Source organism: Dama dama, chromosome 15 (assembly GCF_033118175.1).
Source record: "Dama dama isolate Ldn47 chromosome 15, ASM3311817v1, whole genome shotgun sequence".
Lineage (NCBI taxonomy): Eukaryota > Metazoa > Chordata > Mammalia > Artiodactyla > Cervidae > Dama > Dama dama.
In genome coordinates, this window is record NC_083695.1 from 66,966,974 (window position 1) to 67,111,152 (window position 144,179).

General features: G+C 43.0%; 2 protein-coding genes across 2 annotated transcripts; one reads left to right on the top strand and one right to left on the bottom strand.

Annotated features, from left to right (window-relative positions):
* The first annotated feature begins 27,126 nt into the window (after nt 1–27,126).
* On the top strand, nt 27,127–90,970 carry CNNM1 (cyclin and CBS domain divalent metal cation transport mediator 1). The gene is made up of 11 exons (XM_061163125.1): nt 27,127–28,690; nt 55,531–55,674; nt 59,375–59,515; nt 61,967–62,136; nt 63,808–63,907; nt 64,260–64,307; nt 75,700–75,863; nt 84,511–84,667; nt 84,854–85,003; nt 87,067–87,168; nt 88,377–90,970. Exons 1-11 carry the CDS (start codon nt 27,127–27,129, stop codon nt 88,454–88,456), a joined length of 2,820 nt encoding a protein of 939 aa, XP_061019108.1. The 3' UTR covers nt 88,457–90,970.
* Nucleotides 90,971–97,152: 6,182 nt separating this feature from the next.
* Nucleotides 97,153–120,228, bottom strand: GOT1 (glutamic-oxaloacetic transaminase 1). Its single transcript, XM_061162359.1, has 9 exons — nt 119,993–120,228; nt 111,849–112,030; nt 104,007–104,130; nt 103,442–103,554; nt 103,109–103,213; nt 101,794–101,944; nt 101,543–101,708; nt 100,677–100,819; nt 97,153–97,807 (listed from the first exon to the last, which is right to left on the bottom strand). Exons 1-9 carry the CDS (start codon nt 120,108–120,110, stop codon nt 97,668–97,670), a joined length of 1,242 nt encoding a protein of 413 aa, XP_061018342.1. The 5' UTR covers nt 120,111–120,228; the 3' UTR covers nt 97,153–97,667.
* Nucleotides 120,229–144,179: the final 23,951 nt, after the last annotated feature.

Here is a 144,179-nt window from a genome sequence, read left to right on the forward strand (position 1 = left end):
ACAGACATATCACATTGGAAATTTCTGAAAACCCGCTAGGAACTAGCTAATAACAGAGAATGTGAACATTTGGGAAGTTTCCATCAGAAAGCATCATTTGATTCATTCATATAATAACAAATATTTTCTGAATCCCTACTATGTGTATAACATTCTACTAAGCCTATATGGGGGCTTCCCTGGTAACTCAGATGGTAAAGCGTCTGCCTACAATGTGGGAGACCCAGGTTCAATCCCTGGGTCGGGAAGATCCCCTGGAGAAGGAAATGGTAACCCACTCCAGTATTCTTGCCTGGAAAATCCCATGGACTGAGGATCCTGGTAGGCTACAGTCCATGGGGTCGCAAAGAGTCGGACACGACTGAGCGACTTCACTTATTGAACTTAAACGGAGAAGGCAACGGCAACCCACTCCAGTACTCTTGCCTGGAAAATCCCATGTACGGAGGAGCCTGGTAGGCTGCAGTCCCTGGGGTCGCGAAGAGTAGAACATGTGACTTCACTTTCTTTTCAAGCCTATATGGGGGCTTCCCAGGGGGCGCTAGTGGTAAAGAACCTGCCCACCAATTCAGGAGACATAACAGACATGGGTTCAACCCCTGGCTCAGGAAGAACCCCTGGAGGAGGGCATGGCAACCCACTTCAGTATTCTTGCCTGGAGAATTCCATGGAAATTCCATGGGAATTTCCCATCATTTCATGGGAAATAGAAGGGGAAAAGTGGAAGCAGTGACAGATTTTATTTCCTTGGGCTCCAAAATTACTGCTAACAGGGACTGCAGCACAAAATTAAAAGATGCTTCCTCCTTGGAAGAACAGCTATGACAAACCTAGACAGCATAATAAAAAGCAGAAACATTATTTTTCCTGACAAAGGTCTGTATAGTCAAAGCTATGGTTTTTCCAGTAGTCATGTATGAATGTGAGAGCTGGACCATAAAGAAGGCTGAGCGAAGAAGAATTGATGTTTTCAAAATGTGGTGTTAGAGAAGACTCTTGAGAATCAATTGGACAGTCAGGAGATCAGACCAGTCAATCCTGAAGGAAATCAACCTTGAATGTTAATTGGAAGGACTGATGCTGAAGCCGAAGCTCCAATACTTTGGCCACCTGATGTGAAGAGTCACTCACTGAAAAATATCCTGATGCTGGGAAAGATTGAAGACAAATGGAGAAGGGGGAGGCAGAGGGTAAGATGGTTAGATAGCACCACCAACTCAATGGATATGAATTTGAGCAAACTCCAAGAGATAGTGGAGGACAGAGGAGCCTGGAGTGCTGCAGTTCATGGGGTCACAAAGAGTCAGACACGACTTAGCAACTGAACAACTTTACTGGCTAAAGCAAGGGGTCAGAACTTCTACGCTTTTCCAAGATATGATCCTCTTCACCTGTAAAGTCTGATAGTAGCTACCATCCCCCACCATTACCACCACACACATACAATACCTATCTGAGAGCCACCATTGAATCTAAAGGGCCACAAATATAAAACAATATAAAATATAAAATAAAATAATATAAAATAAAACTACCATAAGAAATAAATAACAACCAAAATTTTTTAAAAAAGCAAACTATGTGAACTATCTCAAAAAGCATGATTATATAGCAAATGCTGAGCTGGATTGAGAAATATTGGGATTGACCAGAGCAGTTAGGAAAGGCTTTATTGAGAGCATGGGGCTTGAACTGTGTCTTGAAAGATCAATAATGCACATTGAAATAAAACTTAAAACACTTCACCTTTGTCATACAAAAATAGGAATTTGAAAACTTGAGCAAGCCATGAATTAAAATGCATTTTAAAAAATTCTGTGGAGACTGTGTACTCAGTCCTAAAATATGTTTTGGGGAAGGGGATAGGAACATTTTGCTCTTCCTATAGAAACAGGGATGAGCATGGAAGGAGTCAATTAAGGGTAATACTCAAGGGGGAAACAAGTTTTTTTACAGCTTTCAATTTTAAAAGAAAACACAGATACTGGAAAAATATTTCTTAATCTTCAAACAATATAAAACCATATATAAACACAGAATAACTGAAAAACTGATCAAGAAAACAGAAATTTAGATTTCAATTAATAATACAACAATTACAACTTTTTAAACCTCAGCCCCAGATTATAGCCAATTATAGGAAACAAAGGAGAGGGAAATATGATCAGAGAGTGGTAAAAATGTCTTTCTCAGTCCAAACTCTGGCTATCCCTGTGATTTTCCAAGTCCACCAGCCAAAACACTTGCCAATATGACTGGACAAATATTTGCCCAGGTCCACTGCTGATTGGCAAGGCTAATGCAGTAAACTCCAAATGAGGTTATAGGTTTTCCCTTAGTCTTCACCTCCTGGCTAAATTTTTTAGAGCAAAAATACCCCTAAGGCTATATCCTAGGGATATTTCTATCAGGTGAAAGCAACAATACTGTCTGATCAGTGGCATATGTTTTTTAAATTATATCAAGTTAGAGTATACCTCAACCTACAATTTTCAATACTCAAACTAGGGTAGTGGTAAAGAATACAGATATGGACATCACATCTGCAGGGTTTGAATCCCCACTCCGATGATCTTGGGAAAGTTACCTAGCCTGTCAGTTACATATGTGTAAAATAACGGTAATAACATTACTTCATAAATTGTTGTAGTCCTGCAGAATTAACTAAAGTAATCTTTCACAGCCTCAAAGACTTGTGAAAACACTTTTCACTCTCTCAGACTCCTGAAAGAAGCTGCACTCCTCTCTGACACAGCACAGGTAAGGGACCTTAACGAACCTTTCCTTTCCTTATTCCAGTGTCCTAGAAAAATGAACTACTCCACTGGAAAGTAAAGTTTCTTTAAAACAATGCTACCCTAGGTTTGGGCAATTAGAACCCAAAGTGGAATCCAGTTGGCAGATCCAATTTAAAAAGGACTGTTTCCAAGAATCTAGCATCTAAATTTACATGAAATAATAAGGATTTTAGGAAAGGTGGGTTAACATGAAGGGCAGATAAGAAGTATGATATGGGCACATTCAGACCTCAGAATACCAGAAAGCACAGTACACAGTTTCCAAATGCTCAGTACTGACTATCTGGAAAGCATGAGGAACTGGCCAGATGCAGTCTGCCAGCTAAGAGATTCCAAAAATTTTTTAAAAATCCAGCCTCAACAATGCCCGACTAATTCCTGCTTAACATTTAGATAATCATCTTAGACAACAGTGCCTTCAGAAAGTGTACTCCCAAAACTAGTTTCTTTAACCTTGACTTTCATAGCACTTATTTCCTTAAACATGCCAAATACTTACCAGAATTATCTATTTAATCAATTTCTAGTTTAGTGGTCTTCAAAACATTGCTCCACAACCTTCCAAAAGATTTTTTTTTAATATGGACATGAACACTTATGTTTCCACATAGGATGAAGTAGTCTGAAGCAGATAAACATTACCACTAAAAACAACTAAAATTTGGATAATATACAAAATCACATATTTAAAACCATCAAAGAGCTACAAATGTGGAACTTCCCTGGCAGTCCAGTGGTAGGTGCTGGACCTTTCACTGCAGGGGGCACAGTGCCATGATTCAATCCCTGGTCAGGAACTAAGATCCCTCATGCCATGCAATGAGGCAAAAAAAAAAAAAAAAAAAAAAGAGCAGCAAAGGCAATAAGAAATATCAGAGACAAAATTCCAGAGAGCAGAGAACCATTCAGAAGTAATCTTAGAATGCACAGTGCTTGGGAGTCATTTGTCATATTTGGGCACAAGCCACTGGCTGAGATTTGAAGTCAGGGCAAGCACGGGAATGCTACTATAGGGCAGAGAAATGAGCCAAATCTTTGATAACTCCTTGGGATGGAGTGACAAAACTGAAGATTTGAAAAGCCTCAAACACAAGACCAGTTTCTTCCTCAGAGTATTTGCTAAATTCTGAAGGTAAGCCAAAACTTCCAGAAAGCAGAGTAGAATTTTCTAGAGTCTATGGATACTTAGGAGATAAAGGGTCTTGAATTTAGCCAGTGGGAGGTGAAAGCACTGGAGAGAATGACAGATTAATGCTACCATCTATTATCACTTTTTTCCTCATTGCATTTTCCAATATGGACACAGCCAGAGACTAAGAATTTAGGCTTCAGAAAGCTGCTCTTAGAAAATAGAGAAACCAGTAGTCTTGGCAGCTGTGATCTCAAGCCTACAGCCAGTCTTTTCCCCAAAAGATGTGATATTTTGAAATTTCAAAAGGTGAAAGGATAATTCAAATACCTCTGGAAAGTACAGTGAAAACTTAATGTTGGTTCTAAACATAGGATTTCCCCCTTCTCCTCATGCTGTCAGTGAAAAACCATAAAGGACCATGTCCTTGGAATAAGTAAAACAAAGATGGACTAGATCTGACCAAAACTGAAAACCAGTCTTGACCTAAATAAGTTTGCAATAGGATTAAGGTGGCCCCTATTCAACCTTCTTAGAATGTTACTTCTCTGGTAAAAAATTCCATTATCTGGACCTTCTAAAGTGGTTATTGGGGTGTGAGTGTGTGTGTTTAATATAAAGCACCTGACATTCAAACAAAAATTACTAGGTATATAAAAACATACCCACTTGACTGGTAACCAATAAAAGCAGAGCAATAGGTGATCTAGATATTGAAATTAGCAGACAAGGACTTTACATGATTCATATATTATACAAAAGAAAGGAAAGGATAGAGATAAAAAGATACAAAATTTCAACAGGCAAGTGAAATTTATATAAAGAATCAAAAGGACATTCTAAAACTGAAAATAAAATTTAAGATTAAGAACCCAAGGGATGTATCTAAAAATAAACTGACCTAACCAAAGACAGGAAGTAAGCTCAGAGAGATATCAACAGAAAATATCCAAACTGAAGAACAAAAAGAAAAAAGACTGCTAGAAGTAGTGGAGAAGAGAAAGAGAATATGAAGAGAAAGAAAATAAACAGAACATGGAAACATGTGGGACACAGTCAAAAGATCTAACATACATGTAGTTACAGCTCCAGAAGAACAAGAGAGAGAGAACAGGGCAGAAGCAGCATCTGAAGAGATAATGATGGAGGATTTCCTACAACTGATCAAAGATCCACTGGAATAAAAAGTTTGCGGCAGCTTTCAAGCCTTACCACTCCTGTTTACCTTTGTGCCCCACAAATGGGCAAGCCAGCAAAAGAGCCTGCCTGCTACCTACTTTAGCACTGGTAAGTTTTAAAACACAGTAGCCTTGACCCATGGGTAACTACTATCACCCCATCCACACCCTATTTCCACAATGAAAGCTAAAGCTAGTCTCTCCTCCTCACTCTCTCAAGCTATTCTTGGACCTGCTTGGAAGCCTGCCCTGCTCACCTCCAGAAAGCCTCATTTCATGAATAATAAAGCCTTTTTTATCCTCTTGATTCATCTGTGGTAAAATCAATCTCAACATCCTAATGAAAGTTTTGGTGAGAGACGTTGATCCTGCCCCTCACAGGGCACCATAATACAACTGGTGCTGTGAGTAGAATGTTCAGATGATGACCACAGCTACTGAGGGTCTTTCCTTCCTTCTGTTAGCCGCTAACTAGTTCTGCTGACTGCTGGCCGTGTGCACTTTACAGTTGCTGTCTGCTGGCTAGCAAGCTCTCTGAGCTGTGCTGCTGCCTGCTCGAGAGTTTAGACTTGGAGCTGTGCTGCTTTGTGTTGCACTCGCTGATTCCTACTAAGCTTTTGTTGGGCTTCCCTGGTGGCTCAGTGATAAAGAATCTGCCTGCAGTGCGGAGCTGCAGGTGAAGAGGGTTCAATCCAAGATCCCCTGGAGGAGGAAATGGCAACCCACTCCAGTATTTTTGCCTGGAGAATCCCATAGACAGAGGATCCTGGTGGGCTACAGTTCACTGGGGTCACAGAGAGCTGGGCACAACTGAAGAGGCTTAGCACACACACACTAAGCTTTTGTTAGAGATTTAACTTACCTAAATTAGTAGTTTCAATAACTGACATTTAGAGACAGGACTATAGGAATAGATCCCTTCTTAAAGTGGCCCTGGATAATGTGTCTTGACCAGGACCTGTGTGTCTCCTACTGAATTGTGTCTCAACCCCAGCATAGCTGTGACTAACATTAGACTCAGGGAAATTATTCTTACCCTATAACTAATGGTTGTGTGTCTCAAACAGGTATTGATCCCTGTTCTACATAATACTCAGGGAAAAGACCAATACACTGCAATACAAAACCCAAGTCACCATTTGTGTGAAGGAAGACTAATCACCAGCCAGAATACTAAGGTCCACCCTCCTAAGAGAATATGGCTCACTAGCATCCTATGCCTGAAATATCTCCACTGCTGTTACTGCCATCCAGGCGTTAGTTTCCAAAACAACCCTAATTCTTGGGTTTATAGAGAAAAACACCTACGGTGTCCCTGTGGCACAGCCAAGGAGTTAATTCAAACTTGAGTTAAGCCCAAGATCCTTAAATCTAATGAAACTACCGTTGTCATGGTACTTCCCTGGTGGTTCAGATGGTAAAGAATGCCTGCAGCACAGGAGACCCAGGTTCAATCCCTGAGTCAGGAAGATCCCCTGGAGAAGGAAATGGCAACCCACTCCAGTTTCTTGCCTGGAGAATTCCATGAACAGAGGAGCCTGGTGGACTATAGTCCATGTGGTCACAAAGAGTCAGACACGACTAAGAAACTAATACACACACACCACTGTCATGGAATAGGCCCCAATCTTTGATAATACAGATTTGAGAATCTCTGGAAGAAGGAAGTTATAAATATGAACAGAACAGCCAGCCACACTCCCCCCGAAATATATCTACTAAACACACTCATACACTGTAACAGTGGGAAGAAACAAAAATCTGGGACAGAGGTTCACAATTTAAGCCAATGCAAAATCCAAAATTTATTAAAAGAATTTATACAACAAAAAGATAAAAAGAACGCCAATTGCCTTTTGTGCCTCTACAACACAGATTATGAATTAACATCAACACCAACTGAAATAGACAAACTAACAAATCTCCGTGGTCTTAATTGATACTGGGGATCAAATTTTAGTTATACCTGGAAATCCCACAAAATTTTAAAAAGATACCCCCTAAATCATAGAAAAATCAATGAATGTGTTAGTCTCTCAGTCGTGTCCAACTCTTTGTGACTCCATGGACTATAGCCCACCAGGCTCCTCTGTCCACAGAATTCTCCAGGTAAGCATACTGGAGTGGGTTGCCATTTCCTACTCCAAGGGATCTTCCTGACCCAGGGATCAAGCCTGGGTCTCTCACATTGTGGGCAGATTCTTTACCGTCTAAGCCACCAAGGAAGCCCCATAATCATACCCAAAAATAAAATAGAGGGAAAAGAGCAAACAGGTATGTTTCCATCCCTGACACTGTGAAGAAATAGCTAATGATCCTCTGAGCACTCATAATGTTAGACAAGCCCAACATCTTTTAGGTCTTTTTTCTCACCAAAAAATTTTACTCATGTTCATTTATGATCACAATTTGGCTCACTCTGAGCTCCCTATAATTAAAGTTCTAAAATCTATTCAAATTTCAATATAATTGAAGCTACTTCACTGTAAAGGTTTATTAGTTTTCTATTATATTACTCTCATAACAAATTGGGCTTCCCAGGTGTCACTAGTGTTAAAGAACATTCCTACCAATGCAGGAGACTCAGATTCAACCCCTGGATTGGGAAGATCCCCTGGAGGAAGAAATGGCAACCCACTCTAGTATTCTTGCCTGGGAAATCCATGGACAGAGGAGCCTGGCAGGCTACAATCCATAGGATTGCAAAGAGTTGGACATGACTGAAGCAACTTAGCACACATGCATAACAAATTATCACATACTTGGTGGCTTAAAACAACACAAATTTATTATCCTACCATTCTGCAAATTACAAGCCCAACTCAGCTCTTACTAGGCTAAAATCAAGTTGTCAGTAGGGCTCTTGAGAAGTATCCATTTGTTTGTCTTTGCAGTTTCTGGAAGCTGCCCAGATTCCTTAGTTCAAGGGTCCTTTCTCTATCTTCAAAGCCAGCAACATTGCACCTCTTTGACGGTTGTTCTATAATTAAATCTCCCTCCAATTACAGCCAGGAAAGCACTCCTACTTTTAAAAATTCCTGTTACTAGACTGGACCAGTCAGACAATTCAGAATAATCTCTCCATATCAATTAAGTCTTTAATTATATCTGTAAAGCCCCTTTGCCATGTAAGGTAATACATTCAAGGTACGAGGGATTAGGACATGGACATCTTTGAGGCCATTATTCTGCCCACTACAGATACATGAATGAACTCTGAAAATACTATGCTAAGTGAAAGAAGTCAGACACAAAAGATCACATATTCTATGATTCCACTTATATGAAATGTCCAGGATAAGGAAATTCAGAGACAGAAAGTAGATTAGTGGTTTCCAGGAGCTAGGAGTAGAAGGAATGGACAGCAATTGTTAATGGTTATGGCACTTTCTTTTGGGGGGCTTAAATATACTGTGAAATTAGGTAATGTTGATGGTAACACAACTCTGTGAATACATTTATAACCACTGTATTGTATACTTTTTTAAAGGGTGAATCTGATAGTATGTGAATTATATCTCACACCAGTATTTTAAAAATTAGCAAAACACTCGAACAGGCCCTTCACAAAAGTGTATATGTAAGTGTTCAACACCTGAAAAGATGCTCAACTTCATTAGTCATCAGAGATGTGTGATATTTTTAATAAAACCATAATGAGATACCACTACACACTACCAGAATGGCTAAAATGAATAGCACAGAAAATACCAAGTGTTAGTGAAGACAAAGAGTGAGGGTCAACAAAGTAAGACTCATCACTGCCTTATTCATAAATAAAATTTTATAGGAATGCAACCATATTCATTCATTTATATACTGTCCATGGCTTCTTTGGTGGCTCAGAGGGGCTTCCCTGGTGGCTCAGATGGTAAATTGCCGCGAGCCGGCACACGAGATCCCACCCATGACAAGGTCATGAGGAGAAAACCTGACAGGCAAGGCAGATCAGGTTTTCAGGGATTCTGAAAAGCTGCCCCCGGCGCTCACCTTAAAGATGATTATCTGTCTTTCTGATGCCTGCTTCAATAGACTACTCCCTAATTTCTGTGACACAGGCAGAAGGCCTTCCCAGATCTCTTTCCAAATAAGAATCAATTTAGAACTTTAATCAATAAGTTTCCCGGGTGGTGGTATTTTATGAGATTATCCAGGGTGAAAGGAGTGTTTTAAACTCCTTTGCTCATATTTTAGTTTGTTTGGCAATTGCATTTATGCCCTTGGTACTAATATGCATGACTGCTCATAATACCCTAATCATAAAACAGCATAAAGAACCTGATCATATAAAGGCCCTAATAGACACAGAGCCTTTTTGGGGGGTGAAGGAGTCCTATTAGAAAACATAAGAAAAATTATTCTAAAGGTGGTTATTGGGTTAACATTTGCTTGCTGTGTTTTTGCTCTTAATCTGCTAAGGTTGTGTTATGGAAACCATTGTTAATATAAAGATCTAGGAAAACAAGAGCTTAGCCCTAGTGTAGTAATAATGAGATGGTTGTTAATTGTTAGCCAGGAGTGCTAGGCAGAGGCTGCCTCGCTGAAGCCGCAGAGTCTGTGTGGGGTAAACCTCTTAGATAAATTCAACTGACAACTTCTGCAGAAGAATAAATTTTTGTGTTAACAAGGTTATACTTCTACTCTGTACTGTTGCCCTATGAGACTGCTACCTTTCAGTTAAGGTCACCATAGAAACAGAAAATAGGTTTACACTCACCTGACTTGCATAAAATATTAATAGGCCCCAAGGCCAGAAGATAATGTACAAGACCCTCATAAACAAAGAAGTATGCAGAAAACACCCTGGTTTCGCAAAGAACAAGCTGATGTAATGTCAAACTATCTTCCCCTTAGAAATGTATTAACTTAGGATATAAAAGCTACAGTAAAAAATAAAGCATTGCCATACCCTGCCACACTCTGCTGCACCCCCCATCTGCTCTCTCTCTCTCTCTCTCTCTCTCTCTCTCTCTCGCCGACGCCGTGCATCCCGAGGGTACCCCCTGGATCCTGCCGAGGCTGGACCCCGGCAGTAAAGCGTCTACCTGCAACGCAGGAGTTCGTTCCCTGTGTCGGGAAGATCCCCTGGAGAAGGAAATGGCAACAGTGCTCTTGCCTGGAAAATTCCATGGACAGAGGAGCCTGGTAAGCTACAGTCCATGGGGTTGCAAAGAGTCAGACACGACTAAGCAACTTCACTTTCTTTCTTTCTTTCTATGGCTTCTTTCATGCTACAATAGCAGACCTGAGTGTCTGCCATAGGCTCACATGGCCTATAAAGCCTAAAATATTCACTATCCAGTTCTTCAATATATAACCCCCAACCCTTGACGTAGAGCAACCAGAACTCTCATACACTGCTCCTGGGAGTGTAAATTGGTACAACCACTCTGAAAACTATTTGGTTTATCTACTAAAACTGAACAAATATATATACTACAAACTCCTACAGTCCGTGGGGTCGCAGTATCAAACCCAACTTAGCAACTAAACAACAACAATGAATAATTTCCTGTGGCTGCTGTAACAAATGATCATAGCTTTGTTGGCTTAAAACAAAATAAACTTATCCTCTCATAGCTCTGAAAGCTCAGAGTATTAAAACTTTCTTCTGAATTACATTGTCATTACAATTAGTATCAGCATACAATTGAACAAAACAGTATAAACATAATAAAATTTATGTAAATATGAAACATAAGAAAAATTGTATTTGCATCATATTTCTTAGTGAGATGAATGTAGCTTTTATTTTATGAATTCATGCTTTTACCCACAGTAACAGTTGCTCTGGGCTTCCCTAGTAGCAAAGTTGGTAATAGTTGCTCTACAAAATCAATCCCTTTCCTATATTTATTTATTTTTAAATATAAATTCTGAAAAAGCTTGTTTACATAAGTAATTAGGAATATCATTTTGCTATGGCAACAGCATGTAATTCTTTGATCTCCAGACTTATTTGCCAAAAATCCTGTAGTGACTTATTACTAAAAATTATTTCTAATTATCTATCAATTAACAGCTACATTAGGTCCTCCTACTTTGCTGAAAGAAAGAACTGCAAACCAACTAAATTAGAAAAAGATTTGTGGTCAAGTGATCTGGGTCATTCACTTTCTCAAGATCATCAAGTTACTGTCTAAGCACCATAGCAAGATCAGGAATGGATTAAAAGTATGCAAAGGCAACGAATTATATTGTACTACAGTCCATAAGGTCGAAAAGAGTCAGACACGACAGAAGTGACTGAGCATGCACACATAGTTATCAAAATATTTTTTAAATTAATGATAAAACATTAAATATGTTTCAGTGTCAATGTATTGAATAAAAGGTAAGGTGGCAAGTCAAATAACTCAATTTTATAGTAGTGAGCAAAAATATTTCTACATACCACAAAATGAATGATATCTGTGATTTGTGATAAAGGTACAGGCACTGTTAATATCACTTGATTTCTACTGATGCCATTCTGGGTACTGCTAATATTCAAGTGGTTACAATCACTTTCATAATTGATAAAGATGAAATATTTTATTTATATGTTAAACAAATGTGATTTTCTTTCCACAATAGTTCATAGGACCACCAGAATTCTAAGGTTAAGAACTCTAAGGAAGGAAGGAGGTAGTGAGGAGGAGGAGATGAAGGAAGGAGAGGGGTGAAAATCGAGGACAGGAAGACAGGATGGAGGACAAAACAGAATGAAGAGGAGCAAAAATTAATACAGCTACATCTCTGGACTCGGGATAAGCAAATACGCTTGGAGATTCGCAGACAGTACTGGAGTTACTTCTACGGTGATTTTATACTAACGTTTCACAACAAAGCAGTTTCTTCAGCTCAGTTCTATCCACTTAGTCCCATAAAGGGTCAACCGATTGCATCACATCTAAGTCTAAATACAACCAGTATTTTCCATGATCTTCCAGGATGGTGAGTATAAATTTGATCCCCTCAGGGCCACACCCCAAATCTTGTGCCCTCGGTCCCCATCCCCTTCATTAGCAGGGAGTCCATATTTTCTCGGTATACCCCCTCTTCCGTTAGTCCCTCCCGGAGTCCTCAAAAGAGGGTGCTGCTCACCTGTCTTCTGAGTCGCCACTTGCTGCTCTCCGACCTCAGCCCAGGGTCCCTCAGCCCACGGTCGGGTGTCGGCTCGGTGCCGTTCTCTGTCCACCGACCCTGGGACTCTTCACCACTGCTGACAGGGAAAAAGAACCCCCTCGCGGGTTCCTCTTTTTCTCTACCCTACGCGGGCTTTCCCTTTTGTCCTCAGCCCGTCAGAGGGCACAGGGTGGGGTCCGAGTCAGGCGTGGGGTGGCCGCTCGCGGCAACGCCTGCCTGGCTCGGTGGGCTCTTCCTCACTCGCCGGGTTTCTTCCCCTCAGGGGGCTTCAATTAGAGGACCATCGTTCTTGCGCAGGCTTCCTCGGTTTCAGTTCCATGTTCTGGGCACCCCAGAAAGTCAAGCGGAGGCAGAACACGTGTTGGAAAGTCACCGCACGTTCAACGACCTGTGGAAAGTTCCTGCACTCTCAGTGACACCACGCACGACCGTTGTGGGCTGTGAGGAGGCTCTGCGCTGCTCTCGCTGATGAGGAGTCACCGCGAGATATTCTGGGCTGTGAGGGGGCTTCCGGCTCCACCCAACCAATAAAACTGGCCCACCCACAAAGAAAGGCCACGGAGAGAAAACCCTAAGAGCAAAGCAGTACCAAATTCCACTCATCCCAGACCTCTCTCTCTTCGGAGCATCACGACTGCCTTTGAGTTCTTTTTAGGTTGTGCTTTGAACCTCCCCAGCAGGAGATACAAATAGGAAAATGACAACAGTACTCCTTTCTCAACCCCCAGTATTAAGTTTCTAAAACTTGCAGAATAGGATCTTTTTGTTCATTTATACAAAATGATATCTTACTAGTGCCTCCTATATGCACTGGGAATGTAATGATGTATAAAATATCCCAGCCTCTGAAAATCACAGAATTAAAAATCTCATTAAAGAGGTAAATAAGCTGGAAATTATAATACAACAAATAAGTTACATGTCAGAGGAAGAGAAAGGATTTATAGGACTATATGACAAGGGCTTCTAACCCAGACTTGGGGAATCTCGTAAAGCTTAGAGAAACTTCAAAGATAAAATATGAAAGATAATATAGAGGGGTTTTCCAAGCCAAGAGAGTGGGCAGAGAAAGTTTCAAGCATAAGCAACTGCATGTCATAAAGCCTAGAGACAAGAAAAATCATAGATCCCTGGAGACAATAAAGGACATTCAGTATGCCTGACTGCTGGGGCAATGCAAGAAAGCCATTAAGAATATTGGCTCTGGAAGTCAACTATCTGAGTTCAAACCCCAGCTCTGCCACTTATTATCATGGAGAAGCAGGGTGACAAAGCAGAGAGAAGGCAGTTCACGAAGGACTTTGATAAGCCACATATAAAAAACAGCCTTTGGAAGCAGAGGGTTGATGTAATCAGATTTGTTTTATGAATATCTATCTCTTCCCAGACAAACAAAAACTAAGGGAATTCATCACCACTATACCTTCCTTACAAGAGTTGCTAAAGGAATTTCTTTAAGCTAAAATGAAAGGACACTAATCAGAAAACATGAAAGCTTGAAGTTAATAGGTAAAAGAAAGCATATAGTCAAATTTATTATACTCTAATATTGTAATGATGGCATTAATCACTTTGAACTCTAAAATGACTATAGGGAATGGTATTTGATATCCTATGATAAATAATAATGGGGAAAATATGAAAAAGAAAGTATGCATGTATAACTGAATCACTTTGCTGTATAGTAGAAATTAACACAACATTGTAAATCAACTATAATTCAATATAATAATTTTTTTAAAGAGAAATTTTTTAAAATATCAATCTCTGCTTTGTGAAGATTGGAGTCAGGGAAAAGGGAGTTGAAAAATCCAAGGTCATCAAGAGCGAACCAATCAAAGCTCTTGTAGGTATGTTTTTATTCCTGCTAATAAAACTGTTGAGGCTGTTAATGTTAACATTCACCTCAGTTCAGTTCAGTTCAGTCACTCAGTCGTGTCCTACTCTTTGCGACCCCATGAACCGCAGCACACCAGGCCTCCCTGTCCAACACCAGCTCCCGGAGCCTACCCAAACTCATCTTCATTGAGTCAGTGATACCATCCAACCATCTCATCCTTTGTTGTCCCCTTCTCCTCCTGCCTTCAATCTTTCCCAGCATCAGGGTCTTTTCCAATGAGTCAGCTCTTCGCATCAGGTGGCCAAAATATTGGAGTTCCAGCTTTAACATCAGTCCTTCCAATGAACACCCAGTACTGATCTCTTTTAGGATGAACTGGTTTGATCTCCTTGCTGTCCAAGGGACTCTGAAAAGTCTTCTCCAACACCACAGTTCAAAAGCATCAATTCTTCGGCACTCAGCTTTCTTTATAGTCCAACTCTCACGTCCATACATGACTACTGGAAAAGCCATAGCCTTGACTAGATGGACTTTTGTTGGCACAGTCTGTTTTTTAATATGCTGTCTAGGTTGGTCATAACTTTCCTTCCAAGGAGTAAGTGTCTTTTAATTTCATGGCTGCAGTCACCATCTGCAGTGATTTTAGATTCCAAAAAAATAAAGTCTCTCACTGTTTCCACTGTTTCCCCATCTATTTCCCATGAAGTGATGGGACCAGATGCCATGATCTTAGTTTTCTGAATGTTGAGCTTTAAGCCAACTTTTTCACTCTCCTCTTTCACTTTCATCAAGAGGCTCTTTAGTTCTTCTTCACATTCTGCCATAAGGGTGGTGTCATCTGCATATCTGAGGTTATTGATATTTCTCCTGGCAATCTTGATTCCAGCTTGTGCTTCCTCCAGCCCAGCATTTCTCATGATGTACTCTGCATATAAGTTAAATAAGCAGGGTGACAATATACAGCCTTGATGTACTCCTTTTCCTATTTGGAACCAGTCTGTTGTTCCATGTCCAGTTCTAACTGTTGCTTCCTGACCTGCATACAGGTTTCTCAAGAGGCAGGTCAGGTGGTCTGATATGCCCATCTTCCAGAATTTTCCACAGTTTATTGTGATCCACACAGTCAAAGGCTTTGGCACAGTCAATAAAGCAGAAATAGATGTTTTTCTGGAACTCTCTCTTTTTTTTTTTTTCCTGGAACTCTCTTGACATTCACCTCACGTCTGTGAATAATAGTGGTGTTGCTGTTCATTGTTGTTCAGTCACCCAGTTGTTTCTGACTCTTTGTAACCCCATGAACTACAGCATGCCAGGCCTCCCTGTTGCTCACCGTCTCCCAAAATTTGACCAAGTTCATGTCCATTGCATCGGAGATGCCATCCAGCCATCTCATTCTCTGACGCCCCTCTCTCCTTCTGTTCTCAAACTTTCCCAACATCAGGGACTTTTCCAATGAGTCGACTGTTTGCATCAGATGACCAAAACACTGGACAGTTATCCCCTTCACAGATCACTGCCTTTTCGTGGTGAAGAAGCTTATGTCACTCAAGCTATGAGCCACGCCATGTAAGGCCACCCAAGATGGACAGGTCATAGTAGAGAGTTCTGACAAAATGTGATCCACTTGTAGGAGGGAATGGCAAACCACCCCAGTATACTTGCTGTGAGAACCTCATAAGCTGTATAAATAATAGTAATATGTCCAAATAATTTCAGTGTAATTGAAATTATACTGCATGCTAAAATTACCATGCATGCTAAAAACTTTTCAGTTTGTTTTTGGTTGGCTTGGAATTTGGTTTGTTTGGTAACAGATAATCTGAAAATTAAGAAAATGTTGCCCCTGATGGCTCCTCTATCCAAATAAGCCTTTCTCATTTTGTAACACCAGGTTGTCACTGACTCCCACATTCTTGATCTCACAGTTTCACAGAGACTGCGTCACTTGGATGCTCAATGCAAAAAGTCCTTTGACATATTTTGTTTAGTCTGTTTGGTCTAGCTAAACAGGTATTTCTCAATCATCTCTCTAAAGTATGGAGTTATATAGGCCTTGTTTTGGCCCATAATAAGTTCATGCCAAAGCACATGCCCTTAATTCTTCTTATACCACCCCACTTCCCTGATTCCTAATGGTCCAGAAAAATATGTCCTTGCTTTACTTCCTCTTAGCTTCCTTTGCCTCTCACAAGACTGTATCACAGTAAGTTCAAATCTCATTCCACCATATATTTAACTTTCTGTTTTTGTTCCTGTCCCTCTTCCTAAATTGCCTCTTTTCCTCATTAGCCCCAAAAGGAATGACTCAAGATCACACATTCTCAAATATGTAAGCAAATTCTCATTTACTAGAATTTCTCATAGGGGAAAAGGTTATAGTGTGTAACTATCCAAGTAATTAATCCATTGCCAGTTTTCCAGGCAGAATGAGCACAAGGCAGTCAAAAGTATTAGATGCTATCTTTGACTATTCCATTAACTTCTCAGGCCCTGGGCAAGTCACACTGCCAAGATTCAAATCCTGTCCCTAGCACGTACTGTTTAACCTTGGGCAATTTAACTTAACTTCTTTGCATGTCATTTTTCCCATTTGTAAGGTGGAGATAATCACAGTTTAATTTCATAGGGTTGTTGTGAGGGTTAAATGAGCTGATACATGTCAGACACTGAACAGTTTCAGAAATAAAATAAGAACTCAATATATGTTAGCTACTACTTCATTCAAGGCACTGGAAATATAAGAATGGGTAAGATAGAAAAGGTCCTTGCTCTCCTGCATTCTACGTCCTTATAGAAGAAAAAGATAATAAACAAGTAACTAAATGCAAATAATTACAAATTGTGATAACACTATAAGCAGGATGATGGAGTGGGGATGGAGACTTTCGATAACATGGTTATGGAAGGAAGAAAGATGAGAAGGAATCAATAATACAAGGAACTGGAGAAATAAACAGGAAATGCAAAGGCCTTAAGGTTGAAAAGAACTTGGAGAGTTCTAGAAACAGCAGGAGGTGGAGGGGGAAGGCACATTGTGGCTGAACATTGGTGAGCTCCATGGATAGTGGTAAAAGTCAAGATTTAGGTAAAGGCCAGATTCAGTAGAACAGTGTGGGCCCTGACAAAAAGCTGAATTTATGCTAAATGCTGTGGAATCTATTGGAGGGTTTTAATTAGGAGAATAATACCAGATCTATATTTTAAGAGGAAACTTTCTACATAGCTGTGGGATCCATAGCTCAAGAGCAACCTGCCTAGCTAAAAATCTTGGCACTGCCCAGGAACTTAATTAAAGGTCGGCAAAAGTCATCTCCAAAGTCCCTCCCAGCTCCAACAATCAGTGGTTCTACGCTGAACTTGAAATGAAGAGACTTTTGATTTCTCAGCAGCATAATCTAAGTGCAGCTTCCTTATTCCTTTTTCTCTCTTTGCTGTTGGCTTTGAATAGTTGAGTCATTTCAAATGTATGCTTTTAATTATTTCTTGCCTCCAAATTCCCAAATGCTAATCAACAATTTTCCACTAATGAAGTGTCCGAAACTAAAAACAGCATCCCAGGTGCTATCTCACTAGGGCCAAACAGAAAGAGCCATTATCTCCCTGCTTTGTGACAAGAGGTCAGTGTCTTATTTTTCTCACAACATTATACAACAGACATGTATCTAATTTGCCATTTAGCATCACCCTTGGGCCTTCTATAGACATTACTATTTTCCAGGTGTTGCCCTCCCCATGAAAAATTTTCTTTCTGATTACTTTTCCCTAGGTACTTCAACTTGAAATTTTTCCAAGCTGAGAGTCATTCTATTTGCCATATTGCTAATGTTTTATATAATTTTTTTGGCTTTCCTGGTGTTTGAAGCATATCCTCTTTTGGGGTCATCTGCAGATTTCATTAGCATGTTTGTGGACAGGATGTAGCTGGAAGGGAATTGTTGAGGGATCCATCTTCTGTCCCTTATTAATTAGCAACTGGTTCTAGAAATACAGAAGGAGCCCCATCATCAAAAGTAGAAATTGCCTCTGCTCTTTTCTTATACACACACCCATGCACACATGAATGCCCCTACTTGAAATTCTTCTCAATTCTATGAATTTCCCTCTCTTAAAATAAAAACTCCTTGCCATGATATAGAACAAAACCTCTACATCAGGGTCCCTAACATAAGAAACATGGATGGCATAATGCCACTGGAGTGGCACGAATGCCTACAGTTGTATTCACAACATATTCACATGATTATTTCCTTGAGTACATGTGCAGTTCTCTAGGGAAAAGGCCCATAGCTTTCAGTAGAAATTCACAGGAGTGTGTAAATCCAAACAAGATTAAAAGCCACTCTTTTATATCATCTTTTGTCAAAAAGTGAACCAATAGTCAGCTGTATCAGAACCATAGGAGATGCTTGTTAAAAATGCAGATTCTTGGGTCCTATTCCAGACTCACAGAATCAAAATAGGAATGTGCATTTTTTTAATAAAACATAAATTATTTTTGAATAGAAAATGTATATTAATTGTATAAAATTTAAAAGATCAAAAGGGAAAAGTCTCTCCTATCCCTGTTTCCCAGCTACCAGTTTCTCTTCAGAGAGGCAACCACTGTTAACAGTTTCCTATCTATTCTTCTAGAACCTGTCAAAAAAAAAAAACTCCCAAGAGATTTTTATGCATAAAAATTTGAGAATCATTGAGCTATGAAAAAATTAATGTTTGAGTGCATTAAAGACTATCTTAATAAGACTCACTTTCTCTGCTGCCCATCTGAGAACCGGGTTATCCTGGAAAGCAACATCAAGCCAATCACATATAAGTAACTTTCAATCTCCATCCCCACTCAGTAAAGAAAACACCTTCAATGTTATGAATATTTTTTCTGTTTGACTGGAGGTTATTGCCCCCGGCTCCAACTCTTTGTGACCCAGGCTGGTACCCCACCACTGTATTACTTCATTCAGGAGTTGAATGAACTGATTAACTGACTAATCAGTTAAGCTTCTGACTGCCCAGATGCTGGAGAGTAATCATTTCCCTCAAAAGCTCTTGACCTTCTTAGGGGGATAAAACTCTCTTTACCCTGGGAAGGGACTTCTCTTATTAACTCTTAAAAATGCCTCTATCTGAGAAATGCTGTGCACACAATTAACTGTTTATTGTAGATATTAACAAATCCAGGTTGCTTTACCCCTTCTCTATCAGGAAGCTTCCTCTCCATGCCTCTGTCTGGGTTGGTGCAGGGCTTCAAGCCAAGTAAAGCGTGAGTTAGTGTTTTCAATATGAAGCACTGTTGAATATATGTCCTAGAAAAGAGCAGATGTACTTTAAATGTCAGCCTCAAACTTCAGCCCCAATCCATTCAATTTCACACTGAAAAGCTAACAAATTTATAAAGAGATGCTTAAAGTGTTAGAAATAAGAGACAGGCAAGTTTTTGTTGTTGTTGTTGTTTTATGGAAAAGCACTTCATGCCCATTAGCTTGGCCAGATTTGGAAAGTGAATGATACTAAGTGTAGGCTAAGATGTAGGAAAACAGAAAACTTCAGACACTACTGGTTAAGGGCAATCTGGTTATACTGAGTAAAACTGAGTATATGTATACACTGTGACCCAACAGTTCCACAGTGGGTACATATCAGAGGAAACCCCCACTGATCCAGAAGGCAATGGTAAGGATGTCATTAAAGATGGAGAAGCTCTATACAGTCAGCAAAAACAAGACCGGGGGCTGACTGTAGCTCAGATCATGAACTCCTTATTGCCAAATTCAGACTTAAACTGAAGAAAGTAGGGATAACCACTAGACCATTCAGGTATGACCTAAATCAAATCCCTTATGACTATACAGTGGAAGTGAGAAATAGATTTAAGGGACTAGATCTGATAGAGAGAGAGCCTGATGAACTATGGATGGAGGTTTGTGACATTGTACAGGAGACAGGGATCAAGACCATCCCCATGGAAAAGAAATGCAAAAAGGCAAAATGGTTGTCTGAGGAGGCTTTACAAGTAGCTGTGAAACTAAGAGAAGCAAAAAACAAAGGAAAAAAGGAAAGATATTCCCATCTGAATGCAGAGTTCCAAAGAACAGACAGGAGAGATAAGAAAGACTTCCTCAGTGATCAGTGCAAAGAAATAGAGAAAAACAACAGAATGGGAAAGACTAGAGATCTCTTCAAGAAAATTAGAGATACCAAGGGAACATTTCATGCAAAGATGGGCTCAATAAAGGACAGAAATGGTAGGGACCTAACAGAAGCAGAAGATATTAAGAAGCGGTGGCAAGAATACACAGAAGAACTATACAAAAAAGATCTTCACGACCCAGATAATCACAATGGCGTGATCACTCACCTAGAGCCAGACATCCTGGAATGTAAGTCAAGTGGGCCTTAGAAAGCATCACTACGAACAAAGCTAGTGGAGGTGATGGAATTCCAGTTGAGCTATTTCAAATCCTGAAAGATGATGCTGTGAAAGTGCTGCACTCAATATGCCAGCAAATTTGGAAAACTCAGCAGGGGCCACAGGACTGGAAAAGGTCAGTTTTCATTCCAATTCCTAAGAAAAGCAATCCCAAAGAATGCTCAAACTACCACACAATTGCACTCATCTCACACACTAGTAAGGTAATGCTCAAAATTCTCCAAGTCAGGCTTCAGCAATACGTGAACTGAGAACTTCCAGATTTTCAAGCTGGTTTTAGAAAAGGCAGAGGAACCAGAGATCAAATTGCCAATATCTGCTGGATCATCAAAAAAGCAAGAGAGTTCCAGAAAAACATCTATTTCTGCTTTATTGACTACACCAAAGCCTTCGACTGTGTGGGTCACAATAAACTGTGGAAAATTCTGAAGGAGTTTGGAATACCAGACCACCTGACCTGCCTTTTGAGAAACCTGTATGCAGGTCAGGAAGCAACAGTTAGAACTGGACATGGAACAACAGACTGGTTCCAAATAGAAAAGGAGTACGTCAAGGAGTATGTTGTATATTGTCACCCTGCTTATTTAACTTATATGCAGAGTATATCATGAGAAATGCTGGGCTGAAAGAAGCACAAGCTGGAATCAAGATTGCCAGGAGAAATATCAATAACCGCAGATATGCAGATACCACCACCCTTATGGCAGAAAGTGAAGAGGAACTAAAGAGCCCTTGATGCAAGTGAAAAAGGAGAGTGAAAAAGTTGGCTTAAACCTCAACATTCAGAGAACTAAGATCATGGCATCTGGTCCCAACATTTCATGGGAAATAGATGGGGAGACAGTGGAAACAGTCTTTATTAAACAGACTTTATTTTTTTGGCTCCAAAATCACTGCAGATGGTGATTGTAGCCATGAAATTAAAAGACACTTACTCCTTGGAAGGAAAGTTATGACCAACCTAGACAGCATATTAAAAAGCAGAGACATTACTTTGCCAACAAAGGTCTGTCTAGTCAAGTCTATGGTTTTTCCAGTGGTCATGTATGGATATGAGAGTTGGACTGTGAAGAAGCTGAGCGCCAAAAAATTGATGCTTTTGAACTGTGGTGTTGGAGAAGACTCTTGAGAGTCCCTTGGACCGCAAGGAGATCCAGCCAGTCCATCCTGAAGGAGATCAGGCCTGGGTGTTCATTGAAAGGACTGATGCTGAAGCTGAAACTCCAATACTTTGGCCATCTCATGCGAAGAGTTGACTCGTTGGAAAAGACCCTGATGCTGGGAGGGATTGGGGGCAGGAAGAGAAGGGGACGACAGAGGAAGAGATGGCTGGATGGCATCACCGACTCGATGGGCATGAGTTTGAGTGAACTCCGGGAGTTGGTGATGGACAGGGAGGCCTGGCGTGCTGTGATTCATGGGGTCGCAAAGAGTCGGACACGAGCGACTGAACTGAACAAACTGATACTGGGTCTTCGTTGCCGCTCAAGGGCTTTCTCTAGTTGCAAAGAGCAGGAGTTACTCTCTAGTTGTGGTACACGGGATTCTTACCGCAGTGGCATCTCTTTTTGTGAAGCACGGGCACTAGAGTGCTGGCTTAGTCATTGTGACACACAGGTTTAGTTGCTCTGTCCATGGCATGTGGGATCTTCCTGGAGCAGGGATTGAACCCGTGTCTCCTGCATTGGCAGATGGATTCTCAATCACTGTATCACCAAGGAAGCCCCAAACAATATTTTATAGTTGTTTTAAGGACATATCACATAAGTTGGAATGGCTGCCTGAAGCAGGAGGAGATGGGGTTGGGATTAGGATGTAGTGTTGTTGTTGTTAAGTTGCTAAACTGTGTCCAGCTCTTTGCCAGCCCCATGGACTATAATCACCTAGGCTCCTCGGTCCATGGGATTTCCCAGGCAAGAATACTGGAGTGCATTTTCATTTCCTTCTCCAGGTCATCTTCCCGACACATGGATTGAACTCATGTCTCCTGCATTGGCAGGCAGATTCTTTACCACTGAGCCACCAGGGAACCTTCAGGATGGAGTGGAGGAGGACTTTACAAAGCCCATGAAATGAGAAAGATGATTAACTCAATCCTCTGTGCCTGTGGTAAAACTAACAAATAATCAACAATAACAACAGAATACAGAGATGGGATGGAGGAGGAAATGGCAACCCACTCCAGTATTCTTGTCTGGGAAATCCCACAGACTGAGGAGTTGTGTCATGGGGTTGCAAAGAGTCAGACATGACTGAGCACACATGGACTTGGAGGTCGGGAGGAAAAAGGAAAAACATGTTTACAGTTAGTTTTAATAAAGGGAAAACATGCTATAATGATGAATGAAAAGAAACAGAATACTATAGTTGTAGAAATACATGTGTGACTATGTAAGATGGTGTATGTAAATGGGCAAAAATATGACAGGTAGCTGTAGTAGAGAATTGTGTAAAATTGTGTGGTACAGTGGCAGTGCATCTGCCCTTGGTTGTATTTATGTATTCTTGGCTACCAAGGTGCTTAATCTCTCTGTAGTTTAGCTTCCTCATATAAAGTGGAAATAATAATAACACCTACTTCCAAAGGTTCTTCCGAGAATTAAATGAGTTACTTTATGCCTAATACATAGTAAGGGTTAACTGGTATTGTTTTCTTAACTTTTTAAGCTGTACTCTCTGAACTCAAACTGTGTATCCAACTGAGCACCACTACCCACCAGCAACAGGAATTTTGCAAAGTTACCCAATCAAAGCCTAAATTGTCTCATCTGTTGTGAGAATTAAAAGGGATAATGTACTTGGCACATGGTAAGCACTTGATAAATGTCAACAGATTATATTCTTAGGGATATTATTAATACATTGTCATAGTTTTAAAAGTATTACAAAAAAGAAGATACAAAATATATGTTTCATGTTCTTCCTAATATTTAAATTCTTCCACTTTCATTTCATTTCATTTTGGGTATAATCTGCCCACGCTTTCCCCTTTGTCCTAGGTTATACACTTGCATGCACTTTGAACATCTCTTTCATAGGAATAACTAATTAATTAGATAGGTAAGCAATTTCTGGTTCACATCTGTCACTTTCGGGGGAATCTAAATTCAGTGATGGCAAGGATTACTGAATATTAACAAGTATTTATTGAAAGAATGAACAAGTAATGAAGTAAATAAAAGCATTTTAATACATATATTCTGAAATATCTTAAGTCATGAGATTAAAGGCAAGTATCATTTCCTCCATCTCTCTGGGAACTGAGGAGTTGCCCACTTTGTAAGCCAAAAAGATAGTCAACATCCAGATTCTGGAGAATCGTTTTTGGCAGCTCTTACTTACTAGAATCACACTGCCTGAATCTGTCCCCAGGAATCATTTCAGCTACAGTAAAGCTTTGGAAACCCAATACTTTTCCAGAACCTCTTGTTCAGAAAAGGAAAAGTACTCAGTCTCTTTAGATTATCTTCACCTGATGTACATTAGTCCGTACTCACTGATTCATGAAAGGATAAGGACCTTAAAACTGTCTTTCATTTCACAGATAAGGAAATGGGTCCAGACTTGTGAGTTGAATTTCCGAAGCCTAACACTTGTTGATATTAAAAAATATGCTTTTCAAAGAATTTTTATTACATTAGGGAAAATGTTCTTGGTATGTTAAGTGATAAAAGCAGACTAAAATTGTATGCATAATATGTATTCAATTATAGATGTATGTGTTCTTCTCAGTTATCTATGTGGAAAATAAAAAAGGAAATGTGTCAAAATATTAACTATTTATCTCTGCTTGGTGGGGTTATAGTTTATTTTTATGTAAGCTTTTCTGTATTAAAACTTTATTTTCAATGGGAATGTAATACCTTATATTAGACATTTAGGTTTTTTAATTCCTAATTGAATATTTTTGATAGCTTCTATTTTGGCACATGTCAGCCCTATGGAGTGAGGGAGCATCAGCCTAGAATTCAAAGAAGTTTTACCAGTCATTTCACCCTATCTGTAAAATGGGTACAATTACATCTACTTCACAAGGCTGTGTGCATGTATGTGTTTGTGTGTGAAATAATAGATATGGAATCCCTTTGTAACTCTAAAGCTTGCTAAAGGTGTCAGGTGGTATTATAATGATGATAAAGTCCTGTGACCTAAAAGAGGTGGGAGAACCCTTAGGATAACACGTACCTGTGTGCTGAGAGAGGAGGGAGATCTAAGTGTGAGGACAAAAGTGAGAATGTGTATTTTTTGCCAACTTAAGAGAAACAATCACATGCCTGACACCTCCACTCTTTCCCCGACATTTCCAATAAATGCTTCAATGTTCCTTCTCTAGACTAAATGTTTCTTCAGTCTCCTAAGCAGCCCATGCAAGAGGCAGCTTGTAGCACATAGGATCTATGTATTTTAAGGCAATGGGAGTTTTGCTTCACACTCCCTCCCCGCAGAGTGTGAAAGGCAGCCTATGAGACCAGACTGTGAGCAGCAGCCCACTAAGGCCTATGTAGTCACAGACAAGGAGGGGGCTGTTTCCACTCTGGATGATAAGAGTTTGTTATGAAAAGAAGGTAACTTTGAGTTTGGACCATATTGAGCTTCACCTTTTGCAAGTCTTTCTCAATCAATATCTTTGAAATGCGATGAAATATAATGTTTCACGTATGATTTTTTTAAATTAGTCAGAGGTGCCAAAGGTAGTATGCCAAAGTATTGTTACTTTTATATTTTAAAAGGTAATACAGACCTGTGGTAAATTTACCCAAGAGAAATGATAACATATGTTCACACAAAAATTTGCATACAAACATTTGTAGCAGCTTTATTCACAACTGCCAAAAGCTGGAACTAACTCAAATGTTTTTTAACTGGTAAATGGATAAACTGTGACACATCTATGTAATAGAATGTGGTTAGTCACTCAGTCCTTTCTGACTCTTTGCGACCCCATGAACAGTAGCCCACCAGGCTCCTCTGTTCATGGGATTCTCCAGGCAAGAATACTGGAGTGGTTTGCCATTTCCTTCTCCAATGTAATAAAATACTACCTAGCTATAAAAAGGAATGAACTATTGATAAACAGAGCAACATGGGTGACTCTCAACTGCATAAGTAAGTAAAGGAAGCTAGAGCCAGAAGGCCATATTCTGTATTATTTCATTAATATGACATTCTGGAAAATAAAACTATAGGAGACAACAAATCAGATCTGTAGCTGCTAGATAATAAATAGAGGTTGGGGGGGAGGGGGCAGAGTTAACCACAAAGAAAAAGAGTTAAAGTTGGAGGATGATGGCACTATTTTTTTTCTTAAATATTTATTTATTTGGCTGCCTCTGGTCTTAGTTGCCACTTGTTTCATGTGGGATATTTTGTTGCACCCAGTGAGCCCCAGAGTGCATGGGGTCAGTAGCTAAATTATGCTGGCTTAGTTGCTCCGCAGCATGTGCGATCTTAGAACCCACGTCCTCTGCATTACAAGGCAGATTCTTAGCCACTGGACTGCCAGGAAGTCCCCATGGCACTAGTATTTACTGTGGTCATTAAATGAACATATGTCAAAACTCACAGAATAGTACACCAGGAGATGAATTTTACTATATAATTTTTTTCAAAATGCATAAAAGTAAAATAAGGTAACAAGCCCACGGTAAGTTCAAACAATACAAGGAATTCAGTAAAAAGTCTCCCTCCCAGCTCTTTATGGTGATAGAATAGTTCTGCATTTTGATTCAGCAATGATTATATAAATCTATACATTCGGTAAAATGAGACAAAACTCTTCAATGCCAATTTCCTACTTTTGGCATTGTATTATAGGCTTACTCCCCTGAGTTGAACACTGTTACAAATTTCTTGTGTATCCTCTGCATATTAAATCTATTACTTTATATATGTATATGTGTACATAAACATTTATAAGTACATATTTTTAATACAAACAGTAGCATATGACACACACTGTTCTGCACCTTGATATTTTCAACTATTACTTTGGAGGTATTTCCATATCACAAACACGTGGAGCCACATCATTATTTTTCCTGCTGCATACTATTCCATCACACAGTGGAATCATAGCTTCATTCCACAATCTCCAATCAATGGACACTGAGATCTTAAAAAGGATTTAACCTAACTAATCTGTAAATTTTTAAAACATGAAAGGTCAGCTGAAATTGAGACAAACACAGATTCAAGACTTGTCTCCAGAATATCTTTTGACCAGGAGGGGGAACGCAAGAGGCAGGAGGAGAGGCGAAATGCTGGGAAATTTCCCTGGCCAATCGTAAAGTGGAAGGACCAGCAGGAAATTACTGCCGGGTAGGAGTTCGCCCAGGGGCGCCCTAATGGTCTAGTAGGAGGCCATGCTCCAAGACCAGCTTTCCCTAGGCTGCGACTCTGGGTACCCAAGTGGGTCGGGGTCACAGTGCAAAGATGCATGACCATCTCCAGCTTCCCGTGGGGACCCACGGGCCGAGGTGGGTCTGAACCCCCACGGCCTCCGGCTCACGCGCGCGGGGGGGCGTACACGTGGTGACCTGCCCGGGGCCGGGTTCCCGGCTTCGGCTCCTCCTCCCTCCAGCTCTCTTTCGGCTTTCTGCAGTATCACGTGCAGCCGCGCCGGGTGCAGGATGGCGGCGGCCGCTGCAGCGGTGGGTGTCAGGCTCCGAGACTGCTGCAGCCGGGGCGCTGTGCTCCTGCTCTTCTTTTCCCTATCCCCTCGGCCCCCGGCCGCCGCCGCCTGGCTACTGGGCCTGCGGCCCGAGGACACCGCCGGAGGCCGCGTGTCCCTAGAGGGGGGCACCCTGCGCGCCGCGGAAGGCACCAGCTTCCTCCTGCGAGTCTATTTCCAGCCCGGGCCCGCGGCGCCCGCGGCGCCGGTACCTGCACCCACCTTTTCCCCGGGGGAGAACAGCACCGGCGACTGGGCTCCACGACTCGTGTTTATCGAGGAGCCTCCGGGAGGGAGCGGCGCGGCGCCCAGCGCTGTGCCCACGCGCCCCCCGGGGCCGCAGCGCTGCCGCGAGCAGAGCGACTGGGCATCGGACGTGGAGGTCCTGGGGCCCCTGCGCCCCGGAGGCGTGGCGGGCTCAGCCCTAGTCCAGGTGCGGGTGCGGGAACTCCGCAAGGGCGAGGCGGAGCGAGGCGGCGCGGGCGGTGGCGGGAAGCTCTTCTCGCTGTGCGCCTGGGACGGGCGCGCCTGGCACCACCACGGCGCCGCCGGCGGCTTCCTGCTGCGCGTCCGCCCGCGGTTGTACGGCCCCGGCGGGGACCTGCTGCCCCCCGCCTGGTTGCGGGCGCTCGGAGCACTCCTGCTGCTCGCCCTGTCTGCCCTGTTCAGCGGCCTACGCCTGAGCCTGCTCTCGCTGGACCCGGTGGAGTTACGGGTGCTGCGGAACAGCGGCTCGGCCGCCGAGCAGGAGCAGGCGCGCCGAGTGCAGGCCGTGCGCGGCAGGGGGACCCATCTGCTCTGCACCCTGCTCCTGGGCCAAGCCGGAGCCAACGCGGCCCTGGCGGGCTGGCTGTACGCCTCGCTGCCGCCGGGCGTCGGGGGCACCGGGGAGGACTACGGCGACGCGGGAATTCACTTCCCGTGGCTGCCGGCGCTCGTGTGCACCGGCGCGGTGTTCCTGGGCGCCGAGATCTGCCCCTACTCCGTGTGTTCGCGGCACGGGCTGGCCATCGCCTCGCACAGCGTGTGCCTGACCCGGCTTCTGATGGCGGCCGCCTTCCCCGTGTGCTACCCACTGGGCCGCCTGCTCGACTGGGCGCTGCGCCAGGAGATCAGCACCTTCTACACGCGGGAGAAGCTGCTGGAGACGCTGCGAGCCGCGGACCCTTACAGCGACCTGGTCAAAGAGGAGCTCAACATCATCCAGGGCGCCCTGGAGCTGCGCACCAAGGTGGTGGAGGAGGTGCTGACCCCCCTCGGGGACTGCTTCATGCTGCGCTCCGACGCGGTGCTGGATTTCGCCACCGTCTCCGAGATCCTGCGCAGCGGTTACACGCGCATCCCCGTATACGAGGGCGACCAGCGGCACAACATTGTGGACATTCTGTTTGTCAAGGACTTGGCCTTCGTGGACCCCGACGACTGCACGCCGCTCCTCACTGTCACCCGCTTCTACAACCGGCCCCTACACTGCGTCTTCAACGATACCCGGCTGGACACGGTGCTGGAGGAATTTAAGAAGGGTGAGCATGTGGTCTATCTCCTCCCTCCACTCCTCCCCCCTTTAAAATATTGGAGTGCTTGCGTGCTCAGTCGTGCCCGACTTGGTGCGACCCCCGCATGGACTTTCGTAAACACGTGAGGCTTCAGGTACCCAGAGCAGCTTCTCTCCTATGGAACCAAAAACTCGAGGAAGGTCCTACCGCATGGCTTCCTGGGTCTTTTCATTGCACTTCTCTCTACCTTCCTTGAGGCTGATTGAGTTCCTGCCTCTTCCCCTTTATGTGGTTCACAAGATTCACTGCATGCCTCATTCATTCCATTGCAGTATTTTTTCAGGGCCCACCAATTGTCAGTTATTGTGCAGGTAGGACTCAGGGGCTAGTCCTTGGTGGACACTGCATAGCACCCCATTGCAGGAGAAACCTCTAAAGGTTCCTGTAACAAGTGTCTTTGCCTTGAACTCTGCGCTCCGGGTGGAAGTTCACCATTTCGTATTCCAGAGCAAACTCCATTGCTGGACAGCTCCAGCTGCTGACAATGTATTTCTTACTAGGAGCAGAAATTTATGTCTCCAGAGCTTTTTTCTGGTTCCTAGTTTTGCGCTTTGAATCACATAGAGCAAGTCCCAGGCATCTTAGCTATTCTTCCCCCATATTGATCTTTCCATCAGCTATGCCTTGGACACAGACCAAGTACCCAGGTTGGAGATTAAAAGTTAACTAAGGCAGTGACATCCTTGGACTTCTGGAAACTGTGGTCTCATGAAGTAAAGTAGATCTAGAGCTGAGGAAATATTCTGGTAAAGGAAACCACCTAAAAAACTTGCATATCCAAATGAATGGGGTTTCCTTCAAAGCAGTCACATCCCCTGCCCTTGTTGTCATGCCTGTAACATGTTTACTACATGTCTGGGGTTTGCCTTTGGAAACTGTCTTCTGAGATTGAGAATGATTCACTCCAGAAAAATCAGCCTGGAAACTTTAGGGCTGATCCTCTTGACATTACAGTTTGACTGGTCCCCCTAGTTAACCAGAGTTGACCCAGAAGGACCCTGGGTTGTTTTTGAAAGTCAAATCTACCTTCACGAGTCACCATTGAGAGCTTTCAGAAGACCGTCTCACAGACCCTTGAAGCAATCGAAGAAATGATTTGAAAACAGTGACACAGTTAGAATAAGTGTAGAACCTCCCAGAATTTCAAAAGAGGCATTCATCTATACATATGAGTTGGCATGTTTATTGAAAACAAAACAAAGCAAAAAAAAATCCCTTGACTTTAGAATCTGGTTGCAAATGTAGCTCCCTGTGGCTAGCAGAAATCTCACTTGACTGCGTGTTTTTGATATATTTTTGTTTGTCAAAAATTCAGTCTCATTACCTATTTTATCAGCACAGGTACTCTTTGTATATGAAGAATTTGCATTCAGAGAGAAATCTGTGGTCTTCCTCCTGCCACAATATTTTTAAACAAGTAAAATTGTATTGAATATCAAAACATAACCTGAGAAGGAGGAAAAAGTCAAAAAAGCTACTTTCAATCTCAGATTTGGAGAGAGAACAATCCTACATTTTGTGTTGGTATCATGAGAAGGGAAAGGAAATGTACATATATTGCAGCTGTTTTAACCCAATCTGGTCTACTATCTCACCCTCTTCGGTCTCCCCCCAGTCCTTCCATGACTCAATCCCACTGCACTTGGAGGTTCATCCATCCAGTCTCAGTATTTTTCTGACATTTTGTGTACCCTCCAGAATGGAGTCTTGGTTCTGGGCATAAAAGTTATGAGAATTTGTGTTAGTTTACTAGGGTTACCATAACAAAATACCATAGACTGAGTGGCTTGAACAACAGAAATTTATTATCTCATAGTTCTGGAGGCTGAAAGTCCAAGATTAAGGTGTCTTCAGGCTTGATTTCTTCTGGAGCCACTGTCTTTGGCTTGCAGATGGCAGCCTTCTTGCTGTGCCCTTACATAGTGGCTGCTTGGTGTGTGTGCTCTGGAGTCTCTGTGTGTGTGTGAATCTCTTCTTACAAGGACACCAGTCAGACTGGATTAAGGCTCACCCTTGTTGTTGTTGTTTGGTCGCTAAGTCGTGTCCAATTCTTTTGCAATCCCATCTACTGGAGTCCACCAGGCTCCTGCATAGGATTTTCCAGGCAAGAATACTGGAGTGGGTTGCTATTTCTTGCTCCAGGGGAATCTTCCCAGCCCAGGAGTTGAACTCTCGGCTCTTGCATTGGCAAGTAGATTCTTCACCACTGAGCCACCTGGGAAGCCCTAAGGCTCACCCTATCAGCCCCTTTTTAATTTAATCACCTCTTACATGTGATTGGGCTTCCTTGGTGACTCAGATGGTAAAGAATCCACCTGCCAGTGCAGGAGACATGGGTTCAATCCCAGGGTCGGGAAGATCCTCTGAAGAAGGGAATGGCAGCCCACTCTAGTATTCTTGCCTAGAGAATTCCATGGACAGAGGAGCCTGGTGGATTCATGGGCTCTCAAAGAATCAGATGTGACTGAGCAACTTTCATTTTCTACATGTGATAGCCAAGATAGTGTTCATTGTCATGCACTGCTAGACAAGATTTGTTTTTATTGAGGTATAGTTGATATACAATATTATATAAGTTTCAGGTATATAACATAGTGATTCACAATTCTTAAAGATTACATTCCATTTATAGCAATTGTAAAATATTGGCTGTAGTCCTTGTTTGGCACTATATATATCCTTGTAGCTTATTTATTTTATGCATAATAGTTTGTACCTGTTAGTCCCCTACTCCTATGGGGCCCCCTCTCTCTTTTTTCTCCCCACTGGTAACCCCCAGTTTATTCTCCATATCTATAAGTCTTGTTTCTTTATGTTATATTCACTAGTTTGTTTAATTTTTTAGATTCCACATATAAGTGATATCATACAGCATTTGCCTTTCTCTGCCAGACAACATTTTTAATGAAATTCCTGGGAACTCATTTATTCATTAATTATTTACTGGGCATCTATATAGAGCTAGGGAACAGGGGAGACAATAAGATTGCCCTAAGAAAGATAACAATCTCCAAGGGAGGACAGTGTTAGAATAAAGGCAGTCTCCTGAAGCAGAAATTGTGCCTTTCTAACCACTGTATCTCTGGCACCTTGCACTGTGCCTCGCACATAGTAGGCTGCTTGAAAAAGTCAGTATTGATCAGATATGAGTCTTGTTGCAGAATTTCTAAATCTGGTCTTAAAAAGGCCTGGTAGTGTTCTATCAGCAAGTGGTTAGTTTGCAATTAGGTAGATCTCCAAAGAGAAGCAGGTAGTTACACCAAGGAAGATATTTCCATGCCCCCTTATAACCTCCCTCCTTCCTCAAAGTGTGGTCCATGAGCCAGAAGCATGGGCCTCACTTGGGACCTTTATAGAAATGCAGATTTTCATGCCTCACTCCAAATCCACTGAATAAAAATCTGCATTTTAGCAAGTCCCCAAGAGACTCACGTGTACATTAAATTTTGAGAAGCATTGCCTTATGAGATTCTTATTAACAATGATTGGTAGCCTCCAACTAATAAAAATAAATGGAAAAAAAAAACAATGATTGGTAGATTAACTTAGAAAAGAATAAATATAAGGTATAATTATTAAGGTAGGTGTTCTCTGGCTCCAAGCCATATAAAACAGTGGTCATTTTTTATAAGAGTTCTGTTTCCTTCACAGGTTAGGAGAGGAAAACTGAATTGAATTATCTTTCTTTACTTTTAAAAATAACATTTTAGTCAAGTCATAACAGCCCTTCCATTTACCTCACTCCCTTGTACTTCAGGTAATTTAACCGCCTAAATAAACCCCGTAGGAGGTAGGAGAGGAAAATGGTCATTTTAATAGGAACAACAGTTACCATTAATTGAGCGACAGCTCTACTAGGCACCACGCCAAGCTCTTTATATACTCAGAACAACCCTCCTGGGTAAGAATTATTAACTCCATTTTACAGATGAAGAAACTAGAGCTCAGACTGATTACATGACTTGCTCAACTTTCCAGAGCTAATAATTGCCTGAATCATGATTTGAACCAGATTGAAGGACTCGAAAGCCTGTTTTTTCCCCACCACATGTCTTATTCTACTTCCCATCCCCAAACTCCTGCCATCCAAAGAGTTCAAAGCTGGTCTTTCACTTCAGACTTGCTGCCCATGATTCACCTCTTGTTTCTGCAGGTTGGAAATGTAGCTTTTTATAATTACATTAATTGCTAATATGCATTTTACAAAAAATTTCTACCTCTTTTATCCGTAAAACAACTCTGCAGGTGTAGGTGAGGACCATAAGAATCAGAAGAGTTACTTGCTCTGCCTAAGATCATCACTCACCTGGTTGGTATATTCCAAGACCCAGATTCAAGTCTGGGTCTTGAGACTCCAAAGCTCATATCCATTTAAGATTTTCTCTAAACATTTCTTAGGAGTTCCAAGTCTTTAGAAGTGGGGGAAAGGAAAGCAAGCATGCTAGCTTTACAAAATGGAACAATATTTCTCCCCACTAGACTGTTAATTCCTTGAGGGCAGAGAATGAATCTTACTTACTTTATGTGCTCAGAACAAACACAGTGGCCCTCATGACTACTTCTTCTTGTTGTTGTTTAGTCACTAAGTCATATCTGATTCTGTGTGACCCCATGGACTATAGCCAGCCAGGCTCCTCTGTCCATGGAATTCTCCAGGCAAGAATAGTGGAGTGGATTGCCATATCCTTCTTCATGGGATCTTCCCAACCCAGAGATCAAACCCACATCTCCTGCATTGGCAGGCAAATTCTTTACTGCTGAGCCACCAGGAAAGCCCTGGCCATCATGACAAGACATTATTCAAATATCATTGAATAAATATTTATTGAATAAATTATCTTAAATGGATGATTTCAATTTTATTTCTGTGTTTGAGTGAGGTGAATTTTAAGAACAGAATAATTAGTGTTGTTCCATTGACCATGACCAGTCTTTCCTCTTCCCAGGTTCTCTATCCCAGTTAGCAGCAACACTGTGCCCACAGGCTACCAGGCTAGAAATTCTCTCCTTCCCCCCACCCGCATCCTATTAATCACTGTCTGCCACAGTGATTTCAGGCTGCCACAACAGATGTCAAATTGATTGGCTTAAACAACAGAAATTTATTTTCTCACTTTTCTGGAGGCGAGAAGTTCAAGATCGAGGTTCCAGCTGATTTGGTCTCTGATAAGAGCTGTCTTCCTGGCTTGCCAACAGCTACCTTCTCACTGTGTCCTCACGTGGCCTTTCCTTAGTGCACATGCACAGGGAGACAGAGAAACAGCTCCGGTCTCTCTTCTTCTCATGAAATTACCAATTCTTTTGGATTAGGACCCCACCCTTCTGATCTCATTGAACCTTAGAGGCCCACTGGGGGTTGGGGCTTCAACATGTCAATTTGGAGAGGGGAAAGGACACAAGCATTCAGTCCATAATAATCTCCAAAGTCAGCCCCATATTTGAACAAAGTCTGCAAAATTTTGCCAATATTGCATATTTCTTTTATTGAATACCTATGCATACCTTAGTCCACTATTTATTCTGCCTAGGTTATTCTTTAATTTTATTCAATAAATAATATTGTGTAGGCACAGTGGAGATTACTACCAATAGGACCCCTGTCTGAATGGAGCTTTCATACTAATACAGGAGACAAATTAAACAAATGAGATAGGAATTAAGAGCATAAGCTTTCGTACCAAACCACTCTGGGTTGCATCCTGGCCTTGGGCAATTTATTTAACTCTTTGCTTCATTAGGGTAATAATAGGATTATTTTTTACTTTATTTTTTATTGAAGGGTAATTGCTTTACAGAATTTTGTTTTCTGTCAAACCTCAACATGAATCAGCCATAGGTATGCATATATCCCCTCCCTTTTGAACCTCCCTCCCATCTCCCTCCCCATCCCACCCCTCTAGGTTGATACAGAGCCTCTGTTTGAGTCAAGATTATTTGATATATTAAGATAATATTAAGACAATATTGCAGCTGCAGCAAGACAATATTGCATAATACAGCTCATTTAGTAACTGTCATACAATAAGTGCTAAATAAATGTTACCTCTGATTACTAAAGATAAACACAAATCTATTACATACTCATTTGTGCAAATGCCTCCTGAGAAGTTCTACATCCTCCAATTTTTTTTTTTTTTACCTTCAAATCCATCCTCTCCAGAGCCAATAAATAATCCCTGGTGTCATCATCCTCTGCTTCAACACTTCTGCAGTCCTCCCCACTGCCTACAGGATGAAGTCTAAACTGTATCTTAGGACCTGCTCCCAGCCCTCCCCTGCAGACTCATCACTCCCACAGCTTTATGCTCCAGCAAGGCCAAACTTCATGGCCACACTGTGCTATTTCTTGCCTTTGTCCCTTTACTCATGCTGTCCTCTTTGACAGAAACATACATCACCTGACTAATCCCTACTCCAGGCAAACATACTGGAGTGGGTTGCCATTTCCTACTCCAGGAGATCTTCCCGACCCAGTGATCAAACCCTGGTCTCCTGCATTGCAGGCAGATTCTTTGCCATGTAAGCCACCAGGGAAGCCCAATTCCTACTCTAGCCCCTCCTTTAACACACAGCACAAGGGCCACCTCCCCTGTGAAACTTCTCCTGTAAACCTCAGATTTGGCCAACTTAATTAATTCTTCAATATCTCCATTATTGAATTAATGGGGTATTATAGTATCTGTTGAAAAGTGTCACCCATCCATATAAACAGCATCTGGAGGACAGAGGCTGTCATATCTACCTTTGTAGCTGTAGCACCTAACAATGGATATGACACAGTAAGTTTTCAATAAGTCTTTACTGAATGACTGAATGAATAACTGGAAGGAGTTAAACTTGAATATAATGGAAGGGATCTGCAGAGCTCTAGTAAATGAATCATTCATTATCTTCAGTCCAATCACTTTGGACCATGCAGAAGGACAAAGTCAAAGTTTAAATGTTAGGGGGAAAGTGTTATGTATTTGTTTCTTTGAGCTTCCCTGATGGCTCAGTGGTAAAAGAATCTACCTGCAATGTAGGAGCTGGGTTCGATCCCTGGGTTGGGAAGATCCCATTGAAAGGTTGTTGCTGAACCATAAGATGCCGGGATTCTTGGCCTCCAGAGGAGACGAATTCAATCTGGGGCCAGAGACGAGGCTGGATCACTCAGAGCTTTTGTGTAATAAGGTTTTATTAAAGTATAAAGGAGATAGAGAAAGCTTCTGACACAGGCATCAGAAGAGGGCAGAAAGAGTACCCCCTGCTAGTCTTCAGCTGGATGTTATATAGTCACTCACAGTCTGTTAATGAAAAGAAAGGAATGTCTTAAAACTCAGAATGGCACCAGGCCCCTCATCCATAAGTTGCATTTTGTGATAATCTTGGCACCAGATAATTCATTCCAGGCCATAAAACAATTGACTTGAATCTTGTAGAAGGGCAGATTACCAAACAAATAGTTTTGTTTACATAGATTAGGGGAACAATATCTGAGTATAACATACTGGTCTGTCAAGTAGTTTCTGAGCCATTTGGCAGAACTTACAGAGTCTGGAGTAAATGCATAGCACATTAACATAGCTTAAAACAAATATTTCCATAAGAAAAATGTATTGGTTAACTCAAGGTTTTGAGAATAGTTAGCTTCAGGTGAAACCAGGTGTCATGGCAACACAGTATTTTAAGAGAAACCTCCTTTTAAATTTGTATAGAGAAGGAAAAAAAAAAAATATATCGCCAGTTTGTTTCCTTCTGCCGCTTAAGAGAGATAAAAATGTCTGACACTTGCAGCCTATTTCCTTCGTTTGGAGACCCCTGGCCTTCCTGCCTATTACCCTCTCACCGTGATGGAGGGTGTGGCAACCCACTCCAATATTCTTGCCTGGAGAAATCCATGGACCAGAGGAGCCTGGCAGGCTACAGTCCATAGGGTTGCACAGTCAGACACGACTGACGCAAGTAAGCAGCAGCAGCATTATGTTTCTTTACTTCTTTAAGTAAAATTATTTAGCCCTTTTCAAACACTGTGCTAAGAGTTGGGTATATGAGACACAATCCCTCCTTTCAAGGAGCCTTCAGCCTAGTGAGAAAATAGCTTTCCCCTTTGAAAAGCTAGAAGGCAGCCTGGACTGGTCTTTCCCCCCAACTTCCTGCAATGTTACATTTCACAAGTCATAGCTTAGCACGTGAGTTACGTGGATAAGACAAACCTGTACATAAATCATTAAAGCAAATGTGAAAGTGAAAGTCGCTCAGTCATGTTCGACTCTTTGCAACCCCATAGACTATACAGTCAATGGAATTCTCCAAGCCAGAATTCTGAAGTGGGTAGCCATTCTCTTCTCCAGGGGATCTTCCCAACCCAGGGATTGAACCCAGGTCTCCCACATTGCAGGTGGCTTCTTTACCAGCTGAGCCACCAGAGAAAGCAAAAATGAAATAACAGAAATACTAATATGCAATGAGACTATGGAGAAGAGAGTGATAATGATAGGGTTATTTTGCTTTTACAAAATTTTTACTAAAGTTTTAAGTTTCTATACTTATTCACTCTAGAAAATTGAAAACTGTAGAACAAAGTATGAAAATCACCAGAAGATAATCATTCTACTGTCCTGAAATAATCACTTTTAATATTTTGTCATGTTAAAAATATGTTGTATACAATAACAACATTAATCAAATTCTTAAACAGGAAAAAAAGAAAAACCTTCTGGTCTTACCTTCTTCCAGAGATCAAATATCCCATTCTAATCCGAAGAGTGGTTTTTTGATGAGGTGGTATTATTTTCACAGTTAGTCTCCTTGAGTTGAGTTCTATAATTTGGGAACACTAATTCATAAAACACAGCCTTAGAAATTTATTGAACTTAATTTCTAAAGTTTACTCTTCTATTTATTGGATTGTTTTTAGGAGATAACTAGTCTTGTATAGATAACACAGGGAAGGGAAAAAGCTTTGTTCCAAAGTTGAAGGCCTCTGGGTACTATAGCTCCAGTATCTAACTTGGTTAAACAATATAGCTCTGTCTTCCTAAACAAAAGACAGCAAAATCCATGTAATGCTGGGGTACTCTATCTGTAGGCAAGCATAGCCATCTAAAATTATGTAAATGGCCTATTGCTATTTTCAGACTCGGCCTTTGTTCATTGATTGATTCATTCATTCATTCAGTTAATATTTATTGAATTCCTGCTTTGGGCCAGGCACCTGGGTGGGACTTGGGAATATAGATGTGAACAAGAAAGACATTGAGCAGCAATTATGGGGCTGAAAGAGGTCCACTTCAATTTTTGGTCTACTGCATATGATTTGTTCCCTAAAGAACATCCAACCAGCCAGTAAGTGCTTCTGGCACAGACACACAGTGTAATATTTTCACTGGGGAATAATCTGAAAAGTCAGTGTTTTGCTTCATCACTCCAAATTCTATTGTGAGCTATTTTAGCAGAAAGAATAGTCATCCCACTGTTTAATTCTATAAAAAGCTGCCAAAGCATGAATGCTCCTTTCTTTGTCTTCTATAAGAGAAAATTAAAAGTTATTTCACTCAAAGTTATATTTCACCGATATAATTAGAGGTAAAATGCTTTAAAATGTGTTAAACATTTGCTAAATAATAATTAGTAAAACTTAGAATAAGATGTTTACCTTCTAAACAATAATTAGAATAACAGTAAACAAAGCATAGTCCATCATATCCAGGAAGGAAGAACAAAAGAAAACAAGGGAAAGTGAAAACAATTAATTCTACAAGGTGCTAAAATTGCTGATTTATATTTCTTTCTTTGCAACTTTTCATTATGATTGTTTTAAATTTGCTATGCAGTAGTCTTTTTTTCTTAGCCTAGCAGTAGATATACCAGCTAACAAGAGAATCTGAACTGAAAGGAGCACTGAAAGACCTGAGAGAGAGTCTTTTTTTTTTTTTTTTTTAGATTTACTTATCCTTTCTAGGACATAACAGCCTTTGTTATCAGTCTCTGTTTATATCTAATCTAAACCCCACAGACTGCAGTCAAATTCTGTTTCCTTTTTTTATCATGTTTTGTGGGTCGTCTTTTACTTGGAGGACACAGTAGCTTACCTCAATTCTACTTTTTAACAACCAGTTACACTTGGTCATGTTTCTGGCTCCCTTAAAGCATTTGGTGTCTCAGGGCAGGGGGTCTGTAGATTTTTCTATTGTTGTTCGGCCACTAAATCCTGTCCAACTCTTTGCAATGCCATGAGCTGCAGCATACCAGGCTGCCCTGTCCTTCACTATCTTCCGGAGTTCATTCAAACTCGTGTCCATTGAGTCGGTGATGCTATCGCACCATCTCAACCTCTGTTGTCCCCTTATCCTTTTGGCTTCAATCTTTCCTAGCATCAGGGTCTTTTCCAAAGAGTCGATTCTTCACATCATGTGGCCAAAGGATTGGAGTTTCAGCTTCAGCATCAGTCCTTTCAATGAATATTCAGGACTGATTTCCTTTAAGATTGACTGGTTTGATCTCCTTGCAGTCCAAGGTACTCTCAAGAGTCTTCTCCAACACCACAGTTCAAAAGCATCAGTTCCTCTGTGCTCAGCCTTCTTTATGGTCCAACTTTCACATCCATACGTGACTACTGGAAAAACCAAAGCTTTGACTATGCAGACCTTTGTTGGCAAAGTGATATCTCTGCTTTTTAATACAACTGTCTAGGTCTGTCTCAGTTGGTAAAGAATCTGCCTGCAATGCGGGAGACCTGGGTTCAATCCCTGGGTTGGGAATATCCCCTGGAGAAGGGAAAGGCTATCCACTCCAGTATTCTGGCCTGGAGAATTCCATGGACTGTATAGTCCATGGGGTCGCAAACAGTTGGACACGACTGAGCTTTTACTTTTTTTTCACTATTTTTTTCACTTTCACTTTTTCAGGTCTGTCACAGCTTTCCTTCCAAGGAGCAAGCATCTTTTAATTTCATGGCTGCAGTCACTGTCCTCAGTGATTGTGAAGCCCAAGAAAAGTAAAATCTGTCACTGTTTCCACTTTTTCCCCTCCTATTTGCCGTGAAGTGATGGGACCAGATGCCATGATCTTAGTTTTTTAGTGGTGAATAGATTTTTCTAGTACTCTCATAAACTGGTTTACCTCTAGGCCCATATTTAGAGATTCCTGGACCTTTAATAACAATTTCGATCCTCTATTTCCTGTTGTCTATTCCTTTCCAAACTAGATTCTTCTCAATTCTTCCTTCCATTCTTCCCTTCCTCCCTTCCTTCCTTTCCATATGACATTATTCTCTATGAGGCCTCCAGTCTTCCTGGTGCTTGTAGTCAAGTAAGGAGATACATACTAATAATAAATAATTACAAAAGAAGACAAGTGATTTGAAGGAAAAGTATAGGGAGCTCTGAGAGCATATAACAGGGGGTCCTGACCTGGTCTTACAGGTTAGGATAAACTACCTCCTGCCCAAGTGATATTTGTGCTGAATCCTAAAGGGTGGAGAGGAGTTCACCAGAGCTTTCCAGGAGAAGGGAACAGACATGCAAAGGCTCTGAGGAAAGAGTACCAAGTGGATGTCCTGCAGGGTTCCTGGGCCATTTGACACCCAGTGGGGAAAGCGCCACCTCTGCCCACCAGTCTTCTTTCTGTAGACGTTATCAGAATGCTGGGCTACCAGGGTTCTGGGAGATGGATATAATATAATTTATTATATTATAATTATACTTATAATATAATTTATATTATATAATATAAATATCCAAGAGCATGAGAGGAGGAAGGGCCCTGATGGAAGTGATACAGAGCAGCCTGGGGTACAGACAAGGGCATCCAGACAACATCTATGGGTAATGGGGTGGCCGGGAGGGATTGGCTGCTAGGGAGCACTGATTCCCTGGAAAGATCTGGGAAAACTTCTCTGAGGAAGTGAATGAAGAGGGACTCTGATACGCAGTTATGAAGGGAAAGAACATTCTAGCTGAGGCAGGAGCTTGAGCGAGAAAAGGAAAGGGAGCCGAGAGGACCTTCAAAAGCTGTTAAAGCCGTGATTATATTGTTGCTTTTCTTCCAGCAAAATGGGAAACTAGGCAGATTGAGACATTTGTCAAACATAATTTATGTTCTCTCCAAGTGCCAAAACTGTATATTTTAACCATTTTTGGTGGTGATATTTCTAAAATGTTTTATGCCCATTCCTGCCTGTCTTAATAAAGGATCCTAAATATAACAACCTTTTCTTGATGACGCATGATCATGGTCATGAGAGTGTAGTTATTTTATGCTGCATTATAAATCAGTTCTCTGCTTTCATTTTTCTCTATCCTCTGCTGTCAGCTGCTAGTTCTTTTTGAGTCAGCCTCAAGCAAATCCCTGTCCCCACCTCGCTCATCACAAAATCATTCTATTTAACTGAGAAACCAAGTAAATACACAGGTTGGGAATCATATGCCTGATGTACAATAGGCTTCAATAAATATTTGTTGAATAAATGATTAATTAGGCTTGGACTGGGAGTCTCAGGTATGGGGTTGGTGTTCAGACCTGGAATAGTTCCTCCTGGGACCCGACTCAAAACTGTGCGAAGTCACCTCCAGATAATGGATGGTTTCGCTGCTATTTTTGAAGTGTTGCTTAGCAAGCCAGACTGCCAACCAGCTTAGAGTCTAGTGACTAACAACTATTTTCTTCATGCCCTGGTGATGCTGGTTACCATGGTGTTCTGGGTGACATGGGTGGCTTTTTTTATAATTGCCTTTTAGTGGCTTGAGAAATTTTTTTGTGATAAATGCATTAATTATTTCTGATGAAGTAGGGCAGGATTACTACAAAGTACAGACTTTTTTAAAAAAAAACTAAAAAAAGGGACTGTTTTGCTTTTCCAGATTAAGGTGGTTGCTGCAGGACTGGTAGGATATTTTTTATGTTGCTCTTCCTGATTTGATAAAAAGGGATTTGATTTGACTGTATAAATTTTTTTTAAAGCCTAGCTTGTGTCAAGGTAATATTTCTTATCTTAATCTTTAATATTAAAATACAAAACTTAGGAGTTCAAGCTCCTTTGTAAACTTAAGAGGCTATAATTATTGACACTGTTATAATTTTGGTATGTCATATATCATCACACCAGAGGAGGACATGACAACCCACTCCAGTGTTCTTGCCTGGAGAATCCCCATGGACAGAGGAGCCTGACGAGCTACAGTCCGTGGGGTTGCAAAGAGTCTGACATGACTGAGTGATTAAGCAAAGCACATCTCATCACAAAGCACCCTGTTAAGCCAAACTGGTTTTGTAACCCAGGACTGTTTAGTATAGCATTTTAGAGCATGAAAAATGACCTTAGAGATCACCTGATCCCATCCTTTAATTTTTTTGTAATTTTTATTTGTTTATTTATTTTGGCTGTGCTGACTCTTTGTTGCCGTGCTTCTCATTTCGGTGGCTTCTCTTGTTGGGGAACACTGGCTCTAGGCATGTGTGCTTCAGTAGCTATGGCTCACAGGCTCTAGAATAGGGGCTCAGCAGTTGTGGCGTAAGGGCTTAGTTGTTGCAAGGCATGTGGAATCTTCCCAGACCAGGGCTTGAGCCCATGTCCCCTGCATTGGCAGGAGGATCTTATCAACTGCTGCTGCTGCTAAATCACTTCAGTCGTGTCCAACTCTGTGCGACCCCAGAGATGGCAGACCACCAGGCTCCCCCATCCCTGGGATTCTCCAGGCAAGAATACTGGAGTGGGTTGCCATTTCCTTCTCCAATGCATGACTGTGAAAAGTGAAAGTGAAATTGCTCAGTGGTGTCCGACTCTTTGCGACCCCACGGACTGCAGCCTACCAGGCTCCTCCACCCATGGGATTTTCCAGACAAGAGTACTGGAGTGGGTTGCCATTGCCTTCTCTGCTTATCAACTGTACCACCAAGTAAATCCCCCCGTCCTTTAATTTTAAGGCAGAGAAAGCTGAGGCCCAGAAAAGACAAATTATAAAAATAGCAATGATAATCCGTTATAGTTGCAAAGCATTTACATTTGCAAAGATCTTTCCAAACAGTAATTCATTTTGTGCTCACCATGCATGTGAAGTCAGTAGAATTTATCCCCATTTTGTCGAAGAGGCACATGGGATCTGGAGACACAAGTGTCCTGTTCAGTGTTAGTGACTGAGGCAGAACCAGAAGCCACATCTGTGATTTGCTGTCTCAGACCAGGGAACCACAGCCAGACATAGTCACAGGAACCTGGACCCCGCTGTTCTGTTTACTAGCTGTGTGACTAGGGCAGATCACTCCACCACTCCAAATGAGGCTTACCTTCCTTCTTAAAATGACAATATTTTAAAAACGGCAATATTGACCCTACTTTGTAAGATTAACATGAAGGCTAAAGATAATGCTTATATAGTACTTAAGACACTCCCCCATTTGCCTTTCACCTCACTGATCTAGTTAAATGAATTCTATCTAGTTAGTTATTTTGTGTAACAAGTGCTTTCCCTGATTCAGCCCATATGGAAGTCATTGTATATAATAAGAAAATAAGAATGATAGCTGTTTACCTTGGATAGGGCCCAGAGACCAAATTGATTGTGGAAATTTCCTTACATTTCTTTTATCCTGTCATCAGTCAGGTTTCCTTCTGTATCACTGTGCCATTCCTCAGACATCCCAGGCAAATAAAAAAACATAATCTACAAACAAATATCATACCAGATCAATGAAAGCTCTTAAAGCTGCAGTTCAGTTCAGTCTAGTCACTCAGTCGTGTCCGACTCTTTGCAACCCCACGAACTGCAGCACGCCAGGCTTCCTTGTCCATCACCAACTCCCGAAGCTTACTCAAACTCGTGTCCATCGAGTCGGTGATGCCATCCAACCATCTCATCCTCTGTCATCCCCTTCTCCTCCCGCCTTCAATCTTTCCCAGCATAAGGGTCTTTTCAAATGAGCCAGTTCTTCGCATCATGTGGCCAAAGTATTGGAGTTTCAACTTGAGCATCAGTCCTTCCAATGAATATTCAGAACTGATTTTCTTTAGGATTGACTGGTTGGATCTCCTTGCAGTCCCAGAGACTCTTGAAGGTCTTCTCCAACACCACAGTTCAAAAGCCTCAATTCTTTGGCACAGCATATTTTGACAGAGTTAGTGGGAAAGAAGGCAATGTATATACCCCAAGCCATGGAGGCCTCTAATGGCAGGAAGAAGAGTTCAGAAATGACCTTCCCTGGTTACGCATCCATGTTACTGAGATGGGGAATAACCTCATGAATGTAGTGTTTGGGGGAAGTCAATCTGTTTTTACTGGATAGGATTGATTACAGCAGAAAAAATCAACAGGAGGACTCGGTAGGATATTGGTGCAATTCTCCAGGATACAATGAGAGCATGGAAATTAACAACTATATACTTGCAATTGGAAAGAGGGAAATATGAGGCTTCATTGCCTTCTGGAAACTCCTTCTCAGTCTCTTTTTCTGTTCCTCCTACATCATATTCACTGATACATTGTCAGAACTTAGGACAGGACCTACCCCTATCAGACAGTCAGATATCTGTTGCTTGAATGTTGCATTTCTATAACCTCTGAAAGTGGGAGTTCCCAGGGCTGAGAAATAAATCTCTTTGTCTTCTCTTACTCCCTTTGTTTATTTCATTCATTCTCCCAAAGATCACCAACCTAAACCAGACTTAAATTTCTAATTGACATTTGACATCTCCACTTGGAGGCTTAAAAGGCATCTCAAACTTCAAACTATCCAGAATTGAACTTCTGCTCTCTTTGCTAAATCTACACCTTGCACAATATACCCCAACTCCCTAAATTGCAGTTCCATTCTTCTAGTTTTTCAGGCCCAAACTTCTCTGTTTCTCTTGCCACACACCCAGTCCATCATGGGTTCTGCTTTCAACATATATACAGAATCTGTCTGCATCTCACTATCTCCAATACACTCTGGCCCATGCCGTCAGCCATCTCTCATTTGGATGAACACCAGAGCTGTGAGGTCTCTCTGCTTCCACCTCTGCCCACTTTGTGTCCACTCTTCAAACAGCAGCTGGAGAGATTCTTTTAAAATGTAAGTCAGATCATATCACTTTTTTGCCAAAACCAAACATACACACAAACACAAAACTCTACAATGACTTTATCTCACCCAAAGTAGGAGCCAGACTCCTCACAAAGACCTTTCAGGCTCTATCTATCAAAGTGGCAAATACCCCACCCCTTTCCTCCTTGACTTTGGCCTGCTACTGTCCTCTTTCACTCTGCAACCATTCCTCAAGCACATCAGTTACACTTCCAAAACTCAAGGCCTTTGCATCTTATGCTGCTGATATCCCCGAGGTATCCACAGGGCTCCCTACCTCACCGCCTTTAGATCTGTATTCATACACCAGCTTCTCAGGGACTTTATCTGGCATCCCTTGCCTAGACCTGTACTACATGGTCACTCCATCCACACACTCCCTCACCAGTCTTCCCTGCTGTGCTTTTCCCGTAGCCAGAGCAATAGAGTTCATATATTTATCTGCCTTATTATCTCTCACCCCATGTACTAGAATGTAAGCTACAGGAGGAAAGTGATTTTGTCCATCGTGTTCATTGCTGCATGCCCAATGCCTAGATGAGTGCTTGGTGTATAGTGCTGCTGCTGCTGCGAAGTCACTTCAGTCGTGTCCAACTCTGTTCGGCCCCATAGATGGCAGCCCAGCAGGCTCCCCCGTCCCTGGGATTCTCCAGACAAGAGTACTGGAGTGGGCTGCCAATGCCTTCTCCGTGGCACATAGTAATATTTAATAAATACCAGTTGAGAGAATGAAGAGGAAAAAGAATTGGAAGTTTATTGGGATTTTTTTTTCTAAATAGGAGAAAAGTAAAGGAAGGTAAAAACTGACTCCTGGGTTACAACTCCTGGGTTAGAGTTGAAGGTCCCATTTGTTATGGTGGAGAGGGAGGCAGAGTGGGGATAGTGGGTCTTGGAGATCGTGTGTTCCTATTTGGATAAGTGATTTTGACAAGACAAGGGGCAGCTCAGGCACAATGTCTAAAACAAGATATCAGTTCAAAATAGACTCTGATGTTAAGATATAAATTTAGTTCAAGAAAGAGGTGATGGTGACATTGAAAGGCTGTGCTGGGATTTTTTTTTTTAATTGATTATTTGGCTGCATCGGGTCTTAGTTGCTGCATGCAGGATCTTCAGTCTCTAGGTGAGGCTCACCGGCTTAGTTGTTTACAGCATGTGGGATCTTAGTTCCCCAACCAGGGATCAAACCCACATTTCCTCCAGTGTAAGGTGAATTCTTAACCACTGGACTACAGGGAAGTCCCAGGGATATTTAATCCAGAGGAGAGAGAAGAGCAGAGAATCAGGGATTGGAGTGGAGGTTCTTAATTGCAACTGCCCACTTTAGAGTCACCTGAAGATATTTTGAACATCCCAATACCTGGACCACATGCCAGACTAATTAGGTCAGAACTTTCCTGGGTGGGACACAGTATCAATAGGTTTTAAACTCCCCAGCTAATTCCCACAGGCAGCCAGTGTCCAGAATCTTTGGGCTAAAGTCTTTAAGATATATTTATCTTTGTTGTTGCTGTTTAGTTGCTAATTTGTGTCCAACTCTTTTGTGACCCCCTGGACTGTAGCCTGCCAGGCTCTTCTGTCCGTGGAATTTTCCAGGCAAGAATACTGGAGTGGGTTGCCATTTCCTTCTCTAATATTTACCTTCAGGTGAGGATAAAGTAAAGGAATCCACAATGGGAGCAGAAAAATATTAGTCATAAGGGTAGAAAGAAATACAGGGTAGTCTTGGCCAGCTCTTCTCATACTCAACTCCATAAGAGTCATAAGAATCACCTGAGATCTTGAGGAACTGCAGATTGTGACTCAAACTGCCAAGCTCCCAGGTGATCCTATGATGCCTGGTTCAACGGCCACACTAAATAGCAAGTGTCAAGAGCAGTGCTTCTCAAACTCTAAGGTACATAAGAATCACCTGGGATATCATTAAAGCAGCTGTCTGGACCCCACCCACCAAGATCCAGATTCTATTAGTCCGAAATAGAACCCAAGAACCTGCATCATTTTTTAAATTCATTTATTTTAATTTAAGAATAATTGCTTTACAATATTGTTTTGGTTTCTGCACACATCAGCATGAGTCAGCCGTAGATATACACATGTCCTCTCCCTCTGGGACCTCCCTCCCACCCCTTTAGGTTGTCACAGAGCACTGGTTTGAGCTCCCTGAATCATAAAACAAATTCCCACTGGCTATCTGTTTCACATATGGTAGTGGATACATTTCCATGCTGCTCTCTCCGTTCATCCCACCCTCTCTTTCACCGCTCCCTCATGTCCACAAGCCTGTTCTCTCTGTCTGCGTCTCCATTGCTGCCCTACAAATAGGTTCATCAGAACCATCTTTCTAGATTTCCTATATATGTGTTAATATATGATATTCGTTTTCTCTTTCTGATTTGTTTCACTCTGTATTATAGGCTCTAGGTTCATCTACTTCATTAGAACTGACTCAAGTGCAACAGCCTGCATTTTGAATGAGGTGATGTGCAATGCTGCTGGTCCCACACTTCAAGTGATAGAGAGTCACCAAGACCATAATAAGAAAGAAGAGGCACTTGGGACTTCCCTGGTGGTCCAGTGCTCCCAATGCAGGGGACCCAGTTTCAATCTCTGGTCAGGGAACTGGATCCCTCATGCTGCAACTGAGACCTGGCACAGCCAAATAAATAAATAAATATTTTTTTTAAAAAGGAAGGAAAGAAGAGGCACTCAATACTGCCTACCAAATGAATAAAGGATATTGTAGGGATATCAGAAAGAATAAGAATGTAGCAAAGCTGCTAGATTTTACAAGGTGAAGGTCATAAGTGAGGCAGAAACCATAAAACCATAAAATGATTTCTGCTTTCCTTGGTTCTCTATTTTCAAGCAGTAAGCTTCCCCCCAGCTTCTGTATTTTATCTTGGGAACAATTACCTTACCAAAGTGCTGTAACTATTTTTGAAAGAGAGAGAAAGCAAATCAATTATTTGATTTTCTTTTCAAGGCATGGGAGGTATGCTGATGGGGTACTTGGGAGCTCTTCTCTGTGGATATGCCTAAACCATCTAGAAGCTACACTTACTAAGGACCTTTGGAGGATATTCCAACTTCTTCAAATACCAAAGTACAGTTGTAACGTTGCTGACACTTATAACTTTCTTTAGGGCAAGGTTTCCAACCTTGACACTCCTTATGTTGAGGTTGTTGTAGAGCAACATCATCCATGACCTCTTCCCACTAGATGCCAGTACCATCTCCTGCCCCAAGTTGTGACAAGCCAGATTGTCTCCAGACATTGCCAAATGTTCCCTGGGAGGCAAAAATCAGCCCCAGGTGAGAACCACTGCTTCAAAAGCAATGTTTGAAAACCTAGTCACCCTTCTAAGAAGTCTGACAGCTTGGGCATGTTGATGACAGGTAGTGAAGACAGAGAACTACCAGAAACCAGTACTAGGACCACCCTTTGGATTCTTGGGGCAACAGAAAAGACTAATTTGACTCTCAAAAGTGGGAAATTTTATTGACCTCAGTTATACCAAGAGCCTAATAGATGGTGCAGTACTTCAAACTTGTCTCATTGGTACAAAGCTGTAAGAAACCTCTTTCCAGGCTCAGCATGAAAGAGTCAGCTGCCACTCTGTGCCCTGTAGCAAAATACCATAACGACCACATCATATGAGAGAAAGCATTCATCAGCTTGCCACACAACTATCATTTGTCCAGGAGGTTATTTTCTCTCCTTTCATGAATACTTAACATCTTGTGACTTAAACCAAGGACGTGGAAAGGATGAGGATTGTATTAGAAATCTCAGTGCTTGTTTCTCTTCTTCAGTAGAGGTCATTAGACAACCGGAGTGCCATAGAGCCTACCTATAAACCAGTGGTTTTCAAACTTTAGCCTGCATCATAACCAGCTAAAAGCTTACTAAAGCACTGACCACTGGACCATATCCCCTGAGATTCTGATTTACTAGGTCTAGAGTGGGGCCTGAGAATTTGCATTTCAAGTGATGCTGATAGTCCAGGGACCACACTTTGAGAACCATGACTGTAAAACAAGTAATAATTCTCAGACTTGGCTGAACATTGGTATTACCCGAGTAATGTTTTTAACTATTGGTGTCTTGGCCCCTTCCCAAACAAATGAAATCAGAATGTCTAGGCATGAGATCCAGTCTTCAGAGTGTATTTATTAGTTTCTCAGATGATTCTTGTATAGAGCCAGCATTGAGAAACACTGAACTAGGTGGAATGTATTCCAAATATTGTGGTACCTCTACCCCAGGTGGCCCTGCTTAATGGAGGGCTTTAGTATGACTTAATCCCATATTCTTACCCCTTATACTTCTTTGAGGATTACTTCTCCAGTTCCACCAAAATCATCCTAACACTGTGGTCCAAACAAGTCTTAAGCCATAGGTGCATATTCTCTACTTTGTGTTTCATCAAGCTGTAGACAGCATTGGAGCTAAAGATTGCAAATCAGAGTCTGAGAGGAAGTAGCCTAGAGGACAACAAATCAAGGCTTAAGGAGTCCACAGCTGCTGGAAGCCAGGAAAGGCGTGTCAACAGGCCAAATCAGCAGGACAGGACTGGGGCTTCCGCTGAGGCTGGATACCAGGAACATGGTAGCTACCAGTTCAAGCCAGTAACTACCAGTTCAGAAGTAGAACACTACTGAACCCAGAATGAAATGTATTCTTACAACAGAGACAGATGTTGCCTTAATTTCCTGAAAGTGCATTGCCGTAAAATCCAATTTCCTTATCTTTCAATTCAATCCAGAGATTTTCATCTATTGGTGTTCAGTGCCATGGTAGTATGGTCAAGGGACATGTTAAAATACCTTATCAAGTGGTAGCTTTCATGAGTTTTCTATTTAAAGAATTGCCTTTTGCCTGATTGTATCTTTTTTTAAGTGCACGCAGGCTTTCTCTAGTTGCAGTGAGCAGGCTTCTCATTATGGTGGCTTCTCTTATTGCAGAGGGTGGGCTCTAGGCACATGGGCTCAGTAGTTGCAGTGGAGAGGCTTAAATGCTCTATAGCATGTGGGTTCTTCCTGGACCAGGGATCAAACTCGTGTCCCCCTGTACTGGCAGATGGATTCTTAACCACTGGATCACCAGGTAAGCCCTGAGTCTTTATATCTTAATCAGATCAAATAGGGCCTTGGAATTAGCAAACTTAAATTTTTTCACTTTGACTATTTTTAGCAAAGGGAAGGGTGGTTTTTCCAGGGACTCAGTTGCTTTGGACTTACCTATAGGCTGGGAGTGTGCAGAGCAAAGTACTGAGCAAAGCACCCTGAGCAGTTCAACACAGTGTTGCTGTTCTCCACGTGCCATCTTGTTTATTATAGTAATGATGCTAAAGAAATAGTCTTTTTTAATTCTTCAAGTGAAGTGGGCACCCAATGAGAGAGAATCCTTTAGCAGAAGTTGAGAAAGAAGCTACCTTGCTTCAAAATACGCATAAGACACTTGTATAAGACACAGTTCCTATTGCCTCTCAATAGATTCTGGAGAAAGCGGGGCCAAACATCTCTAATTCAAAAAATGAGGGCTTCTCACAGTTCTCAGGAAATCTTCTCACAATGTCCATGACTCTCCTATACCCTGTAAGAAACATCTTAACAAATTGTTAGTTCTGTATAAATGTTAATATTCATCATCATTAACCTAAATTATTTCACAGTTCAGTTTAGTCACTCAGTCGTGTCTGACCCTTTGCAACTTCGTGGACTGCACCATGCCAGGCTTCCCTGTCCATCACCAACTCCCAGAGCTTGCTCAAACTCATGTCCATCAAGTCAGTGATGCCATCCAACCATCTCATCCTCTGTCATCCCCTTCTCCTCCTGCCTTCAATCTTTCCCAGTATCAGGGTCTTTTCCAAGGAGTCAGTTCTTGGCATCAGGTGGCCAAAGTATTGGAGTTTCAGCTTCAGCATCAGTCCTTCCAATGAATATTCAGGACTGATTCCTTTAGGATTGACTGGTTTGATCTCCTTGCAATCCAAGGAACTCTCAAGAGTCTTCTCCAACACTGCAGTTCAAAAGCATCAATTCTTTGTCACTCAGCGTTCTTTATAGTCCAATTCTCACATCCATACATGAATACTGGAAAAACCATAGCTTTGACTAGATGGACCTTTGTTGGCAAAGTAATGTCTCTACTTTTTAATAAGCTCTCTAGGTTTGTCATAACTTTTCTTCCAAGGAGCAAGCATCTTTTAATTCCATGGCTGCAGTCACCATCTGCAGTGATTTTGGAGCCCAAGAAAATAAAGTCTCTCACTGTTTCCATTGTTCCCCATCCATTTTCCGTGAAGTGATGGGACCAGATGCCATGATCTTAGTTTTTTGAATGTTTTTCACTCTCCTCTTCCACTTTCATCAAGAGGCTCTTTAGTTCTTCTTCACTTTCTGCCTTAAGGGTGGTGTCATCTGCATACTTGAGGTTATTGATATTTTAAATTTCTTTCACAGATACCCAAATTTTTAGTAAGTTGGAAGGAAATTGAAATCAATAGGCTAGTGGTTACGAGAAGGAACTTGAGAAATTCTGCTAGTCTCTAGAGGGACAGCATTCACAGAACCGTGTAGGACAGCAGAGGGGATCAACCAAGATTGAAGCCACTCCCTCATGTGTGCCATTTGGAAGTAAACACAGTAAACATGGGAGGAGAAATAAAGCATGTTAGAAACCAGTTTTTGCCCAGCAAAGGATGAAAACACTTGCAAAATTTGAGCCCCCATGGCCGCAGTTTTGAACACTCATAGGTCATCCCTCAGGGTTGATAAGCTCTCTAATAGAGACATGAACCTACTCCGTCCCAGGCCCACAGCTCCCCAGAACTTCTGGGGCCCAGGAAGAGGAGGAGTGCCAGGAGTTACGTCTCCAAGGCCAGCTGCTTTGAGGGAAGGACCTGGGGTATGTGTGTCATGGGAACAGCTGGTTTTCTTGTCCCATTGTCAGCTCAGAACAGGGTTATGTGACTATTGATTCCTGTTCCAATCTGTCCCCAAGAAACAATGACTTCCTTCATTTGTTTGTAGATCTCTATAGGCACTTGACGGAATCATAAAGGCTGATTGTGAATTATAAAGTATTTCTAAATAGATTACACAAGTACATTGTTTTGAATATCATATAATTAGGACTTGAAATCATTATTCCCTGATGATCATATAGTTTGTCCTCAAATTGACCTTGAAAGGTGTAGACCAATGGTGGATTTTCACATGGAAGTTAGGACACTTCTTGTGAAACAACACAAGATGTTGATTTATTTAATCCCATTATATGAACTAACCTCTTAGTGGCAGGAAGTATGGCTGTATTATGTATATTCTGGGCTCCACATAACAAAAAGTTATCCAATTATAGAAAATAATTTTAAGAAATCACCTTTCCAACTTTTTCCATTATGCTAGTCATTTGTTTTGTCATCTGCTAGCACATGTTAGCAGAAAAGTGAGAGCAGGTGCCAGAAGTTTAAGAACATGTGTTAAAAAAAACAATTTTAAATTGAGTACATCCTAACAATTAACATAATCTAATTTAAGCTACAAAACACTTCAATCCAATTGGGCAGGATGTCATTGTTTCAAAGTATAATTTTAGAACCACTGATTCAGTTTAAATGTTAATTTAAACACACTGCATTTTAGTTTTTAAAAAGGGTTTTGTCTGGTTTTAATATCATGTATTACATAAACTGTGGATTTTTATTCAGTCTTAGTTCAGTTCATCAGGCACTTATTGGTTGCCTGTCGTGTAGAGAGAACCCTGACTAAGTGTATGAGCCTTTGTCCGGAAGAATCTTGCAATCTGAGGAAGAAATGTAGGCCCAGTAGAGCAGGGGTCCCCAGCCTCCAGGCCACGGACTGGTACCTCCTGTCAGATCGTTGGCGGCATTAGATTAGAAATAAAATTCACAGTAAGTGTAATGCACTTGAATCATCTCAAAACCATCCCTCTCCCTATCCATGGAAAAATTGTCTTCCACGAAACCAGTCCCTGGTGCCAAAACGTTTGGGGACTGCTGCTGTAGAGAACACACACATTGTAAGTTATGAGAAGCAGCAAATTGTGATAAATGCTTTAATGGAGTTATCAAGGGCTTAGAGACACAGGCAAGGAAAGTTTGGTTCAGATTCAGAATGGGACAAATCCAGGAGAGCTTTCTTGAAGAGCTGGCCCTGAGCTGAAACTTGAAGGTCCAATGGAGACAGAATGGGAAAAGGAAACAGTGTGAGTAAGAACCTGGAAAATGGGTGTGGAGGAATTTAGGAGCTGGAGGTAACATGGTTCCTCTGGAGTACAGGATATTTGGAGGATGTGGCGGGGCACGCAGTTAGAAAGACAGGGAGGTGCTACATTTTACAGTCTTGAGAATACCAAACTAATAAGCCTAGATTTGATTTTGTGCACACTAGGGAGGCTGTTTGAGCAGGGGAGTGGCCTGATCAAGTCAGTTTGGGAGTAAGTCGCAGGATGAGTTGAAGGTAGGGAGGAAATTAGAGACTATTTTTGAGTGATATAGGTGCCATCTGTCCTGTTAAAAATCCCAATAAATAACTATCTTGCGATTTGAGGTATTTGATACAGAAATTCATGTTGTTTAAATTTTAATGGTTATTTATGCACTGGCAAGCTTACTACGCTGCTATTTCTAGCAGTGGGTGAGCAAAAGCTTATACAGGATAGCAGTGATAAGGCATGAACTTCCTTTTTTGGGGGGGTAGGGGGCAAGAATAGCATCTGAATCAGTACCCTAGATATTCTCCTAATTTAAGGAGATGTTCTCTTAGCCAAGGAAAAGAACCACCCAGATTGTCCTTTTAGAAACAGATCCAGAAAATGCATCTATCAGTGGATGAAAATAAACCAAGGTGAAGCAGGACTCTTAGGTAAGACAGTCTCTAGGTTAGGAACAAAACCCAGTTTACCTGGGTTCACAAAATCTAGCTTTGCCACTTACACAGACTGTAACTTTAGGCTTATTAGTTAACCAATCTGTGCCTCAGTTGTTTCACTTGTAAAAGAGGAATAATAACGGTACTTGTCTCAGGGGTTGTTATGGGGATGAAACGAACTGATACATGTAAAGTGCTCCAAATGGTACCTGGCATGTAGTTAGCTCAATAAATGTTAACTATTGTTAGTCAGTTGTTGGGCAGTAAGTTAACTAAATGCCTATGACATAGTTTATACGGTGCCTCCACACCATGGAAACCTCCCTGCCCCTACTCCCTAACTACCCTAGTGACTATTTGTGCAACTGATCCTGGTCACATCCACTAGGTCATTTGAACTCCAGAATCACTTGATGGAAATTGATTGTCCTAGTTAACTGCTGCTATTAACAAGCCACCTCAAAACTTGGAAGCATAAAACAACAACCATTTTATCATGCTTGCAGATTCCTGAGTCAGGAATTCAGTGGGAGTTGCTTATCTCTGCTTCACAGTGATTGTGCTGGTGGCTAGAAACGTCTTAGATGGCTGGGGAGGATGCCAGCAGGTGGGGCAGGATCCACTGCCATAGAAGGCTCCTTCTCTAACCTGTCTGGCACTTTGGTGAGAAGGCTGAAAGGCCAGGCTTAGCTGGGACTGTCACCTAAGCACCAACATGGGTCCCCTTCACCACGGTGGCCTCGAGGTAGTTGTCAGACTTCTTAGAGTGTTTCTGCAGCAAAAGCTACATGCCTTTTATGATGCATTCTCAGAAGCCTCATCGCAGACACTTCTCTGTTCTCTGGGCTTCCCTGGTGGCTCAGGTGGTAAAGAATCTATTTGCAAGGCCGGAGACCCGGGCTTGATCCCTGGGTCAGGAAGATCCCCTGGGCTTGGAGAATTTCATGGACAGAGGAGCCCGATGGGTTACAGTCCATGGGGTCACAAAGAGTCAGACACAACTGAGCAACTAACACTTTCACTTTCCCTGTTCTCCATTGATTGAAGCAGTCACAAGCCTGCCCAGACTCAAGGGAGGAGATTAGACCACACTTCTCAATGGGAGGCATATCAAAGCCTCTGGGAGCCACATTGAAAATCGCCATTTTAGTATTATCCTCTAATGCTGGATGAGAAGCTTGAGATTCAGTACAGGTTTAATGTACTGGTTTGTCCAGGGTGAGTTGCACAGAGAATCACTAAGATAGTTAGGGACAGCGGCGGGGAGGTTTGCAGGCTTCTAACCTAGTTCTTCTAACTCCAAATTCTAATTCTCTCAATTAGATTATTCATCCTTCATCCTCCTTCAGCTTAGATATACTTCTCAATACAGGAAAGTCATAGTAAAAAAAAAAAAAACATTTAAATGGCATTGTGTATATCAGGTAACTTTCTTTTTATTTATTTATTTATTTGTGGTTGTACTGGGTCTTTGTTCCCACACATGGGCTTTCTCTAGATGCGGCACGTGGGCTCTAGAGCACAGGCTCAGTAGTTGTAGTACACAGGCTTAGCTGTTCTGAGGCATGTGGAATCTTCCCAGACCATGGATCAAACTCATGTGCCCTGTATTGGCACGCAAATTCTTAATCACTGGACTACCAGGGAAGTCCAAGTAACTTGCCTGAAAAGAGACAGTGATATACAAGTATAAAGTTTGCATTTATAAGAGGTTGTACACAAACTTCATATTTTAAAGAGATCCTGGAATGGGTTCAGTGGTTCAGTCCCAAGATTGGTCAGAGAGCAATTTAGGATCATTTTCTCACAAGGAAAGTTCTCTGAAAATATCCCAGATACTTAACTATGACTTCCTTTGTCTCTAGGAAAGTCTCACCTGGCCATTGTCCAGCGGGTGAATAATGAGGGAGAAGGGGACCCCTTCTATGAGGTGATGGGCATCGTCACACTGGAGGACATCATAGAGGAGATCATCAAGTCGGAGATCCTGGATGAAACTGACCTCTACAGTAAGTGGCTCTTGTCCAAAGCCATCATATTTTCCTCTGAGGTTCTCAGAGCTGGCTTAATTTAATGGACAGTGTGAAAGGGCGTCAGGACAAGCCCCAAGTGTTGCTGTGTGTCAGCCCCCTCCTGCCAGGGGCTGGCAAGATGCCCCAGCTTGAACCACGGCTGAGTCACTGAGAGTGTGCTAGCTAAATGGTTATCAAGAGAGAACCTTCAGGAACAGAGCCAAGACTATGAGAAGGAGACCTCCTGGCCTTTGGATGCAGGAAATGAAGTACACCTCGGATGACCTCTTTGCCCTTGTTTCTGTCCCCTGTGTTGTTCCTGGTTTGTCTCTTTGTCCACCTGGACACAGACCCCGGCATCCCTAGGGGTTCCACTCATGATTCACTCACAACAACATCAGTGTGCTGTGGAGACTCATGACATCACCCAGCACTGCTGCTGCTGCTGCTAAGTCGCTTCAGTCGTGTCTGACTCTGTGCGACCCCACAGATGGCAGCCCACCAGGCTCCCCTGTCCCTGGGATTCTCCAGGCAAGAGTACTGGAGTGGGTTGCCATTCATTCTCCATCACCCAGCACAACCTAAGCCAAACCTAAGTCATCCTTTTAGATGCTGCTCTTATCCTATGTGTGTTTTCCTCCCTTTCCACCCCTGGCTCTGGTCCTTGCTCCCCCCTTTCTAGTCTTCTCACCCTCCTCCCTACTCCCCCTCAACAACACAGGTTCCTCCCTGTGATAGTGACTGCTTTCACTACTGAGACTTATCAAAGCTTTGCTCACAAACATTACAAAGGCCTGCTTTCCTCGACAATGGGAGTGTTATCAAATCCATGGGAGTCCCTAGGCCAGTAAGTGTCCCCTCCTCCCAATTTCATCAACTGGGACAGCAGTCCCCATCCTCCCCTCAGAGAACCCATTCCAGATCTGTGTCCTTAGTTTGCTGGAGGCAGCTGTTCAGAGACAAGCTCCTAGCAGAAAAAACTTCAAGACTCTAAGGCAGTGAGTGGTACAGAAAGAGTGCTTCCCTTTGGGGTGAGAAGAGATCAGACCAAGGTGGGCCAAGCCTTGATGAAACATAGCAGGAGCGTCACAGTGTCTGCTGCTGCAGTGGAGCCCTGGCCCGGCTCCTCTCCTTAAAATAGGGGTTGATCTCTCCATCCCCCAATCCTTTCCCCCTTCTCCACCTCTGACTATCACTCTGCTCTAGATTTAGAAATCCCAAGTGTCTTAATAGATATATTGGTGAAAACATTCACACTGAAGTGGCTGATGTTAATAGTGGCTGATGTTAATAGTAGTGACAACAGTCTAAGTGAGTAAGCTCTTCCTAGGGCATTTGTTTCAACAACCTGATATTCCAATACTCTCTATTAAAGTAGAAGGAATGGGGACTTCCCTGGCAGTGCAGTGATTAAGACTTCATCTTCCAACACAGGTGGTATGGGTTCGATCCTTGCTTGGAGAGCTAAGACCCCAAATGCCTCATGGCCAAAAAAACCAAAACATAAAACAGAAGCAATATTATAAAATTCAATAAAGACTGTAAAAATGGTTCACATCAAAAAAAAGTATTTTAAAAATAAATAAAATAAAATAGAAGGAATGAAGAGGGAGATCAGAGGAAACTGATTCTCCAGTGATGAGCTGTTCGGTAGCATTCTGATGGAGGAGAGAGAGGGAATATTTAGATGAACACGTCATGTAAATCAGAAGGTTACTTACTAGTAATCGGAAAAGAATGATCTGATAGATATATTTGCTGCTCTCTTGCTAAACCATCCTCTCTCTAAAAGAGAGGGTTACGATTTTCCCACTCATAAATAAGCATGAATCCTTAAGAAAGGTGAGAAGGCTGAGGAGCCAGGACTACTGGTTGCTTCTCCCCAGATCCTGAACCCCAGGACAGCTGGGCCTGGATCTCACTGTGGGATCTCACCATTTGTGGCAACCAGACACAAGGAGCCTTAAACCCGGGGCCGGGAGTCCAAGGCACAAGAGAGCGGTGTGGAGGAGGGCACTTTCTTCCTTCTAGAAGGGAGCTCAGTCATGTGGCAGAGCAAAATCAGAAGGAGGGGGAGAGTCCCTGGGAGCCCGTCCCCTGGAGTTCTGTCCCTTTCATTTCCACTGTGTCTGTTCAGCCTGTACTGAGAGTTCCCTGCACCCCTGTTTTGCTCCAGGCCAACTTTAGAAAAACCCTAATTTGCTTCTCTGCTCCCCTAACACAGGTTGAAAGTGAAAGTGAAAGTGAAGTCACTCAGTCGTGTCCGATTCTTTGTGACCCCATGGACTGTAGCCTACCAGGTTCCTCCTTCCATGGGATTTTCCAGGCAAGAATACTGGAGTGGGTTGCCATTTCCTTCTCCAGGAGAGATAGGCTAAAGTTTCAATATTTTACTCAGTACTAAGGGAAAGCAAGAGACATATGACCAAAGAAAACCTACTCTTTACCCCCAAACAGATTTTTATTGATTTATTTGGCTGTGTCAGGTCTTAGTTGTAGCACTCAGGATCTTTTTAGTTGCAACATGCGAACACTTCATTGTGGCAGTGGTATCTTAGATCCCTGACCAGGGGTCAAACCCAGGCCCCTGCCTTGGGAGCGTGAAGTCTTAGCCACTGGACCACCAGGGAAGTCACCCCTGAAAATACATATATTTTAGACAAGATTTTAAAAAGCAGGGAGAAAAATTAAATTGGAAAAAGCAGAGATTTTTTTCAATCAATAATCACAATAGTCCTGCCTGAGGCCCCCACCTGGAGAATTCACCTTTATGAATTATAGAGCTAGTCACATTTTTTCTCCTTCTTTCCTTTGTTTCCCCCAATTCTCTCCCAGTGGAGGGGCCAGAGTTGAAGCAAGAGAATTATGAGTGGAAAGAGGGAGTGACCACCCCCCTCCTCCTTTGGGTGGCATCCCTCAGTACTGCTCAGAGCATGATTTAAATCAGTGGGAAGAGACCAGATGAGTCCAGCTCTGAGGACAGGAGTATGGCCAAGGCAGAAACCCCCCAGGCCCTGCCGTAGTCCTTGATGCTAGCAACACAAGTCCCTCATGTGTGAAGGCCTTTTTGTAAGCATACAGTTATTTGTAAGCATTTCACAGATAGATTCTGATGGAAGTCTCATAATAACTACCTGAGATGAGCAGAAAAATTACGATTAATCATTAACGTTATGGGGCTTCCCTGGTGGCTCAGACGGTAAAGAATCTGCCTACAATGCAGGAGACCTGAGTTCTATCCCTGAGTTGCGAAGACCCCTGAAGAAGGGACTGGCTACCCACTCCAGTATTCTTGCCTGGAGAATCCCACGGACAGAAGAACCTGGCGGGCTACAGTCCCTGGGGTTGTATACAGTCGGACACAATGGAGTGACTAAGCATGCAGGCACTAAACTTATGATCAGAAGAGTTATGATTAATCGCTAGCTTTATTGTATAAATTAAAGCACACAAGTGCTGTGATGCTTAGAGATGCTGCACAGCTCATAAGCAGGGGAGCCAGCCCCAGAAGCCTGAACTTGGGAGCCCCAGGCCGGCCTTCCGCTTTTCCACTGTTCACCACTTCAGTGCAATTAATACCGAGACTTGTTGACACTTTCCAGAAATCCCCATGGTCCCAAAGGACCTGTCTCAGGTGAAACCTCCAAAAATCAACAGTGACTCTGAGAAAGTTGCCGTCTGTCCCCTGTTCCCGCAGCAGACAATCGGAAAAAGCAGAGGGTCCCACACAGGGAGAGGAAGCGGCACGACTTCTCCTTGTTTAAGCTTTCCGACTCGGAGATGAGGGTGAAGATCTCACCGCAGCTTCTGCTGGCCACGCACCGCTTCATGGCCACAGGTATGATGACCCTGCCCTCCTGCATCTCCACCCCAGGCAGGCAGCTCTGGAGGGTGGAACCCAGGCACCAGTCATCCTTAATACCTTGTAACGTGAGTCCAGTGCAGGGACTGAGAACCACTGTTCCGCAAGAGGAGGTTATCCTTGGGCAGGGCACCCTACATTTGCTTGGGCAACAGGACCCTACATTTGCTGTTTTCAGCCTCCGGTCTTCTCAGGGTAAGTGAGTATGATGCAGTTCTGCTTTTCTCTCTTCTACTTGAGAAAAGAGCTGAGGAATCCACTGCTGCACTTTCCCTTCCTCTACCTGCTTCATGGTTGGGGGTTGGTGGTCCAGAGGGTTCATCTGGGAGGGACAAGGCGATGTCCTATGTAGCCACAAAGGCGCTGGGGCCCGGACCCCCCAGGAGCCATGTAGGCCTATGAGTTCTTCAAATACAGACGTGAATTGTGAATCCCAGAATCTTTAGAGGAAAAAGAGAGAGGATCCAAAGATAAACTTCTCCTTCTTGTAAAGAAGGTAAAATTGTCTTTGAACTATCTAATCTTCTCACTCATGCCTAATTAATGTGCTGACCTACAACGATCACACACATTAGTAAGTTCACTATTTAATTAATCCGGCATGTATTTATTGAGTGTATAATGAATGCTAGTACTGTTCCAGATGCTAAAAGGTAGAAAATTTTAAATTGGAGCTTCTTTAGGGTTTTCAACATGTAATATAGTTCTGACTTTATAGTTCTAATATATTCTCTCAATGTTGACTACAGATGTCAACTGGGTATCTGATTTCCTAGAACAAAGCAGATGTATCTGTAAATATAATGATATGCCATAATATAATACTATGTGAAGTTGCTCAGTCGTGTCCAACTCTTTGCGACCCCATGGACTGCAGCCTACCAGGCTCCTCTCTCCATGGGATTTTCCAGGCAAGAGTACTGGAGTGGGTTGCCATTTCCTTCTCCAGGGGATCTTCCCAACCCAGGGATTGAACCCGGGTCTCCTGCATTGCAGGCAGACACTTTACCATCTGAGCCACCAGGGAAGCGGCTAATATTACTATAGTATAACATAATATAAATAATAATATAATATAATAATAATAAATAATATTAATATGTAAATATGATTCAATGATGCTTCTTATTGAGAACTTTCCACTTAAATAATTAAGTGTTCCTGTAAACTTGAAATTTCATTTCACTCAACAGATATACATCATACAAATAAGTCAGATTAAATTCTCCGTATTTCATTTGATCATAGCATTAAAGCCTTTTAGCCATGTTCACATGGCTTACTTATCCATGTTCAACTCCAGTTGCTTTTTAAACCACTTTATTGCAGTATAGTTGACATACAAAAAATGGTACCTATTTAATGTAAACAACTTGATGAGCTTGGAAATACACATACGTTCATAAAACCATCATCATAACCTGTGCCATAAACATATCCATCACTTCCAAAAGTTTCCTCCCATCTTCTATATGTGTTATTACTATCTGTGTGTGTGTGTGTGTGTGTGTGTGTGTGTGTGTTAACATAAGATCTTAGCAAAATTTTAAGTATCAGTTCAGTTCAGTTCAGTCGCTCAGTCATGTCCGACTCTTTGCGACCCCACGGACTGCAACACGCCAGGCCTCCCTATCCATCACCAACTCCCAGAGTTTACTCAAACTCATGTGCATGGAGTAGGTGATGCCATCCAACCATCTCACCCTCTGTCATCCCCTTCTCCTCCCACCTTCAATCTTTCCCAGCATCAGGGTCTTTTCCGAGGAGTCAGTTCTTGGCATCAGGTGGCCGAAGTATTGGAGTTTCAGCTTCAGCATCAGTCGTTCCAATGAATATTCAGGACTGATTTCCTTTAGGTTGGACTAGTTGGATCTCCTTGCTGTCCAAGGGACTCTCTAGAGTCTTCAGTATAGTATTGTTCTTGGGCTCTATATGCTGTGCAGTAGATCTCTAGGATTTATTACTCTATACCCTCTGACTAATATCCCCATTACCTCCTTCTCCCAGTCCATTCTACTCTCTGTTTCTATGAATTTGACTATTTTAGATTGATCATATAAATGGTATCATGGAGTATTTGTCCCTCTGTGCCTGGCTTATGTCACCTAGCATAACATCCTTCAGGTTCATCTGTGCTATCACAAATGGCAGGATTTTCTTCTTTTTTAAGTCTATGTGCAGCTTTAAAGAAAATCAAGGAGAAAATTAATAACAAAATGGACACTGTCAAAACAGCAGCCTGAGATGCCAGTGCAGGGACCCATACCCCAGAGGGCCCAAAGATGCACACTGGGCTTAAGACACCCGCCCCCCCCGACCCACCCACCCAAGGGAATTGCAGGATGGAGCATGGAGCGGGAATGGCTCTGATGTGTCCACCCTGACTCCTCCCTGCTGCCAATTCCTCCTACCTTCACTCTCCCCTAGAAGTGGAGCCGTTTAAGTCTCTGTACCTCTCGGAGAAGATCCTGCTCCGGCTCTTGAAACATCCCAACGTGATTCAGGAGCTGAAGTTTGATGAGAAGAACAAGAAGGCCCCAGAACACTACCTCTATCAGCGCAACCGCCCCGTGGACTACTTTGTGCTGCTTCTGCAGGTGAGTGGGAAAGCCCTGGACCCTCCAAAGGCAAGATAGGACTTCTCCAGGCTGAAGAGGAATGCCCATGCCTCCTCCAAGCCAAGTTCCAAGGCTGCCTTGGGAGCAAGGCCAGCTGGGGCGGGCGTTTGTCCATGACTCACAGAAGGAGACAGGTGTGACTGGCTCGCATCCTAGAGTGATGGGATCTAGATGGCATTTAGTCTGATGTCAGCAATGTTTGTGGTTGGGGATGCAGTGGGTAACTCCCAACCAAGGGGGTTCTGCTGCTGAACTTCCTAAACTGGTGTCCTACAAAATCCCTATCACCTCTTGTCTCTGCTTGGCCATGCCCAGGAACGTAACTGTGCACTGCCTCCCAAATTTCACGCACTCCTTGTTTTAAGCTCTTCTCTCTGTCTTGCTAAAATCTCACCATCTCTGATTTCCACCCACTGGTCCTTGCTCTGCTCTCTGGAGGCACATGGAACACGTCCACTCTCTCTGCCACACATCAACCGTTGCAGTCCCTTAATCTTCTCCTTAGGGGACTATGAGGGAATAAACAAGCAAATGAGAGAGATGCAGCATCTTCCTGGTACTCACATGAATACAGTCACCCCTCCCCCTGCCCTGAGGGGGGTGTAAATAAGTGGTTCAGTTCAGTTCAGTCGCTCAGTGGAGAGGCCTGTAAATAAGTGTCAGGCATGGTTCCAGCCCCACCTTCTGGCCTGGCTCCACCATTAGCCCCGTCCCTATTCACCGTCTCTTCCCAATAGAATCTGGTGAACCCTAAATACAATGATTGTCTTAAAATCTTAACTAAATTCACACTGACTTAGAAAGGGCCTCTCTGTTACAGCCCCCCTGCCACCTGTCTGCTCGGACACGGTATATGCCTCAAACCCATCCTTCCAGATAGCCTCGTTAAAATGCTGCCTTCTCCAGAAATGGAGTCGCATTCTTCACTGTTGGAAATTGAGAAGGGTGTTTACATTGTTTATATAACACAAGGAACGCAAGTAGAGTCTTATGCCTAATATAAACGTAGCCATTTTCAAATAAATCTTGGCGGGGGTAAAATATAGGGGCAAGAGGGTAGGTTCAGAAATTGGAAAGACCTAGTTTTGAAATTCCAATGTTGGTACTAATTAACTAACCTTGACTCGGTTATGTAATTTTTATGAGCCTCAAAATTGATTCATCTTTAAAACTGGGGGTAAAAATAGTACAGACCTCGTAGGGTCTGGGGTGGATCCTTGCAGTGCATATAAACAGTTTCAGACCCCTAATAGCATACGATATGCTCAAGCTTCTCACAGAATCTGGCTTTATCTCAGCTAGAGATAATAGAGATGGCCTATTCTCAGACTATACCACTGGAGCAGTTTATGGGGTTTATGGGGTCCTGAGCTAGCTGGACGTGCCTCATGAAGGAACCATTAGAGTCTTCAAGGAAAGCTTGCATGTTCATGACTGGATACTTCTTTATGAACTAAGCAAGGACTTTACTGCCAAGGGCTCCTGAAGTTAAAGCTGCTGTTTCCAAAACATATCTGGATGGAATTCACATTCTCCTATGATAAGATTTTAGGTCCACTTATTATCCAAACAGAAGTGCTTAGGGTAGTCTTCACTAAAAGAGCTGGAAGTGCTCGTCCACACCCTTAGCACACTTCCTTCTTTCTCCAGGGTAAAGTGGAGGTGGAGGTTGGTAAGGAAGGCCTTCGCTTCGAGAACGGAGCCTTCACCTACTATGGTGTCCCAGCCATCATGACCACTGCTTGCTCAGGTATTCCAGTTTCCAAGCCATAGCTTATTGGGGAAGCAGTGGGATAGTGGAGAAAATGCGTCTGGGTTCCAAGTCATGACTCCTGTTATGGACCCCGGACAAGCCTTTTACTTTCCCAGACTTTAGAAGTGGAAGTACATGGTAGACTGTAACATTATCCAGTGTTAGGGATGGATAGTGGTAATTTTCAATATGAAAAGACACAGTTATTTTACTCTTTATACTTCCACCTGATTACCCTATTTTTGCAGGGTTGATTGGTGCTGTGGGTGGGGTGGAAGAGGGAGAATTCCTTTAAGAAGGTGTGTTTTCTGAATTGCCTCTGAAACACACTGCATCCTTCTGTCCTTAGATAACGATGTGCGGAAGGTTGGAAGTCTGGCTGGATCCTCTGTCTTTCGTATGTATCTCTCAAACCCCTCCCTCGTCCTCCCTGCCAAGGTCCTGCCTCAGCCCAGTCTGGGGACCCGGACTGACCACTCTCAGCCTGGGCTGGGACTAGCAAAAATGCTGGCAGCCTCTTTGTATGCTCTGCCAGGAACACTGCTTTCTGCCAGGTACCCGCAGGCCACGGGGGGCTTAGTTTCTGAGAGTCTAGAATGTTTTCTGCTGCTTCTCTGCTCATGTGCAAAGTGATGAATGACCAGCGAGGGAGGTTGTGAGGGGAGGCACCATTTGCTGTCACCTGCCAGGGAATGCAAGCAGGCGGTTTTGTGTGCTCTGCTGGAGGTTGAACCGTTCCTTCTGTACTGTGATAATTCACCCTCTGTCCTCTACTTGCAAACCTTAATGTGCTATTATTGTGTCTGTGGCATTTAGTAAGCAGCAACAGCAAGATCTTAGGATGTAAACCCCTGGCTGGCACGTATGTTGCTCATCTGCTTCTCTTTGCTCATTGGCCACATCTCAGCAGGTGGAGAGGGGTCTGCGGCTGGCCGTGCATGCTGATGGCAGGGGCTGGCACAGGCTGCTGGTGGTGTTCTCTGCCCCTTCTGTGCTCTACCTTCTCTCTGCTTCCTGCATCAGTTATCGTACTTGTGTTTAGAGGGCATGGCATTTGTTGTGATATAAGTGTGATCCAGAAAGCATTATTTCTCTAGATTTGTCTTTGATTCACCAGTCTGACTTTTGCATTGCTTTCAGCTCTTAGTATTTATGGTGGCCATTTTAATGCCAAATGGATGTTTTTTCTCATCATAAAAAAAAAAAAAAAATCTTCCATAGTGCTTTATATTGGGATTTATCAGAGGGTCCCAAAACTTGAACTCACAATCTTTGGCACCTGAAAAGCAGATACTGTTTTAACAGAGAAACTAAAGAAATGACTTGCTCTGAATCACCTCAATGCAATTATTTACCTCAGTGCATTCCAGGGGCCCGACTCATTCAAACAGCACAATGAAATACAGATCTTAGATCCAACGTGTTCCAGGATATCATTTCTATGTGGGAATATTGGGACAATTTACAGTGTAATTTCCCATCCTGGCCCAACAGAGGGCTTAAATGAAATTGAAATAGCTGCCCACACCCAAGGAGTGGTCCCACATATGTGGAAGGAGGGCTGTAACATAAAAACCCTGGTATGTTATAAACCGGCAAACCTCAATTAAGGTTGGTGAAGGAAGCATCAGTTGGCAGAAAAAGAAGTCAAGATATGGGAGAGGGATGGTCTATACAACCAAGTAGACCTTGGTTCTCTAAAGGAGGTCTCCACCAACCATTACATTGGTGCTTGCACAAGGTAGAGTGACTACTGAGATTCAAAGTGTTACCTAGATGTGTTGGCCTTTACATAAGACCAAAAGAAGTGGGGACTCGGGGTAAATTGCTGTGTAAAGGTCCCAAGCAATCTAATTTACATGACTTTCTTCTTTAAAAAAAATTTTTTTAAGTAGTAGGAAAATGTTATCTGGTTTCCTCCTTGCTTCCTGTCTCTAGTTCTTTCAATCAAAATCCATTTTATCATTGAGACAGAATAAACCTGCAATAGTAATCTCTCCTTCAAAACTGGTTAACTAAAAAGAAATATTAACCTCTCTTTCCCTCCCCACTTCTGAGCATCTTTATTTATCCATCTTCAGGAGGAAAAAGAAATCAAATTAGCTTGTAGTGATATAGAGACATTTTCCATTCTCCCCCATGAGCCCTCCACACCTAATAGAGTGAGGTGTGGATAACTGCAAAGACCACTACCACTACCCCCTGCCCCTGCTTATTCCAGGTCCACCTCTCAGCCCAGGTCCAGCCACCCAGCATCTTTCACTGTCCAAGAACCTTACTTGTAGGTCAAGGAAGAGCTTAAGGCTGAACCACAAGGTGGTGGACCCTTGTAGGGTCTCAGCCTACCTAACTAGCCCTGTCCCTGATGTCAGTCTAGAGCTTTGTCAGCCTTGAGGGTGATAAATGAGATGTTGAGTTTGCCAGAACACTGGCCCTGTGACCGATGTCTCAAAGTTGAGACTGAGGTTGTAAGTCAGTCTGAGGTTATAAGTCTGTCCTCTGCTTTTCCTGTGCTAGGTGAAGGAAACACAGTCAGCACTGTCTCCTTTGTCTTGGTTCTGATTGCCAGGGAACCCAGGAGGACCACAGTGAGCCTGGTAATCTGGAGGAATGGGGCCTGAGCTCAGCGTGACCAGAACAGATGCCCACAGGGGTGTGGAAGTGGGAGAGAACAAGTCTCCTATTTGCTTGACTGAGATATATTTAATTTGTGGCCTGGAAGCACTAGGTTTCTTCTCAAGACAATGGGGTTTCTTATTCCAGTGTGTCTTGCAACACTAGGGGCTCGTTTAAATATTCTTTGACAAAGAATATGATTATTTGACAAAGTAAATGATTATCAGGTAGGATAAGGCTCTCCCCTCTCCCCTTTACACTATTGGGTAATTTCAGGCAAGTCATCGGGTACAGCAACTAAGACTGCCAAAGCCACCTATTTCAGTGTGCTGTCCCCTGCAGACTGACTTCATTTAGCTTCTTGGAAGGGACTCTGGGAATGATCAGAAAAGAGGGATAAAGACAGATTCCCTCCCGGAAATACTGCTCAATCAGGGTCAAGGTTGGGGAAGGACTGGAATATTACTACACACTCCTCTTCACCCAGGCCCCAAGTGATAGCCAGCACCATTTCAGACTCTGGGGAAAGAGAGAGAAGGAAAAGGGGATAGGAAGAGAGGTGCTTTGGAGCACTTGTACTTGCTAAGAAGTGACTATGATTTAGTTTATCAAGTTGATTCACATTAAGATTGCTAGATACTGCCCCTCCTGTGTCCCGAGGCTCTAGCTGTCCCCAGCACTGTGCCCATTGAGGGAACTCCTAGGAGTCCGAGGCAGAAGATGGCCTCCTCTTCCTCAAGGATGCCCCTAGCAGGAGCTTGCAATTTGCTTTCAGCCCTGCTGCAGGTAAGAAGCCCTAAGGCAGTCGGAAGGGCCTGGGGGAATGCAGTGCTGGGCTCCCAACACATGTGCTGGCTCAAAAAGGCGCCTCAGACGGAACACTGCCCACGCCTACTCCCTGCTGGGGCACTGCCTGTTCTTGTCACTGGTGGGTCTCATCCCCTCTGAGATTATTGTGCATCTTTTTGGAAGACCTTCAGCAAAATCTATTTAGTTTCTTCTTTCTGGAGAGTGACTTTGTGAGAAGATGTGATTTCCATGTTTCCAGAGGCAAGACTCCCTTTGGCAGAGAAATGGGATATTGTGAAGATCCAGGAGCAGACTGTCTCACCCACTTTGCTCTTTGTCTCTCTCCTTTTGTGTTTATCTTCCCCTTCGCAACTCACAAATCCTTGACTCTTTAGTGCCCGTCTCTGTGTCTCGTACCTTCGCCTTCAGCAGAGGGGACTCTCTGGCAGGCTCCCCAGGTAAACATGCATGGGGTCTCGGTCTCCACAGATCCATGGGGTCTCCATAAATTCATGGGGTTTACAAGAGGCCTTTGGTCTCTGTCACTGTCCCACATGAAAACTAGCCTCTCCCAACAGACACACCCAGGACGAAGGCATAGCACGATGCACTTCTAATACTCACTGGTACTCACTGCCCAAGCATTGCTGGTGCGGTGGTGTCACTTTTGAACTGAGCCCCCAGGGGTATGTCTGTGTGCATCCATGTAAGAAATGGGGAGGGCTAGGGGGGAATGGTTTGAGTTTTTCCTTATCTTTTGTCTGACTGCAGAAAGGAGGGATAAGAGGTGCAGCAGGTGAAAAATGGGAGAAAACAATGAAAGGCTATGCTTTATTTCCATTTTTCCTCTGTCTTTTCTTCTGTGTAGTCTCTGACCTCAGTTAACCACTAACCCCACCTCATCTTCCTAGAAATGTTGCAGTGTAGTGACCATAATCTCACTGGCTGTGCTCACACAAAGGATGCTATATTAAAAACTTCAGAACAACTTTTCATTAGGTTTAACCTCTCCTGTTAATGAAAAGTTACCAATTTCTTTTTAATCAGGTAAAGCAGCTCCATACTATAACTCAAAGATGGAGTAGAATGTAATAAATCTGAACAATTGGCTAAGAGCTTGTTTTTTCTTTTTTTCATCCCTAGAAGTTGATTTCTTAGTTTCATGGAGCAAACAATGACCAAACTAAGGATTGATTTAAGTTACCCTGAAGTTAAAGCACAATCCAATTTCCCACACCCTCTACATGTGTCTTCCTTATTCCAATGCTATGGTAGTGATTCTGAGGCCCCACCATAGCCTCATCATCAAGAAATCAGTTGTATTTCACTGTATATATAGTAGATTCTCAACATTCAAATAGGCTGAGACCTCAAACCCCCACATTTGCAACTTCAGAACTATTTATGTTGACTTCTACTTTCTCACAAGTCAGAGTTTTCCATCAAAAACCATCTGGTTCCCATGTTTATCTGTATAAGACAAATTAACCACCTTCTCCAATTTCATCAGTTTTCTCTCTTACTTCATGGTGATTTTCCACCAAGAAATAAATTTTTTTTTCTCACTTTGTGGGAGCTCATGCCTTTATGATGACTACAGGAGAGTGGCCCATCGGAGATGCCAATCTGTTGCCCTTACCAGCTGAGTGGTCACTCCCACATGCCAGCAAAATTAGAAACAACCACATCATGGACCTTCAAGATCCTTCCCACGTGGGGAGTCTTGGTGAATGAATAATGTGCTCTTTAGTTTCAGCAGAAAGGGAAGATGCACATTTTTAAAAGATTTTCAACTAAAAAGATCAAAGCGTTGAAAAAGAAGAATGAAAGCATGAGAGCAGGGACATACTTTTTAAAAATTAACCCTCAGCTCATCAGACAACCTAGTTAATGATAACTTCCTACTTAACAGAAGGTTAGTTCTAGTTCATCAGTATAATCCTATAATTTAGTATTTCCAGTCATTCTTGCTTCTGTTCCGTATCAGCAGAAGAAGCAGCCCCAGTCATTGGATTTACAGAAAGCAGTTCTGGGCACATTCTGGCCCCATACTTGATTTATTACCCAGATACATTAATTTACACATGTTATGTCTTACTCCCATTTTTTTTTTTTTTTTTGGTCACACCACATGGCAGGCGGGATCTTAGTTCCCCCACCAGGGATTGAACTCATGCCCCCTGCACAGAGTCCTAACCTTTGGACCTCCAGGGGAGTCCCTGGAAATTAAGAGGGCTTTTAAGTTCTAAAAAAAAAAGCCTGGTTATTTTTTAAATCCCCACAACCACCTTAGGAGATGGGCAGAAATTATTTGGGAACAATAGGTAAGGAAACAGCTTTAAGAAATTAAGCCGTTGGGTCAGTGTCAGAGGTGTAATTAGGATGTAGAGGGCTGAGTACCAGAATCCAACTCCCTTAAGCCCTGTTCTATTGCCTGGGACCTCACTGCATTTCTGAATGCAGGCTTGTTGTGCCCTCTAGAGGGCTGTGACTTGTTTGCATTTTGAAAGCAGCTGTGCTAATGAACTATGGTACTCACTTGGATTGAGGCCGGCGGTCCCTACTCCAAATATTGCCACCATTACGCAAAGGCAGTTTCCTTCTAGTTGAGACTTAGTGTGAAATAAGGAGAGCAGAGTGTGTGTGGATTACCTCCAGAGTGTGCTGTGATTGGCCAGATTTGCAGGTGTTTTCATTTAAAAATAAAACCACTGAGAGTACACAGCCCCACTACAGTTATCATTCTCTCTCCCTGGATTCATTCCTTTTTTCTTCTCCTGATGGTAGAGATGATTTCAAGTTCCCCATGACAGTCCTTCTGAATCCATGAAAGAACAAAAGCAAGAGAGAGGCCGCGAGCAAGGGTCCTTTTTCCATGCCCAGTTGCATTTGTAATGTACTTTGAGATCAGTGAGGATAGTTGTTTCCCCAGAATATAAAGGAAGTACCTAAAAATAATCTTTTTACTTTGTGAAATGTGGTAAGTGGAAATATTCCTTTGGGTCGGCTCTTGCATACTAAACATTTGGGAACCATTAAAGCTCCATGTAACGTGAGCGAGTTCATCTGGGCTCCTAACTTGGGCTGATTTGCAGAGTTCACATTGTAGCTTTGACAGAGAGCTTTTGGCATTTGGTTGTCTGATGTTGAATAGTACCCCAGGATGATGAATTTTAATAATCCTAGTTTGTACTCTTATAAGCCTATGTAATTAAATTCCCCCATCCAGTAAGAAAACACAGATGGCCTGTGGCATAGTGACAATGACCAAATTGGGCTGTCCCTCAGTGAGACTCGGAAAGATGTAAGCAGGCAGCTGCTGAACCCTACCTCTTTTCACATCCCCAGACTGAAAAGGAGAATGAGGTGTTCTTCTGTGCATGGCTCCTGTTCTTGGGATAGAGTTGCGAAAGCTCTGGGCACAGGTGTCATAAGTAAAGCAAGAGTCCCAGAGTTGTGTCTAGGTTTTCAGGGCCCCTGTGTATCCGTGCAGAATGAGGGGAGATTCCATCCAGCCCTGACTGCACTTTAAAAACCTCTTCCACCTTTCTTTCACCCCAACCCGATTTTACCCCAATGTCTTCTCCACCCAACCTCAGGAACTCCAACTTGCCATCCAGGACAGATGTACCTTACAGGCTAACCACTTGAAGTCTGCAGGAATGAGCTTGCCACACTTCTCCACCCAAATTGACAGCATGATGTAAGAGCAAGATGGGCGCAGGAGATGTCAACAGCTTGGCCTGCGCCCTGCTGAGGGATCCTGTGGTCAGTTTCATGCATCACTAGCCCAGTCTGTCGCCTCTTAGACCTCTTTGCTCTGTGCTTAGAATTTTTCTTCTCTCTTCACTCCCCCAAGCTGTGCCTCTGTGCTCTTAGAAAATGCCAAGGGGAATTATACAACTTGAACTAGTTTGCCATGCTGCTGGGACACTCGTCTGTTACTGATTTCTTTTCTCTTTTTTTTTATTAAAAGCATTTCCATTTCCCTTGCTCAAAAACTTCTGAGTGTATGTGCACAATTACCAAAATGCCGAGTCATCAGCATCCTACCTATTGAGGAATGTCAGGCTCTGGGACACAAAATCATTGATCTTGCACAACAGTCAGATGGGCTGGGACTTTCTTTGTCATGAAATGAAGATTCCCTTTTCATTTTAAAGATGGCTTTTATAGACCCAACCTTTGTAAGACAGTTGTATCTTTTGGTGTTGGGAATCCTTTGGGATATTATGAATAAATCTTCAATAGCATTGTCTTTACTTAAAAAAAAAAAAAGAAAGAAAGAAACATGTTTTTCCTCCCAGCACAACAGTGCTGTTGCTCGTGTGGGCCCTATGAGTGACAGCAAGGTGACATGCCTGCGCTGGGTGCCGGTGAAGATGAGAGCTTTGGGAAGAACAGGGGTGAAACTGTTTCCTCTGTTTTCAGCAGCAAGTGGCAGAAGTTAATTCTGTTCATTTCAGTCATTCAGTCATGTCCAACTCTTTGCAACCCCTTGGACTGCAGCACGCCAGGCTTCCCTGTCCATCACCAACTCCTGGAGCTTGCTCAAACTCATGTCCATCAAGTCAGTGATGCCATCCAACCATCTCATCCTCTGTTGTCCCCTTCTCCTCCTGCCTTCAATCTTTCTCAGCATCAGGATCTTTTCCAGTGAGTCAGTTCTTGGCATCAGGTGGCCAAAGTATTGACGTTTCAGCTTCAGCATCAGTCCTGCCAATGAATATTCAGGACTGATTTCCTTTAGGATGGACTGGTTTGATCTTGCAGTCCACGGGACTCTCAAAAGTCTTCTCCAACACCACAGTTCAAAAGCATTAGTTTTTCACTGCTCAGCCTTCTTTATGGTCCAACTCTCACATCCATACATGACTACTGGAAAAACCATAGCTTTGACTAGACGGACCTTTGTCAGCAAAGTAATGTCTCTGCTCTTTAGTACGCTGTCTAGGTTTGTCATAGCTTGTAAGTAAGCGGAAGTTGATTAGTAAGCACAATATATTTCCTTATCAGCCTTGCTGAAGCTGTCTTGAATGATGACATAAGGGATGAGAATATAGAACAGAGGTGTGGGGTTGTGGGGCACAGGTCCCACCAGGCAAAGTGGAGGATTATCAATGAGCAGTGGTTATTTCTCAGGGTAACTGAAGCCACAACCCCTGCTCACAGCCACGCTCTTTGTTCCAAACTGAGTTGAAGACAAAACCTACCAGATCAAGGTGTGGTTTTCCAGACTCTTCTCGAACCAAGGAAGCCACACTCCTGCAGGACTGCCTGCCCCCTTTTCCATGACAGCCAGACCTGAGGAAGAACTACCAACTGACTCAGTCAGCCACCATCTCAGAACAGCCATAGTGGGTCAAGCCAGACCTTGTCCATTTATTTCAAGGGACCAGGGCCAAATGTGAAATGGGTCATTTTCTGCCCAATACTGCTGCTCTGTAGTCACATTGGTGCTTTATTCTGTTCTCCACATCACCATCACTGTTCCTCTCGTCCCCTGGTCACTCTGGTGTCACGCAGCTGGTAAGCAGGACTCCAGGACTCCTGGTTTCACACACTCTTATTAAATAGACAGACAAACAGAAAGTTCTGATGTTTCCTGAGGCCTCTTCCTCAAGTTATGGTGCCTTGGCAGTGCATTTCTGGGCAGTCCTTCTGCCCACCCCTCACTTCAAGAAATCAGTCTACCGGGAATGACTTAGGTTGCTGGAAAAGGCTTTCTGATTCCAGAGTGACTAAAAGCTCTGAAACCTTTTTAAAAACAAAATTTAGATTCTAAATTAAAACTCCTTCAGGGACTGTTAGGTGCTGACTTGTTCATTCCATCCTTCTTTAATGAGCGCTTACTCTGGGCCAGGCACTGTGGTAGATACCGGATGTACAACAATGACCAGAAAAGACAAGGTCTCTGCCCTCATGGAATTTAGCATTGAACTGAGCAGATGTTACAAATAAATACAAACCTGTAATTAATTAAAACTTGTGAAAACTGTTTTAAAGGGATGAACAGGGGACATGATTGAGGAAAATATGGGGAATATTCTTAGGGTAGCCAGACCAGGTCTTCAGAGAAGGTGATAGTTCAGCTGAGACCTAATGACTGAAAAGTGAGTGCAGGGATTGGAGGGCTAAAAGGAGGAGAGAAAAGGGGGCATGAGGGTAAAATGAGGGCAAGGGGAGCAGGGGTAATAGCATCTACTGAGGTGGGGGAGGCTTACATGATTGAGGATCCACAGGGGGGCCGGTAGGCTAGAGCAGAACAAGCAAGGTGAGGAAGAGCCCCAGGAGGAGATCAGATGGGAAAGCAGGGGTCAAGTCATGGGGGGCTTAGGGCTTAGGGTCAAGTCATGGGGGGCTTAGATTCAACTGGAAGCTGATTTGTGTGTTTTTAATATTTATTTGGCTACACCAGGTCTTAGTTGTGGCACTCAGGATCTTTTGTTGCAGCGCACAGACTCTCCAGCTGTGGCATGTGGTCTTAGTTGCTAATTCCCCCACCAGGAATTGACCTGTGTCCTTTACATTGCAAGGCAGATTCTTAACCACTGGACTTCCAGGGAAGTCCCCTGATTTGTGTTTTTAAAATGTGCTTTTGACAGCTGAGGTGAGAACAGATTATGAGATTATAAATGGGGAGACCAGACTGTGGTCTAGGCAAGAGTGACGGTAACTGGGACTTGAGCGGAGACAGAGACCTGATGTGGGGCTGATGGATTGGCAGGAGTCGCAGGAGACTCCCAGGTTTCTGGTTCAAGTAACAGTGTATATATGGATAACACTTAACTGAGAAGGGAAAGACTGAGAGGTAGAACCCTTAATTCTATAATCTGATCAAGGCAGTGATTATTCTGGCTCTAATGAGAAAATGATTCAACATATTGTCATTTTAATCTTCCCTCTACACGTTTTGCCAGACAACAGTAACAGCTTGACAGCTAAACAGACCATCAGACCTCCGGAAGTCACTCCAAAGAGATGCTAATCATTTTGATTGATGGCAGCATTATCTTAAGAAACAAAATTAAATTCCTAAGGTTCTTCCCTGAAGGAACCAAGGAGCCTAATCTCTAAACAATCAGGCTCTTCAATGGCGCCCCTGAACTGACTGTGTTAGGAGAGGCTGCAGCTTCCCACTTCTCTTTCTTGGGAAGAAATGCAGAGTGGTGTCAGAGGGATGCAGAGCGGTGGAAAGGGCTTTGCAGTCTCACTCAGGGTTATTCTGTGGTGGAGATAATGCTGGGATCACCTTAGGAACCTCTCTTCTGTTGATTCTGGGAGGGCAGTTCCCAGTCCATTTTGAAACCAAGTGATACAGTCATAATTGAACTTTCCCAAGAAATTGTTCTTGAAAATGGAAAAAGAGACTGACTCGGAATATTCAGGAGGCCTTTGACAGAAGGTCTGGAGCATTATTCCAGCCTCCAGCCTGTGAGCCTAGAGAGAGCCCTGCCTGAGACACCCCCCCCCCCCCCCCCGCCAGAGGGGGCCCCACTTTGGCCTTCCCCAGCTCCACCTCCTCTCTATGGGGCGAGTAGTTCACAGAGCCAAAGGGATGTATACCACCCAGAGCTGTGTTTTTCCTTCTAGAACATATTTCAGATACAGGAATCCTGAATTTTCCACCCAGACAGCTCTAGGAGACCAGGCCGGGAAGCCCTAGGGCAGGGCAGGGTCTCCCCTACAGCCTATTTTCTGGCACAAAAATCTAAGGAGCCTGACCTGGCCTACTAGGTTGTTAAGACGGTATATTTGTCAAGGAGAAGTATAGAGCATATTTTAACAGTTTATTGATGTGATTTAAATATCTATCCATATGGTTTGTGGGCCTCTGCTGGTCCCTGCCTGCCAGTTATGGAGCAGGCCTGACATTCCCTCTGAAATGCCTCACCACAGTGAGAGCTGGTTATCTGTGCTTGCCAGGTGGTTTTTAGGGCAAACCTAAGGCTTCAGCCTTTCTGGAAGAAGGTTTGTGAATGGAGTTTATATAAAACAACTCACTTTGGTTAATAAAGGGTCTCATGGGTCTCAAGTAGCCACCCACATTCCCAGCAGGGTCCTCATCTCTTGCCCTTCCTTACCCCTGAACCAAGAAAGGCAGTGGACCACCCAGCTCCCCGCTGGTAGAGGTCATGGGGAGGGAAGGAGCCTGAGCCAAGTGGAGCCCAGGGGTCTGAATTTGTTATTCATAAATGGAGCAGCAGGGCATTTCCTGGGCTCTGAGGGGAGAGGTGAGGGCCCCGTGTTGCCATAACCTAAATGTCCTGTGGGACCTCAGTAAACAGCACCCCTTCCTCTCTCTCCCTCTTTTTTTCCCCCTACTGCCTCCCCACCCCACCCTCCTTGCCTTTCCCCCACATCTCCTCTTTCATCATCTGCAGTAAACCGGTCCCCTTCCCGCTGCAGTGGGTTGAACCGCTCGGAGTCTCCGAACCGTGAGCGCAGCGACTTTGGGGGGAGCAACACCCAGCTATGCAGCAGCAGCAACAACCTCTACACGCCCGACTACTCGGTCCACATCCTCAGCGACGTGCAGTTCGTGAAGGTAACTCCGCAGAGGTCCTTCCGCTCACCCCCACCCTGCAGCCTTCTGTTCCCCGTTCCAAGAGAATGCTGCGTGAACACCATACCTCGGCTTTCCAAAGGCCCTGGTTTCAGCCAGTTTTTTTTTTTCTCCCCAGTCAGTTTTATTCTGTTCATTATTTGTCACTATTATTGTTCCTTTGTTCATTTGAACCCTGGTTGTTCATGACTGTCTCCCCATTTTTCATGTGGAGAAACTGAGGCAGGAAGAGATAGGGAATTAGCTTGCCTGAGAGAAGTTGCCAGCAGGACTGTTTCCTTTAATTGCCCCATCATTGGCACAAGGTTGATTTGGTTTATTCAAGATAAATTTGCAGGGGATTAATAAACCAAGCATATAGTAGAGTATCCCTGGAGAAGGAAATGGCAATCCACTCCAGTATTCCTGTCTGGGAAATCCCATGGACAGAGGAGCCTGGCAGGCTACAGTCCACAGGGTCACAAAAGAGTTGGACACGATTTAGGAACTAAACAACAACAGTATAGTAGTATACAGTGTATAGTGACTTCTCAGGTGCCTCCATGCATGCTCAGTGGTGATCCATTCTTTGTGACCCCACAGACTCTAGTCCACCAGACTCTTCTTTCTGTGGGGATTCCCAGGCAAGAATACTGGGGTGGGTTGCCATTTCCTCCTCCAGGGGATCTTCCTGACCCAGGGATTGAACCCTCATCTCCTGCGTCTTCTGCATTGGCAGGCAGATTCTTTACCACTGAGCCACCTGGGAATCCCAGCTATGATCTTACATATGTATAAGGTTTCACATATTATTATCTAGAAATCTAAAACACAATGCAGCCTGTTATGTTAGCTGAAAATCTTTGTAGTAATTATCATACCACCTTGCCCTGTCACTGAGCTATTTGAAGAGAATCACTTTGCAAGTATGAAAGAGGCAGCAATGCTTATCACCTTGTAATTAAGGAAAGCTGTTTCTTCATACCCCTCACTGAGTTTAATATTAGACAAACATATTCTAAGATTTCCTCCTTTCTCTTGCTTTGATAGGTTTTATTTTGTTGGTTTTGTTTGCTAGCATTCCACAAATCATTACACACTTGGCCTGAGATCAGAAGGGAACCCATTTACCTGAGTCCAACTAAACACCCAACGTGCTTACTTGGTGACTGTCATCCCGGTTGCAGGCCAGATGATGGTGTGCTGAATCACAAAGGTGGGAGAAGGTCCTTTCCTTCTGTTCAGAACACTCACCCTGATAATTTGAGGGTGATGTGTGCTGACTGGCTTTCTGTGTTCCATGACTCTGTAGACACCCTGAACTAAAATACACATCATTGATAAAAGTAACCGTGGAGAGTTAGTTACCAGAGGAGGGGCTGTACCTCTGGAGTGGGCTGGGGTAATGACTGTTGGTAGCGTGCTCTGTGCTATGCACTTTAAGTCCTTGATCTAAATTATCCACTTAGTCCCACAACCACCTTAAGAGGTGGGTACTCTGTCATCCCCATTTTATAGATGAAGTGGGAGCTTGAGGAGGCTTCCTAGGTGGTTTTCGTGGTAAAGAACTCACCTGCTAATACATGAGACATAAGAGATGCCGGTTGGATCCCTGGGTCAGGACGATCCCCTGGAGATGGAGATGGCAACTCACTCCAGTATTCTTGCCTGGGAAATTCTGCAGATAGAGGAGCCACGCAGGCTACAGTCCATGGGGTCACAAAGAATCAGACACAACTGAAGTGACTCAGCATACATACACGTGGGAGTTTGAGGAGTATAAGTTCTCATAGCTGGGAAGTGGCAGAACCAAGCTGCATGCTGCAAGATTAAGTCTCTCTGTCTCCAGAGTCCAACCCCTCAAGTCACTGGGCTTTGAGAGAGTTCAGGAAAATCAGAGCTGATGGAGCCAAGGGAAAGTGCTTTAGTATCCAACAGTATGCACGGTATGCATGATTGTGGACACTTTAACTAGTCTATCGTGACAATGAGGTTGAACCTCAGAAAACCACAGCCCACGATTCTCCTCCCTCTTGCCTCCAGCCCTGAAGCCCTGTCATTGTAGACCATCCACAGAAGTGGGGTAGGAAAAAGTGGAAGGAGAGACATTCTGCTGTGCTAACTCAGTGGTTGGTAGTACTGGGCACGTGGTTTGTGGGAAAAGGAATTGAAGGTCATGATATGAGTCAGTGGCTCAACAGGTATCTACTGACTGCTTGCTCATGCTCAGCAGTGTCTAGGCATCAACGAGATACTGTGGTCAACAAGACTGCGAGTTCCTGCTTTTCTAGAGCTTCCAGGCTCATAGGAGGAGAAAGGTGATAAACAAGTAACCACATCAGTAACCTAGGTTATTTAGGAGAGTGATGAAGGCTCTGAAGGAAATAGATCATGGGATAAACAGTGCCTGGGCAGAGTTGGCAAGGAGGCTGCTTTAGAAATGGTTATTAGAGCAGGCTGAGAAAAGGAAATTTTCTCTTGGGACCTGGAAGGGACTGTGGAGAGAATGTTCAAGATAGAAATGACAGAGGCAGGAAAGAGTTTGGTGGTCTGAGGATATTTGGCCTGGCACATTATGTGCAGACAGAGGCTGATGTGAGTTGGGAATAGAGTGTGGGTAGCAGTGTTACCTGGCATCTTTAGGCCAGAGCACAGGGTCTGGATTCTGTTTTAAGTGCATTGGGAATTTTTGTTAAGTTCGTTTCTCAGGTCTTTCCACTTGTCTTAGTCTATTTTAGCTGTTATAACAATTACCATAGACTGGGCGACTCAGACCGCATTTATTTCTCACAGTTCTTGGAAGGTGGATCTGTTATAACAATTACCATAGACTGGGCGACTCAGACTGCATTTATTTCTCACAGTTCTTGGAAGGTGGATCTCCAAGTTCAAGGTGCTGGTCAATCCAGGTGGCATCTGGGGAGAGTCCAGATCATGGTTTGAAAATGGTTGTCTTCTCTGTGTATCCTCATGTGGTGGGAAGGAGCAGGGAGATGGGGAGATAGAGGAAGTAGGCTTCCTTCTTATAAGGGCATCAATCGCATTCATGAGGGCTCCCTGCTCATGACCTAACTACCTCCAAGGCTCTACCTCCTAATGCCATCACCTTGGAAGTTAGAATTTCAGCACATGAGTTTTGGAGGAACACAAACATCCAGTCCATAACACCACTTTTATCATAAGTCGAGAAAATCCATATGAGACTTTGAAGAGAAAAGTGAAGGAGATTTTGAGGCATCATGTTTAATGAGCAACTGTGATAAGCCCAGAGTTTTCTGAAACATCTCTGGGAGTGCACAGCTTGGAGAGCACTTTTAGGAGATGGATTTGGCTATTCCTCAAAATGGAATGTGTTAGGATGAATACCCAACACTAAGTTTGTAAGGATTTACAATTTACAAATTGATCTCACATATCTCATGTATCCACTCCTAAAAACAAATGGAACATTCTATAAATAACAAGAAACATAAAAGGAAAGTCCCTTTCCTGACAGTGAGCCAGTGGCGTGCTGAGAACTCCAAATCCGAGGTCAATTCTCAGGTACAGGTGTCAGTCATCCTTTATCTCAGGCTGGAGGGCCTTGCTGTGACTGGGGCAGCAGGGCATCACTGCACATGGTCCTTTTGTCTCCCTAGATATTTTGAAATTGATAAAGCTACGTGTCAGAAGTAGAAGTTTAGGGAAGGCTAGAAACCTAGTAAAGTATTATTCAGAAATCTCTTTCAACTTGTGGTTCAAGTCACTTAAAAACTTCAGTTGCAATGGGTTGTTCTACAGAAGGGAACATTGTAAGTTCAAGCTCTTGTTTAACCTAAGGGTTTGATTTTTCTGTTTTGTTTTTTAATATAAGATGACTTTTTTTTCCTGACTGAATGGACTTTTAGGGCCATGTTCAGGTTGCTCTTTTACTCACCTCCTCAAACGCACCTTTTTTTTTTTAATATGAAGAGTTTTTGAGAAAGCTCAAGGGTGATTTCACTGGCCTAAGCCCCTATGACTGGCTGCAGAAGCTTTTCCTGTCCAACAGACTAAGTTCTAGAACTGTTCATTAAGTCCAGGAGTAATTTGAGTTCAATATAAAATAAGAAAGAAAGGTATATCCAATATCCAGTGAGTATCTGGGAAAGGTATTAAAGCCATGATTGTGTCTGTGTTTGTTTGTGTTTGTGTGTGTGTGTGTGTGTGTGTGTGCTCAGTCACTTCAGTCATGTCCGACTCTTTGTGACCCTATGGACTGTAGCCCACCAGGCTTCTCTGACCATGGGATTATCCAAGCAAGAATATTGGAGTGGTTGCCATGCCATCCTCCAGGAGATCAACCCAACCCAGGGATCAAACCCTTGTCTCCTAAGTCTCCTGCAGTGCAAGCAGATTTTTTACCACTGAGCCACCGGGGAAGCCGCAAAGCCATGATTAATAGGAGTTAATAAGTTACGAAGGTACCAAAGAATTTTTAGGAATTCTTTATTCAACAAATATTAATATCACCTTTCAATTAAGAACATTTGACAGATGCTGTATAGCCTGAATTGTGTAACCATGGCCAAGATGCCCCATCACCATCTGGAGGCAGAACCTCTAAATTGCAAAATTGTGTTTTGAGGGATGAATTTCTGTTGCTGTTTAGTCGCTAAGTTGTGTCCAACTCTTCTGCGACTCCACAGACTATAGCCTGCCAGGCTCTACTGTCTATGGGATTTCCCAGGCAAGAATACTGGAGTGGGTTGCCATTTCCATCTCCAGGGGATCTTCCTGACCTGGGATTAAACCCTCATCTCGAGCACTGGCAGGTGGATACTTTACCAAGGAGCTACTAGGGAAGCCCTTGAGGGATGAGTAAATCACCCAAGAGTTGAAAATGTAAGCAGAACATCATAAGAGGATTGGAAACATCACTCTGGCTGAAAGGCGAACTTCTGGATGCATTGACTGCTAAGTCAAAATGTCCCAAAGAGTACCCTTAACTCCTGTTAGTTTCAAGGTCAACTGATCTCCATTTCTTTTGTAATTTAGAGGACACTTGAGTTCTTAACTGGCTAGAGTAAAAGACAACTTGAACTCAAGCTATTGCTAAGAATGGTAGCTACAGTAGTGAAGAGAGAATAAGAACATGGTGTCCTTTGAACAGTGGTTTCATTCGCTTGGTGCCAATCGGTAAGTATTTGGTAAGCAGTTAACAATGGTTCTAGGCATCATGAGCTGTACTCAAGAAATATAATTGGGGAAAAGAACCATAAGTCAAATGACAGTGACCAATGCAGGGTAGTTTCTAATTGATTATGAAATCATATGACACTTTATTTTAAGCACTGTATTGGCTGGAGAATGCACTGGACCTTTAAGAATTAGGAAAGACTAAAAGGCGAGTGAAGGCAAGGCCAAAAGGGAGAAGGAAGGAAGGGGTATGGAAGGCAAATGAATATGGTGCACTCAAGGAATGTAAAAGAGGGGCTGAGCCGGACCAGTGATTCTGTGCTGGCAAGCAGGGGGACACTGTGACCATGCAAGGCTGGATTGTCAAAACTGGGCAGAGCTATTTAGTTGATCTGGACCGTCATTGTCTGATACAGAATCCAGTGGCCATATGTGGCTGTTGAGCATATGAAATGTGGCTCATCCAAACTGAGGTTTGCTAGAATGTAAAATACATATTGGATTCCCAAGACTTGATACAAAGAAGAATGTAAGATTCCTCATTAATTATTTTATATTGGTGACACATTGAAGTGAAGCCATTTTGGATATGTTAAGTTAAATGAAATATATAAAATTAATTTCACCTGTTTGCTTTTACTTTTTTAAAAACTTGACAACTAGAGAATTTTAAATTACCTATGTGGGGGTTTCCCTAGTGGTCCAGTGGTTAAGATTCTGTGCTTCCAATGCAGGGGGCATAATTTCAATTCTTGGTAAGGCAACTTATATCCCACATGCTGCTTGGCCAAAAAAAAATTTTACCTATGTGATCTCACATTATATTTTTCTTGGATAGTACTGTGCTAGGTAGAAGAGGCTTCACAGGTGAACAGGAGGAAGGAACTGACAAAAAGTGATGCTTGAATCTAGAAATGCAGCTGGGGAGATTTCCTGAATACATTTGACTAGTGCCTTCTCAAATTTCTTTTAAAGTGACACTTTGATGCAGATGGTAAAAAATCCACCTGCGATTCGGGAGACCTGGGTTCGAACCCTGGGTTGGGAGATCCCCTGGAGAAGGGAACAGCTACCCAGTCCAGTATTCTGGCCTGGAGAATTCCATGGACAGAAGAGCCTGGCAGGTAACAGTCCATGGAGTCGCAAAGAGTCAGACATGTCTGAGCAACTTTCATTTTCGTTGACATCATATTTGTTTGTGACTTTTCTAACTTAAAAGAGGAAGCATTGTGAAAGCAAGGCTGTGAGTTCTCTAGAGCAGGTAACCAAGGCATTGCCCAATGCCTTTGTCTTGAATAGGCAGTGTGTTTCACACCATATTTTTTAGGTGAAGAATAATTTGGTCTTTAACTAAAAGTGAAAAAGTGAAAGTGTTAGTCATTCAGTCATGTCCAACTCTTTGGGACCCCATGGACTATATGTAGCCCGCCAGGCTCCTCTGCCCATGGAATTCTCCAGGCAAGAATACTAGAGTTGGCAGCCATTCCCTTCTCCAGATCTTCCTGACCCAGAGATTGATCCAGGTCTCCTGCATTGCAGGCAGATTCTTTACCATCTGAGTCACCAGGGAACTAAACTGGAAGCCAAATCTAAACTAGTTAAAAGAACCCAAATAGAATAATATCAAGTGCTTTGTTGGGCTTACCAAGAGTCATTTAGGACATTTTCCTGTCGTTTAAGCCAGGAGAACCTTCAAGACTCCCAAGAAAGCTTCACTTTTAGAAACCCATGGTAACATTAGAAGACTGAGTTTTGATAATAATTTTGGCTCAGACCATGTGTCCTACTTCTCTTCAGTCATCTGATGCCTGCTGCTGCTGCTGCTGTCACTTCAGTCGTATCTGACTCTGTGCGACCCCATAGACGGCAGCCCACCAGGCTCCCCCGTCCCTGGGATTCTCCAGGCAAGAACACTAGAGTGGGTTGCCATTTCCTTCTCCAATGCATGAAAGGGGAAAGCAAAAGTGAATTCGCTCAGTCGTGTCCAACTCTTAGCAACCCCATGGACTGCAGCCTCCCGGGCTCCTCCATCCATGGGATTTTCCAGGCAAGAGTACTGGAGTGGGTTGCCATTGCCTTCTCCCATCTGATGCCTATGGGCCCCCAAAACAACATAGCAGTTTTGGAGGGACCTCCCCTAAAGTTTTGTGAAAGGCAGCCTAATGCAGCCAGGTGCGTTTACAATGTACAGAGATGAGCTCAGATGCTTTTCCCTGGACAGCAAGAGCAAAGGCCCTTTAAACTGAAATGCCCAGATTGCAAGGGCAGATCCTGCCCATTATCAGACCCTGGAGTTTCTCCTCAGAGAACTTGGAGTTCTACAGTCCCACCTCGCCTTCCATCTCCTGGCCTCTGAGAAGGAATAGCACTTTCCCAAGTAGAATGCACATCTCAGGGCTGGAACTCTGAAGGCTTGCTAACTGTCAAACCTTAGGCAAATCCCCAACCTTTCTGAACTTCATTTACTTATTTGTAAAATGGGCATCACAGGACCTCTCATGCTTACCCCCTTGCAGCCATGGTGCCCAAAGGAGATAATGCATTCCTGAGTGCTCTGTAAGCCATAATGCACCGAATGGATGGAAGGTTTTATTCTCATATTCCAATGTCTGTCTGCCAAAGCAAACTCTTCTGCATAACATTAGCACTAGAGCCTTCACCAATGTCTGAAAATCGAATCATCAGTTCCATCTCTTTAGTATATTTGTAGCACTTCCAATAATATATAGGATTTCCAAAAATAAATAACCCAATGATGTTTTAAATAAAAAGTTGAGATTACAAGCCAAATTTCGTGCAAATACTATCAGAAATGAGTTTGTTACTGCAAATAAATAGATTTGTGAGTTTCCTGTCATAAAAGGGAAAAAAGGAAATCTAGTGGATATTTGAGTCCTCATTCAATATAAGGAAGTATATAATGCATCTACAGAAAGGAGCTTCTTCCTGGCACTACTTTCTTGAAGGATTTATTAAATAGATTCCTATATGATTATACAAGGCATTAGAAAAAACAGTAGTAATAAATTGACTTCATCTGTGGTTTTGCCAAAGTTTATGTTCTTCACATGGAGGTTGCTTATTTCAGCCTCTACACAAGTTGGGGATCTTGTTCTTGCTGAGTCCTCACTGACTGCCCTTTAGGAAGAGGGCCCTTGGCAACAACATAAGCCTGTGTTTTAAACCTCTCTGTGGGCAACCGCCTGCTAACTGAAGGGCCTTCCATCCTCTCCTGGGTTTCAGGAGAAGGTTCCTCCAGGTGTAAGAGTCCAGAGCCAATAAAAATGAGCAGAAGAACGCTGGTGGAAAAGGGGTTCCCTCTTTGCCCCTTAACTGCTGGGCCCCAGAACATGAATCCCAGGCCACCAAGGCCAGAGATTCCAAAACACCTTAGCGGTGGTGCTTCTGAGCTCAGGAAGGTGAGCCAGGTCCAGGGAGGGCTCTGCCCAACTTCTCCTGAACCTCGACCCAGCTCTGTGCCTCCATCTTCCAGATCACACGGCAGCAGTACCAGAACGCGCTCACCGCCTGCCACATGGAGAGCTCACCCCAGTCCCCCGACATGGAGGCCTCCACGACCCGGGGCACACCCCAGACTCCCAAGGATGACCCTGCGGCCACCCTCCTGAGCCACCGGAGCAGCCTGCCGTGTAAGCCGGTTGGGAGGTGATGAACTGGGCAGCTGTGGGGTGGAGAAGGCCCGCCTCCCTCCTCGGCCCCGCCTCCCTCCTCGGCCCCGCCTCCCTCCTCGGCCCCGCCCAGAGCTGCAGTCTCTTCTCAGGGGGCCCCAGGTCTCCTCCAGACCAGGGGGGTGATACACTTACTGTCCTCCCCAGGCAGCCGCTCAGATGGGCTGAGAAGCCCCGGCGAGGTCGTGTACCTGCGGATGGAGGAGATGGCCTTCACCCAGGAGGAAATGACCGACTTTGAGGAGCAGAACACGCAACAGCTCTCGCTGTCTCCTGCCGCTGTGCCCGCTAGAGCAGGTCAGGGAGGGAAACTTGAGTCCCGTGGAAGTAAAGGGGGAATGGGTCAAGGCCATTGGGTCCTGGTATGGCCCCAGGTGAGCCAGGTGAGGGAAGTCTGGGACCATAGCCCCCACGTAAAACTCCCCACCTCCTTATGCTACCAGGGAAGGAACACTAAGGCTTACTGTGCACCTCCCAGGCATCAGATCTGCGGTAGTTTATCCTCAGAACATTGTTAGCTAGGTTTCCACCTGGATTCAGACCCTGGCTTCCCCATTTAGAAGTTCGGCAACTTTAGGCAAGTTACTCTAACCTAAGACTCGGTTTCCTTAACTTAATAGATATCTTTCCTTATGTTTGTTGTTTTTCAGTCGCTCGGTCATGTCTGACGTTTTTGCGTCCCCGTGGACTGTAGCCCACCAGGCTCCTCTGACGATGGTGTTTCCTAGGCAAGAATACTGGAGTGGGTTGCCATTTCCTTTTCCAGGGGAACTTCCCGACCCAGAATCAAGCTCACATCCCCTGCATTAGCAGACGGGTACTTTACCACTGAACATCCAAGGAAACCCATTCTTCCTTATGTTAATAGATAAAAATCATGGTGGCTACTTCACGGTGGGTAGCTTTGAGCAGAAATGAAATAACATTTATAGGAGGGTACATCACAGTACTGGTACCGTGCTCCCTAAATATTAGGAAGTTATTATTAGGCCTAATTTATAGATTAGGAAGGGTTTCCCTGGTGGCTCAGACAGTATAGAATCCACCTGCAATGCAGGAGTCCCGGGTTAAATCCCTGGGTTGGGAAGATCACCTGAAGGAGGGCTTGACAACCCACTTCAGTATTCTTGCCTAGAGAATCCCCATGTACCGAGGAGCCTGGCAGGTTACAATCCTTGGGGTTTCAAAGAGTCGGACACAAATGAGCAATTGAGCACATAGATTAGGAAACTGAGGCCAGCCTTTGCTCTTACCGGCAGGGCTCTTCCCCTTCTTTGAGCCCCTGAGACTAGCAGTAGTCTGTAGGATCTGTCCTGATCTCTGAGATCATAGCACCTCCCATGGAGACACTGAATACTCCTGTCTTGACTGCAGTGTTGCTCCAAGCTCCCAGCGTCCCACCAGTCCTGAGATCCTTCTATGCTTGCCTGCTAATCATCTCCATGTATTCTGCACCCCCACACACACCAACGACCCCAAGGCCAGCACCCATCCTGCCTCCAGACCCGCCCCAGTCCACAAGACTGAGATCCCTCAGGTCCAGAGCAGTGACCTGACAAGTGCTCATAGACTTTTGAAGTCGTTGAGACAACATGTTTGAACTTGTGGCTAACTCAGTAAATCTAGGATATGTGTAATCACAATTCCAGGACCTGAATTTAGAATGATGGTTTTAGAATGATGGATTTTAATGGCTAACACCTGTAGCAAGAAATGATATCAAAGGAATGAGAACAGAGGAGATGGGTCAGTCTTTGGAGATTATTCCAGTCCATCCTCCTCGTGTGACACATGAGGGCCTACGCCTGGAGAAGGGAAATGACTTGCCCAATCCACCACACCATGTGCCTCCACAGTGAGATTCAGAGGCATTGGTGGTCAGGGCCTGGGTCCCTTTCCAGCTCTCAGATCTGGCAGCTCTCTGAATCCCCCCTGGGTTTGGTGGAAGAAGAGAGCACATGACCTTAGCTGTTATTGAGCCCTGTGATTTTCCAGGGTCCATGCAAGGAGAGGAAGGTGAAGGTGACACCCGACCTGTCCTGCAAGGTGCTTCTTATCTGGCAGATACTGAATGGAAATGCTCATGTTCTCTTCTCTGTCTGACCTAACAGTGCTTGGAGAGTTGGATTCTTGCTCCTCTTCCCTTGTTTCTTAGTTCCTTTTGTGGCCCTAAAAAGCCTCTTGCTAAGTAATTAGAGCCTTTGTCTTCCTGGACATCCCTTCTATGTTACAGCCACCACTGCCTTGGCTCTGGTTTTGAGCTTTCACCTGCCAAGGAGCATTGGCAAAAAACACCCTACCTGGATCCCTGGGTGTTCTGGTGGAAAGGCTTGTGTTCTTTCTTCTTTTCTTTTTCTCAGCATCAGATAGTGAATGTTGTCATATCAACCTGGACACAGAGACCAGCCCCTGCAGCAGCGACTTGGAGGAAACCATGGGCAAGAAGTTGCTGAGAACCTTGAGTGAGTACTTCTTTACCAGGATGAAAACCACCCACCAGCTGGTTAGTACGAAAAGCATGCTATGATCTTACTCCTAAAGGAGAAACCATTGACTCCTTTTGGGAATCCAAGTGAGGTACAATTATGGAAACCTGTAATGGGGTTTGGGCAGGTACTGCACCCTTGATAGTTTGGGCATCTGTCCCATTCAATGGGTAGTTGTCTAGGGCAGGAGTCTGTAAACCATGGCCACAGATCAAATCCTGATCTCCTCCCCTGCCCATCCCTATAAAAAATAAGGAGGCTTCCCTGTGGCTCAGACAGTAAAGAATCTGCCTGCAATGTGGGAGACCTGGGTACGATCCCTGGGTTGGGAATATCCCCTGGAGAAGGGAATGGCAACCCACTCCAGTATTCTTGCCTAGAGAATTCCATGGACAGAGAAGCCTGGCGGGCCACCGTCCATAGGGTCGCAAAGAGTCAGACACAACTGAGCAACTAACACTTTCACTTTATTGGATCATAGAACCCACTAGTCATTGATGGCCACAATGGCAGAGTTGAGTAGTTGCAACAGGAACCAAATGGCGTGCAAAACCTAAAATACTTACAATCTGGTCTTTTAAAGAAAATTTTTGTTCAGGAAACTCAGTAAAAAGGACAGCAATATCCTCTGTGGAAGGAAGTCCATGGCAGGGAGAACAAGGTGAAAAATACTCCTTTCTAAAAACAATGGAGCTGGAAACAGAGTACCCTTCCACCCCCACATACCCCAATGCAGAAGAGAGATTGCCTCTGATCTAGAGAGTGTAGGTCCCTGGGGATGGCTCCCAGCTATAACCACCACCTCTGGCTCAGGGACATCAAAGTCCGTGAGACCAGTCTTCTCTCTGAGGGTGTCTGGCAACCATTTGAGCTGGGGATGAGGAGGCATGCTCCTGGGACACTGTGTGGGCTTCACTCAATCCCGTCCAGGAAATCTTCGATCCATTGGCACTAATCTGGACATGTAGCTTTTTGGTGATGTCATCTCAGGTGGAAGGTGCATTCTAATCCTTCAAGATGTGCATATGCTGATATTAGCACCTGGAGACAATGCAGACTACTGCCAAACTATCGAGGGCTTTGTCTCCATTCCTGCTTCTATTTTGAAGAGCACTTGGGCCCCCAAGAGAGTACTCATGTTCTCCCAGCCTTACAGATTGACCCTTAGAAACTGTGTTTTTCAGGTGGTCGAAAAAGGAAGAGGTCACCAGATGGAGAGAGAACCTCTGAGGAGAACTCCAACTTAACGCCTCTCATCACATGACAGGGCTATCGGCATCCACTGGGGGCGTGAGATTCCAGAGCTCTGGGGAGAACCCATCCTCCCGTCGTCTGCTTCTCCCCAAGGCCTCCCACTGGTGACAGAGCGTACTGCTTTCTTTACCACCTCTTCACCCCTAGCCGTCAGTGTGGCAGATTTTCTCTCATCACCTCCAGTTTGACTCAGAGCCTTGCGGTGGCTGTGACGGAAAGAGGTGCCTCAATGGAACATGCTAAAAATGATCTCGTCCACAGCACAGTCTGGGACTGCAGAAGAAATGACCCCAGGCTGACAATGCCACTCTAGGACCCCTGATGCACTTCCTGTTCCTTGGTGTCCCTTGGCACCATATTTCATGCTTCCCTTAGGTCAAAAGGTGCCACTGGCAGGTGAGAACAAAGGAGGCTGGGGCAGCAGGTAGGAGAGTTAGTTCGGGAGACGTACCAAGAATTTCTCCAGAACATTAGAGCAGCGGGACTCAGTCATGCTGCCATGTGACGTTACAGGACAGAAAACTGTTGGTGACCAGTTTCCTGTTAGAAGAGGGTTCCAGCAGCCTGGGAGGTGTGTCTCAGCTGGAATGAAAAGAATGTAAGATGGAACCTCAAGTCACTGTATTTCCCAGGGACACATCTGTTTTGGCTCCTGATTAGTAGTCATCAGTCCATCAGTAAATCTGCTCTGGAAGAGGAGGAGCAAGGAGAAGAGAAACCCATTTGGGAGCCAGAGATGGAACTTCAGGTTTTAAATTCCAAATATATATATATATATGTGGAAAAGTTTTAGCCATGAAAAGCCAAAGAGTGCCCAGGTCAGCCAAGAAGGATGCAAGCTCTCATGCAGCTTCAGTGTGTATTACACTGGAACATTGAAGAATCACTCTTCTGTTTTTGTCCATTCCTCCACCCCCACCCTTTCCTCCACTCCATCAAATCAGCTGAGTGTACTTTATTCCTAGAACATACCAGATCTCTGAATAAAGTACCAGAGAGAGCTGGTACATTCAACACCATTTTCACCTGATGTCGGGCTTCCGTTGTGGCTCAGCTGGTGAAGATCCGCCTGCAATGCGGGAGACCTGGGTTCGATTCCTGGGTTGGAGATCCCCTAGAGAAGGGAAAGGATACCCACTCCAGTATTCTGGCCTGGAGAATTTCATGGACTGTGTAGTCCATGGGGTCGCAAAGAATCCTTCGTATGCAACTGAGCAACTTGAACCTCACTTCACTTCACTTGGGACAGGTGCAATTCCAAGCATAACCACCAGATGGCAGGATGACTGCACAGACCTGCTTGAAGAGTAAACTGATGAGAAACCACAGAGCCAGCCTTACAGAATGTGTGGAAGGAAGTGAAGGTTGTCTTTGGGACACCTGTATCCCTTTCTGATGTATATCCCACCCACTGGGTTCCCTAGATCAGGAATCCAGTAATCCAGTGCTCATCTCAAAACCATTCCCTAACTTTTCTTTGGGGATGTAATTCTCAGGCTTCCCTCATCTTCCTCCAAAACCATTACTCCCACTTCCCCAAACCCATTCAATCAATAATCACATAGAGGGTGGAGAGACTGATAATTCCTCTGGGTTATTTGCATCTCAAAAGAAAATGCTTACCCACGGGAACCTTTACCTCAGGGGTTCTTAACTTGGGGTCCGTCACTCCAGGGGGTCCATTGTTGGACTTCAGAGGGTCTATGAAACCCCTAACTCTGTCAGAATTTAGTGTCTGCCTTCTTATGTGTGTTTTCCAGAGGGCTAAAGCTTTCATACGATTCTAAAAGTTCTCAGACCCACAGAGTATTAAAATCCACTGTTTAACTAGTGGAACTTTCAGCCCAGAGTTTCTGCAATGCAGAATGAAGTGAATACTTGGTAGTTTGAGACAGATTTTTAGTTGTAAATGGTCTTCCCAAGTGTCCATCAAATCCGTGGCGAAAGCTGGCACCCACCAAGTGGAAGTCGTCAGAAGTCCTTGGCATACCCTATGGTATTTACAGCGTACACCCACGTAACTTGGTCCCCACCAAACCCCAACAGGTGTCTGCAGACAGGAGGGGCACAGCATGTGGAAGTGGACTTTGCCTTTTTCAGCAGTGTATTATTGACTTCACATCCTTTGCCTGGCCCTGCCTGAGGCTCAGCAGTGCATGACTTCTCGTAAATAACTCACAGCTACCACCCACCCCCAACACCTACCCTTGCCTGGCAGAAACAGCCAAAGTGTCAGCCCTTGGTGCTGGGTGCCTCTGACCCAAACCGGTGAATGCTGTTTCAAACAAGGTGTGCAGTCACGCAGTCTTCTTGCCCAGCTGGCCACTGGCCCAAGGGTTCCGCCTGGCTAGTCTTCCTTTCATTACCCCTTAGGCCACTGCTGTTGCTTTACACCCGTCTCTTTGCAAAATCCCTAAGGAGCCTGTCACCACTCCTGCCCCTTTACCCAACCCCATCCCAAGATTTTCTTCAGGTTACAAAAAAAAGTTAAAAAAAAAAAAAGAGGATTTTGAAATAAAGTATTTATGAAGGCTCAATACATTGTAAATAATTTTTAAATAAAATAAAAATCCTTTTCCTGGACTATGGCTGTTTTCCTTGCCCCTGCATCTCAGAGTTCCAGAGTGGTTTTCCTTTGAGATGTAGGGTGGGGTGGGGCACACACATAATTACCTTACCTGAGGGCCACCTGCCTGAAGAGGCACTCCTCTCAAGGCCAGGTGTGAGGTTGCAGGTAAGGTTACAGGAAAGCCCTATGCTCTGCTTTGGGATGTCAGATGGGTAAGATCTTGCAAGAACAAATTTCAGAAATGGAAAGTAAAACCCAGATGAGAAGCCAGAGAGTGACTTTAGACAAGAAAGGAGCATGAGGATGAAAATGAGAAGGGCTGGCATTTTTCGGAGTCCTGTGTCTGCGAGGCACTGGACAGGGTGCCTTCCAAGTTCAAGGTCTTAGGGGCCAGATCCAGTCCAGTGTTTGAAGCAATGTGCTAGCCGGCTCACTTCTGCAGGCCCTTTGGAGAGGAGCCAAAGTAGCCCAATTCCAGTGATTTCCAACCAGAGGCTGGGAAAAGGAACAAGGGAGCAGGGAGGGCGTATTGAGTAGTTATAAACCAAGACAGGAACAAGGGGACGACCAACAGGTGGGCAGTCATTGAAGTATTTATGGACTTTGTGGAAGGTTGGAATCTCTCACCTACTACTGTCTCCAACCAGCACACAGGACAATTAGTGAGTGACCTGCACCAGGACTGCTTGGGATTCTTCCCAGGAGCTGCCCACAGGCTGTAAAGTTCACTGTGCGCGCATGCTCTGTAGTGTTCGATTCTTTGAAACCCCCCTGGACTGTCGCCCACCAGGCTCCTCTGTCCATGGTATTCTCTAGGCAAGAAAACTGGAATGGGTTGCCATTTCCTACTCCAGGGGATCTTCCCAACCCAGGGATCAAGACTGCATCTCTTATGTCCCCTGAATTGACAGGTAGGTTCTTTACCACTCGCACCAGCTGGGAAGCTCCTAAATTTCATTAACAGTAAATAAATTATGTTATGTTAATTGCTCAGTCATGTCCGACTCTTTGCGATCCCATGGACTATAGCCCACCAGGCTCCTCTGTCCATGGAATTCTCCAGGCCAGAATATTGGAGTGGGTAGACTTTCCCTTCTCCAAGGGATCTTCCCAATCCAGGGATCAAACCCGGGTCTCTTGCATTGCAGGCAGATTATTATCTGAGCCATGAGGGAAACCTTAAATAAATGATACTAATAACTATTTTGTTGAGGGTTCTATGTGAACTTCAAAGGTAGGATCGGCCCAGCACTCATGCTCCTAGTCTTCACCACTTCATGGCCATGGAACCTTGAGCAATTCATAACCTATTTCACAAACTGTGACACAGGCCAGGGACCATGCTCCTTCCCAGGGTGGTTTTGAGAAAGAAACAAGTGTGCCCACATGTAGAGGCGCACGGAGAAGCCCTGCAGTAAAGAACCTTGTGTAACTGGCTAAGGCCAGCTTTTCCCAGACTTATCCAAGGCCATTCGTGTGAACACTAGTGGGGAAAAAGGAACACACTGCAGGGAATAGACATGTAACAAGAGAATTAAGAAGGCCAGATTCTCATGAGATTGGGACTTCTTTATATGCTAAAAACATTTGAGCACTTTGGTAAGTATACTTTGGCTTAAAGAAGTGTTTCCAACTGGTTTTTCATTAGCAATCCCCCCAGAGAGAAATACTCAATTCAAATTCTGCCCAACAAGAGAAATTAAGATTTTGATAAATTAAGATACCCAGAAATGAGATTTTGTCAAGTAGGGTTTTGCTTTGGAAGACCACAAAACCACTTTAATATTTTAGACCTTCTTTTGCCCTCATGAATCAATCTTTGCCACCTTAGAGGTCCTATCACCCCTGTCTAGAAGTCAGTTTAAAGCTATGTTTGGGAAGAATGATAGATTGACAGAAGGTAGAAATCACTGGACTCCAGTTTTTCTCATTCCCTTATGAAGGGCAAGCATCTTTAAATAGGAAGGAGAACAAACATTGATAGAAAGAAAAATAAAATGAAAGGTAATGAAGAGATGAGTGTGAGGTCATATCCATTCGCATCCTCCAGACCCAGTCACGCACCGACACAAGTTCACTGAAGGACTCCAAGGAACGAGCCAGGTGCTGAAGGATATAGAAGCCATAATCTGTGCAGAAACACTGAAGCATCATGGAGGGTGGAGTTTCACATGGAGAAGCAAAAGCAAGGAATACCAACTACTACTCTCAAATATTTGAAGGGTCATCAATCAGAAGTACCCAGAGATTTAGTGTGTGTCATTTAAAGGAAGGGAGGAGGGGAGCCAGGGGATAGGGTAGATGGCAATCAAATTCTGGATCAAAGTAAAAGACCTCTTTAATGAAAATGCTCCATCGGTAAAATGGGATGTTTCACCAAGTATTGAAAGAATACAACCCCCAACCCAGCCCAGTTGAAAGTGATGAGTCAGGGACAACACGGAAGAGACCCTTGCATTGGGAGAGAGAGGCTGCAGCTGATGACTACTAAGATCTTGATCAGCCCTCAAGACTGTAGCATTTTAGACTCCCTTGCAGTCCAGTGATTAAGAATCCATGCTTCCTCTGCAAGGGGTGCAGGTTTGATCCCTGGTTAAGAAACTAAGATTCCACATACAGCACAATGCAGCCAGTTTTTTTTTTTTTTAATTAAAAAAAAGGACTGTAAAATTTTATTGTTTTTGTCTTAAGGCTGGGTAAGTACAGGGCTTGCAGGCCTGTGGGATGCAGCCCAACACTGAGTGTTCCTGACTTGCTGACTTAACAAGATTTATAGGATAGTGTTCTTGCCTGGAGAATCCCAGGGATGGCGGAGCCTGGTGGGCTGCCATCTATGGGGTCGCACAGAGTCGGACACGACTGAAGCGACTTAGCAGCAGCAGCAGCAGCTATGTACCTATGCTCCAGGGGCTCCTGCAGGTTGCTAAGCCTCAGAATGAGCCCCAGGCTGAGACGCTGTGTGCCCCACCCCCGGCCCAGAACCTTCCCATTCTAAGACAGCCCCATGACTCCGGCAGTGGTCCTTTGAGCCTCAGCCTCATGTAAGGAGTGGGTGTGAAGTACCTCCGGATTATCTGTAGTAGTCATGAGGACTAAGATGCTTCCCTGGTGGCTCAGACTAAGATCATGGCATCTGGTTCCATCACTTCATGGCAAATAGATGAGGAAACAATAGAAACAGTGAGAGACTTTATTTTCTTGGGCTCCAAAATCACTGTAAATGGTGACTGCAACCTTGAAATTAAAAGACACTTGCTCCTTGGAAGAAAAGCTATGACAAACCTAGACAGCATATTAAACAGCAGAGACATTACCAACAAAGGTCTATATATAGTCAAAGCTATGGTTTTTCCAGTAGTCATGTATGGATGTGAGAGTTGGACCGAAAAGCTGAGCACTGAAGAATTGATGCTTTTGAACTGTGGTGTTGGAGAAGATTCTTGAGAGTCCCTTGGACAACAAGGAGATCCAACCTGTCAATCCTAAAGGAAATCAGTTCTGAATATTCATTGGAAGGACTGATGCTGAAGCTGAAGCTCCAGTCCTTTGGCCACCTGATGTGAAGAACTGTCTCATTGGAAAAGACCCTGATGCTGGGAAAGATTGAAGGCAGGAAGAAAAGGGGATGACAGAGGATGAGATGGCTGGATGGAATCACCAACTCAATGGACATGAATTTGAGCAAGCTCTGGGAGTTGGTGATGGACAGTGAAGCCTGGCGTGTTGCAGTCCATGGGGTTGCAGAGTCAGACACAACTGAGTGACTGAACTGAACTGAGGGCTAAGATAATGCCTGAGTGCTAAGTAAATGTTAGAGTCCCAGATTCCAGTGACTTCCCACTGTCTTCCGTTCATTCCAGAATCCTCCATTGTGACATGAGATTTGTCTGAATGAGGCTTCCAGCCACTGCTGGTGAGGTATGAGGAATGGAGAGGAGTTCTCGCCTTGCACTGAGGGAAAGTTTGCTTCTAGTATAACTGGATTCTTGGGTAGAGATGTGTGGTTCTGCCCTTCAAAGGAAGAGGGGTTGCTGTCTCCTTTGCCAAGTCAAGAACCAGGAGGAGATACATGGTGTCCTATTCCAGGCAGATGCTGAAGGAACTGGTGAGGGATAGGAATTGGTGAGGAGTGTCTTCCCTCTTCCTGTGAGGGAAGAGTGAAAAACTGGACAGGTATTTTCAGGAAGGGAGGCAAGTGAAGGAGGCGGCCCTGGATAAACATGGTCACCTTGTACCTTTTTGAGTCACTAAGGGAAGAGTTTCAGATGAGGCTTCAGAAAGACTGAATTCTGACAGAGAAAGCCCTGTAGTCTACTCTGCCCTTGACACTGAGCAAGTCACAGGCCACGCTGGGAGACCCTGAGAGCTGCTCGGCACTCACCCTTCCTGCTGGAGGAGATTCAGAGAGGAAGGCCTGGCAGCAGGGTTAAGTAACAGGTTAAACTTGTGGACTCAAGCCAGACTTCCTGGCTTCAGATCCCTATCACCTGTGAGTCATGTGACTGATACTGGTATCAGGCAAGTCACTCGATTCACTGTGCCTGTTTTCTCCTCGGTGGACGGTGAAGATAACATTAATGCCCACTGCATTGATTTATCGTTGAGGATTAAGTGAACCTACATAGATATATACAAAGGGCTTGGAATAGGGCCTGACAATAAATCATATTCAATGAAGTCTTTCCTCAGACCTTTGTTTTTAAAATATTCAGTTTTATTTATCTGGCTGCACCAGGTCTTAGTTGTAGCACAGGGAGCCCTCGACCTTAGCTGTGGCATGCAAGATTTTTTACTTGCAGCGTGCAAACTCTTAGTTACAGCATATGGGGTACAGTTCCCTGACCAGGGATCGAACCCAGGTCTCCTGCATTGGGAGTGTGGAGTCTTAGCCACTGGACCACCAGGGAAGCCCCTCAGATTTCCCTTACATATGTAATTTTTAAAGAAAATATTAGTTACAGGTGAACCATCTCACTGTCTTACTCCCTTTCTCCTCACTGGTAACCACTTTCCTGAGATTGAGGTATACCTTTCCTACCTATATTTTAAAACTTACTACATACGTATGTACTCATAAGCAACTACAGTATGCGGCACATTTTAAGAAATGGTCTCATAAATGGCATCTCATTTCACCTTTCATCCACTCAGAATTATCCGTGAGCTTTACCCTCATTAATGCACACAGCTCTGGTACCCTCTGAATTACCCATTCACGTCCTTTGTTCATTTTTTCCTACAGTATTTGTATTTTTCTTTTAATGTTTAATATGTAGGATTTTAAAAATTAAAATAAAAAATCCTGGATTATAATCCTTTGTAATTCATAATAGTAATCCTTTGTCAGTGATATGCATGGCAAATATATTCTAAAAATCTATAGGATTTTAGAACTCAAAGGCATCCTAAAAAGGATGCCTGTTAACAGATCTTGTAGCAGGATAACATAGCAGATCCTGTTAACATAACAAGAGTTATTTTTCAATATTTTAAAATGCCAAATAGTAGCCCTCTTGTTTGAGGTAAGGCTGAAATTCTACTAAACCATCATCTGGAGAGGCCCTTGGACTCCCTGGAAAAATATGATCTATGTCTAAGTAGCTCTAATTGTTTCAATAGACTAAGAGGTACTCCAACTATAGTGGGAGAGATTGTGTTTTACAATCACCCTGAGTGATGTCAACCCTTCTATGAATCCATGAAGTTCAGTTTCTTATGTAATATAAGACGATGGCTGGCCTCTGAAGGACACTGACAAAAGGCTGTGGGATGGTGAGTTCACAAAGGGAGGCAGACCACAAGAATACATTTTAGTATCTTCTTTGGCAACTGGTAAGTCCCACCATAGCATTCATTTTAAATTGTGGGTTACAACCCATCAGAGGATGACAAAATCAAGTCCATGGGTCTCAATCAGCACTTTTACTTTTATTACTTTAGTGAAATAGAACATGATAGAAGAGAAAACAGAATCTACTACACATAGCAAGGGTAAATACTATTCTGGGAAACTTTTATCTCAGTTAAATGTGTGGGTGAGATATAAATATATTTCTTACCTTGATCACCCTAAAGAATTCAAGCATAGGGCTAGGGACACAACCATGCAGAAAAAGCAGGGAGACAGACACTCTGGGTCGAGATGACGAGTTTTAATGACACAGCCAACACCCACAATCACACTTGGCTCTTCAGACAACTTCATCTTTGGGACTTGACTTGATACAAAGTAAACCAACACACGGGAGCACGTGAGTGACATGGGCAATACTCCTGCTTCCAGTGAGGGGGCAAGACATTTATGTTTCATATACACACGGGAGCACGTGAGTGACATGGGCAATACTCCTGCTTCCAGTGAGGGGGCAAGACATTTATGTTTCATTATCAAAGTACCTTTTTATTCTTCTCAAATAAAAACCTTAATTTGCTCTGACCTCCAAAATGGCTCTAATCCCAGGCCGCTATTTCTTTTCAAGAGATGTTCTTTTCCCGTGGGGCCAGTTTAAACAGAAGCCACTTCACCAGAGTAGCCTTTTCTGTCCCTCAGTAGTCTCTAATCTAGTTGTGATGTTTACAACCAGGTCTGTGCAGGCAGGGAACACATGAAACAGAGGACCGCTTTGGTGGTGCTGGTTTGAGTGCAGTTTCTTCACTGGATTTTGGTGACTGCTTCATGGATGGAGGTGGCCACGTACTCTAGATTTTTGGTGGTTAAGCCACACATGTTGATCCGACCACTTGGCAGCAGATAGATGTGCTTTTCATTGATCAGATACTCAACCTGCTTGGCTGTTGAAAACCAAAAAAGACATATAATCAGAGCAGAAGGAATCCTTTAAGCAATGGAGGTCCAAAGAGTCCATTATAGTGACAATTTCCTTCTTTCCCCCTTCACAGAGAAGCAAAACAATAGGAGTTATTTTGTTAGTTTGACACAGCAAGAAGTAACGCTCAATAGATTCTGGAAACTACTCTCATGAGCTAACTTTCTAATCCCCAGAAAGCTTAACATGGTTTTTCCTGATAGGAATTTTAATCTGGGACTACCTGTCCATCCGACCTTGGAGGTTACATTCACCGGGACAGCCCATCAACCCAACCAAACCCATAGACACAAGACCAACCCACTGATATGAAAAACTGTTAAGAATCGCTTCATTTATGTTTCTTCAACTGTATTTGCTTAACTCTGAGCACCTAGAGCAACTTCACTTTGACACTTCATTTTCACAGTACACTGGACAAGGCCCTGAGGTGGGAGCTACTGGATAAATGTTGTGTACCTGAACTCACAGGCTGAAAACTGCGAGACCTCTCAGGCCTGGTGCATCTCAACTGTCAATCACACACATGCAGGAGGGCTTTCCCCTGAGTCTGCAGGAACGCTTGTGGACAAAATGGGAAGGGACTGTCTGTACTTCCTTTCTGTCATAATATCTAGAGCTTTTTTGATTTATTGTAAAGCCATTTAGTGGGATTTTAGGTGATTTTTTCCCCTGAAGTAATTAGCACCCTTAAGACACCATCAGTTTGAAAGAACAGGATAATATTAATAGTTATGGACTATTCATATGTTGAAGCCCTAACCCCCAATGTGATGGTATTAGGAAGTGGCAGGTTTAGATGAGGTCATGAGGGTAAGCACGTGTGATGGGAGCAGTGACCTTCTAAGAGGAGACCAGACAGCCTACTCATGGATGAGCTCTCTCTCTCTCCCCTTCTGTCCCTCCCTCCTCCACCCCACGTGAGGACACAGCAAGAAGACAGCCATTTACAAGCTAGGAAGAGAACCCCCACCAGAACCTGATGGTGCTGGCACTCTGAGCTCAGATTTCCCAGTCTCCAGAACTGTGAGAGATAAACCTCTGTTGTTTGAACCACCTAGTCTATGGCATTTTGCTACAGCAGCCCAAGCAGACTAACATGGTAATAAAATCATAATCATCAGAGGAGCAAACACTTTGTGCCAGGCAGTGTTCCAAGCACTTTATATTAGCTCAGTCATCACCCCCCTTTTACAGATGGAAGTTACATGACCTTCCCAAGGCTACAAAGCTAGTCTCTGGATCTGGAATTTTAAGGCAGGCACTGTAACTCCCAAAAGAGCACACTTGTTAAGCCCATGCCCCAGAGGTTGATGTGGATACAGGACTTCCACCTTCTTTTTTTAAACAGAAACAAAACTCCTCTACTTTTGTGGGGTAGGGGAGTACCACACTTGAGAAGCAAGTAAAAGTTAGGGACTCCTTCCCTAAAAAAAGGGTAACATACACAAACACAATTTTAAAAATATCATTTCAGGATGAAAGCCCCTGTTCTGATAGATAAAATGTAGTAAAGGAAGCTCTGCAATGTGAGAACTGTAAAAACTAGGTGGTATGCACATGGAGCTCACTGTACAATTCCTCCAACTTTTCTGTATGTTTAAAATTTTTCCTAATAAAATGTTGGGAACAAAAAAAACCCCTCCTCTTTCTTTTTAAAGGAGGGGGCGGTAAATGATGCCAAGTTCTAAATATGTAGCTTTATGTTATAAGCCCACGTTTATTCTCACCATTTTCCAATCCATAATAAAACTAAGTCCCTACTCTGGACAGCAGGACAATATGGATATTTTATGGGAAGACATCTCCACCTTGTGAGCTTTCAGAATATTACTACTAAGCCATTTCCATTTTACTACTACTACCAATTCCATTACACTTAATATCTTAAAAATTGTATAAGGATGATTTTCCTTAGTCCAATGCACTAATTCCCCACACCAGGATGGTGAGGACACCCAAGGTTAACTAAACTATCTGTTTACTTTCTTACGTAGCCTCATTTTACCCAAAATATCTCTGTGGGTCTACAATATATAATCTCTACCACCTTTGCTTTTCTCTGAGCCCATTTCAAACAGGCACACTGACGGTCCTGGTTTATAGGACCTCCCAGCACCTCTGACAGTCCAGGTACTACCCAAAAGCACATATCTGTCTCTAGAGCCACTCAGACACAAGTGCCACACCGAGGTCACATCTGCACCACATGAACAGTGGCTTGACTTGAGGTGCTTGGGAATAATTTACTACATGAACGCGTCTGCTCTCATCAAACGGGATGGCCCATCGCTGATATGCTCCACTGATGGTTGACCAAGATCATGCAAGGCTGCCTATTAGACTTTCAATCGGCTTTTAATTCCAACTACAAATCTAAGTTCTTTTTTTATGAAGAGAGAACGTTATAGCCTAGGCAATGCTTGGAGACTAGGAAAGACCTGTTAAGAAATTAAGTCCCTGGAAAATCATACATAATATTTATACTTAAGATTAAGGACAATCCAAAAGGTGCTTGAGCCTTTATAAAAGATGTTTCATAAATGAAGGTTCCAAGGTACAAATCCTATTACTTCCCAGTCAGCCCTGAGCCACTTCCCGAGCCCACCAAAATGAAGATATCTGAGTTATGGTCAGGACGGTGGGCCACAACAATGCTCTTCTGAAACCCCAGGGGTCCAGGAGATGGAGGGGGTCACACTGAGAAAATCAAACTTGTTCCAGTCCAAAGTCATGGCTGACCACATGGGCGACAGCTCAGGGAGCCAAGCCCTGAATGACTGTGAGGAGTACCGTGTCCAGCGGTGAGCATTCCAGGTGGTGGGGCCACTTACGGTTCAACCCGGTGAAGCTGAACATTCCAATCTGCTCTGTGATGTGGTTCCAGGTTCCCGGGGTCTTGAGGGCTTCTAATCGCGCCCTGAGCTCAGATCTCATGGTCAGAATGCGGTCTGCCATTGTCTTCACGTTACCTGTCCTGAGTGGACAGCAATATGAATACCAACCCAAGAGAGCAGAGATGGCACACAAAAACGTAAAAATTTTTAAAATGTAATCTAATCTATAAGCTAAAAACAGAATCACAACCTATCTATTATGGTATGTTGATGCCTAGATGGGTGGATAAGGAGACCAGAGAGATGGACTTACTAGACAGAAGGGAAGGACTATATTCACTGATGGAGTTTATTGCTAGTCTCGGGTAGACTGGCTGTAATACCACTTATGTTTTAACTCACACTTCAGCATGGTGCTGCTCGAGACAGAATAATATATTTTATCAGGCCTAATATTAAGTAGAGATTGCAGATTCAGCTACTACACAAAAATTACTCTGTTTCAAAATAGGATAAAATACATAGAGATAAGAATGAAGAGCCCCCAAACTGTTACACTAACTTAATTCTATTCTAACAGAAATCCCTCCCTGTATTTCCTGACTTTAAGAGGAGGAAGGCTGGGAGGCGGGAGAGGAGAGGAAACTCCCATTCACCCAAGGCATCCTTCCTACACTCCCGGTTCTGTGTTACACACACACATGTAGGAGCCAGCCCTATTTTAGAGAAATGACTGACACTCAGAGAGGCTCAAGCAATTTTGTCCTGCCTCTGCCAAAGTAAAAGGAAGAGACAGTGAGATGTAATGGGACAATCTCTGTTCTGCATCCCCACCCCTCACCCATCGGGCGTGAGCCCCTTACCATTCATTAAAGAGCTCAGGATCAGACAGGGTACGTGCCACAATCCGTGCTCCCTGAGCGGGGGGATTGGACCATGTGATTCGCACGATCTTCTCCATCTGGGAAAGGACCCGCAGGATGCTATCTGGTTCTTTGGCAACCACCGTCAGATTCCCCACGCGCTCATCTGAAAAGAAGGTCAGGAATCAGCCTTGGGGGTCCGGTGGGGGTGGAGCCAGGGAAGCCGGGCTGTAATGCAGGAGAGCACTCACTGTAGAGCCCGAAGTTCTTGGAGAAGGACTGGGCACAGAAGAGCTCGAACCCTTCAGACACAAAATAGCGAATGGCCCAGGCGTCTTTCTCCAGGTTGCCAGATGCGAAGCCCTGATAGGCCGAGTCAAAGAAGGGGAACAGAAACCGGCGCTGCGAGGAAGGAAAGCGAGTCAGGGCAGGAAATGCTCCTGGGACTGACCTCAGACATCGGCCTTCCTTCCCCAACTGGTGCCTGGAAGGAACGTCTCATTCTGTCCGTTTCTCCTACATCTTTCCTTTCTGTATCCAACTCCACTTTACGTCTGTTTCTCTGCTCACCTAAATACCAAGCGACAAATCTAATGACATCAGTAAAGCTCATTTCTTTAAGTATATAGTCCGAGAGGGTCATGATGCTGCTTTGCCAACAGGGCACAACTGATCACGTCACTCCAAGATATCAAAGGTTTCCAGGGGCTCCCCATCGCCCTCAGAATCAAGTCTGAGGCTTCAGCCCAGGACCTGGCCTGTCACTCACCCCCTCCCCTGGAACTCTAGCCCATTCCAAGAATTACTTTATCTTCCTTAAACAGACCAAGACCTCTGTCTTGGGCTTTTGACAGTGTTCTTCCCTCTGTAGGAAACTTTCCTTCCCTATTAGCCCCAACCTGTCCTCATCCTTCAAGGCGAAACAGGGAAACCATTTCTTCCAGGAAGGCTTCTTCTGCTACCATCAGCCCTCCCAAAACACACGCACTCCCCAAAGTCTGGGATATGTGCCTCCAAGGCACCCCATCAACACAGCTATCTCCTCAGACAGGCCATACTCTCTGAAGGTAGGACCACCTCTGCTTTGTTCACTATTGTACCCCCATGGCACCTGGTACATAGTAGTTTATCAAGAAGCATTCTTTAAACACGTTAATGAATACACACACACACACACACACACACACACACACATACCCTGGGCTAGAAATTCCAATGTAGAAAGTTACCCCAAGGAAATCATAAAATGGTTTATTACATATATTGTTCACAAGAATAAGAAACCTGGGCTCTAAACAACCATCAACTGATTTAATCAATGTGTGATGTGACATACTTAAGCATGTATAACTACACTAAAAAAATTAAAAAAGAAAAGAGCCTGACATTCTGCATACCAGAATGCTATCAGTGGCTTTCTTTGGGTAATAGAATTTATAGTTAATACTTACTTTCTTCTTTGGGCTTTTCTCTATTTTCCAAATTCTTCAGTACATAGGTGCTTCTTTTGAATACATCAACTGCTAATACACACCAATATAAGAGCGGCCCTGAAAAGGCAGTTACCTTCATGACGGAGGCGATCTGCTTCCACTGCTCCGGAGTCGGGTCAGTCCCAGTTGGGTTGTGTGCACAGGCATGGAGGACAAAGATGGAGAACTCGGGAGCTTTCTGGGGAGAAGGAAGCCACGTCAGCTCTGAGACCAGCAGGGACATGGTGGGGCAGAGTCAGGGGCACAGAGGACAGGCACTCCCTCCTTACGAGCCATTTCAGAAAAAATGCATCTGGCTTGGGGAGGATGTCTCAGACTCTCTCACTTGTCAACTGATCCAAAGACTGTCCCCCACTCTGCCTGAAACCTTGGCATTCTGTCCACTTTTTCTCTTCTAATCACCCACCTCCAAATCATTCAGGAAACCCTGGAGGTCTAGTCCTCTCTTCGCTGCATCCCAATAGTGATAGGACCGGATGTCTTTAAATCCAGCGGCAATAAAGACACCGTTATGATTCTCTGCAAACAAAGGGGTAAAACATTAAATGTTTTACAAACACTAGGAGGCATAAATGGAAAGGGCACAAGGCAGCTTCCAGGGCCCTCACAGGCTCCACGTCCACTGGGGGACATAGAGGTGAGAGGTTAAGATTGAGAGGAATGACTGTAACCAAAAACAAGTTCAACCAGTTGTCGTCATGCTGATTTACATCCTACCACAGAGGGATTTCCCTCCTCCGGGAAGGTTCAACATTCACTAAAACACAAGTTCGCCAAGAGTCTTGGGAAAAAGTATTGCCAATCTGAACTTAAGCATCAGGTTACCCATGTACTGCCATAATCCACTGCTTAAGCCACTCACTGTTAGTTGATCCAGGGCTGGGTTACATTTTCAGTGTAAGCAATAAGACTCATGAGGATAATTCCCCTGGCTCCTCTGTTTCTCCTCTCACTACAGCTACAGGACTCACCCCAGGTTGGTGAGGATACATAGACGGGCGTGTCCTTGTTGTTTGTTCCATTGTACCAGCGCGCTAAGAACTCAGCTCCGATTCGAAGTGCACCTGTTCCCCCCAAGCACTGCACACCTCCTACCTGAAAGAGAAACAGCAGGGTTGCTGGTCATTTAAGGGTAAGGTCAGATAACATTAGGGAAAATACAGTAATGAAGAGCACTTCCTTAAATGCGTTATCTCTATAAAATATCATGAAGACATGAAGAAGTATTATTTGCCCATGTTTACAAATAAGAAAACTAAGGCTAAGCTACTTTGGCCACCTGATGAGAAAAGCCAACACATTAGAAAAGAACCTAATGCTGGGAAAGATTGAGGGCAGGAGGAGAAAGGGACGACAGAGGATGAGGTGGTTGGATGGCACTACCGATTCAATGGACATGAGTTTGGGCAAACTCTGGGAGATAGTGAAGGACTGGGAAGCCTGGTGTGCTGCAATCCAGGGGGTTGGAAAGAGTTGGACATGACAGATCTACTGAACAACAACAAAGGCTAAGAAGTGAAGTGCTTTCCTCAGTTACCAGCTATTGAGCAGAAAGGCCAGGTCTTCACCCAGGAAGTCTGGAAGTCTGACTCCCAAGGGAGCATCCCTCTGAACACAGAGGTAGAGGACATACCTAGGCCACATTAAGTGTGCCCTTCAAGGCAAACTCATTCCTTTGTACCCATCCCAAGATCAAAACTGCCCTCCAACAGTAGCCTGTAAAATATGTTCTGCACTTGCCATCAACATCAGTCTGCAATGCACCTTCTCATCGCTATAATGAAGGCTTACTAATCCTTAGAAATGTCCTCACAGAACAAAGGTGCTATGCAAACACTACCTTTCTCTCCTCAGGCTTCCTCATCTTAGAATGGCCTCACTTGAGCAATTATTAAAGTCTTATATTTTGCCTTTTACAAAAAACCTTCACACACATGGGCTTCCCTGATAGCTCAGTTGGTAAAGAATCAGCCTGCAATGCAGGAGATCCCAGTTCAATTCCTGGGTCGAGAAGATCTGCTGGAGAAGGGATAGGCTACCCACTCCAGTATTCTTGGGCTTCCCTGATGGCTCAGTGGGTAAAGAATCCACCTGCAATGCGGGAGACCTGGGTTCGATCCCTGGGTTGAGCAGATCCCCTGGAGAAGGAAAAGGCTACCCACCCCAGTGTTCTGGCCTAGAGAATTCCATGGACTGTATAGTTCATGGGGTCACAAAGAGTCAGACACAACTGAGTGACTTTCACTTCACACACATACTTATTTGACCTTCACATAGCCCTATAAAATAAGTACTAGACTCCCAATTTATACATGAGGAAACTGATTCAGAGAAGTGGTTTGCCAGAGGATTTATAGCTAGTGAGTGGCAGAGCTGGGCATACTTCCAGATTGCCTCTCTCTACATCTAGTCACGAGGCCCTACTTCTGTTGTTCTATCTGAACATCTTCAATCCTGCCCTTTCACAATTCTAACTAGAGAAATGTCATAAATTACATGTTGTTTAAATGTCTAAAGAAGAAAAGAGAGAAAAAGATCACATAAAGAAATTATCGAAAAGGAAGTACACATACCAATGTAATAACAGCGACAACCTCTGGAGAGGGAGCTAGGATGTGGGAATAGTGGTCAAAGGGACTTTGGCCTAATCTATGTTTTTTTTTTTAAACAAAGGAGAATCTATTCATGTGTTAGTTGGAAATTTTTTAATAATTAAAAAATATATTTATTTTTTTATATATTTATTTTATATTTATTTATTATTTTATATTGCAATTTGCTGTAAAATAATTCCACTTTGGTGACCAAATATAAAGCACTGTTGAAGCTAGCTGATGGATCCATGGGGGTTTGTTCATTACCATGTTTTATCTACTTTTACATATGTTTGAAATTTTTCACAAAAAAAGGAAAAAAAACAAATCTTTATAAGGAAAAAAAGCCTCCAAAATCTTTTTTAAAAAAACTAGCATAACACCAATGCTAAAAGATGACAAAGCAAAAAAGAGAGCCCTCTTTCATGAATATGGATATTAATGTCCCAAATAAATATTAATAAACACTATGAATCCAACAATACATTTAAAAATACCCCTTGGTCAAGTGAGTTATCCCTTGAATGTGTGATTATTAACAACTATAAGAGTGAGTCAGTTTTCTTAGGCCTCTCCCATGTATATGTGTTACTAAACTTTTATTTTCTCATGTTCAAAAAAAAGAGAAAAAAAATATAAAGTTTGTTATACTGCTAGATAAAGAAAATGATCACCAAATGACCATCATAACAGGAGAGAAAAACAGAGCTATTTCTGATATAAATGCTCAGTAAAACAAGAACCAATGGAGACATCCTAAAAACAACTTGAAAAAATTTTGACTCAGCCACATGTCAGCTTCATGATGAATACTGAATCACGAGCAGAAATCCCCTTTAAGCTTGGAACCATGCAATGATACCAACTGTCGCTCTTACTCCCCACTGCTCTATTTTTATTCAGAGATTTGAGCATCTGAGAGAGAACACTGAAACATGAAACAGAAATGAGACTGACATTCAGGGAAACAAAGAATGGAGCACGGCGTCCACTGCAAGAAGCAAAGGCCGTGGACTGGAGTGGAAAAGGTCAGTGCACATCCAATGTGGTTCCTCACAGTAGTCGCCTCCACCCCCGCCCCTGAGCACCAGTACCTTCCCATTACTTTAAAGGTTTCGCCTTCACGTGTGATCTACCTGGATTCCTTGTGCAAATGGCCACCAAGGTCATGTAACCCAAATGTACATTTTTTTTTTTCATGGGTTTCTCATCAACTAAGTTGAATGTCAACTTTATTCCTTATTTCATATTTCAAACACCTCAGCACTTTGTATGTTATTTCCTATACAAATGAGCAAGGTTTCCCTTGAATAGGGTTTTAAGTTACCATGGATATGTGACAGGTGCATGTGGATATCAGTGAAGACATTCTCAGGCGTAGGTTTTATTTTCTGTGCTCAACTTCCAACTCCTTTCTCACTCCAGAAAGCAAATTCACTAACTAAAAGAAGTCAGAAAGTCAATTGCTGCTGTTTAGTCACTAAGCTGTGTGTGACTCTTTACAACCCCATGGATTGTAGCCTGCCAGGCTCCTCTGTCCATGGGATTTCCCAAGCAAGAATACTGGAGAGGGTTGCCGTTTCCTTCTCCAGGGGATCTTCCCGACCCAGGGATCAAACCCATGTCTCCTGCCTGGCAGGTGGGTTCTTTACCACAAGCCACCTGGGATTCCCTAGAAAGTCAGTGCACTAGGTTAAAAATGTTTGCAAGAGATGAACCCACTTCACTAACATTAACCAATCCTTGACATTCATGAGGTATATGACAGTGACATATCAAATTCTCAAGAAATTATCATTCTCTCTAAAAATATATTATACAGTAGATGAATTCAGTGAAACACGAGTTGCTCTAAACTGTATCGACAACTAGCAGGAACAAACTTTGGGTGAATCAATAATATGTCTATTTGATCATTCTGTGAACTGATTTTTGGCAAATTGTTCTAAAGCCCAAGAAAGTCTTCTATTTGGGATGAAGGAAAAAACCATAATAGCAAAGAAAATAAATGCAAACTTCAAAGGGAGCAGGCAACGGGGCCTCAGTGGCTAAACAGGGGTATCCAGAACAAGAAAAATGCAGTTAAGACTTGGCAGAAAACTATGCCAGTAGATAATCTGTACTTCCAATTTAGCCATGCTGCCGGAAGGAATCCCCGCTTGGCTCTAGAATGCCGGTCCAAGGTCACGATTTGCTGATGTAATGACTTCCCTGTGAGGAACAGGAGAGCCGTTTAGGAGCCACTTGTAGTTAATGCTACGATGTGTTGATCTGGGTGCCCTCAGTTAGTTGGGTAGTATCTGGCACGTGGCACTAAATAAACATGGACTGAACTAGATGAAGAAAAAGAGTCCCTGATGCTGGGCAAGATTGAGGACAGAAGGAGAAGAGGGCATCAGAGGATGAGATGGCTGGATGGCATCACCGAAGCAATGGACATGCACTTGGGCAAACTTTGGGAGATGGTGAAGGACCAGGAGGCCTAGCGCACTGCAGTCCATGGGGCCGCAAAAAGTGGAACGTGACTGGGCGACTGAAAAACAACAAGAACAAGGTGAGAACCACAGAGAAAACCCCAAACCTCTAAAGGGTAATGGTCCGAGCCAGGGAACCGTGATGCCATCTCATGGTTCACAAGACCTCTTACCCGCAGGGGCCCAGTAATTTCAGAAGCTGAAACGTTTATCAGGTAGGAGATGAAAGGTGGACATTTAGTCTGGATTCCAAGGTCTGAAGATGGAAAAGCGGTAGGAGGCGGTGACGAGTCTAGAAAACAGAGCTCCTCAAAAGGGTTAATGGACATGGTAATGTGAAATCTTGAGAAGAACAGTCTAAGAAGAGACATGACTACTGTTTGTTTTCTGGTTCATTCTTTCATTCACGCCTCAACTCCTACAAGTTTTGGCTCCAATGTTATTTCTATTTCTATCACAACCGCCCTACTTAAACTTCCACTCCAACCCTCAGCACTCCTAATATACCTTCCCCTGCCCTGTTTTTTTTTTTTCCAGCATTTATCATCTTTCAATACACTATACTGTGCTTCTATTTATTATGTTTAGTCTTGGGTTTCTCCCCACAAAACCGTAAGCCAGGTGGAGAATCTTGGGGTGTTTTGGTCACCACTGTGCTCCAGCATCTAGAACAGTGCCTAGTGGTGAGCACTCATCTGTTAACTGAGCGAATGAGGGGACTCAAATATCTGAGGTCTCTGAGGCGCCAGGCTAGGAGCTAAGTGCTGAAGATCTGCGGGGTCGACAAATAAGCCATCACTCCTACCCTGGAAGAAGGTAGGCTCTGTGGGAGGGAGAGGCTTACAGAACTGTACATTAAATCCAGAAAGCACTGCTATTTCCCCAGCGGTGCAGTCCTATGATGACTCAGAGCACTCGAACAGCCAGCTCCGCCTGAGAGCGCTCAGGATTCAACATGGAAATGACCCTTGATCAGGCCTTGAAGGACTTGGAGGTGGGACTGGAGAGTCTGAGAAGTGAAGGAGGCATTCCCAGCAGAGGGAACAGCTGAGGCAAAAGTGCCAAGTCACTGCAGGGCCCAACGGGTCTAGAAAACAGCAGGCTCTTCGGATGGCAGGACCTGGGAGCAAGAGTAACTAACTGGAAGAACAGGATGAAGCCTGGCTACAAAACACGCAGCATGCCCAGGGCAGAGTCTGCATTTTACCCTGTAGATAATGGAGGAGACACTGTGTGTGTGACAGGGGAAGCAGGTGACAGGATTAGCTTCTTTTTTTGCTGAGGAAGATCATTCTAGCTGCACTGTGTATACACTAGAATGGGGAAGAGACTAGAGGCCAGAGGCTATTATGAGAATCCAATCGGATGACAATGGGCTGAACAAGATAGTCACCTGGGCTCCCCCAGGGCAAGAGGAAGAGCTCAGAACTCAGTATCAATAGGTACCTAGAGTTTTGGAGATGCCAAGAGGGTACCCTAAACCATTACCAAAAAAGAGAGAGTTTACTTTTAAGTCTTCAAATATTTACAGACTGCCATTTAAATTTGTTCTATGATCAAAAACACAACACAGGATGAACTAGACTAAGAGGAAGGGCTCTGTTCCATCAGCAACAGCCCTGAGTATTAAGTGAGGAAAACAGGGAACAATGGGCAGGGGAACAAGTGTCTATCTGCCAGCAGAGTTAACAAGCATGTAAGAAATGTACAGTCTTAGAGGAAGAAGCTTGCCAACACAGAATCTGTTTTTCATTTGTTAACAAGGGAGTTAAAACTAATTTATCAACAATGTCTCAAAAGATCATCCCCAGTTACCAAAGTTCCCCATTTTCAAACTTCATCAGGACTCTCTCTCTTCCCCTGTGGAAACCCTGGATTTTCAGGGCAACTTCCCAATGCTAACCATTATCTCTACCATTTCTATCCTATTTCTATCAGTATTCCTTCACAGTCTCTCATACCAATCCAGATAAAACCCTCATCAAGTTAATTGATACTTAGCTAATCATTAATCTGAGTTCCAAGATCTTCATCCAGAGCCTCCCTGTCTCCTGACATATCCTAGAGTGTGCAACGTTCATTTTACCCTGCCATGTGCTTATCAGGGCGTGTGGGTAACAGCATGCGAATAAGTCAATGACTCCAAGACATGGTCCCTTTCATACATGAAGGCTGCTCCAATGGGCTGACAATGGCCCAGCAGAGCAATAGGGCAGTTGGTTTAAATTGCACAATACCTAACTGGACTATTGCAAAAACCTGAGCTCATCCCCCTCCTGCACTCCAGCCAGGTCTATCTTCTTCAAATACCCTTATTGGGTAACTTCTCTGCACAAACCTTCAAGGGGCTTCCCCTGCCCTGGCTGCCAAATCAGCCTGCCTGATCTAGCCAACATGTTCCCAGCTCTACTCAGGTAGGTCTTTTTACAACTGAGACCTGCTTCGGAGAAGGCAATGGCACCCCACTCCAGCACTCTTGCCTGGAAAATCCCATGGACGGAGGAGTCTTCACTTTCACTTTTCACTTTCATGCATTGGAGAAGGAAATGGCAACCCACTCCAGTGTTCTTGCCTGGAGAATCCCAGGGATGGGGGAGCCTGGTGGGCTGCCGTCTATGGGGTCACAGAGAGTTGGACACGACTGAAGTGACTTAGCAGCAGCAGACCTGCTTACCTCCAACCTTTGTCCCTGGACTCCCAGTGTTCTAGACAAATATTCCTTTTTCTTCCTCTGTGCTTTGTGGTTCTCAACCTTGGCTGTCCTTTGGAGTCACATTGAGGAGCTTTTAAAAAATACCCTTGAGGGGAAGGGAATTGGAGGGAAAGGAAATAAAAGGGCAGAGGAGGGTGGTACTGTCCAAGATTCGGATCGAACAGGCCTGGTATGGGACCCTGCCACCAGTATGCTTTTAAAACCACCCAGGTAATAGAGTCAGAGTACAGAACCAGAATGAGCCCTGGCCACATTCCCCAAGGTTCAGCTCAAGCCCCACCTCCAGACTCTACCAGTCTCTCTCTCTGAATTCCTATAATACTGATAATCTCTATCACACTACTTTCTGTCACACACAGCCTCTGGCCAAATGTGTTCTTCCATGTATCTCTAGTTACACATAGACTACGTACCAGGAAGGACTTAAATGAGAGATGCTGAGATCAAGACTAGAAGAATCAAATATTAGAACTGGCAGGATCTTCAGAGAGCATCTAGACTAGTGGCTCTTAGACTTTGGAGGGCCACAGGCTCCTTCAGAAAATCTGATAAATGGTATGGAATACACATACACACAGAATTCTGAAATTCAGAATTTCGGGCGTTCAGTCGTCCCTTAAATGATTCCCTATGCAAATACTCCTTATGGGACCATGAACCATAAACTAGTCTTTCTCTAACTCATAGATGAGTCGTAGGGGCTGGAGGGGCCGCCTTTGGTCAAAAGTAGTGGCAGAGCTGGATCCAGACCCTGATGTCTTTCTTGATCATTCCATTAAGCTCCCTTGGCTTGATATTCCCACTGACTGCTTCAGACCCAATAGCTGAAATCTGACCATTTCTTGGGCAAAAGTGAACAACTAAAGAAACTATGCTTTATACAAAAGCACGTTACTTGCACAATCAGGTTCCTGAGGTCACACTCTTTAAACCCTTACTCACTGACAGTTCAATAGACATGACACCTAATTTTTAACCTCTTTTTACCCTCACAGCTTCTAAAGAGAAAACAGATCCTCACCCAAAACTCACCCGCTTCTCTTGCAGAGCTGGGCTGTCATCCCCAAGGGCCAGGCGGGAAGCACAGGTTCGGAACTCTGCCAGGCCCAGGATGGGCAGATACTCATGGTTTATGCTGCTGTCATTAGCAATCCTCTGCTCCACCTTCCTCACGACTGGCAAAACCCAGGGCTGGCTATCATCGGTGCGATAAGCTAGGACACAAGAAAGAGACATACAACGGAGGAGCCTTAGGCTTCATCCAAGGAAGAGTCTGAAACTGTGAACAGGGGGAGTTCTACCACCTTCCAATCAAAACAGAACTGGGAGGGGAATTAAAGTTTTTTCACTTGCTGACTGCCTGCTTTTGGCGGGCACCAGACTAGGTGCTGGACGAGCAGAAGGACAGATGTGATTCCTATCCTTCTGGAAATTACAGCTCTTACCTCCGACAAGTAGAAAGCTGAAATAAAACTGGGATATGACAGAGCCTGATTGAGTGACAGAGTACACGCGAAAGCACTTAGCAAATTAAAAATACTGTATAAATGCTAGCTATGTCAATATTACTAGGGCACTCAGGTCTCCAGGGCCACCGGCCCTGCAACCGCCTTCTTTCTGCATCTCCCCAAGAGAAGGGTTCGGTGCTACTTTAGAGGAACGCCTCACCTGCAAATACAAACACAGAGAAAGAGGGCAGTAGACAGAGGTCCTGTAAGAACAGAAATGGGACAAACGGCAAGGAGACAGTCTGTGACTGAAGATTCCAAAAACTGGTTACACAATCATCCAACATCCAATTTAAACACATCTTTGTCCTCTTGCTGATTTTTGATAACAGCCAGTGTTTACCACGTTGACTGTTCTTACCACTCACTTCCTTAGCTTCACATTTTCACTGATGTTAAGTTTAACTATTTCATAACGTTTAATAGTGATTAAAGCACATTTCTCAGCATTTCTTCTATGCTACAATTATTTTCAGGTAACCTTGGGTTACCCTATCACTGATTTTTTTCTCCCTATAGTACCTTATGATCATTCTGAGATTACAGCTTGAGAGGACAGCTGCTTTGGCCTGTATCCAAGCCAGTGACCTCTCTGAGCAGGATTCCTGACAGGAATTTGCTTCTGCTGGAATGTTTAGGTCTCCAATAAGCCTATACTTTGGCAAGGGATGGTGAAACTGACATTTTTTAAATAATTCTTATCTTGATTTCTGCTCAGCCTTAATCCCTGACTTTTTTTTTTTCTAATCACTTTTTACAGTAGTTGATGTTTTTTGAACAACACATGTTGATTGCAGAAAATTTAGAAAAGCCTAGAAACAAAATAATAAACATTATAATTAACACGTAATTCCAGCACTTAGAGATGAGGAATGCAAAAATTTTGGTGTATAACCTTCCAAACTTTACATGAGTATACTCTTTTATAAATTATGTATCATTTTTATATATAATTATCAGCATGCTTTTTTCCACTTGTTAAATGTATATTATGAATCTCTTTCATCATCATTAACTACCTAAATCTCTGTACTGTGTCTATATTCTTTTTAGAGCTGCATAACTGATAAATGCACCATAATTTGTTTAGTCAGTCTCCTGCTGATGGACACTGGAGTTGTTTCTAATCCTTGGCTATTAGAAAACAATTCTTCAGTGAGCCTTGTACATCCATCATCTTACATGTATGTAAATATAGCTGTTAAGAGGCAGGGTTGAAAATGGAAGAGTAGGTTGAGAAGTATGTGTATTTGTAGCTTCGTTGTTGTTTTTGAGGGTATACATTAGTTTACTACTTTCAACTGATTTTCATTTACAACACATGGTTGTATGACAAATATGGTTAAAACAACTGACTGGAAGAAACTGGCAGCGACTGATGAAAAGTTTAAAGAATATGGTCCTTTTAAATGCAAATGTTACCTTTAAGCATACTTTGTGTTATCTGCAGCTTTGATAGATATGGCCACCTTGGCTTTTTTATGGGGATTTTAGCAGTTTACTTTCCTACCAAGTGTGTTAGTTGCTCAGTTGTGTCTGAGTCTTTCCAACTCCTTAAACTGTAGCCCACCAGGCTCCTCTGTCCATGGCATTCTCCAGGCAAGAATACAGGAGTGGGTAGTCATTCCCTTCTCCAGGGGATCTTCCTGACCCAGGAATCAAACCCGGGTCCCCTGCATTGCAGGCAGATTCTTATACTGTCTGAGTCACACATTCCTACCATAGGTTAGGGATTTTATCAGTTTACATTTCTACCATCAGTGTATAAGAATGTCTGCTTCCCCACAGCCTCAGCCACTGAGTGAATTTTTGCCAATTTAAGAGTGCAAATGCTATCTCAGGGTAGTTTAAATTTGCATTTCTCTTAGCATAGAAGTAATTGGGCATTTTTCATACACATGAGCCATATACAACACAATTTTAGTGGCTAGACAATATTCCTTTCTACATATAATTTAGTAACTATTTGTGTTACTTTTGGTTATTTGCTAATATAAACAAGGTAATGAATGCTTTTATATCTTTATACACATTCATGAGGGCTTCCTTAGAAAAACTTCTAGATGTAAAATTACTAGATCAAAAGTCAGACAACAAATAAGACTTAATAAGATATTTTGATTTTGCGTCTGTCTTCTATTCCATCCACTAACCCTATCCTCCAGGAATGTGTCATCTGCAAATCTGATAAGCATATCAAGCCAGTAATAAAAATGTGAACAGAGTTCCAGACTGACACAGCCACAAATCAACAACCAGTCTCTGGGTAGGTGAATCTGATGCACAATACAGTCATATTAGTCACATGAGACCCACTGGCCTACCAAACTAACTCCCTCTCAACGAGTTCAAAAATCCTGCTTTATCAGGCAAGGTTTGGTCTGGTTTTTCAAAGAGATACCAAGATAACTTACTCTCAAGTAATCACTGTCCCTGAAAGAGATCACCCCATCTATGATCACAATGCTACCACTGTTCTAAATACTCCTGGAATTCTTCTCTTGGAATTGTTTATAGAGGCAACATCTCATTATTTTGCATATCCTCAATAGTCCCATATTTTCATCCTTTGAACATAAATTTAATCTTTGAAAACAGTACTTGCATTATGCCCAGCAGAATGGGCGGGTGAATGGACTGAATATGAATGGAGAATAGCTATAAAAAGATGTCCTCCTCTGTGGGTCTAACATGCTCTGGAAAAGAAGGTTTCCAGAAAACTCTGGGCAATGGCAGTATATACAGACTACAGCACTGAGGGGATACTATTTAGATGTACAAGAATATGGGTGTTCATAGAAAAACTAATTCTATTATGCTTCCCATCTATGTTTAGAAGATTTCTATTAATACACAATTATGCTATATATATTTATGTCATTTGTAAATCATGTATTATAAATAAATAAAATGTGAAAAATAAAGAAAAAGTCCTCATACGAATGCTCTTACCAGCAACAAACATACTCCGTGCAACTTTAAAAAATCCTGTAATATGACTGGAGGCAGGAAGGCACTGGGTCCATATTGTGACAAAAGAGAAATTGGCCAATTCACACCTCTGCTTCCTTCACTGCCCAGTTTCCCCCAGATTCAGTTCTAGATTTATTCTCAATGCCTTGTCTAACCATCCTACTGAATGTCCTAACTGTCCTGCAGTCACTCTCAGTTGATCAGAGCAGTGAGGAAGAAGCATTATCAACAACCACTATTCTTGCTCTGCCATAGGGATTTTATTCCTGTTTGTTGGACCTATGAGCTTCTCATTCATTCTTTCATTCTCTCATTTGTTTGACAGGTACTCACTGAATCCACCATGAACCAGGCACTGACTAGAAGCAGCTATACAGAGGTGACTAAGATAAAACAAGATACTGTCTGGTCTCCCCCCAGGAAACACAGCATAGAGTCCTTAATTCTCCTCTAAGTGATCAGGGAAGATTTTACAAAAGACAGAGTATGAAAGATGATAAGAGTTTAGAAGACAGACAAGGAAAGGGGGCATTCCAGACAGGGGGAACACTTGTGCACTGTCCCAGGGGCTTGGAGAGATGAGGTTTTTGAGGATCTGCATTTTCGTGGCTCAGAAATAAGATCCATGGAAGAATAGCAAGGAATGGCTCAAGGAGTCTTGGAGTCTCTTCTAAGGAACACTGTCTCACTGGGGAAGCCACTGAAAGCATTTAAGTGAGTGACATGGACAGCCGTACATTTAAACAGAATCATTTGAGTGACAACAAACTGGAAAACAAACTGGAAGGAGAACAGAAATAGATGGTTAAGTAAGGATGTTTCTGCAATAATCCACAAAGGAAATAATGATGTCCTAAATTAAGGCAGCAGCCGCAGGGATAAACAAAAGAGAAGACATTCACGATAAACTTATGAGGAAAAGAAAAGACAGAACCTAATGACCAAATAAATAGATGTAGAATTGATGAAAGTGTCACCAACAACCTCCAAAGTCTCTCCAGTCTGAATAAAGACTGGTGGGGGTGAGGTGGGAGACGGGGCAACCAAGTAAGCAGAAAAGGAAAAGAAAAGATGGGGGGAGGGTAGAATTCACGTGTTGTTCTGAACACACTGAATTTGAGGTGGTTGTACAACACGTCCAGCAAACTGTAGCAAGTATGGGTCCAGCATTCAGGGAAGTAGTACAGGATGGAAAAAAAGATTTTATAATTATAGACATGGATGGTGGCTGAAGCCATAGTCATAACAAGAACTTACTGAATACTTAGTACATACAGGGCACTGTGCTAAACACTTCACCTTTTTTTAAAAACTGTCATTTAATTCTTATAACAACTCATAAAACAATATCATGATCTCTATTTTAGGGATCTGGAAACTGAGGCCAGAAGTTTCCCCAAGATCACAGGACGGTAAGGGCTAGGCTGCCATACTATTAAGTGCATGGATCCCTGTGCTTTTTCTGATGAGCAAGAGATGTTCAGGGAAAGCCTGAAGCCAGCAGGCCCCAGGGGACTGACTGTGCAAGAGGTCTTTCTACCAGAACACCCCCCAACTCCATGCACCACTGCCCTTCTCCCCAAGGACCAGCTCTTAAAGAGTCACACAGGTTGCAGGTGAGTACAGAGGTCTCAATTTCCAGAAGAACATGGAAAATTAAGTGATCAAACCATCACCCCCCACTTCCCTCATCCATTCCCACCCAAGAGCCCATGAACATATGCCTCTTTAAGGCCCTTCTCCAACTAGGGTCCCTGGGAAAGAGTAGGGGATACTCAGAAACCCTTGATACAGCACATCTCACCCACAATTTTATTTGAAAATGCTAGGAAACCACATTAAAAACAACAAATATAAAAGCAAGCACAGTTTATCTGGAACAAAAGAAAGTTTACGTGATAAACGGACTGGAGTCTGTGAAGAAATGTCTTGCTTCAGGCTGCATCAGGCTAGATGCATATTTCCCCTGCCCTTAAAGTTACTGTCTGAAACTTAGCTTCATATTCAACACTGGAAAATATGATGCTTTGCTCTGTTACTACATGGAAATTATGCAAATAGTAACAGCAAGAAGAAAATTCCTGGGGAAACTATCTGCAAGTGGAAAGAGCTAATGAGATTATAGTTGCAGCTTATTTTAAATGCCCAGCATCACTAGAACTTGAGCTGGATAACTTCCATTAGGTTTTATCTTAACTTAGAAAGAAAAAAAAAAAGCACCTTTCCCAAAGTCAGCGAGATTGATTACATTTCCTTCACAAAGGATATACTTTGGGATGTGTATAAACAGAGCTAGGACATAAGAATGCCATAAAGAGACTTCTCACAATACTATACTTTAATGAGACCCTTATCTGAACACTTACCATCCACAAAAAAACAATGGGTCACAGTGTTCAATAAAAATAACATTTATATAGCACTTTTCATTTATATGTCACATTTCACACGTAATTATTTACTTCAAAGTCATCTGATTAGACCAGTAACATTATTATCCTATACTACAGTCATGTAACATGCTTGTGAATATTAAGAGTAGTATTTTAGAGGAAGGTCATTCCTTTCTGGCTCCTCACTTAATCGACGGAGTCCCGCCTGGGATGTTAAATAACACTTCCAAGGTCACATCACTGGACTACAGACCCAGGCCTGTACCCAAGTCTTCTCACTCTTCCCACTGGCTCCATCTGGACCACCTGAAGCTGCCCCAAATAGAGAAGGGGACAGAGACCCAGGTACATGACATAGCCTGTAATCCCAGCTCCCCCACTTAAAAGCCTATGACCTAGGCCAAAATGTTTCATCAATCTGGGCTTCAGCTTTCTTACCTCTAAAACAGTAATAGCAATAAACAACCCTCCAGAGTCATCCTGAGCACTCAATGTGATTAACTGTGTAAATCATTTGCTTGTAATAAAGAGAAAGAATTCCTCAGTTCTCATATGACAAAGGCACTTTCACAGTCAAAGTGACCCCCATCTGGGCCGCAGAATGTGCGTCTGAGTCAATTACTTCTGGCCATAGCTGGCAGGGTGCTTATTTTCTGCATGGGCAATTTATTTCTGAACCAGGGTTATTTCATTTTGCAGTTCTTGAGCTGAAAATTTTTACTCAACATCTTTTATGCAGCCCACCCAAAGAAATGCCAAAACAACCACAGTAATAGCTAGTACTTACATAACTCCTACTTAGGTGCCAGACACTGTCCTAAGCATTTTAAATGCATTTAATCCTCACCTAAAGCCTGTAGGATAGTTCAAAGGTAACCGAGCAAATAAAATCTAAAGTTTTAAAAAGATGTATTTAGATTAACATCAATACTAGTTATCATGTTATACCCAGCTCTGAAGAAATACTTGGAGGTTCTGGATTGGTTTTAAATTAAGAGCTTGAATAGTGCTCATTCCAATTCAATTCAAGGTCTTTCAATATCACCCTCACTTTGCTGCCTGCTAAAAGCATCACTTTCCCTCTGTGGGTGAAACTATGTACAACTGGTTTTTTATGCTTTATTATGGAAAATGTCAAACATATACAAATGTTGTGAGAATAATATAATGGATGCCCATGTATCCAATACCCAGCTTCATTACCTGCTGCTTCATTACCATGTACTCATTACCTGCCTTTTCCTCACCCCTCCCCCATACTCCCTGGTGAAAACTTTAACAGATCCTATGAACAGACATCACTGTGGGACACCTGATTCTGAACCTCCTTCTTGCCACTGCTTCTTTTCTACAAAACACTTCAGTTTTTCTCTTTCTGAAATTTCTAGTCCTCCTACTCTGTCTGTTCCCTAGCACAGAACATGATCCTACTCGTGCTCTTTTCCTTGGCTTGCTTTGTATGTCCTTGGGTAAGTGTCCTGCGGCTGCAAGCATCCCAAAGACGTTGACAGAAATAACAAAATCAGAGAAGATTAAGAGTTAAAGGAACTTCAGAGGCACTCCACTCCAAATCTTTTTCTTGGTAGTAATAAAAAAAGAACCCAATGCTCTCAGCTGTCCAAGGTCCAAGAATTACACACAAGAAATGATAACAAGGATGTGTGGAAAGTAAGCTTCTACTGTCCACATTCTTTCCTCTCTTTTCCACCATCTCTACCCATTCCCCCCCACAGCCCAAACATTCTTCCCAGATCCCAAGGAAGCATTATCCTGTCTCAGAAGCATTTTAGATCTTTATTATTTCACTTAACACCTGCTGATTTTAATCTCCAAGCTTCAGTCTTTCCTGAACAAGGCTTGGTAAAGTACCTGACTGATACCTTGTAGTCACTCAAATATTCACCGACTCAGACCAGAGCTCTGTAGGGCTAAGAGGTCTCCTTTATCCATTCCCCAGTAGCCAGGACTCCAAGCCTATCAGGCTTCTTATTTTTCTCCTCCTCCTTTCAATCCCTGACTGCCCCATTTCTTAAGAGGAGGAAGAATGCAGTGTAATACACAATGAATACACAATGTAGAATCAGAAAACCTGAGTTTGTGTCTTGACTGCTACACTTATTCTGTGTGTGCACAGATACATCTCCCTTTTCCAGGGACTCCATATACAAGGGGCAGGTTGAACTAAGCCTCGGAGATCTTGCCTCGCCTCCAAGCTTATTTTTATAGACCTCGGCATCTCCTACGGTCCCCACAGGCCGCTCCACTCCCACGTTGCTCACACTCTTAGGCACTGCATCCTTACCTCCCACTCCTAGGTTGACCTTGCGGGGGTCCGGATCCTCCCGGAAGTCAGCAGTTAGCTTAAAGACAAGGACCGGCTGGGCCTGAGGAACCTCGGCAAAGATTGATGGAGGCGCCATAGCTAGAAAGCAGGAGTTGACTGAAAGCTTCCACCCAGCGCCTGGAGCCTCTCGGTCCGGTCCAACCGCGGCGACTGGAGGAGACTCTCACCTTCACCTAGCCGGCGTGGTGGGGCGCCCCGCGGCCTCCAATGGTAGAGCCGCGTCCGGAGCTTGGCAACGCGGTTAACCAATCGCGAGCTTCTGACGCAAAAAGGACAGGAGGGCGGGGATGCTATTAGCCAATCAAAGAAAAACTCTGATCGGAGGGCCGGTAATGATGCAACCAATGCAACGTATGCTGGCTGGGAAGGGGCGGGGCTATGGTTGATTGGCAGAGCATGCTCCTATCACTGAGGCCGTTTTTCCTTGGCCCTCCCGGGGCTGAGGGGAGGAGCCAAGCTGCGTAGAGAGGAGGCGGCCTCCTCGACCTTCAAGGGCCAAGAGGCCAGAGAGAGATAGCTGACGGGAATTCTGAAGTACTGGCCTTCCCGTACCTGCGAAGCTGGTGTTCTCGCTGCCAGGCCCGGGAGTACGTACATTCCTGACCCAGCCTGGCCCGGCTCGGGCTGGCAGCTAAATCCGGCCTCTGCGCACGGGACGTGAGTCCTCGGCCGGGACGTGCAGCTCCGGAGCCCTCGTGGACGACCTTGACCATCTCGATCGGCTGTTTTCCCCGGAGAGAAATATTAGTGGGCCACCTGCCTTGGTTTCAGACAGGGGACCATCCTACTAAAAGAAGTGTCCAGGAATTCCTTTCTGCCACCCTTATAGTTTGAGATTTTTGCTCCCCTTGCCTTACTGAGAGAGCTTGGTCCTCAAGGACCTGCCGGATCCGGGAGCGGCCTCCCCCTCCAGCTTTTCTCCCACGCGGGCACTCAACCACATCTTGCTGTCGTCAGCTGGCCCATACTCAAACTGTGTCTTCTTTTAGTCAGGCTGTTCCTTCCTCCCCAGCCCCTCTCTTCACCTGTTGACCTTCAAGATCCAGAGCAAATGCCTCCTCCATAAAGCTTTGCCTTAACCCTCACTCTGGTTAAAATCCATCTCTCTTTCCTATGCTTCTGTATCTTGTTGGCAATATTTTAGAAAACGCCCAGTTAAGAACCCAGCTCTGGAGGCAGACTACTTGGGTTTAGAATCTAGCCTTACCACTTACCAACTCGGGCAAGTCTAGGCAAGTTATTTTAACCTCTCCGGTCCTGCTCAGTAAATTCCTTAAGAGTTGTTGTGGGGATTATATGAGTTAATAAATAACAAGTGTTTAGTTGCACATAGTAAGCACTCACTCAATGTTGGCTATTGTCATCATTGCACATCTGCACACCCTTGGCTAGAGATCTTAGTCTGTATTAGTCTCCCTTAGTAAGTATTCAGTAAATGGTGGAAGAGCCTGTACTTGTGGTTTTTCAGAAAAAAAGCAATACTTAAGCCTCCCTTCATTGGATAATGTGACAAATCTCAAAATGAATCTTTCATTCAAAGTAACAAAGCCAGAAGACCTTTGCCCAACAGCTGCTAACCTTTGTATCATTTGCTTCTTTTCAGAAATTTAGCCTCTAGTTTTAAAGGTAACTGTCCACAGTGTTTCATTGACAACACTTTCCTTTAAGATTGCAAGCTCAACACCGAAGGTGAAATGACAGTGAACTTCCCGTGCTTCCCTAAGCAGAGGCAAAGGGCAACTGCTGAGTGGGATGTTCTATAGCCCAGCCTTCCCAAAGTTTGATTACAGTCTTCACAGCACTGGCCAACAATATCATGGTCACTCCTTACGTCATTCACTAGGGGGAAAACAACCCTAGGTTACCTCAACATTATCGACTTAGCTAAGTCCAAATAAATATTGATTGGCAACCTAAACAACCCCATAACCAAATCAGTGCTAATAGGGGTAAAGAAAGTACCTTAAGTGGTTTTTCTTCATGTCTTCATAATATCTGTTCTGAGTTTTAGAAAGGGACAATTACTGGGTGTTAGGGGAGGAGATTATATATTATGTGGAATCCAAGTCTCCTCGTGAATATGTTTCTCGGAGATTAACTTCAGTACTCCTCTCTTGAGTCCTGCTGGCTGCCCCTCTAAGCAAACTCTGTGTATTGAAGTAAACAAAATGCTTTCCAGGCCATTGCTAATTTTAACACTTAGAATGGATTAAGACTGCCTCCCCGCCAATGGATAATTCAAAGGATTCTTGAGAGGCAAACACTGCCCAGTCAAATAGGCAGGCAGGGAAAAGAGTCCAGGGAAAGGGCAGTGAGGGTCAGAAGGAAGACCAGCAGGTATTCCCCCTGCCTACTGACTTCATTAGGATTATCTGTTCAAGGGACCGTCTGTACCTACCATCCCCCTTCTGCCTTTTTCTTTTTTCTTTAAAAGAATTGAAAGGGAAGAGGTGGAAACCATACAGCAACAACTTGATCAGGAATGAATCCCTTTAACAATATACTTGCTTGGAAATCTGAAGCCTTCAGGGCTAGACAGCACTGCCCCATGGTGTAAGAGGCAGGCTAGGGCAGCAGTGGGCCCTGAATGGACCTTTAAGTAAATCTACACCTGCTAATTGCAGTTAATCTTGCCCCTGATACCCAGATCTACACTTAGCAACAAGTCAAGGGACAGAGGAGTTTATCACACTTTGCACTCAAGCACAAAAGTGCTTTGGAATTGTTGTGTTTGGGCATATGCTGTCATAAAGGGTAGGATATTTAGAATCTGAGTTGTGCGCTAAACAATAAAAATCAAAGCTGTAAGAGATTTGTTCAGTAGTCACCATGTGTCTAAATTGTGGCCGAGAAGATAAGTGTAGAAGCCCTAGGTTGATGCTGTCCTCCTACTGTATTGAGATTACTCTTCCTAAGGAAAGTGATCGCTTATCAACCACTCTCTTCAAATTAACTCGTTTGTTTCCTGGGTGTGTCTTGGTGGAACCATCTCCTTGCATCTCTTCCCTCACTTCTCTCCTCTCTCTCATATACTTTTTAAAGTATTTATTTGGTTGCGCCAGGTTGTAGCTGCAGCACACGGGATCTTCAGTGGCATTCAAACTCTGCATCGCAGCACATGGGGTCTAGTTCCCTGACCAGGGATCACACTAAGCCCCCTGCATTGGCTTGGAGTCCTAGCCACTGGACCACCAGAGAAATCCCTCCCTCCCTATGTATGACTTCTTTTCCCACCTGCACACATGGATTAGACCAAGTGAAGGTCTCTTGCTGTTTCCTGTTTCATAGAAGGGCGTGTCTAGTGAGGCCTGGGGTGGACAAGGTCTAATATTAGTTCCTAAACTATGCACCTACATGGGCAGAACTTTTTAAAAACTGCTGTGGCCTTTGTATAACAGAGATATCAACAAGACTGAAAAGTGTGGCTGTGCTTTATCTACTTGTTAATGTAACTAAGTTCTAGAGCACCATTTAAAAATTGTTGTGTTATATAATTTTTGTACTTAAAGGAGCAGTGTAGTATAATGGTTAAAAGCATGGCCTCTGGGACTAGATTTCCCCTGTATACCTCAGTTCCCTTACCTGTAACACAGAGATAATAATAATTATACCACATGGGATTGCTGTGAAGATTAAATGATTTAATATTATTAAACGATTGACTCTAAAATGCTTAGAATTGTACTGGACCCTTAGTAAGATCACCTTAGCAGAAAGCTAATGACAACACTCCAAATGAAAGGAGACCAAAAGATCACAGACCTTAAAGTCAGAATAAAATTTCCTCCCTTTGCTCTGTTTCTCCCTAAATGCACAAAAACACAGCCTCTTACCTCTAGAGCAATGTCTTAAGCTTTACCCCCCCCCCCAAGTTGTAATGTCCTTTTTTTGTTGTTAGATCATGTCCTTAAAGTCCTACGCTTTGGTATAAGATGAAGGTAGATAAAGAAATAATGAAGGAAACAAATTCAATCTATTTTCCAAGAACACATTTCTTTTTGTTTGTTTGTTGTTGTTGTTGTTCACATTTCTTTTAAACACCTCCTAAAGGGATAGTGTAAAACATTGTAATAGATTGTCTTCCTCTATCCCACAAAGCTGAGTTGTGGTGGGGGTGGCAGGCAGATATCGAAGTGTATTGTGAACATTTCAACATCCTGCAGTAGAGGGCAGCACGGCCCTTCTTTTGCAAAATGTTGAGCACTCGTGAGAAAGAAAATGAAAAAAGCAAAGCTCTTGACCACTGTGTGTGCGTTTGTAGCGGTGCTCAGTCACTCAGTCGTGTTTGCCTGTTTGCAACCCCATGGACGGTAGCCCGCCAGGCTCTTCTGTCCATGGGATTCTCCAGGCAAGAATACTGGAGTGAGTTGCCATTTCCTCCTCCAGGGGATCTTCTGGACCCAGGGATCGAACCTGCGGCCCCTGCAGCTCCTGCCTTAGCAGGCAGATTCTTTACCACTGAGCTACTTTTACCTAATACTTAAAAAACAAAAGATTAGGCTATTTCTCTTGTTTAGGTGATTATGTAGAAAGAATGTCAGAGCCTGTATTGCCCTGAAGTAATTGGTGAAAAACACAGGTTTTAGGATATGGGTTCTGTTCAGGATATGGGTTGTGTCTGGCAAAGATAAACAGTAGCTTGACCCTGGGCAATCAGATAGGGTTATTGTATGAAAAGACCTAAGGCTCTGCACTTTCTGGGTAGAAGTCAGTTCACTGAACCAGCAGGATGTGGTTTAAGAAAATGTATGTAACTCATGTGGTCTTAGCCCTGAGAACTGCTTTTAAATTCGAATTCACTAACTTTATTCTGCTACATGTGTTAGCTTTCCTTTCTGTCACACCTGGGTCAGATCAGAATGATTTTAACTGTACCACATGTATTATGACTTTAAAGAATGATGTCAGACGTGATGGGTAAGGAGTGTCTGTCATGGACTGCAGTTGGCCAAACGGCTGTGTATACACAGCGGTGAAACTGCAGATTTGCACATTAGTCCCCATTCAATTGCAGTTTGATTTGAGTTTCTCTCTGCAGTAAATAGTAAGAAAAAAAGATTCCTTACTTTATATTAAAAGCTACTTGAGGGACTTCCCTGGTGGCCCGGTGGTTGACTCCGAGCTTCCGATGCAGGGGACCCAGGTTTGATCACTGGTAGCAGAATTAAGACACTGTATGCCGTGCAGCATAACCAGTAAATAAATAAAAATTACTTTATATTCTTTGGCATGATGACAGTGAGGAGAGAATAATCCTAATTCTAACAAATACATAACCACAGTGTCCCTAGTACATTTGTATTCTGCTCTAACCCTCAAAACTTTCAGGCAGTAAATCTTCAGTGCCAGCTTAAAAAAAGCCCACTAGGAGTAAGAACTGGAAAATGCTGGATCTAGTTCCCAGCTCTGCCATGTGAACTCAGAAAAATTACAACCTGTGAGCCATTGTTTCCTTATCTGTTAAATGGAGATAACGCCTCCTAGATCTGGTAAAAGGGTCAATTTGGAAAATATATGTTAAAGTGCGTTGAAAGCCGTTTAAGTACCTAACATTTCTATCACCGTAGTCAGATTTCTGCTTTTTTAAAACTCCTATAAGAATTTGTGTCTCTCTCCTTTGGTATCATTACACTGCCTGAGACTGTACATTTTCATTCTTACTCAACTATTTTCTCCAACTTGATAGCTTGTTAGTTCCTTGAGGACTGAAATCACCAATTATATTTCCCAGTATCTTCCACCACAACAAAATATTTGATACATAATAGGTACTCAAATACTAGTTGATTGATTAAAAACATACACTATAATGCAGAATTAACTCTTTAATTATGGTAAAAAAAAATAACATACAACTGACCATCTTAACCATTTTAAAATGTATAATACAGTCGATTTAGCTACATGCACATTGTGTGCGACAGATCTCTATAACTTTTTCACTCAGAATTAATTCTTAATAACCAGCTTCCACATCACCTGCTTTCCAAAGCACGTCTTTGTTGATTGGGCAAAAACAGGAAGAAAATATAGGACTTTCACTCTGTGGATAGGGATGTGAAGAACAAGGTAATCAAAAGACTTCTACTCTGTTTTAAATACTCATTCCCCTCAGAGAGGTTCTGCCGTGGTCTCTCCTTAACCATTTTCTTAGCCATTTTCTATAAACATGGGAATATATGCAAGAAACGAGAGGCGACTCTATAAAATGCTTTCACAAGTCATTTATGTCTAGCATATAATTAAACATTTATATGAAGGAAACTTACCACATTAAAGCAAACTCACTTTATTATTATTTGATTTTCAAAATATGTGACTTCTGCTAATGACTGAAAATTAAGTACTACTGTTAATCATAATTGCTATCACAGCAGCAATTTTTTGAGGTTTAAATATTTTAAACTACAAACAATATAATGAAGATAGTGGAGATTTTTGAAGCAATACTGGGATGGAATAGACTCTCCCAATCATGACATAATCTCAGAAGCCCTAAAGAAAAAAATTGATGATAGATACCATAAGTTAAAATATGACTTGGAAAAAATACTTGCAGCCTGCTTATCAGTCACATCTGTTAGATACTCAGAGCTTCATTGTATCAATATAAAAATGAATTGAGGATATAGAGAAATCAATCAGCAATCAGTACAAATAGCCAATAAATGGACCAAAAATCATCCTCATTATAAAACTGAAACCACACCAATTTATCCATTTTTGCTTATGAGACTGACAAAAATATATATAAATATTGTTAAATCATGTTGTTGAGAGTGTAGGAGTGTAGGCATTTTCGTGCACTATCGGTGAGACTGTCAATAGATAAAAACCTCTTCTTAGAATGCATTTTGGCAATATCAGCCAAAATTAAAATGCATATACCATTTCACCGAGCAATTTCTCCTCTTAGGAGTCTATCCTAAAGACTTCTACATAAGTTTACAAAGATAGATAGGCATAGAGATATACAACTATGCATTACAGCATTGCTTCAATAGAAAAATAACATACTTTCCAACAAATATATTGTTTTATAACCTAAAAAATCAAGTTTTTGTTGAAAAATGACAGATTTGAAAGTGATTCCACAAGAATACAAAATTAAGATAGTCTCTAACAATGATAATTAAGTAGAACAGACATGTGAAAAAATAGTTCTACAAAGCTCTAAGAATGTAGTAATTTAAAACTTCAGAAGTTATAAGAATGTTTTAATAGAGATTAGTGAGACACACTACAATTTAGAGCTGATCTGGAAATTGAGGGTGCTATTGAAAATCATTTGTTAGTAAAATAATAATTTTTAAAAACATAAATCCCAAGATGCTGTGCCTCAGGACCGAAAACAGCTCCTGACATCTAGTGGACACTCAATAAGTACTGGCTGAAGGAATGAGGGAGGACGATGTCGCCATCAGAATTGTCATAAAAATTGACGCAAAACTGGTACAGATTAGTGCTTGATATATCACAAGAGTTCAGAAGATACTAGTTCACAACTTTCCTGGGAGCCTGTTGGTGCTTGATACCTGCTTGGCACATTACAGGAGTTTGTTTATTTAAAACCATGTGCATAGTGCTTACAGGCTTCCCAGGTCGCTCAATGGGTAAAGAATCCACCTGCAATGCAGGAGACGCAGGTTTGATCCCTGAGTCAGGAAAATTTCCCTGGGAAAGGAAATGGCAACCTACTCCAGTATTTTTGCCTGGAGAATCCCATGGACAGAGGAGTTGGTGAGCTACAGTCCATGAGGTTGCAAAGAGTCAGACACTGCTGAGCAACTGAGCACACACGCCCATAGTGCTTATTATACTCCAGGTACTGTCCTAAGAGCTCAATAAAAACTAGTTCATTTATATTACAAAAACAGTTGAAGTAGGTGGTCTTATTATTCCATTTAATGGATTAACAAATTGAGGCAAAAAGCACTAGAACAATTTGCCAAAAAGGGCACATCCATACAACAGTGAGATAAGAAAGCCTTCCTCAGTGATCAATGCAAAGAAATAGAGGGAAACAATAGAATGGGGAAAACTAGAAATCTCTTCAATAAAATTAGAGATACCAAGGGAACACTTCATGCAAAGCAGGGCACAATAAAGGACAGAAATGCTATGGACCTAACAGAAGCAGAAGATATTAAGAAGAGGTGGCAAGAATACACAGAAGAACTATACAAAAAAGATCTTCACGACCCAGATAATCATGATGGTGGGATCACTCACCTAGAGCCAGACATCCTGGAAAGCGAAATCAAGTGGGCCTTAGGAAGCATCACTTGAAACAAAGCTAGTGAAGGTGATGGAATTCCAGTTGAGCTATTTCAAAGCCTAAAAGATGATGCTGTGAAAGTGCTGCACTCAATATGCCAGCAAATTTGGAAAACTCAGCAGTGGCCACAGGACTGGAAAAGGTCAGTTTTCATTACAATCCCAAAGAAAGGCAATGCCAAAGATTGCTCAAACTACCACACACAATTGCACTCATCTCACATGCTAGTAAAGTGATCCTTAAAATTCTCCAAGCCAGGCTTCAGCAAATTGTGAACCGTGAACTTCCAGCTGTTCAAGCTGGATTTAGAAAAGGCAGAGGAACCAGAGATCAAATTGCCAACATCCACTGGATCATCGAAAAAGCAAGAGAGTTCCAGAAAAACATCTACTTCTGCTTTATTGACTATGCCAAAGCCTTTGACTGTGTGGATCGCAACAAACAATGGAAAATTCTGAAAGAGATGGGAATACCAGACCACCTGACCTGCCTCTTGAGTAATCTGTATGCAGGTCAAGAAGCAACAGTTAGAACTGGACATGGAACAATGGACTGATTCCAAATTGGGAAAGGAGTACGTCAAGGCTGTATATTGTCACCCTGCTTATTTAACTTATATGCATCTTGAGAAATACTGGGCTGGAAGAAGCACAGGCTGGAATCAAGATTGCCGGGAGAAATATGAATAACCTCAGATATGCAGATGACACCACCCTTGTGGCAGAAAGTGAAGAAGAACTAAAGAGCCTCTTGATGAAAGTGAACAAGGAGAGTGAAAAAGTTGGCTTAAAACTCAACATTCGGAAAACTAAGATCATGGCATCTGGTCCCATTACTTCATGGCAAATAGGTGGGGAAACAAGGGAAACAGTGAGAGACTTAATTTTGGGGGGCTCCAAAATCACTGCAGATGGTAACTGCTGCCATGAAATTAAAAGACACTTGCTCCTTGGAAAAAAAGTTATGACAAACCTAGACAGCATGTTAAAAGCAGAGACATTACTTTGCCAGCAAAGGTTCATCTAGTCAGAGCTATGGTTTTTCCAGTAGTCATGTATGGATGTGAGGATTGGACTATAAAAAAAGCTGAGCACCAAAGAACTGATGCTTTTGAACTGTGGTATTGGAGAAGACTCTTGAGAGTCCATGGGACTACAAGGAGATCAAACCAGTCAAACCTAAAGGAAATCAATCCTGAATATTCATTGGAAGGACTGTTTCTGAAGCTGAAACTCCAGTACTTTGGCACCTGATGCAAAGAACTGACTCATTGGAAAAGACCCTGATGCTGGAAAAGATTGAAGGCAGGAGGAGAAGAGGACGACAGAGGATGAGATGGTTGGATGGCATCACTGACTCAATGGACATGAGTTTGAGTAGGCTCCAGGAGTTGGTGATAGACAGGGAGGCCTGGTGTACTGCAGTCCATGGGGTTGCAGAGAGTCAGACATGACTGAGTGACTGAACTGAACTGAGCTGATACAATGGTGGGTATAGGAATGTAGGTAGTCTATCTTCAGGGTCCCTGCTCCACTCTGCCATGTGGCCTCTGGTGTCAAAAAATTTTACTGAATGAAAGGGTGAATGAGATATTCTGATTTTAGATATCATATTGTGCTTTTATTCCAGGGAGCAAAGAATATTTTATGTTAATACATACCAAATATTAATCTGATACTAATTATATTAATTATATTATTTTATAATATTACATTATATATTAATTATATAATATAATATTAATATATTATTTTATATGTTATATAATTATATATTATATGTACTTTATTATATATTATATTAATAATATTAATATTAATCTGATAATTTCTCCTTAAGTTAAATTGTATTTTTAAAAAACATTTTAAATGTATTACTGGTCCATTATTTGTGTTTAGAAAGACCACAGGAAGTTCTTATTCTGTAATGAAGTCCCTGTATTTGCTTTCTGACATCATATTAATTTCCATACAAGAGTTCCAAGTTCTGAACAGAGAAACATTGTGCTCTAGTAATGGAAGAGGCATAGGTCTTACAAAGATTTGCATAACAACGTCAAAATTATTTGAAAGGGGTACGCTATGTTTCGATCTTCCACATGACTGAAGGAATGGGCCTCCAACTTTTCCAATCAGGAATCTTTCTTCCGAAGCTAAGATTTGTCAACTAAAAAAACATTCACAACCTAAAAGTCAAGTGTTACATTTCATTCGGTGGGAATGTTTATGACTTCAAGCCAGGGAGGCAGCATCTCTAGTAACCCTGAGAGAACTGCTCCAAAGAGGTGAGCAGGGAGCTAGGATATATAGGAGTTTCACAACAAAGGGCAGGTAGTAGGAACAAAAGATTACTCTTAACTAATAGAAATTGCAAGTTAAGGAATCTAGTGCTTTTCTATATAGGAAGATGCAAGAGTCTGGGCTCATTGAAATCATTCCTTTGATAGGTACTCAGCTATCTGGGGCCAATATACTGTGTTTTCACATCCTGAGTTTTCTCAGTGCTCACCATAGAGAGTAGCTGCAGTCTAATGGCTAGTAGATGACTGGTATTCTTTCCCTTCCTAAGTTTCCTCAGGGTTTACCAGTTCACCCTATGCTGTGGCCCCAGTCACTGATGATAGTGTAGTCCTTTGTTTATTAATATGGCAGGCAATAATACATTTATTAGCTTTGTAAATTTGAGAGCTTTTTTTAGTTTTAATTTTAGTTTTAACCTAGTTTAACTTCATCTCATAATACCACTATTTCTTTTCTTCATTATTTTTTCCATTCACTTATTCATTGTATCAATACTTATTGACTTTCTGTTAATACTATGTGCCAGGCATTTCACTAGGTTCTAAAGACAACATGGTGAGGGAATTTCCTGGCAGCCCAGTAATTAGGACTTGGTGCTTCCATTGCCATGGCCTGGGTTCAGTCCTGGTCGGGAAACAGTAAGATACCACCAGCCATTTAGCAGGGCCAAAAAGAGATTACATGGTGAAAAAAAAAGACAAAGTCCCTGTCCTCATGAATTCACTAATCTAATGGAGAAGACAGACAATAAAAGCAATGTACAAATAAAATTACCAAAATTACAGCCATAATGAGTGCTGTTTGTCTTTTCATGGAAAAAGGAACTGAAAGCATATAATAAGGAATTCATCTAGTTGAGGCCAGTTCTTCCCCCTCAGAATGTTCCCTCCAGTATGGATGGCATTCCCCTGCTAATTCCCACCCCAGTAGCACCTCTCAGACCCTACAGCTTGCACACATTAATCTTGAAAATGTATTTTGGTGGCCAATATTTTCAAGAGAAAATGGCCCATTAAAATAATATCTTTATCATTGTATTAGTGCTCCTAGCTCTTTTCTTCCAAATGATAAAAACACAAAAATAGTATTTAAAAAATCTAATTTCTATTATAAGATACACGTATATTATCTTTGTGACTCAGTTAAGAAGTGTGAAGCAAGTAAAAAAGGGTATTGTGAATCAGATCTTTATTAAAGAAAAAACCAAACATCAAGAAAAAGGAAGGATCAGAAACACATACTTACATGCTTATTGTTTTTATTCTACACAGAACAAGAATCTCTAAAGGGTGAGAGGAAAACTGATGACAGGCATTGCCCAAATAGGACAGAATTATCCTAGATAGCGAGTGGGTATTGCCAAGAGACTTGTGGTGTCTACTTCATGTCTGATGGGTATAACAGCCAGTGTTGGGCCACAAAGTCTCCTCTGGAAGACCATGGACCAAGAGAGTAAATGATGGGCAGAGACAAGTCAAGTTCAGAGTTAGGGCCTCTGGTTCCCAGGGGAAGGAGCGGGTTGTAAATGAGGTGAAAGGCTGTGGCATGAGCACTTCAGGACCCATGGGCTACCATCAGGATTCCCCAGAAGGGAAAGTTACAGAGACAAGAACTAGTATTGGGCAAGCTCCAGGATTACAGCTGGTACGACAATCAACAGTCTTAGAATGCTTTTAGTGCCACACTCAGGATGTGCCCCTGTCTAGGGCATGGGATTCCAAAATGAAAGGTGTCCTTGCTTAGCTAATGTAGAGGAAGCGCTTCTTTGCCCGCCATCCTTCCCCACCCTGTATTCCCTTCTCCTTTCAGCCCTTTCTTTGTCAGGCCAAGTGTCCATCATTTGAGGACACTCGGTTTCTTCTGTTGAATTGGGTTCTCCATTGTATGTAGCTTACTACCTTTTACCCCAGTTCTTACTAATAATGAGTACAGTCCTCAGATCAGCAACATCAGTGTCACCCAGGTGCTTGTTGGAAATACAAAATCTCAGGCCCACCCCTGACCAACTAAGTCAGAATATGAATTTTAGAAGATTCCCAGATTTTTACTACGCACATTAAATTTGAGAAGCATCATTTTTAGCCCCATCAGCTTCCTGGACTGTTTCATTCCTGGACTACCTTGCTCACAGTTTCAAATCCAAGATGCTGAGATAAAAAAGGAAAGCATTTCCAAAGATAAAAAATGTTATGCAGCTATTAAACATCAAACTTATTTTCACCTGGATAACTTGATTCACTTAAGCCGTTTTCAAAGTAAATTATTCAAATTTAATGAGTGACTATTTGATAGTTTCTGATTGCTTCCATAGTAATTGTACTACCGTAAAATGCTCTAGAGTTCTATTTTGTTTAATGTATAGATCATGATTCTCAATCCTTGCTTCACATTAGAATTTTCCAGAGGTTTTTTTTTTTTTTTTCTTGAAAAAAATCCAAAATGTACACCCTGCTCTCAAAGATTCTGAATCAGTGGGTCTGGGTGCAGCTTGGGCATACATTGTTTTTAAAAGTTTAAAATAGCAAACACACTGGAAAAAATGTTGATGCCCACCAGTTAGTGAGTGATTCCCTAAGAAGGGTTCATCCCTATAATAAATACAGTACTGTGCTGATGTGAAAATGAATGAGGAAGACTCATATGTACTGCCATGAAAATATCCCCAAGATATATGCACTTAATCAGGGTTTTTTAAGTTACATAACAATATGTGATATATGATCTCATTTATGTGAAAAGATGAGTGTGCATATATACATACATGTGTATATAAATGTTTAGAAAGATGACTGAAGGATACTTACCAAACTGTTGACAGCGGTTACCTCTGGGAAGAGGAATGGGAGGGAAAGGGACTTTTTGCTGTGTAAACTTCTAAATATTTTACAAGAATGTATCCGTGCACTACTTGTGTAAATATTCCAAGTGCATTCCAGGGCTATTGGTTGTCATACCATCTGTAATCCTGGATTACAGATTATTTAAGATAATTATGATTTTTTAACATTATAATCTTGAGTGTGTAATTTTATAATAAATAGTAGAGTGACTGACAAAAATAAATCTATAATTCCTACACCAAACAAAAACGGCTAGTGTACCAAGGTTTTTGCTGCTAAACCTGTCGCTTTTCAACTCTGGGATTACTGGAATTGGGTTGCTCTGACTTTCCAGATACCCTCCCATCCAAGGTTACACTTGGCATTGACTCAGACCACCTCTCTGGTTCCTTGGAAAACTCATCCGTGCAAGCAGATCCCACTTCTGGAGCGATCTCTGCACGAGCACTTTGTAAAAGTGGGACAAGCATTTTTAGGCCTTGTCTCAGCCCTAAAAATCACTAGGGAGAGAAGTCCTCCTATAGCTCAGCCTTGCTGAGAGCCAGGTCTCCCCCAGTTTAGGCAGCTGAGAAGGGCACCCTGATGAAGCTACAGTACAAGGGCAGTGCATCCTGACTTGGGCAAAGTTTTCAAAGTCCACTGTGACGGCTCTTCCTCTTTGAAATGGTGATTAAGCACTGGAAGTGTATAATGAGGGAAATTACTTATGAATCTGTGCCTCTCAGCCCCGGGCCATTTCTCTTTCTCTGAGAGAAACTCAAAGATTTTTACCCTAATAGCTAATAGCACTGGAACAAAGTCAGGGCAGAGGCAAGCTGGTGGGGCCCTGCTGACAGCTCGTTAGAAACTGTCCCTCTCCCGCTCCCCGCTTTCATTCCTTCAAGTTACAAAGCCTGACAGAGTTTGATGGGAAAACCAAGGCGGTAACATCCCCCGCGGCAACCCAGTCCCGGCTCATCTCTCTTTGACAGATAAGGAGAATAGATGTCACCTACAAAACGCTTCACTCAGCAGAGCCAAGTGCACCCGGATGGCCTGCTGCCCTCGCAGGACCCACAGGAGGAATCCAGACACGGCCCACAGTTGAGATTTCTCTACAGAAAATCTTTTTAACCGGACACTCCCTGAAAACCAAATGCCCACTCGAGTTGCCCTCAGAAAAGGGCATAACATCTAAAAATTCAAAGAAAGTTATGCTTTGATTTACAAAAGTCTTTTCGAGGTTACACCCTCCACCTGGTCTTTGACGGCTGGTGATCATGTAAGATCTGAGAAGTCTTGGGCTTCCCTGGTGGCAAAGTGGATAAGAATCTGCCTTAGTGTGGGGGACACAAGTTTGATCCCTGATCCAAGAAGATCCCACATGCTACAGAGAAAGTAAGCCCATGAGCCACAGCTGCTGAGCCTACATGCTGCAACTTCTGAAGCCCATATGCTGCAACTGCTGAAGCCTGGCCTTAGAGCTCTGCCCCCCCACAAGAGAAGCCACTGCAATGAGAAGCCTGTGCACCACAACAAAGAGTAGCCCTCGTTCGTTGCAACTAGAGAAAGCCCTTGCACAGCAATGAAGACTCAGCACAGACGAAAAATAAATAAGTAAATAAAATTTTAAAATAGAATCTGAGAAGTCAGTTTAGGTTCTGTGCAGTCTCCTGGGAAGGAGAGTGTGACGAAACAAAACAAAACAAAAACACCTCTCCATTTCAGATGGCAGAGGCTGGGATGCACTGGGATCAATTCAAGTTCTCTAACTCTACTTTGCCCACCTGATGTGAAGAGCCAATTCATTCCAAAAGACCCTGATGCTGGGAAAGATTGGAGGCAGGAGGAGAAGGGGACGACAGAGGATAAGATGGTTGGATGGCATCACTGACTCAATGGACATGAGTTTGAGCAAGCTCCGGGAGTTAGGGAAGGACAGGGAAACCTGGCGTGCTGCAGTCCATAGGGTCTCAATGAGTTGGACATGATTGAGTGACTGAACAACAACATGTCTCAGACAAATCTATGAAGTTTGTTTAAATTGCAGATCCTGAGTCAGTAGGTATGGAGTAGGACCAAAGAACTTGCATTTTAACAAACTCTCTAGGTGATTCTGGATGCAGGTGATCCTGGAGTCTGGCTTTGAGAAGCACTGCTGTTACTTGCTGCTATAGGATGGCGCCTCCACAAGGGCTTCCAATGGTGCTTTCAGCACACCTCCTGGGGGACCTCCTCTTCCCCTTCCCTAACAAGCCTAGGGCGGTTCCTTGGCAGCTGTTCCTATTAGAGATGAAGCCAGCCATCTTTAGGAGTCTCCTGGAGGAAATGATCGAGCCCAGCAGCAGAGGCATCTCTGGGACACCAATCTCTCAGGGCCCTTTCCAGAAGGCAACTTCAGCAAAGTCCTGCTGAGCTTGAAGCTGCCACCCAGACATAGTAGTTGTTGATTTTAACCAATTGCTTTTTATTAGCTCACAGGGTCTTAAATCTCATTTTGCATCAGAACCAGTGGCTCTTTGTAAAAATCCATGGACCCAGGCCCTGTCCCAGAACCAGCAATGGAGATAGTTGATGGATAATTCAACAAGCTACTGGGTGATGCCAATGCACACCAAAGCTTGAGAACAGACATCAGAACAAAAGCAACAACCATAGAAACATTAAAGTCCAACCACTGTATTGAAAAACTGAAATCTACACTATTAACACTAAACACAGTTGAATCTCCTCCCTTTCTGTCTTACAGTTCCTAATAACTTTCCACTCGAGCATTCGAATACCTTCCTAGAGGGGGAAAAGATATCAGACTACCTAACTTACTAAATACAAATATGCTGTGGTTTAAGTGAAATCTATACACAGAAATCTAAAGTTTTAAAACTAGAGATTATTTTTATCATTACAAAATTATAGTAATAATAATAAATAATATTTATTATGTTATTACTATGTGACAGAAACTGTTCTAAGCATTTTCTAAGTGTTAACTTATCTAATATTTACTAAGCACTTGCTTGGTAATGAAAACAATTATTTCATTTAGTCCATTTCCTCTAAGCATTTTAGATGGGGTCACAGAAGGTAACAGGAAACTGAGGCACAGACGAGTTAATTACTCACCAAAAGTTGCACAGCTGTGAAGCAGTAGAACTAAAATTTGAACCAAGATCTTGATTCTTACCCATTATTATCACCTTGCTCACAATTCTTACCCATTATATTACCTTGCTCATGTTAATAACAATAGGGTTTTATTTAACAAATATCTATAATTAGACTATCAAGTGTCAGTATTGGCGGCATAACGTTCTAAGTATACAGTGACAAACAAGATAAAAATTGTTCCAGCTTTCTGGGGCTCATGATCTGATGGGCGAACCAGATGTGTAAACAGGTCATTCAATGCAGTGTGAGACTGCAGTACTGGGAAACCACCAGGGTAGGTGCAAGACCAGTAGGCTATAGCACTTCAGTTCAGTTCAGTTGCTCAGTCGTGTCCGACTCTTTGTGAACCCATGAACTGCAGCACGCCAGGCCTCCCTGTCCATCACCAGCTCCCGGAGTTTACTCAAACTCATGTCCATTGAGTCAGTAATGCCATCCAGCCATCTCATCCTCTGTTATCCCCTTCTCCTCCTGCCCCCAATCCCTCCCAGCATCAGGGTCTTTTCCAATGAGTCAACTCTTCACATCAGGTGGCCAAAGTATTGGAGTTTCAGCTTCACCATCAGTCCTTCCAATGAACACCCAGGACTGATCTCCTTTAGCATGGACTGATTGGATCTCCTTGCAGTCCAAGGGACTCTCAAGAGTCTTCTCCAACACCACAGTTCAAAAGCATCAATTTTTCGGCACTCAGCTTTCTTCACACTCCAACTCTCACATCCATACATGACCACTGGAAAAACCATAGCCTTGACTAGATGGACCTTTATTGGCAAAGTACTGTCTCTGCTTTTTAATATGCTATCTAGGTTGGTCATAACTTTCCTTCCAAGGAGTAAGTGTCTTTTAATTTCATGGCTGCAATCACCATCTGCAGTGATTTTGGAACCCCCCAAAATAAAGTCTGACACTGTTTCCACTGCTTCCCCATCTATTTCCCATGAAGTGATGGGACCAGATGCCATGATCTTAGTTTTCCGAATGTTGAGCTTTAAGCCAACTTTTCACTCTCCTCTTTCACTTTCATCAAGAGGCTCTTTAGTTCCTCTTTACTTTCTGCCATAAGGGTGGTGCATCTGCATATCTGAGGTTATTGATATTTCTCCTGGCAATCTTGATTCCAGCTTGTGCTTCATCCAGCCCAGTGTTTCTCATGATGTACTCTGCATATAAGTCAAATAAGCAGGGTAACAATATACAGCCTTGACGTACTCCTTTTCCTATTTGGAACCAGTCTGTTTTTCCATGTCCATTTCTAACTGTTGCTTCCTGACCTGCATACAGGTTTCTCAAGAGGCAGGTCAGGTGGTCTGGTATTCCCATCTCTTTCAGAATTTTCCACAGTTTATTGTGATCCACACAGTCAAAGGCTTTGGCATAGTCAGTAAAGCAAAAATAGATGTTTTTATGGAACTCTCTTGCTTTTTCGATGATCCAGCAGATGTTGGCAATTTGATCTCTGGTTCCTCTGCCTTTTCTAAAACCAGTTTGAACATCTGGAAGTTCACGGTTCACGTATTGCTGGAGCCTGGCTTGGAGAATTTTGGGCATTACTTTACTAGCGTGTGAGATGAGTGCAATTGTGTGGTAGTTTGAGCATTCTTTGGCATTGCCCAGCAGGAGGACCAAATAGTTGTAAAAGTCCAAAGTTCAAGGAGCACATAACATGGTTAGTGGAAGAAATTAAAAATGGTTTGGTCCGAATGGAGCAGAGAGAGAAGAGGGAATGTGTCAGTGATGAGATTGGAAAACTAACCTGGCCCAAGATATTGAAAGACTGACTATATTATGCATGTTAAAGAGTTTTAGCATGAGGGAAATGGAGACTCATTAGAAGGTATTAGGCAGATCATGAAGCTGAGAAGAGAGATTTGGTCTTATTCATTGCCTTTTATGTTAACAGGCATACAGTAGTATTAACTGAAGCCATCAGAAGATAATATCACCCAAGGAAGGGAGAAGAGGGCCTTGGACAGCAGCCTTGGGAACACTAGCATTTCAGGGCTGAAAAGAAAAGGAGGAGACCCAGCAAAAAGATTCAGAAGAAGGAGAAGGAAAACAATGAGAGGTGATTTAATTTGTCCAAGATCACAAAGCTAGTAAGTGGCAAACTTAGAATTCAAAATGTCTGCATCATTCCAAAGCCACATTCTTTCAAAAAAAATTTTTTTTAATTTCTTCTGCTTGGCTACACCATGCAGCATGCAGGATCTTTACTCCTCAACCAGGGATTGGAACCCGAGGTCCCTGCAGTGGAGTCTTAACAACTGGACCACCAAGGAAGTCCCTCCAAAGCCACATTCTTGACCTCAACATCTCTTAAATATTAGTTTCCCTTACTGCCTGGTGATGCAAAAATTCTATTTATACATGTTTTTCCCAGAGTCCATTTATATAACAACAACAACAAAATTTGTCGAGGAATTTGTTCAGTGCATCCTTGAGTTGCATTAAGGAAGCAAACACAAAACATGCTTCTTGTCACCTCCTCGTGGCTCTCCTGTGTGCCCTGCCACATCTCTGGTGGGACACACTCCGGTGCTACCTAAGAATGCCCCTACAGCATCACCGTGCACAGTCCATTGGCAGGTGCTCAGGAATTCTCTTCGGAAGTCCTTCCATGTGGCACAAGGGGCATATGTAAATCCAGGAACCACTCTGGGTATTCATAATTAAGTGCAAAACATACAACAGTTCAGAAGTTATAAAGTTATTAAAATTATAAAAGTTATAAAATTATTAAAATCCCCTCCTGTCTCCCAACCCATTCCCAGAAATACCATTGTTAACAATTTAGTATTTATATCCTTTTTTTTCCATTTATTTTCATTAGTTGGAGGCTAATTACTTTACAATATTGTAGTGGCTTTTGCCATACATTGACATGAATCAGCCATGGATTTACATGTGTTCCCCATCCTGAACCCCCTCCCACCTCCCTCCCCATCCCATCCCTCTGGGTCATCCCAGTGCACCAGCCCTGAGCACTTGTCTCATGCATCCAACCTGGACTGGCGATCTGTTTCACACTTGATAACATACATGTTTTGATGCTGTTCTTTCAGATCATCCCACCCTCACCTTCTCCCATAGAGTCCAAAAGTCTGTTCTATACATCTATGTCTCTTCTGTCTTGCATATAGGGTTATGCGTTAGTATACTGTATTGGTGTTTATCTTTCTGGCTTACTTCACTCTGTATAATGGGATCCAGTTTCATCCATCTCATTAGAACTGATTCAAATGAATTCTTTTTAATGGCTGAGTAATATTCCATGGTGTATATGTACCACAGCTTTCTTATCCATTCGTCTGCTGATGGGCATCTAGGTTGCTTCCATGTCCTGGCTATTATAAACAGTGCTGCGATGAACATTGGGGTACACGTGTCTCTTTCAGTTCTGGTTTCCTTGGTGTGTATGCCCAGGAGTGGGATTGCTGAGTCATATGGCAGTTCTATTTCCAGTTTTTTAAGGAATCTCCACACTGTTTTCCATAGTGGCTGTACTAGTTTGCATTCCCACCAACAGTGTAAGAAGGTTCCCTTTTCTCCACACCCTCTCCAGAATTTAGTATATATATCCTTAAATGCATATTCTCCACGTGTACAAATTTTTTAATGAAAAGAATCATATTATCTGTATCATTCTGAGAATTGCTTCTTAAACTACACAGTGGCATTTCTTCATATCCATGTATATAGTTTTACCTACTTTATTCTTTCCACATACCTGTACACCTTCTGAAGGTGCCATTATTGTTTTAATCAGTCCTCTATTGATGGTCATTTGTACTATTTCTGTTTTGTTTTGGGGCTGTTTTTCTTTTAGAGAGTGTGAAGTGCCCAAAAGAATGTTATCTGGGCTTCATTTTGGACTGAGCATTTTTCTGAATTTGCCCTAACTTTTTCCCTTTTTGAGCTTGCTGGCTGTTTCTCTCCTGCTGTTCTCTCTAATCTTACTAATACTCTGTTCAAAGTATGTTTGTTGCTTTAAAGATCTCCTTTCCTTACAGACTCTTGGGCTCTTTGGAGGAGTTAAGTTCAGCAAATAAACAAACCACCATCTTGATTTTACTCTCTTATTCTAGAGGATTTCGGAGACACTGAAAGAAGTTCTCTGGTTATCTGGGAATCAGCTTTAAAACCTCAGGTTATGTTTGAGCTGTGCTTCTCATTTCCTTTTTAACAGTGTATTATTAAAGATTGACTAAATATGTTTAAATTGAAGGGATATCCTTTAACTTCAAAGTTTACTGGCTCCTACAGTCTATTGGGAGGCAAAATTAGTGTAAGGGAAACAATTAGAGAGCAACTGGACACCAGAAAATCAGAGGAGAGAGCTGGCAGAACTCTCTACCTTCAAGGGGAAGGTGGAACTTGAGCTGGATTAGGAAGCAGAAGGTAACATTCTGAGAATTCTAGGCAGAAGATGCAAGGATTTTCAAGTACAGCGTAAATTTTCAGACCTTTTTTTTTTGGCCACATTGCAAGGAACTGGGGTCTCACCCATACCTCCTGCAGTGGAAGCACTGAGTCTTAACCACTGAACTGCCAGGGAAGTCCCAAATTTTCATATCTTTTTATTATCTGAAATTTTCTTAGTTTTTATTTAGGGTCTGCTTACCCCCCTGAGAACATAAGCCTGATGAAGGCAAGGACTGGGTCTTAACACTAGTGAATCCTGGTTCCTGGTACAGTGCCTGGCACATAGTGATGTCAATGGATTTATAAATGAACAAGTGGACAAACAACCATGGAGTCTGTAAGGAGAGGTGAGAAGACTGGACTATTTGGAAAGAAGTATCTTTTCTTAGGTTGGAAAGATCCCCTAGAGGAGGAAATGGCAACCCACTCCAGTATTCTTGCCTGGTGAATCCCATGGACAGAGGACCCTGGCGGGACACAGTCCATGGGGTCACAGAGTCAGACACGACTGAGCACACACACAGGCATGTCTTTCCTTTAGGAGTAGAGGACTCTCTGACTCTCCAACAGATTGGTAGAGGAGGAGGTAAGTGGACCCAAGTGGGATTCAAAATCCAGGGGCAATTGGAACCAGCTGAACAAGGTATGATGATTTCCAAGGTGGCTCCTACGTAGATTGCCACTTGGCCCTTGAATCTGAAATTAAATTAAAACACAAACAAAGGAAAATTGATCGGCATAACCTCTTATACTCTACTTGGTCAGCCAACAGTTATACTTTAGGAAAACAAGGAAGAAGAAAGTTTGTTCAGCTCTACCCTTCCCTAGATTAGAATACAGTAAAATGTGAATATGATTATGGTAATTTACTAACACCTACCATGCACTCAGATAGGTTCACTGTTATCTCACATTGAACTAGTCAATGACCAAAAAATGTTTTGTTTGTTGTGTTTTGTTTTTTACATAAACTGTTGTTTTGCAGGTCTTTCCATCCTATACTCGTAAATTGATTAGTGGACCTAAATGCAGTGCTTCACATTCCTGGCGCATCATCTCTCTTATTGATTTTAGGCCATCTTTCACCTTACAGAATTCCTTTTAAACCTTGATCCTATCATCAATCACAGTAGTTGCTCCTTTTAGCTTGGTGTCATCTATATATGTGATCTGCAAATCTCCAAGGATTCAGATACCTAGAGATCCTTTGGAGAGCTCTAAGGGACAAGGCGTGTTTACCAGCTGATACACCACTAGCCACGTATAAAAAAGAAATGACATCTGGCTCTAGGATGACATTAGGCTCATAGGTACGTGGGGCAAAACTTGAGGGTAGTTGAGAAAGGAAAAGCTGTTGGAATTCCAGGTTAAAGCAAGCCAAGGTCAGAATCTCCAGTTTAAGCAGAAAATTTTCTTCTAGGAAGCATCATTTTAGATTCCTAAAGTGGGGAAAGTATTATTAGTTCAACAAGTTTTGAGGCAGACAGCGAGGGGAAAAGGGCGTGTTCAGCTCAGAAGCAAAACTGGGGGTGAGAAAAGGATGACCAACCAAGTCATTGTGAGCTTCACTCCTGGCAAGCAGATATTACTAATACATTCACTTAGCATCGTGGACTATTTGGAATAATCGTCCCTTCCAGCTCTCAGAGAGAAGTCCTACTTCGGGAGTTTAACATGTTTATCCCCCTCCAGCCACAATCCAGGTTTTTCATTGGAATTCTGCATCACTCAGATTCCTCTGTACCTTTCCTCACACTCTGCCTCTGTTGTAAAATCAGCTACAATTGGCTTACATCTCCAGTTCTGGGTATATTTTCTGGGTGCATGTTTCCAAACATGCACACCCTCCGACTGGACCATTCCCCACTCCCCACACTGCCCCCACCCCCTTCCTTCTCCCCATTAACTTTATCTTCTTAAGCAGCTCAGGAACACAGATGTTTTCACCCTGTCAGTCTGCACAAGGGTATTTTCCCAGTGTCTCTCTGTGTGTATGCTCCAGGCACAGCCTCTCTGGGGAGGGAGAGAGTAAATGTTTTCATTCCAAACCCTCAGGGTCAGGTCTTGTTTGTCTAAACTGTGTTTGTTGCCATAATTATCAGATTAGCTGATCTCTGGCAGCAAGTTGGGTTGGGGGGCAAAGAGGGGGGAGTATTAACCCTTTGTAGGGTGGTTGCTGTGCTTTGTCACAGGAATACTTTGAGGAGGAGCTGTCATTTCTCTTCTAACCTGGAGGATTTGGCTAGAATTCTTTCCACCAACCCTAACAGCCCTCAGTAATAGTCTGCTGTAAGTCAATCCAACCACCCGATGGGCTGCACTGCTGGGACCCAAAAGGCATTTAGCAGAGTTGGAAGGTTGAAAGGGCATCTCTCCAGGGATCTGCTGGGGAAAGAAAGAAACGGAGCTTAGAGAGAATCTAGATAAGTAACTCCACAAGGGGCATCAGCATCTCTCAGACTGAATAAGGAAACCAGGAGAATGCACTGGACATCTTCAGCCTGCCCACCCCCACCCCTCCCCCTCAGCAGGCCCCATTTAGGTTTGTTTGGGGATTTTCTGTTGTCACAAAAATACCAAGATCGTTTGCACCACTGCAGTTTTAACAAAATCAGCGGTCTCCCCGTGTAAAGACATTTCCAAGCCTTTGTCATCAGACTGAAATCATTTTAAGATTTTCTCATCTTCCTTTGCCTCCCACTCACAGCACCAATGAACTGCTGTCCAGTCTCCAGAGACTAGAAACACAGACTGATCTTGCCTCTCAACTCCTAGAGTAGCAGGTCCTTTGTATTTTAATTATCTCTTTTATAAATGAATAAATCTTGTCTTCTCAAAAGTACTGAGGCTTTTTGAGGACAAGAATACCCTGGGACTTCCCTGGTGGTCCAGTGGTTAAGACTTGAGGCTTCCAGATGTAGGGGAGTGGGGTGGGAACTAAGAGCCAAAAAAATATCATTTAGTCCTATACACTGATTTACTGGTAGAGAACCTAAACATATAAATAGGAGGTGTTTAGTTAATATTTGCTGTTGATAGCATTTTTCTAAACTTATTTTTTCCATTTCTCACCTCTGTTCTTTTCTGTTTTGTGTTTGACTTTTTGTGTTTGACTACTTATAGATCCTTTATTTCTGGACCAGTTCTCCGATCCA

Bases quoted from the DNA above. Each gene is read 5' to 3' on its own strand.
- CNNM1 (XM_061163125.1), top strand. From the start codon at position 27,127: ATGGCGGCGGCCGCTGCAGCGGTGGGTGTCAGGCTCCGAGACTGCTGC. The intron at 59,516-61,966 runs GTATGATGACCC...ACTCTCCCCTAG, and splicing joins GCACCGCTTCATGGCCACAG to AAGTGGAGCCGTTTAAGTCT. The intron at 63,908-64,259 runs GTATTCCAGTTT...TTCTGTCCTTAG, and splicing joins CATGACCACTGCTTGCTCAG to ATAACGATGTGCGGAAGGTT.
- GOT1 (XM_061162359.1), bottom strand. From the start codon at position 120,110: ATGGCGCCTCCATCAATCTTTGCCGAGGTTCCTCAGGCCCAGCCGGTC. The intron at 112,031-119,992 runs GTAAGGATGCAG...CTTGTGTCCTAG, and splicing joins GGTCAACCTAGGAGTGGGAG to CTTATCGCACCGATGATAGC. The intron at 101,945-103,108 runs GTAACTGCCTTT...CCTTCCTCGCAG, and splicing joins AGATCGCCTCCGTCATGAAG to CGCCGGTTTCTGTTCCCCTT.